This window comes from Aulonocara stuartgranti, assembly GCF_965226115.1.
Source record: "Aulonocara stuartgranti genome assembly, chromosome: 14".
Taxonomy (NCBI): Eukaryota; Metazoa; Chordata; class Actinopteri; order Cichliformes; family Cichlidae; genus Aulonocara; species Aulonocara stuartgranti.
Window position 1 is genome coordinate 13,889,657 of NC_138950.1, and position 108,811 is coordinate 13,998,467.

A 108,811-nucleotide genomic window follows, 5' to 3' on the forward strand; every position below is an offset into this window, starting at 1 on the left:
AAGGCCCGTAGACCTTCTGCATCTTTTGAGTGGATTTTAGGCCACTTTGACAGTTTGTCTCTGAATGCCTTTTGAACAACAAATGGCTGACCATAGCGTTGGTCAAGTCTTTTCCATGCATCTTTGTATGCCTCTTCATCACTGCGGTAGAACGTGCCCTCAAGACACTTAAGAGCAGGATCAGTGATATACCTTTTTAACAAATGCAGTTTTTCAGCTGGAGATATACCTTTGTGGCCCACCAGTGAGATGAAGGAAGCCTTCCATTCGATGTAGGTGATGGGATCTCCGCTGAACACAATGGGCACAGGCACTGGAATTCTGCTTACTGCTATGCTGTCTTGAATAGCTTTAGCCAGCTGCAATACGTCTGTGGGAGGCGATGGAGTGACAATTTGTGAGTGCAGTTGTTGTAGAGGATTATTGACAGGGATGGATGCATATTGTTCCACATGTGGGTGATATGAACCTGTAGAGAGCTCTGAGGCTGGTTGTGCAAAGCTTTGGTTGATAACAGACATCCCATTGCTCTGTAACATTAGCTGACTGTCCATATCAACTTTTAACTCCTTGTCATAAATCTCTAATTTTGCACGTGCTGCTTGCCTTTCCTTTTCTGCTTGTAAACGTTCTAGTTCAGACCTTTGTGCATCCAATTCCCTCCTGTGTTTCTCTTCCATTTCTCTTATTTTTTGTTTTATTTCCTCTTGTGTGATTTTATACTGAGCTTCTTTTGCAGCTAATTCTGCAACAGCATCGATTCTTTTGGCTCTTACTGCTCCCGGAGGCAAGCTCTTACTGTAGCGAACCCCCCCGAATGAAGGATGACACTTTACTGATGACGTTTTGAAGGTTTAATGGCAGTAAACCATCAATCTCACCGTAAGAGCTGGGGATGTATACACAGAAACAGCGTGTAAGCAAAATAATCTACACTCTTACAATCGTAAACCTTATAACATGAAGTTCGTTTCAACGTAACATTTAACAAATGTAGCGACTGTCACAAAAACATCTAAACGTCTCCTTATTTACATCATAACCATACCTTGTGCCTCTATCAAGGGGGCTGCTAATGACAAAAGAAATCACCATAGGCTCCGTTAAGCCATCACTTTTCTAAACTCCCGCGACTGCTGCTGAAAACTGCGCCAAAAACTGTTTTACAGGAAATCGTCCCATCAAAATAAAAGCTTCTACACACGGACCGGAAGTTGGTAGTAGAAAACAGGAATGAGTGCCAAAATAAGGTGCAAAGAAAGGCATTCAGGGTTATTTACATATATTTTTAACTATTTAAACATAATAAATTATATTTTTAATTCTACAGTTTTGTTTCGTGTGCTTTTCCCTCGGCGGCTCCATTGCTCTGCCCGCTTTGAGGAAGGTTTCCTTCCTTTTAAAAAACACAAATCACCTGTGGAAAGAAGATAAGAGAAAGATAAAACTCAGCCTTTCCGCACCGGTGTCACAAACGCACCAATGGGTAGTTTTCAAAATAGCCTTTACTTGCATATGATGCATTATGTATCACTGACAAAGTCAGCAAGTTGCTCATAGTGATGGATTAGCTGTCTGGAACAAGTTTCAAACCTCTACAAACTTATTATAGTGCACTGGAATGAATGGAAAATAATGGCTGGCAACAAGATAGGATATCAATCTACAACCTTATGGTTTGCTCTGGAAAATAGCCAGTAATGCAAATTAGGACTATACATGCTTTGTAGCTAATGGGTTGGAGGATATAGAAGAGCCATTATGATTCTTTAAAGGCTTCTCTGATGATATGGTGTGAGCGAAAGAAAACCATTCAGCCCCACTAACATTAGCTGTGATGTTTGAATATTTTGCAGTGTGCAGCCCTTGGAGGCGTGGCAGGTTCACGGGAGGTGTAAGCAGCCCATTAGAGCGGCCCAGCCTTGCTTGAGGGAGGTAATCTTGTTTCACTTTGCAAATGCATTTGCTTCCACTTAATTGCACCAGCAAGCCGTGTTTCAGAGGGACAAAATTTAAAAAAAAAAGAAAAATGAGTGATTGTTTTGGCTGCTTTTGACCCCTCGTGAATGTTGGGGTTAATCTGATTAAATTACTGACTGTTTTATTAAATCACAAAGATTTGGTCTTGGAAACACCGGTGACGTAAGTGGGGGAAACAAGGTTTGAACAGTTGTAATGGGCAGTGTGAAAGCATAGCGTTTGATGGATATCTTAAAATATTATCCTTCACACCGAGGACTTTTAAAAATAGGACTGAGTCTTTTTATAGGGCCGAGTGACTCTGATATTTGCATGGTTGAGTCAGACGCTGCAGAAACTTTGTCTGCAGAGCATGATAAGCTGCACCTCCAGATTCAGCCAGACAGCAGCTCGACAAACTAATAATCGTTCACAGAGACAGACTTAGGGCTCTCTAAATGTTTGCCATTTCAGTGATATAAGGCTTGTTTTTCAAAAGAGAGCATCAGTTTGACCTAAATGTTAGATATTTCTTCACCATGGATGTCACAGCAAACATGAGAAGATTCTTTAATCTGCACATCTTGACTCATTAATATTTTTACATCAACAAAGGATCAGAAAACTACCTTTGATTTGAAAACTGTGGTGCATAATAAGCTCATGATCAGGTGATTTCAATTAGCTCTGCAGTGGTTTTTATCTCATAACACATGATTTTCAGGCCCACTCTTTATGGCTCAGTCACACAAGAGTAAAAATGGGACGGCAACTTCCTTGCAACAAGGAAAAAAACTGTGTTTGCATTAAAAATTTTCAAATAGTTGCAGCAACCAAAGTTAGTACGTTCCACTAGGAAAGTCGGAACATTTTGGAAAAACAGGATTGGTTTTGCTTCTTAGATTTTTAATTTAGGATTGGTGGGGCTGGTTCAAATTTCCAAGTGGAAAATCCAAGTTGATGGGGTACTCCAGATGAAAATTCCAACAAGGAACTCAAAAATTCCAACTTCCGACTTAGTCTGGACCACACTGTCTGACCCAGAGATTGGTGAAGGTTTGCAAATAACTGCCAACAAATTTCTAGGATTGCCAACACATTGCTGTAAACCTGCAGTAACTATGTAACTATTTGTGAAGGAATTTCTGCTTTAAATCTGTGAAGTTCTGGCTGGATGTAAGCAGTTAATGTGAATTTCTGTTTCTGTGTATGTAGATGGCAACAGATTTGCAAGTTTTACCAGTTTATCGCAGTTAATTGGTGTATTATCACAAACAGTTTGCATGCAACTGCCAAAGTGACCCCATTCAACCACAAATTAACTACCTGACTGACTTTTATTACCTGTTATCTTATTGCAGGGATTTTTTGCGTTTTGGTGCTTGCTTTGAAGATACCAACTACTGCAAGTGGCCACAGTCCTGGCTCCCTTCTTCAAAGCCACCATTTGAAAGGCAATGAGATTGCAAGTTCGTTGCACACGGTTGCAGTCATTTAGGTCATGCTGGAGACTCCGACTACTGTTTTTCCTACTGTGACTGTAGCATTAGCTACATTTCCACACCTGGTGGGAAGAGGTGCTCTTCAGGTAAGGTTACCAACATGAGTACAAACTGTGCTGTGATCTGTTTGATGATGCAACAAAGATCAGTTTAGGAGGCAGGAGGCTGTAACATAACTCACTCATTATTCACTCACAAATTAAAACCAAGATTTTGCCTTGTGTTTAATTTAGATGAGCTTTAGTTATTTAGTCATAACATTTTGTGACTACTTTATATTTTTGCTGTGAGACCAGCGTCTAAAAGGAGAGCAATCACTGATTTATATAAATCAGACATTGAACATCACTCCCAATAAAGACTGATTCTGCTTTGTATCCACTTTAAAATATTCAGCAGCTTGCTAACATGTTTGTCATTGCAACTTTATGATACTGCAAAGTAAGTTTGTGGTGTACTTTTTAATTTGTCCTTCACAGAAAAGAAACCCAAATGTCTGACATTTTATAGAGTGAATGTCGGCTATTTGAAATGAACACAGGGTTAAGAGGTCAATTTCAGTTGGTGACACAACATTTCTGACTTTTACATTTTGATTAAATGGCACTGATGCAAATTTCTGTGGTCCTTCAAATGTTTGCTCACTAAATAGAAATGTTTAATTTTGAAAGTTTAGCTAGAAAGCCAATACATTGCAGGTATGCATCACAGCCTTCTAGATTGTTCTCAATAAACACCACCTGTTTTTAGAGCCACCCGGTTCCTCAGTCAGTTGATTTTTTTTTTCAAAAAAAAAAAAAAATGGTGCAAGTCAGCCTTGGAAAAAAGAAGTCATGAAATTCAGAGCAGTCTCGCCAGAGCAGGTTTGGGTTGAATGGAGCAGCTAGCTAATCTCCATATGAAATGCATACAACAAAGGAGAAAATTAGCTGGAAAGAGTAATTGTTTAGAATAAAGTGCAGGGAAAGTAAGCACAAGAGAGTGAAGGCAGCACAGCAGCAACACGTCAGCTTTAATAATGAAGTACTCTGCAAGTGTCCCGTGAGTTCACACGAGGAAGCTATTTTTGCCCACAGTGATAATAATAATAAAAAAAATTACAGTCGGCACATGGCACAATTAATTCTCTGTTGATTTTTAAAACAGGATAAGATTAAAGAGTTGTGGCCAACTAGAGAGTGGAGTTTGTCAATCAAAAGGCTGTTTAATGGCAATAAAATACTTTACTATTTGATGGTGTAAACAGTCGACAGTCATGGGAATCATTTGATTATACTATTTCCATCAAATAACAATAAATAAGTCTGAAGACAATAACTAAAAAAAAAAAGAAAAAACACACCATTTCAGTAAAAGCATACCCCAAAGCCAACACAAATCAACAACAAATTAGGTTGGTGTTACCTAAGGCATGTCACAATTTTTTAATGTAAAGTGAACAAGAGAGCAAAGGATGAAAACACTGAGCAGGGGAAGGTATGCAGGGACTCTGGAGTCCCTGACATGGCCTCGGGCTGGTTTCAGAGTCATTTGCATTCTTTCAAATAGTCCTGAAGCCAAACAATAGCAGACAACATGCCTTCTTTTTCTACTGCAGGCTGCAACAGCAGCCAGCTCTGCACCACCCAGCAATGCCTTCTTGTAGCTGAAGCCGCATTGTCACAGACACGACATGAGGTGAAGGCAGAACTGGGCAGAAACAGAGCTTATTGTTATGGTAATTCCTGTTTGTTTGGAGATGTGGTGTAAATGTAGGTGTGGCTAATTGCACTAGGTTCTGTAGGTCACCACCAGTGTGCATAAACTCTACAGCTTGTTATTCAGAGCAGCCCCAGGGTGCTGAAGAGATAATGTCAGCACGACTTGGGCCAACAAACGGAAGACTGGTCATGTCCCAGACTGGTATTAAACCTTCAGGGCAAAGATGCTCCAATCCAGCCACATTCCAGAGTCAGGAGGCTTTAGTGGTCCCTCCACTGCAGTGCAGTCGACTGTGTTTAAACAGTCTTAATCAGATCTGTGTGTTGGACTGTTGACGGCAGGGCTAGATCTGCATTGTTGCCTTTAACAATGAGGAGCTTTATGGCTGTGGTGTCAGGTGACACCTGTAAGGTGCTTCTTTCACAGTGTGCAAACAAAGTATTAGTAAGTCAGTTAGTGAGCAAACTTTAGGTGCCTTTTTCGAGACAGCACTGTTTTCCTGAGAGAAAGGACAGCAGGGAAGACAATGTGCAAAAACATGGAAAAATTCTGACCAAACACTACTAAAGTATCATCCCGGTAAAAAGCAATTACAGTAAAATGCTATTTTAATTAGAAATCATTTGGCCCAATATGCCCATGGTCTGTCATGACGTTTCATTTGTTAAATTCTTTCTCTCGAGTAATGTGAAAATCTGTAATTCAGCTCTGTCTGCAAAATGAGCCTGGTTGCTTGGTTTCTGTCCCTGACGTTTAGAACTGACTGATTTGATCACCACAAGATATGAAAGATGTTCTATCTATAATTGTTTTGCAAGAGATTCAATTAAAACATCTAACAAACATCAAGCAATCATAAAAAGTCTAAGGAGAAATCAACCGGCATCTGACAGCAGATATATTTTGAAAATGTGATGACTGCAACTTAAGAAGAAAAACAGTACGCGGTAAAGCTGCTCCACCACTGTGCAACTTGAGGCAATCGATAAATTCAGCAAATAAATGCAAAAGGACTGTCAATGCATGCTGTGTGTTGGTGTTTGTGAGCCACTGTCACGATTGGGACCAGAGCAAGGACTGTGAGCAGTAGTGCATTCAGAAATTTGACACCACCTCAGAATAAAAACAAGTCCTATTCTCTGTTGAACAGGGGCAGAAACTCAAAGAAGATTTCACAACCTACAGATGTTTATTTCCTTCATTGAAAACTAGCATCACTGGAGATGAATGCACGTTATTTTAGGATGCTTATTTATATGTATATCATGCCAAAAAGAGAAATAATTGAGAGGCAGATCTATAACTGGACTGGACTCATAACTCAGACGCCCTCTACAGGAAAGGGCAGAGCAGGCTGTACCTGCTGCGGAGACTCAGGTCGTTTGGGGTGGAGGGCCCACTCCTGAAGACCTTCTATGACTCTGTGGTGGCTTCTGCTATCTTTTATGGTGTGGTCTGCTGGGGCGGCAGCATCTCTGCTGGGGACAGGAAGAGACTGAACAGGGTGATCCGAAGGGCCAGCTCTGTTCTAGGATGCCCTCTGGACCCAGTGGAGGTGGTGAGTGACAGGAGAATGGCGGCTAAGCTGTCATCCCTGTTGGACAACGTCTCCCACCCCATGCAGCAGACTGTGACAGCACTGAGCAGCTCCTTCAGTGGGAGACTGCGGCACCCACGGTGTGGGACGGAGAGATTTCGCAGGTCTTTCCTCCCCACTGCTGTCAGACTCCACAACAAAGACTTTAACTGAACAAACACACACATCCACACATGTGCAATAACACTAAGTGCAATAATCTTTTCTGGCATCGTTGTATTTTTACTCAGTTGTATATAGCATTCGTATTCTATTTTTATCTTATTGTATATTTTTATTCTATTTTATTCTACTGTATATAGTATATTATTTTATTCTATTCTGTACAGCTGTGTACTGTATTTATTCTTATTGTATTCTAATTTTTGCGTCATAACTTTTGCACTGTCCACTTCCTGCTGTGACAAAACAAATTTCCCACATGTGGGACTAATAAAGGTTATCTTATCTTATCTTATCTTAACCAGCGGATCTATAACCTGAATATAAAAGCATCAACTTTCTGAAGTAGATATTTAACGACTTGTTAACAAGTAAACATGTGAAGACAGGAGTTTGTGATTACTCTATTTCAGAAACAATACCTCTGACTCTGACCACTGCTATATGTGAACAGAGCACTACATATTTTTATTTTTATCTGTGGGGATCTTGATTATATTCATATCTAAATGTGGAGAACTGGTGAAGGTTCAAAAAGTAAAGCAAGACACATTTAGAGTTGTTAATGACTTCTTCTTGTGTTAGGCTGCCAACAGTTTTATGCAGTGTTATTAGTTTTAGACTTAAAGAGAGGCTGTAATCAATATTTTCACATTAGGATGACTAATGAGCAAATTTTCTTTCAGTGGAAAAACCCACTGGAGGTTATCTCCCAAAAATGTACCATTTTGGTTCAGGCTCACTATAAAAACTACCACAGCACCAAACAGCAGATAGATGTTGTTAGCAACTGACAGAGTTGAGCATTTAATGCTTTCGAAATCCAGATAAATTCAATTGAATTCAGTTTTATTTGTATAGTGCAAATCACAATGACAGTTGCGATTAGACACATGGATGTGTTGGTGTTGTAAAGCGGTCTTCTGTTTAGGACTATGCTCCGTCCTCATCTCCCCTGTTTTTACCAGCTGCTCTGGACTAACTGTTGAGCAGTGTTGGTCAAGTTACTTGAAAAAAGTAATCAGTAACTAATTACTGATTACTTCCCCCAAAAAGTAATCCTGTTACTTTACTGATTACTTATTTTCAAAAGTAATTAATTACTTAGTTTCTTTTTAAAAACACGATTTACAACCTGAATAGGTAATAAAGCGATAGATCTTTCAGCCCAATTCTACTTTTTCTGCATAATCCATCATACAAAATGTAATTAAATGGAAAAGCCTCTTTTTAAAACTTGTTTTATTAGTTTTAATCTTTTAACTTTATGCATCAAGCAAAAATTAAATTATATGCAACATTCTCTGACTGGAAGAAATTAGTTTAACATTTAAACCTATTTTCTGCACATTCCAGCACAGCAATAAAATATCTTTTTGTGTTTACACTCACTCTTTCAAATAAATGGAAGTGGAACACAGCAGAAAATAAATAAAATCAAAGACTCAGCGGTCCTGTTACTCTATTTTCACCTATATAGCAGGCGGATGTTTGCCCTGGTGCAGGTGTGCCACAGCGGTGAGCGCACTCGGTGCTTGCTCGGAAGTTAAGGGGTTTTTCGCCGCAAAAAGAAATTTTCTTCCCACGCAGTGAACAGTGGACACTAATGTTTTTGTCACTTTTTACAGAATCAAACTCAAAGTAAGGTCAGTACTTCCACGCTTTAAACGCTGCACGCTCATACTCTCTCCCGCACTCGATATATTATCTATTGTTGATCTGCACACAGCTGTTGCCACGAATGTCGCACTCGCTTACGTCATTGTCATGAGACACTCTCACAAAAAAATCACGGTTTTAGTAACGCAGTAACGCAGTGTGCTTACGGGAAAGTAACAGTAATCTAATTACCTTTTTTGCAATAGTAATCCCTTACTTTACTCATTACTTGAAAAAGTAATCGGATTAATAATCGGAGTAGTCGGAAGTAATCGGATTACTTGTAACGCATTACTTGTAACGCATTACTTGTAACGCATTACTTGTAACGCATTACTTGTAACGCATTACTTGTAACGCGTTACTGCCCATCTCTGCTGTTGAGTAACAAGTAATCGGAGCTATTCTGCCGACTTTAGGGGCATGGATAGCTATGGATTTTTCATGGGTGCGGAGCTGGGTCTCCAATTCAGTGACCCTGCTCTAAAAAGGCTGCATTCATTCATTTAAATTAATATTAACTTTATTATGTTTACTAAGTACAATTATTTATTAAGTATCGTTATTACTAAAGCAGGAAGGACAGGTGAAGCGGTCTTACGGCTAGCAAGTCAGCTATGTGCTAAGCTAGCAAATCATTAAAGACACAGTGAATGAATATTGTGAGAACAATTAACATTAAAAGATGTGCTTTGGATAAGCATGCAAAGATTACACTATGACGATGAAGATCTTACATTAGTTGTTAATTAAATTGGCTAAATCCACTGTGCATTGTAACAGGAACAGGAAGTGATACAGCAATCTTGCGGTGCATGGTGGAGACCAAAAACAGAGCTGAAAGGAATTTGAATGAAAAGAAAAATTCCAGACAGCGGCTCTCAATCAGAAACTTTATTAGGTGAGTCATTCCAGAATTTGTTGACAGTTTGGGCAATAAAAGTTACATTATAAAAGTGATAATCTTATTGTGGATGTGGTCTCTGGCTCTGCTGCAATGGAGGGCTTATACAGTAAGATCACAGGGTTGTGCCTGGAGGACTAAGGGGACAGGTGAGAGGAATACAACTAATGTACTCTGCCCTTTTTAGTGCCTGGACCCAGGAAGGAGTAGTGTGTGGTGTGGGAAGAAGCTGGAAAGTTGGCTTCCTGGTGGAATATATACGGTGCCGAAGCAGCGGGAATTCTGTATTTAAAAATAAAGGTGTTCAGAGTGACACTGGAACACTGTGCGGGTCCTGATCATTTCACACTTATTTTAAATTTTATGTTAAATAAATCAACAAAAATTTCTCCAGGTCAGGGACCAAAGATGCACTTTTTATCAGATATTTTAGTTCTTGTACTATGCGTGGCACAACAGTATCCCACAAGTATATTTAAAAAAATATTGTTTAATAACCTCTTGACATTAAGTTAAAGATACTCACCCTCGTGATGGTTATTCATTAAATTTTAAATATGACTTGACTGATATAAACTTTTCTCAACTTCTCAATACACATTTTTTCTTTTCTTTCATTTTGTTTTAGCTCAAATCTTTGATCAGTAACATGCTTAAAAAATCTATTACACCAGCACCCTGTGTAAGGTTTAGACCACAGCTGCCCTAAATTAACAGTACTAGCATTTACCAAAATATTTTTTTATGTTTCTAATAGGGTTAACACACCAGTATGTTCAAGCACTTTAATCAAAATATTTTAATGCTAAAATATAATTACTGTTGTTAATTAAATTTTTCAAATCATCCGTTTTACAGAAAAGCTGAAAAAGTAAATCATATTATTATCTTTTGATGAAGATGCCAAGTTACAGTTATTTACTTAAATTCCTAAAACAAACAAACAAACAAAAAAAATGTTTTAGCATTTAAACGTTGAATAATTTCTGAAAATAGTTCAGGAATTAAAGATTACAAAAAACTATGGATTGGTCCTGTATTACCTTAGAAAACCATGATGTGATTACATGATTATTTATTTTAATAATATGGAAACAAGGTTATAATCAACAGTGACAGGCTTGCACAATCTAACAGCGTTGAATAGATGCATTAACTTTGACTGTATATTATGACATAAACACAAATAAACACAGAGGACCAGATGGTTGTTTGATAATTTTTTATATATATTTTTAACAGATGTTTATGATATTTTTTTGAGTGGAAACAAGGATTGAAAATTAGTGTTTGCTCAGAACAAGATGCTAGCTGTGGAATGTAATAGACTGTGAAAGTCAAGGATAAATGCAGTTATATAAATAAAGGAAGCAAGCTCTGGAATTAATTTGTCTTCTTTCAGTAATTTAGGTTACATGGCTGCACTGGTTAGCATGACACGCTAAGTCTAGCTAGAAAAGGTTGAAAGAAATGAAACATTCTGAACTGACCTTTGGTGTTTAGAATGTCAATTCCTCTTTGTCATGTTGCAGAGTTTTGTCTCAGACTAAATAGGTTTCACAAGATTGTCCATGTGTTGTGAGAGTGATTCTCAAAGGCTGTTTTGTATGTTGAATGATCATTTGGGACCCTTTTTCACATTTTGTCTCAGGACAGGTGTACAGCTTCCTAGTACTGGGTTGGATCTCCTTTTGCCTTCAGAACTGGCATAAATATTTGAGGCATAGATTCAACAAGGTGCTGAAAACATTCCCCAGGGAGTTTGGTTCATATTGAAATGATAGCAGATTTGCAAATTTCTTTGCTGCACGTCTATGATGCAAATCTCCCGCTCCACCACATCCCAAAGGTGCCCTGATTGAGATCTAGTGACTGCAGAGACCATCTGAGTACAGGGAACTCATTCAAATAAGCAGTTTGAGATGTTTTTGAGCTTTGTGACACGGCCTGTTTTCCTGCTGGAAGCAGCTATCAGAATAATGTGGTCATAAACGCATGAACACGGTCAGCAACAATATTCAGGTAGGCTGGGATGTTTAAGCAATTCTCATTTGTTACTAAGGGGCCCAAAGTTTGCCAAGAAGATATCCTCTACTAACACCACCAGCAGGCGCTTGAATTCTTGATACAAGGCAGGAAGGATCCGTGCGTTCATGCTGTTCAGGCAAAATCTTGACCCTGCCATCCAAATGTCACAGCTGAAATCGAGACTCATTAAACCAGGTAACATTCCTCCGATCTTCTATTATCCAATTTTGATGAGCCCATGCATATCAAAGTTTCTCGCTCGTACCTGACGGGTGTGGCACCCATTGTGTTCTTCTGCTAGCCATCTGCTTCAGTGTTTGTCATGTTGTTCATTCAGATATGCTGTCCTGCATGCCCTGGTTGTAACGACAGGTTATTTGAGAAACTATTGTCTTCCTCCAACTTCAAAGCACAATGGCCTTTCTCCTCTGACCTCTGAACCAACAAGGCATTTTTGCTCAGAGAACTTCTCAGTGGATATTTTCTATGCCTTTTCAGACCACGCTCTGTAAACCCAGTAGATCAGCAGTTTCTTAACTACTCACACCAGCCCATCTGGCACCACTTCAACAGCTCATCTTTACCTGCCATGTGATCGCCAGATATTTGTGTTAAAAAGCAGTTGATGAGTTAAAATAAATAAAGTCTATGCATATATGATTGTTGTATCCTGTTTATGCTTAAAGCTTCTGAGCTTTGAATGTGTATTAAAGGCGAATAAGGAACCGGTACCATCTCACATCATCATTTCAGTTTTATAGCCTATAAAGGTAAATAGGCTCCTCAGACACTCGCCAGGATGGCTAAACCTCTCTGGGTTTCTGTCACATTTATGGGGACATGTAAGGTGCCGTTATGTAAAATGTTTTCCTCTGTTCATTAATACTGGAACTTGAGTGGAAACACTTCCTCGTTGTCAGATCTTTGGCCATAGATTATCAAGTGTTTTCAGTTTTCTTCCATTTGCTGTTTGTATTTGAATGAAATCCTAACTGGGAGCTTGCTTAGGCTACACATGCTGTGCTAATGTGGTATTTGCCAGAAGTGTGTTAAATAAACTTGCAAACAAACATATACACTGACAACAATCAGCAAAGGCAGCAAATTTTTGCCACAAGTGAACATTAAAGTTCCCAAACTCTCTAAACCTCATGTGGTGACACATTTTCAAGCAGCCAAATAGGAGCGGGATTATTCTAATGTATGTAAAGCTCGAAAACAAAGCATGCAGACCTCAGTCTCCGAAAGCAGGAGGTCTTGTTTTTCTACACTGCACAAATTTCTATGAAATCTCCGCAGTCCTTCCTCTCAGACCATACAAATGGCAACAGCTGATTCTGTTGTTGCAGGGGGGGGGGGGAGTTCTTTTATATTTGATTACTTTGTCATCCGTTTGATATTCTTGACATGCCCTTTTCACTCCAATATATCAGGAGATGGTATCTTTCTTCGGCTGGTATCTACCCCTTGTGCTTTAAAGATTAACTGCTGAACAGAATGTCAACCTGCTTTCACCACAATGCTGCTTAGAAAAAAAATAAGGAAAAGTCAGCAGCAAATGATAGTGCACAACAAATTGTTCAAATAACTTAGAGATCCCCGCATGTCGATGAATTACAATTTTTTAAATTGCCTTAACATGACTTATCTGTTGTTTAAGAGTTAATTTCATGGAGCATTTGGGTGTTGCATGTCATTACAAGAAAGTGGCAGAATATGTATTCCAGAAATATTCTGTGCCGCATTAGAGAGGGATAACAAGAGTATGCCAATTGTGTTTATTCGGAGTTGTTTTTCAAAGCATCAGCCTGCAGCAGGCGGCATTTAAGTACCGCCGATTCTGCCGGCAATGATCCGCCATTAACTGACAAACCAACAAATAGTTTCAGGCTCAGGTGAGAAATAAACAATACTGACAGCTGACAGATGCCTGAGTTGTAGCAGACCAGCCTACATCTTCATGAATAATTTCTCTGCCTTTCATGTTGCCAATGAATAACATTTATGCATTCACAGCCAGGTAATTTGGGAAACAGACGCAACACAGCAGCCAAACCTGCCAGACTGGGTCAAATATATCACACGCCAGCAGCTGCATCCACCACAGAAAGCAGGCAGACACAGACTGTGAACATCTCCACCTGTAGTACATCTGAACTCTATTTTTTCCCTCAGCTCTTGCTGTAATTGATTCTCCCTCACATGTTTCAGCCACGTTTTCTCAGGTTGTTTTTTTTTTCTTTTTTTTTTATATGGATTTTTACATTAACTATATATCTATATATCGAGGAGTTTTCAGGAATTTTCCCCTCTTCATTAAGACTTTGCCTTCTGAAATCTTGATATGAATATTAGTGCGTGTGCCGTCATCTAAATGTCAGGAAAAGGCAAATAGCAAAGTGTGCGCAATTTCCTCTTTAGAAGACCTGTGCCGTGATCATCATATCAGACAGCAGAAACTTTTCAGAGCTCTCATTTAATACCCTAAGGAACCTCACTTTTGTGCTCTTTAAAACGGCATTTTGTCATTCCTGTAGCATCTTCCCATCAGGCCACAGGCGTTTAGAGATCGTATTCTTCCACCAAGCACAATGAGGAATTTGTCTCGGTGAATTTGCACCGACATCCAAGACAGTTCCACAATACAGGATTAACCAGCTAAAGGCAGCATAAAGACCTCACGCATGATAGCAAGACAAGCAGATTCATGTAGACTATGAAAAGTGTATTAAAACGTTCGTAACACGGTATCCAGCAAATAATGTGTCAGGTAGTGTGTCCTGGCTATAGGTGGCCAAAATCATTCAGGTTCTCCTGTGTGTTTAAAAGCTTCAAATCCAGCATCATGGGTGTTTTAAAGGCACATTTAAGCTTCTAATGTGTTCAGAAATGCTTTTTGAGTCATTCATAGAGAGATAGTTTTTCACTATAATGATGTTTTGATGCACTTGGTACCACAGTGCCCACCCTCCACTTGCTGCTTTTGCTCCTTTTCAGACCACTGCTGTACTGCTATTTATAGATTTGACAAAACAAAGTGAAACAACCTGCATGCCAAACCATTAAAGGCAAGGAAAGAGTCATTTATGTAGACGCTAAAGGCACTGAGGGAGCAGTCAGAAACGTGGGCAGGCTTGAAGTAGTCGCTTGCTTTTAAACTTTTAGCATTTATTTAAATTTTTTTTATTTTATCAGTATTTTTATATTGATAACAAGACAAATGACCAGGTTCTGTAGTTCCCCTTCATCTTCTTTAGCATCTATTGTCTTCTGGCACCGTGCTTTGGACTGAAAGTTGTTGGTGGAGACCCAGCTGGAGAAAAAATTACTGCAGCGTTGAACTTGTATTTGCTGGGTGGACAAAATATGACTCCATTAAATGATAAAAATATGCCTTAACTGTTAATTGCGAAACTAAGCAACAGGTTACCAGCATGTTCACGGGATCAGCATAATAGGTACTAATCTGTAGGTGTTGTTTTCACAGTTTGTTGTGCAGCTTTTTACATCAGGTTGCATGAATACGCGATCATTACCTCGAGCTTACAGTAACCACGGGCAGGCAACAGGGTTTATTAACTGCATGAAACAGTGCACAACTCTTTGCAGAGATATATGAAAAAGAATGAACAGAAATATTTCGTAAAGCCTGCAGACGCAAAAACTGTTGCCCTTTTAAAGCACAAGAAGAATAACATAAGACGTGATTTGTCCTCCATCATTTGTTTTGCAGTCACCGTCAAGAAGAAGTTTCTATTGATCGGATTTAATATGAGTGAGGCATGGATGGCATGAGGAGCTCAAACAAAGAGATCCATTCTCCTTTTCTTTGTGTAAATGTGAGGATTAGTTGGGGGGAAAAGTTAGGCTCTGCAGAGAACAATGAAATCAATAAAACACAGACTCCTCACAGAAAGAGAGGTAACTCTGCATCGACTACAGGCTGCTCACACACTCAATCAGATTAACTAATGAAGCAATTATTGATCCAAAGTCGGGATGTTAGCTGGCGCAGGACTAGCCATTAAGTGGATCTTCCCCTCCCTTGGCCATACTGAAAATGTCAGGGTCACTGTGTTCGCTTCTTGACACAGTTTACTGAAGCCCAATCTGTAGGAAACCAATCACTCGTCTGCCTCCCACCGGCGGTTCTGAAAGGGGCCGACACCTCCACGGGATGGAGGAGAAATTAGATTTTCAGCAAAATTTGGAGAAGAGCCAAATTAACTCACTCCATATTAGCTCCTTAAACATGGGGGGGGGGGGGGGGGGGGGGGGGGGGGAGGAACGCAAAAAAGAAGTGACTACTGCGGGGCTGTAAACGAGTGGGATCCTGTTCAGTCTGCAAATCGAGCCGCGCCGCCAGTTCAGGTTACTGCTGTTGCCACTGTTCTGACAAAGCTGAAGTTAATTATTTTTATACTTGAAACAAACCTATGATAATTAGTGCGTATCTACAACACGAGCGAGCACGGGAAGCGAATAAATAAACTGTCTGCCGCATCCCTGAATGTCAGAAATGTGTACTTTCATTGCCTGAGTCCATAGCAACACAAGGTTGTTTGTTTCCATGCTCATAGCAGGAGCTGTGTCACAAGATGTCTCACAAGATGTCAAAATAGGAGCGCTCATTCTTTCATCAAATAAAAGACAGCAGGAGCTGGTACAGTTCCTCCAGTATGACATGATATATTGTAATTCATTATTCTGTGTGTAATTTTTTTCTCCAGTCATGGGGACTGACTGAAAATGCTCTCCTGTGAATACAAAATCAACCTGAGCTTCAGCTGCATTTATTCCACCGAAAAGAAAAAGCATGATGTGAAGTTTTAGCACAGCGTTCGCACAAGTTTTCTTCCACTGTTTAGTCCTTGAGCAGCCTCACCTGAAATCCTAATTATGACCAACATGTTATTGTTTGTAATTGAACACAACGCTCCAGGCTTGGTCATCAGTCAGTCTCATTCACTTTCAGTCACACAGAAAAAAGCAAATAGTTCTCTCTCTTATTTTTTCCCCCTTCTCTCGGCGCACTGAGGCAGGAAAAATATTGCTTTGCGGTTAACTTCTAATCAAATTGCATTAGGTTTTCACAGCCTGTGCCCTCACTCCATTTGCACAAGCCATCACAGACCTACATGAATTTCGCACCCAGGGTGAGGAATACTTACTTCTTCACCCCCAGTAGATTCCCCTTAACCCAACACACACTGGGCACACACATACACACACATTTTGCGATCAGACAAGCATGATCGTGCAGTTACAGCACAGCAGTAAATCATTTTATTTGCAGCAAGTGTGGTTTTAATGACATTTCACATGCTCTCATGTTATTTTTACCTGCTTCTGAAATGGACTCGCTGGAACTGCCATTGTTATATCAGTTTTAGAGCGTTGCACTTTCACAGAAAACAACCCTCATCTATAATCACGTCCTATTTGTCATCACACGGAAACCATGACACGCTATGCAAGTGAATGCAGACGACTGCTAACACGACACAGAGCAGGATTCGACTGCCAGCGATGGGAAGTAAAAAGCAATCTGAAGCTCTTACATTAATTCTAAGTGTTATATAGCCATTAAATGGATATTCATCATGCCGGCATTGCCATTCATTGAGATCTATGAAATTATTGAAAATTTAACAGATGACAAAAGGACTGTATAATTAATTAAGGCTTAATTATGTATGGATGGAAAGGAATGGAATATCCTCATTATAATTAACCTTGGATGCACATCCTATAGGCTGCTTCCTCATAAATCTTCTGCTTTTTTTGGGGTGTTTTTTTTTGCCTGTGAGGCACAAAGCTGTGTGACGCTCTGTGGTGTTTTCTGCATGAAACAAGTCTAAGGCGGGGGCTGATTGAAAATATACCTCAGCATGTGTGCGTGTGCATCTCTAAGTGTGTGAAAGTTCATGTTGGATGCAGCAAAAGGGAGAAAGTAACAAGTACTCAAGCACTCTGTTAAAGTGCAACTTTGAGATTCTGGCATTTTCCATCATTGCAGACTCTTAGTGCATTTCTTATGGATATCTTACTTGGAGGCAGTAATATGATGGCTGTACATTCAAGCTGCCATGAGCATTCAGAGTCCTCGCTAGCTCATCAAATGTCACTGCTGTCAATTAAAAATAAAAACAAACAACAGAAAATGATCTAAAAAAGCAGCTTTGCATATCTAATAATGGCAGGTTATATTTTTGACAAGAGGAATGTGCTTGTTCAGTTTATCCAGAACGATGAAAACATTAAAAAACTTTTTTTTTATGATTATTTTTGTGACAGCTAAAATAAATGGGCGAGTATCAAAATAAAACGAATTTGCTAGTATCAGGTGACAGATCAGTCGTTTAAAAGCAGAAAAGTTCAGCTTTCCCCGGTCCCCATCTTCTTCCCCATTAAGCTTTTGATTCACCGTAAACTGTTTTGGATCCATTGATTGGACCAAAACTAGAAGAAGTGAAAATGTCACCATGGCATTTCTCATGTTTGATAAACCGGCTGGTTGATTGATTGATTCGCTGAGAAAACAGCCCACTCCTAATAAACTGCTAAATAATACACAAGTTGAAAGCTGGGTGAGTTTAAAATGCAGGTGGGTGTTTGTGTACTTTTTGAAAAAGTCTGAGGTGCTGCTTGACTGAAGGGTTCCCTTTGTGTGTGTGTGTGTGTGTGTGTGTGTGAAGTCAGGATGGTGGTGACTGTTGGAAAGAGAGAGAATGGGTGGGAGGGTTTGAGGGAAATAGGAGTTTCAGATGAGAGAAGGAGGGTGAGGGAGAGGGGTGGGGTGGGGGGTGCAAGGGGAGACATGAGGGGGGTCTTAAAGAAAGAGCTGGGGTGGGGTGCACTTGTGTGTGGGAGGAGGTGAAGGAGGAGGAGGAAGAGGAGGAGGGGAGGGAGGATGTTGCTGGAGGGGAAGGGAGGAAGTGGTGGTGGGAGGGTGGTTGGCTCAGGAGGGGAAGGTGGAGTGGGTGGAAAGAGGGAGAAGGGATGGGGAGGGGGGGGGGTATCTCAGGGGCGGAGCTGCAGACAGTATCCCCCGCCCTCGCGCTCGTCCGCGAGCCCCTCACAATTACCTGTTCCACCAGAACTGACGCGAGCGCGAGTTGGCGAGCACATGCCACGCTGGAACAAGAGCCAAAAAGAAGTGAAACTGCGGCTGTGCAGCACCAGGCTCCCGAGGACGATTTAGATCAATCCACCAAAAAAACACGCAAAACAAAAAAACTCAAACCAAACTGTGTGTGCGTTTTAAACAAACCTCTGGAAGAGCCCACTGAGGATCTGTGAAACTCGCAAGGATGCACTTGTTGTCCGCCGGCTACGCGTCTGCCCTCCTCCTCATCGCGCTTCTCAGCCAAGGTAAGCTATTGTCTCACCGAGCGGGCGGCTGTGGCGCTGGAAGCCGCAGGTACGAGGGGAAAGTCCCGTACCTGCAGCACGCAGGTGCCTCCAAAACTTCAGCCCGCGCTTATCGATCACATTCCCGGGGAGAGAAGGAAACAGGAATGTGGGTGTTTCGTAGTTATAAGTTAGTAGTCTGCAGTACAGTTTTATGTAGTAGCATGTGATTCACCAGGCTACTAACACGTCCCCTTTTTTTAAGAAAAGAAACTAAATGGGCTTCCTATGAGCCACAAACTTCGTGACCTCCTCTCTCCATTGTGTTAAATTCTGAACCACCTAAGTATGTAATCTGTTTAAAAAAAAATTAATTACTAAGTAGTTTCCTACAACTCCTCACCTCGAGGTAAAACTGTCCTCCGCATTCAGCTCATGTCTTTAAAAGTGACTTTTCTTCTCTATAAACTGCCCATTGTGAGGTGGTCATCCTCACCCAGTGTTAACATGTGCTCAAGCCATGATGTCATAACCACCACCATGTCTCTTTTTTTATGTGCGTGTGTGTGTTCTGTTAACACGGGCTGCTGAGCAGAATGATGCTGGCTCACATCCTGTATGATTTATTTTAATTATGGGCTGTCTGTTAGGTGGAGGGAAGCACTTCTGACAGGCTCCTTCCAGTAATTACACTGGGATGTGGGCAGTTGTAATGGCTTGCACAAGTGATTAAGTTTTAGCAGAGAAATTTGGAACTTTCTGTGTGATTTCAGTGCAGCTGTTGTGCTTTCAGTGTTTTTTCTAAGCTGGATTTTCATGATTTCGCTATTCCCTCCCTCAAGGTGATGAAACCATGACAAAGGATGATTCTTTTTTTGAGAACGTGCTCTTGATGTTGGGCGTGGTATGTAGTGTGCTTGTAGATTTCCATACAGTCTCCTCTGTCACGCCAACAGGTAGCAGCGCCATGTGTTGGTGTCACTCAGCCAGGCCATAGGCAAATCCATAGGCTTTCAAGTGCTTCCTTGGGTAGGAAAGAGGCGGAGTGGCTCATATCACCCTGCTCCCCTTCACCTCGTCACACAACGGTGGCGCCTGTTGTTGTAAATTAACACCATACAGCACCTATCAGTCAAGCTCAGGTGGTTTGTTTGAGAGGAAACGAATGGGCTTTTTAAAGTGTTTTTACACGGCTGTGCCGCTGCAGTGCCGTGTGCTCAGAGCACTGGAGGAGAGTGCTCTGAGTGGGTAATGAGGGCAGACTTTACGGTTGTCCACGCTGCTGCGTATTTACACATGTGGCCTCAAGTGATGGTGAAAACATGCGTGTTTGCTTAGACCACAGTTGGCGTGAAGGAGAGAGGGCAAAAGGTGAAGCGAAACTTGTCCGGTTTTCTTTTGCCAATTTGCTCAGTGTGAGCAGAATCTGCCTGAAGGTGTTTATTGAGTTTTGGATTTGCAATAAAAACTGCATCAATACTTGTAATGAAAAAACAAGCCTGTGTTTTATTATATTTGCTTCGCTGAAGGCCGCGCCATGGCTGCTACCAGACACAACAGAAGGGGGGAGAGAGTCCTGAATTAGTCCTGGAACAAATATTCCAGAAAGATGCATCTGTTTTTTGTTCACCGCCTTGTCTCCACCCTTCCCCCACCACCACCGCCGCCACCCTCCTCACCTCCCCTCCTGAACAGACAGACAGTGCTCCGTGCCACAGCTGGTATTACTTGTCAGGCAAGTGGGGCTCTCCCCTTTTTTTTTTTTTTTTGCTAATGGACTAATCTGTTGAGGGATGGGTGAGGGGGTGAAGGGGTCACCCAATTTCACCGGAGATGGGTTCACTCTCCTTTCTTTCATCTCTAACTAGGTTGTGTCAGGACTTGTCTCTTGAACGTTTTGATGTTAATTCCTGAGGAAAGAAAAAAAGAAAGAAAGCAGCTTTAATTGTATGTTTGAGATACATGTAAGATTTTGTACAAGTGTTCATTTGGGCGCTTGTGCACGTCTCATCTTGTTTATAGGCGGCTTCCTCTCGATGTTTGAAGACTGCTTGTGGTAGTTTCTCCTTTGAAAAGAGATTTCTTTGTGACTTGGAAAGTATTGTATTCCTTCATGCAAAATTCAGATGCATTGAAGGGAAGGACGACAACTCAAGCGAATCATGGCTTTGAATAGAAATCCTGCATCTGCACTTCACTTGCTGTCAATTTGAGGCCTAATCTCTTCGAGTGGCTGAGCCATTTGTTGATCAAAATCTGGAAATGGCCACATTTTTGCAAATGTAGAGAACATAATCCCATTCTGTAATCAAAGTAGAGCCAATGCATGGGAAAAGAAGACAATCTGCTAAATTTAAATGCCTAATTTGGACCATCATATAGGAGTAATCTGACTGGCAACATCTTAAGCCAATAAAGGGAGCAAACCTTCCATTCATCCATAATATATCTCACTTATTATAATAGGAATGCTTCAAATAGTCCCAAAAGAGATATCTATAAGTTATTATCCTGCTGGATGCTTAACCCGTATTTGGTGTCTCATAATGTCTCTCAAAAGGACTCTCAGTCGTATGTGTGGAGCCAAAGTGTGAAGTGGAATCTTTTCTGGTATCACACAGTTAGTGCTCTTGTGTTTCGGATGAAAAAGACCATTTTATTGAGTATAAAGTGAAGCAGATGCTATTACTCACCCAAGAAGCACAAAGCAAGTGAGATATAAGAAAGAGACAGATGTTCACACAAGAGACTTGGGTTTCTGTGCGCTTGTTTGTGTGCATCGTGTGCTCCTCGGGTCTCGATCAGAATAAGAAGTGGAAGTTTGAGCAGCAGGCAGAGCTGCTGCTGCTGCTGATGGAGAGGAGGGGAAAAAACAAAACAAAAGGGCTCCTCAAACAAGAGAGGGCCGTTTAGACAGGCGAGGTCATACTGTAAATTAGAGCCGCATTATGGTGGAGAGGCCAGTGTCACTTCCCAACGGGGGGTGCAGAATTCCTAACAGCGCCCCTGGCAGCAGGCCTTTATAGCGGGAATGTGAGGATCTCTCTGGAATAAGCAGTCACAACTTTTTAAACGACGTTTTAAATTCCAAAATAACTAAAAATAAAGGTGGAAGTTTTGCGTGAAACTTAAAATAACCCGGGGTTACGATGAAATTAAAGCTGTTAGAGTCTTTGATGTGTCACGAAAGAGCAAAGAGCAGGGTTTCATTGCAAATCTTAAACTAGGAAAGCTCACATAAAAGGCGATCATTAACCTGCTCTACTTCTGTGAGAGGAAGAAAAAAAAAGGCTTTGGATGTTACAGTTTCTAAGAAACCAGGCCGGTGCATTAGCTTGTCCCCAGAGAAACGATGCTTATGACAAATGTGCATCCGTACCATATGGCGTGGTGCATTGAGCCTACTCACATACAGTACACCGAGAGCTTTAGTGCTCAGTGGTGCAAAAAAGAGCTCGGCTATTTGTATTTCTAATGTAGTGCAGTTCGATAGAAACAGTGTAATACTAATTTCTTTTTGGTCTTTGTCTGCTCTGCCCCCCTCACGCAGAGGGTTGCAGCGGTGCACACACACACACACACACACACACACACACACAGAGGCGCACTCCAACCACACTCTGGTTTCTCTCGGCCCCCAGCAGGACACTGAACAGGTGGAGGAGTGCGGGGAGGAAGGGGGGTGGTCTTTTTATGATTCCTGTTTGTGTGTACAGTTGCCGCAAGAACAGCTTGTTCCCGTCTCTAAGCTTAATGATAACTTTTTCAAATTGCAGTCCTATTATTCACTTAATGATTTTTGCAATACTTTTAATTCCTTCTAAAATGTGATTGCCAAAACAAACGTCACCTTCAGATTAGATGTAGCGCGACAGCGTCGAGAAATATGGGTGAGTGCGTGAACATGCTGAGCTTCCTACATGTCAGACAGAGCAATTCCCTCTCTGCTGGACTGGCCAAGCTGGGAGATGTATGAGTGGCTTTGCCTTGAGAAAATGAAAGGACTTGGGTGGCAGAAGTAATCACTCTCAGGCAATGACTCAATGAGGAAAAAGGTCTTTTGTTCGCCTGTGACAGTTTTACACAAGGGATTATCAGTAAAACAGCAGCAAGTGAATCTTAATTACACTTTGGTGATTGGCTTGCCCTACTTTCAGAGCCTGAGTGTGCGATATATTCCATTTTTATAATCTCAGCCAAAATTGCCTTTTCAGTTGTCCATTTCTTATTTCAATTACCTGCTCAGGTTCAGAAAATTGTTTAAATTTAGCACTTTATTGACTTTTTATACATTCCGCTTTACAACTCGCATGCTTACACTGAGTGAAATAACGTGAGAGGAGTCTTTATGATACTTTACCAGACAGATTAATGTCTCATTTCCCCCCTTTTCTCTTGTTTGTCACTGTCGTTTAAATAATGGTTTATTTGTTATCTGAGAAGAGGCACCACAGTTCCATTGTTTCAGTTATAAAGGAAGACTTAACAACATGAGAGAGCGATAACTGTGCAATGCAGTGGTGCTTCTTCCTTATTTATGCAGGAAAGCCCCCATTGATGTGCACGAAGCCACTCATGGTTTTGGTGAACAAGGAGTGGCACCCCAGATTGGTCCTTGGGTCGGGGACTAAAAGTGAGGTTGTTTCGGTCTTTAGTCATTGAAGCATCCCTCAGCTTTCACTGGATTCCTGTGGTCTCCCACTGACTGTATTGTGACGCTTGCTCTTTTTAAACAAATGAGTGTATGATAGCGACTTCTTGCTCCCGCTGCTGTCTTTGTCATTAATATGGAACAGCACACACCCCTCAGAGAGGGCACAGAGTTGCTGCTGTCGGTCCCAGCACTTCACATGTGCAACCTGACTGGGGGGAAGCGTCTCCCCTCCATTTGAAAAGCCTGTGGCCACACCCATCTTTAACAGGGCCTGGATCTTTGTTCAAATCCTCCATTAGCGTTATTGCTCTGTTTTAATGAATTCTTTGAGTGGCACCCCCTCTCCCATTAACTGTGATGTTAATGAGCTGACCTCGGTTTTAGGAATACCACAAAGGGACACATATATAGGGAAGCCACATGGTGGCTGCTTATGTGTCCTTTGTTTTTTTGTAGATTACATTTAATGGGCTACTTTTTCCTTATTCAAATTTATCCTGTAGGTAAAAGAAAGACAAAGCCACAGCACCACTGACAGCAGAGTCTCACCACATGGGTGCTACCAGTAGCAGGATGTCCCTCCTGCCCTTAAAAGGGGGTCAGTGATGGACCTCTGATATTTATGCCTGCACTCTCATAAAACCTCATTGCTTCTTTCTATATATACAAGAGACACTGAGCAAGATAGAAGGCTTCTGTTATATCAAACCTATATTTTTTCTTTGTCTGCGGTTCAAGGGAGCCAGACAGGTTGACACAGCTTTTGTGCTAAAGGTGAAACATTCATTCCAAGCCTCGGGCCACTAATAAAACGACACAGAGTTTTGTCTTCCCATTTATTTCTGAATCACCCTCTGTTGGCTCCAAAGCTCTTTTGCAATACTGAGAAGTTACTCTATTCATTCCGACGCTGTTTAGCAGTTTTCCAGTCATGAAACATTGCACTGCTCCCGGTTACGTTCCACCCTTGGGACTCAACAGGGAGGTTTTGTCTGCATTTGACCTCAGTATTCACATTCTCGCCATCTTAAAAGCTGTTTCTTTGTGTTGTGCTGATGTCCACCATCCTCCCTTCATAGACTGCAGCAGCAGTCTGCAGTGCCTGAAGCTATCTTTGATTACATGCTGCTATGGCTGAACTTGTAAGGAGACAGGAGTTCCCATTCAGGGACGACTTCCTTTCACAGAGGATAGCAACAGCATATCTGTGATTGGAATTAAAAGCCCATCATTCTGACAGTGTTTAATATCAAACAACAGGAAAATTAAACGACTGGCAGATCTTTCTGAGTCACCAATGAGTCAATACACTGATGACTACCATGGACCTTTTATAACAGTGTACCACATGCTTCTAAGATGAGTACCTTACTCTTTAAATGAAAGAATTTTCAGGTTGTTCTTAAAAATGGTCGGTATCTCTGTAAAGATCTTCTTTGGAGGATTTCGGCTCGCACTATTTCGTAGGGGTTAGCGGTGGCCGATACAGGCTCAAACTTATATCACGATATTTCAGGAAAAATACTTCTGATGAGATAGGGAAAAATGTTGTAAATGTTTAATAAGTGTAAGTAAATGAGGATCATTTTCCATCCTTCTTTTGCAGTGGGATCCTGATATTAACTGCGCGATTCAAACTGTGAATTTACTAAAACAAGGTGCCAGAAGCAGCAGCAATATAGCAACAACATCCAGTGACACAGCATGAGTCAAATGTAGCCTAGCTAGTGTTTCTCTGGAAATTTTCAGTAAAAGTATAAAATAACCTCTTAATACTCTTGTTTAACAATGACTAAAGTAATTTAACCTTGTAACTCATCAGGACCTGTACAATAGTGTCATATAATAATCTTAGGCTGACCTTTTTAACCAGCTGCTTTTCCACCGTGTCAATGCATCAGTAATTTCAATCCACTGATTGCTTTTCCTCTCACAGGAAGAGCAGTGGAGCAGACTGATGTAGTGTCACTGAAGCAGTACAATGAGTGCTCCGGTGACACTCGGTGGAGTTATTTGTTTAGTTTTGGGTCGCTCCCCTCCTTTATAGACTGGCTTGCCTTTGATAATGTGTTTTTGCCTGGAGTGGTGAAACAGGTTTGTTGTTTCCACGTTTAACCGGAACATTTTCGCACATTTGGAAAGCACTGTGCTCTGTTCGATGATGTTGCTCAACAGCAGCGGACACATCCCTCTCGCTCTCAGACATGCCCGGGCTTGTCTTCTTGTTCTGCACACTAAGAAACATAAACACATAGCTATAGCAATAAGATATTTTTATATCATATAAAAAATATATACCAGTATTACCGCGGATATAGAACAACCATATTAGGAGATGTTACCATAAGCTACTGTAGGTACCACAGGCAGTACACATACCAAGGCTGCAATTGTTCTAGAGCTGAAGGGGGCAGCATAGGTCTACAAGGTGTACACTGTCCTGAAGAAGACGGAATATGGCCACAAGCACAGGAAAAACTAAACGCAGAAGTAGGTGACTAGGTGACCCTGTAAGAGATGGGTGATAGTAAAAGTAAAAACATACATGCTAACATGTTTTTCATACCCAACGAGTAAATACTTCCAATTTAGCAAAGCAGCAGCACAAGCAAATACCAGCATCCAGATTTGTTCATCCAAAAAAGTATCATTGTGTTATGTCATTCTGAGACAGCAGCTAATGTTAATGTTAATATGGTTATATTTCATAGTAATGTTAGTAGGCTACTCGGCAACCATCCTGGCACTGTTCTGGGACCTCCCCTCCTTTCCACCTGCATATGTGGAGTAGATAACAGATACAACACTGATTAAGTCAGAACCAGCTTGAACAGAGGATCTCGTATGAAATAGGGCTGAAAAGCAGTTTGCAGAGGTGTAGCAACACTGGACAGGCAACTCAAACAGCACCTCTTAGAAGAGTTAACCAATTCGATTTTTGAATGGTATCAGCGTAACCACATCCTTACTGATATCGAGAACTGCAGCTAAGTTTGGCTTTGCGGTGCCTGAGAACTAACGTATGCTTGATGAGAAAAGTTCCAGTGCACAAAGATTCAGAAATCCTCTTAATGTTACTCTGATTTGTCAAATACACATCGAGGCTGCCAAGCTGAAACCTGAGGTAGTTTAACACTTGAAAAGTAATTAGACAAACTGAAGTAATTAGCTAAACATGGAAGATAAACATTTCAAACTGTTTACTGAAATTATATGCTGAATTATAAAAAAATAAAATAAAATAAAGGGAAATCCTAAAAACATAAATCAGTCCATGAAATGAGGAACTTGTGATTTCCCTTCTAAAGTTGAGACCTTCTTTCATTCTAGTATGTGTTCCAGTTGAGACTTGTATTTGGACCCCTGGGCATGCATCTCCTAATGTGCAGCTGCCTGGAAAAGGTTAGAAAAACTGTAATCCTCACACCAGATTACAGTATGTTACTCAAAACTGTTTTTTTTTGTTAATGCATCTGCAATTGCAGCAATGTTTCCTGACATTCAGCTTCAATTTTTATTCATAGGAGTCAAGTGGTGGGTTTTTGCGTGGCAGCTACCCCTCAAGCGATGCTTTCGCTGATGCATGACTTGTTGATGTGTTAGATGCTTCGTGATAAAATGCTCTGCTTTGCTGTTAAGTATTTGGCTGTTCTGCTGCCAGACCTTACAAGGAAGGTGAAGAGATGCTTGTCTGGTAATTGGATGCAGTACTTAATTTTCTAATGGGACGACTTAAGAGGTCAAGTAGCCTTGTGTTGCTGGAGAGAATTTCAAAGCATTAAATATCCCACTGGTACAGTTTAAATACATATAATTGACTTGACTTATCCTCTAAATGCTAAATTCTCTGCATGTATCACTTTTAATTTTACTGTGGCTTTGCTGTAAAGTGGTAACAATGGAAAACAGCAGGGATATTTAATAGTAAACTCACTATTAGCTTGTTAACACTGGCCCTTGTCACATAAAAATTTGCATTACTGCTATTGCTGGCTAGCCTATAGAATGAGGATGTTGCTAAATGAGCTTTGAAGTGTGTAATTTTGAATAATGAAGATGCCAGAAACCATTACCCTGCCATTCCTGCCCTCCATCATACAAGTAGAAGCTATAGAAGAGATAATACATCATTTCCTCTTTTAATGATGCCAAGATCTCATTTAAATGTTCAGGGTCAAACAGCAAAAAAAATTATAAAAGGAAATAAATAAAAAATTGAGAGCTGAAAATAAAAGCTAAGAATGTAGGTTTGGGATGTTTTGGTTGAAGCTGAATGGATTTTCGACTCCTTTTCATGAAAATCTCAGGTTTGATTGTCTTATTGTGAAGGGCTTGCCAGAGCATGCTGATTTATAAACAGAGCCACCACCTATGGATGCGCTAAACCAAGACAACATCACAGCCAGAGTTTGTTTTTACAGGCGTATTGGTTCAGACTACAATATTTCCCAGTGGCTTTCTAATAATTGGACAACTTTGTTACCTTTCTCCTTGGGGCAGCATTTGTATAGATATCATGGTTGAATGGCTATATTTCTTTTTGTGATGTCTCTTGTGTAATGCATTTTTTCGTCACAGGTCATTACGTCGCCTAATATGCATGTTCTTTATATTACCAACAACTGAAGACAGTAAAGGCCTTTTCTTTTTGTCAGCCTTTACGAAGCTTAGAAGTGCTTTAGCCCAAATACATCAACATACGTCGATGCTCATAGTAACAATACCAGCAGGTGTTTAGCACAAATAATAGTTCTTTATATACTTGTCAACACCCTTTGCTGATGTTGGCGCATTAAAGAAAGGAAAGGATTCACCAAAGAGACACTACATGCACAAAAACATTGGGCTGCACTTAATCTTTTAATTGTTTTGTGTTTTTAGCCTCATAACCACAGGTGTATAAAATCAAGCACCTGGCCATGCAGTCTGCCTCTACAATCATTTATAAGATTGAGTCATTCAAAAGAGCTCACTGAATTCAACGATTGTACTGTAGTAAGATGTCACCAACAAGTCAGTTTGTGAAATCTCTTCCCCCCCCCTAGATATTAAGTGGTATCACTGCTAAATGGAAGCATTTAGGAACCACAGCAACTCAGGCACAAAGTGGTGCTGAGCCACATGGCGCGTAAAAGGCGCCAGCGCTCTGCTGACTTCTTCTGGCATTAACATCAGAAACCGCGAGCTTCGTGGCATGGGTTTCCACGGCTGAGCAGCTTCTGCAGGTGTAGTGTGAAGGGAGCCCAGTATTTTTGTCCATATAGTGTATGAGTAATTTCCCATTTCCTGCTCAGTCAAAAGTCAAAATATATTGGCTTTAGGACCGTATTAGATAGATCATTTGTATATTGGTCCATTGGAGAAGATTGTGCCATCAAAAGTTCAAGCCACCTAATAGCCTTACTGATACTTGTTCATTGGGACCAATGCAAGTACTGAGCGTTAGGAAGTAATCACTGCCTGCATGGGTATTCTTTATACATACAGTATATATATATAATTGGAGTAGAAGTTACTATATATTGAAGAGGACAAAAGACAGGTTATTATCTTTTTTACATTGTGCATATTTCATAAACCACTTAGCAGGTCTTTATGGAGGTACCCGTTGCTTCCACACCAGCTGTCATGCTACTCTGCTACATGTGCTGCAGTATTGTAAAGACTACATATTTCACAACACCTTTTCTGAATTGTCTTCCTGGATCATGTTATGCAAACAACAGTTTAGATTGGTGCATACTGGGCAGCAGACACGCTGATGCGTAAGAGGCCAGTAGGGTTAGGGCTAGTTAGAATATGTAACACAAAATGTATTTGACAAAGATATCGTGTATTTTTGACATTAGATGGTGAAAGTCAGCAGCCTTCTCTATATATCAGGACTGAATGGCGAAGCAACGTACAGACAAGCCCGGTGTTTTTGTTCAGTTTTAAATCATTTTTTGGACTTCAAGGGAAGCCTTCACCCCCGAAACCTTGTTTTTGTCTGGCCGTGAAGCAGAAGCAGCACATGGCTTTGGAGGTCTTACTGAACAGTGTGTTGACTCACTTTGCTTGAAGGGGGATAGTCTGTGCACAACCATGGAGACTTTTGTTCATGAGCTCTCCAGGCCACATTGCTCATATTTTGAACACCTTTCAGTAGCAGAAGAGGTGTTGGCACATTTTTGCTTATTGACAGGGTTTTTTTTTTTGTGAAGCGGGATGTCTCGCTGCTGCCAGTACATCTCACTATCTGACAGATCTGCAGGGCTTTTTTATGCGCTTGTTTGGGATGTACCGCACAGGACAAGAAACAGAGTGAGGTTGGGTGGGAAGCACTGCAACCGTAGGGTGGATGGTTAAAAGCACTTAGCTTGATGTATAGCTTCTCCTCATGCCATGATGGAAGAAGAAAATGTAATAGCCACCGCTAATGAAATTATTATGCCTTAAAGGTCCTTTGTAACCAAGATGACTGTGACATATACTGAATTACATCAACTAAGAGCGGTTATCTCATCTCATAGAAACAAAAGGCACAAACAAAAGAATCAGATGTGGCTTGTTGTGACAGTTTTATCTTTTGTGTCTTTAGACAACAACAAAAAAGAAGTATAACACTAATGGTGACCTTGCGTTGACAAAAGATAAAATGCATTTTGAATGTAGGTGAATTTTTTGCATATAATGCTAATCTCCAGCTTTTCACAGTCCTCCATCAAAGTGAACGTTGGTCCAGGGGTATTAAACGTGAAACCACACAGACTTGATGTGCAAACAGGTACATAATCCTTTGTATGTATTATCTGCATTCCATGTATTCCTCCCACTGCTCTCCGCCCTATTTAGCCAGCAGAGGCTTTACGACCCCCCTAGAGTCAAAACCTGAAGCAGGACACAAGTTGAAACCGTCATGCCCTCTTAATACCAACCAGGCTGTTTGGCTCATTGGAATGGGGAACACTGCTTGCTCTGTTTCACAATGAAGGGTTAGAAGGTCAGTTCTGTCATTATGAGTGCACAACAGCATACACGACTCTTTGCCCAACTAATATAAAAGTATCAGCCTTACCGCGGCAATTACCAGAGATGAAAGCTACAAAAACCATCTGCCGAACAAATGGAAATACCTACCTGTTAATATTTTCTGTTGTTTACAGCGTAACAAGACATACATTATTGATACGGAAAAGTAGGTGGCGTGAATTAAATTCATGCAATAATAAAAGCACTGCACATATTTCTATTCATCATGCATTTTGAGTTGGGAAAATATTAGGCCATGCCTCATGCAGCATCTAATGAGGCACTTTAAGATCGATAAGTGGATGCATTCTTGTTTACCCACGTAGAAAAGGTATGATTCCTGGCCTGATTTGTCTCCCCTCTTCTTTTTAAATTTTTTTTTCACTGCTCCCATGAGAGGCTGTGTGTGGTTTGTTGCCAGGATGCTTCAAGAGGGGTGTGTTGTGGCAGCAGGTTTGATTGGTATCCTCAGGCACCACCTGAAACTGTAATATGGTCATACAGATGGCATAATAGTAAACACAACTGCTCCCACAGGATCAATGGGCTACAAATGTTCAAAGGATTTCCTGCTCAGGGAGGTGTGGGGGCTGGGACTGGGTGGGGCTGCTTTTAGAGGAGAGGGAGCACTTGTGGGACAGGCAGTCAGGCAGGCGGGTACTTGAACAAAAGCTGATTGCAGTTGTGTAAATAGTGGAATCTGAAGCAGCCAGCTGGGGTAATAATTCAAAATAATAATAAAAAAGATCATAATTCACTGAATTAATTACTAGAATGAGGATGCTTTTAGTCTGATGACTCAGTGGATGTTTCCATCTTGACCCTCCAGTTGGGTTATGTCGGTTTGCATATGTAATTTGCTGAACATGAGTATTAGTGAGAGCTGCATTGGTGATTTCATCATTAATATGCGTCGCAATAAAAAGGCAAAAGAACCTCACATGCTCCCAGAGCCCAAAACGCTGTTTTTGTTCGATGAGCCAACACTCCAAAGCCAAAAGGATATTTATTCACAGCGAAACAAAACAGAGGGAAGTTGTGAATTGACTTAGCTGACTGGCAGAAATTTAAAAACGATCTACTTTGATAATTCATATTTAATACCAGTGCTCCCTTTTCTTTCATATTATAGTAAAATGTTGCTTTTTTTTTGACATTTCATGGACAATTGTTATAATAACAAATCTAATTAAAAAAGCACAATTTGATTGTAACAATGAGTAGTAGTTGTAGTCCTGATTTAAGCCCTGGCCAGGGCTAAGTGACTGTTAGAAAATGTCACATCACTACTAGATGTTTTGTGAATTTTCCTTTTTTTTTGATTAATAAGATTGAAGAAAATGTTAAAAACTGACATTTCCAGAGCTCAAGGTGACATCTTTAAATTGCGTGTTTCTCCACCAAAGATATTCGATTTACATGTACATAAAACTGAGAAAAGCAGCAAGTCCTTAACCTTCAATGCTGGAAGCAGATTTTAACTTGACTAATCACACAAACAGTGACTTGCCTATCAAAATTGCCAACTATTTACCGCTATTGCCAACTGGTATTCACTCAATTGGCCACCTGTCCCAGAACCAGCCTGGCTTCCTTTTTCCCCCCTCCGTTGCAGCATGCTGTTACTCCAGAGGACCTTTTTATGCTATTAATAAAACTGATTACAAATGATGTTCTGCCTCCAGTCCAGACAGCAGACACTTACCCTACAAGTCAGTCCTGCTCTAGTTGGCTCAGTTGCTTGAGGCGAGCGAAGCTGGCAGGTTTATGGCCAGTATGCAAAAAAAACCTGATACCTCCTGTCTGATGTGATACCTCTTGAAGAGACCTGGTGAAACGACGAGCGCTTTGATGTCAAGAAGGTTGTTTTGAATGTGTCGGGAATATTTTAAAGCTCCCTCTTAACACCTCTCACTCGGAAGGGGTGAAAAATCGAGGACGTTTTAAGAACTTGAGGATTCATTCCTTGCGCTTAGATTTGCAGATATCAGTTCAGACTTGTCAGTAAATTCAAAGCTCGCTCTACTCATTAATGTGAAGAGCTACTCACTGCTGCCTCCATCACTTCACCCCTTTAAAGCTTAAATCTGTTTTATTAGACTGTAAACATTTATTTAATTATCCGTGTGACTATATTTTGAAGCCTTAATTGGGCTGATTATACTTTCCTGTGAGCGCTAGAGGGGAAGAAGGGCTGTAATTTTAATTAAATGGGCTAAAAATAAAGTTTTCTAAAAGCAAATCCTACCCTCGGAGAAACCGCGTCCGCTTATCCAGGCCTCATCTCAAACGCAGGCGAAATAGCATGTAACCGTAAGAACCATGTGATCAGATACCTGTTATCACAGCTGCGATAGATTCAGGAGTGTAGCAGGAGTTGCTGAAAATCAGCAACTGCAGATGGTGTTTTCAGGACATATGTTACCTCTCATGTTATTTCTACTACTTAGCCACAGCGTAAATGTGGGATTCTTTACCATACATGGGTTTCACCTGTAAAACTACCACGTGTTTCAGCACGGAAGGGACCAACAACTAGCAAGAAACAAGAGATTTTCAAAAAAGTCTTTGGATTTGAAACGAAGCGCAACTTTAGGCCAATAAAATAGAAAGACTCTTATTAGTGTTTCAGCAAGTGTCATGAATCGCTGTGCGGCAGGCAGGAGTTGGACCCAAAATGCAGGACACAGACTCGGGGAGGTGAACTCAAAACACAGCTTTATTTGCTGGTAGAACAAACATACAAACTAGACTAAACTGGGAAACCATAAACTAAGAACTCACAGGGAGATCCACACACAGCATGAGGGACGACGCGACACTGACTCAGAGAAACACAGGGTTTAAATACACTGGGAAGTAACGAGGGGAATGAGACACAGAAGGAGGGCACAGCTGGGAGAAATCAGGACTGACGAGACAAGCAAAGCAGGACGCATTCACATGAGACACGGACCATCAAAGTAAAACAGGAAGTATCACACAGAGACGCGAACTTGACACAGTGGAGACAGCAACTAAGAAATACAGAGACATAAACCATAAGGCAGAGGTCTAAGAACCAAAATACACAGGGAAATACTCAGCTGGGAACACAAGAGACTAGACTAGAGAGAGTAACAAAAAACCAACCATGAGAACATAATGCACAATGCAGAGTGACAGAAAACAAGAAACTCAAACATGCAAAGACACACAATTACACAGAACAGAGGGGACACAGAGAGACATGAAGGGCAAGGGATCAAAACTAGAAGCCATAGAATAAATCACACACAAGTACAATAATACAAAAATCACAAAGAACTAAAAACGCTGGGTCAGGAGACCCAGGACCGTGACAGCAAGTGCACGATTAGCCAACTTAAATTCAAAGCCTGTGTGATTAGGAGCAGAGTTGTTGCATGTGGATGCAAGCTCATCATTAGGCATGAGCGAGCAGGACAAATTCAATAATGCTTGTAGGATCCTTCAGTTTAATGAAGTTTGAAGGCTCCTTGGCATATGAGAATGTTATCACATTTAAATGGCTCAGAAATAATTAAAAATGAATGACTAGTTTCTAATCACACGTCTGAACTGCCTGGATTGAGAGTTAACAGACTTCAGCCTTGGTGCGCGCTACACAAAAGCAACATTTGAAATAAACTCTTACATTTCTGCTGTGTTTTTAAATGAAAAACTGAATGTTGAACTTCACTGTAGGAACAGTTCATTTTCGAGTCTTAAATGTGTATAAATGCAATTCTTTTCCTTTTTTTAAAGGTTTTATGCTTCACTTTGACCCTACGCCTCTTCAAATGCCTTCGAGGTGTTGTGCGATCATTTCCACATGTCACAACCCTAATTAAAATAAGCTTTATCTGTATGGCAGACAGATTCAGGTCGGAAATGGCCAGTTTTCCATTTTAATGGGTAGAAATGATACGATAATCCCTTTTGTCCGGCAAACTTGCTTGCAGGCCATGTCTATTTTTAGGAAAATGACTTTGAAAGCAGAGAGAGGAGAGAGGTTGTGCGGTGGAGGACTTTAATATCCTCACGGTGATGGAGTTTTTAAACTTCTTGCCTGAGAAACACGGTCATCGTGACAGGGTCGAGACTTGGCGATCTATTAGGGCTTCTGATAGCGTCTCCTGCTGACGGGGAACATAAAAAATCCAGTCTGTTCATTCACAAAGCCAGACCCTTGGGTGAGCTAATGTAAGCTCTTCCGGAAACAGAAGAATGAAGTCATTGCCAAAATGTTAGGCACCGAGTTGCATTAGGAGGGGTTAATGGATAAGTAGCAAGCGTTGAGGCCGTGCTTTGTTAATGGCCTAATGTTGCCTTTAATGGTACGTCATTAATGGGAGTTGATGGCGGATGTTTGGAGTCAGGACAGTGAGCTCTCTTCTGATCTGCCCCAAGTCTGCCCGCAGGCAACTCACAACCACTTCTCCCCTCAGGTCCCGTGGCCTGCGCCCCTCAAATACATAATTCACAACATAATGGATGTGATTTCTGAGTGCACTTACCACCCGTTCGCTCGAGCCCGCTGCAGTCTTAAGAGCACTCCCCGTACCCATGCAGCTCGTCAGCTGACGCAATTTATGACATTTTTTAAGAGGTTTTTACGGACGCTCGTGTGGTCGAGTGTGTAGAGGAGAACATTTCAAAGACTAACGATCACGCCACAAGATCAATTTCTAGGCAACCTTATGGCAAGTCGTTTAGAGTGATAATCACCACTCTTGTAATGTGCTTTTATCTTTGCAATCTGCCTCGCGCTGAGAAAAATGACTCTGACACTGCCAATAATGGGAGTCGTGTGTCACAGATATGCTATATAAAAAGGTGCCTATGTTTTCCTTCATAATGTCTTTGAGCCTTCTAGAAACATTTATGTGCCTTTCAACTCCCAGTACCAACAAGAACTCTTTTTTTTTGTAACCCAGATATTAGTTTTGTTACAGGTCTTCACTGAAGGTTAGGAGAGCAATTTAAGCTAAATCAAAGCTGGATCATCTGCTTTGATTGTGCTGTCACTGGTGCTCGAATGAGACGGCATTTTAGAGTAACTTGACCATAATTAATTTAAATATATGACAATGCTTCTCTTTTAGATTCTCATATTAAACTCACTGACTAATCAAAGGGAAAAATGCAAGAATGTGCTGCAGTTTCCTCATGTTTATTTTTTTCTTTGTATGGTGTAAATCTTTACGTCTCTCATCAACCAGCTTCAAAGCTCAATAGTTGATTAATAATGATGCAAAAAGTCTGATTTGTGCTGTAATATATGTGCTTATATTGTGCAGAACTCCCGACATCGTGCACTTGGTTCTGGCTGTCTTTTGTCTGTTTTGCTGCTCAGTTCAATGTTTTTCTCGTTAACTGGATCACAGGTCAAACACAGAGTGCGACAACACACCGCGCGTTTTCCACCGCACTCACTTTAATTTAATGATTTAATGGAAAACTTTTGTTGTCTGAGACATCAACAGGAAATATGCTCCCCTTTTTCACTCCCTCACTATCACACACTGTCTTCATTAGTTAAACAGAGTGAAACAGAGTAAAAACAATTGTCCTTAATGGACCAGAATGCAATGCAGTCACAAGGCAACCTGCGTTTTGAGATGTGGAGCAGGACTCGCGTCGTCCTCTGGGCTAATTATTTCGGCGCTCACGCTGCTATTTGTTCCACCTACACGAATAACCCGCAGCTGGTGCAGAGTGTTTGCACCTGTTCTCTGAGGATTATCAACAGGTATTCCGGGAATTGTAGGAAGCACGAGCAAGCAAGACATGATACGACTCGTGTGGTGTTTACCCAGAAGGTGGCACTCTTAAATTAACTTCCACAATGCAAATTCTTTTTTTTCCACTCGGTTACTGCTGGTAATATAATATTTCATGATTGATTGACTGAAATGATTAAAATTACAAATGTTTTTGGAGTTTAGCAATTAGAGCTGAATCATCAGGACAGCAGATGTAGCATGTGTGACATTTTCATTTAAAGCTTGCTCAAACCTGTGTGTAAATATTTGCCGTCATCATTTTCCAGCTGACTCCCGCCCACTTAGAGTCAATTCGAAGAGCGAACAAAACAAACAAACATAACAACCAAATCTCCAAACTAATAACATCTGTAAATAAAGAGTGTTGGCTGTTAGCTGCAACTCCGGGGCAAAAAAAAATAACCCATTGAGGAAGCGCCAACAATTGCAGTTCCTCAAACGGCCACTTGAGACTCGCAGGAGTTTTTACAGCATGGGACACACAAAAATGCTGTTTTGATCTTTTGAAGCTATTCATGGTGGAGCAAAGTGGGGTGATCACTTTTATATTAAGGGTTCAAGTTTCCATCGTGCTTTGCCTGACAGCTGGATGCCACATAGGTGACTATAGCTGGTTATCTCAGTTAAAAGAAGTCACAGGGTTGGACCACTAGACCATTGTTCATGCAAGTAAAAGACATGCATTATGGCTTCATGTTTGGCCAACAAGCCATTGAAAAGTCTCAAATTTCAGTCTTTAATTTGTATGTATTTGTGCACTGAAAACCTGTTGTAGCTTCTTGTGTTAGCTTCTACTTTAGCGCTCAGCTCTGTCATCACAGCTCCAAAAAAGACCAAATGCTAATTTGAAGCATTAAATTAGGAGTTAGAGGTGGCTACAATCACCTTCTTTGTGCAGCTTTAAAAGATCGAAGATCTATAACATGAAAGGTTTTTCTTCAGCAGCGTGGTGCTTCTTTAGGGAGCCAGTCGTTAATTACACAAGTGGATTAAAACACCTGAAAACAAAATAAATCTTTCCCTCCTTCTTGGGCCCTCGTCTCTTCCTTTGTTCTCTCGCCTCGATCCCTGATGAGAGGCAGAGGCAGCAACCTGATCCCTCAGCAGCAGGCCTGCACAGGTACCGGGGCCTCCTCAGGACAAATTTGAAACCAGAGAAAATGGAGCCAGCATTTTTAGTCATAAGGGAACAATGGGGACTCGACAGGTGAGACTGCAGGCAATGCATTAGCCCTGTTCCCGCCTGCTGTGTTCTGTGGGTGTCTGTTGACCACACATGAAGCAGCAGCTGAACATTGTTTTCTTTGCTTGAGGGGGAGAGAAAGCTGACTATATGTCTCTGTAGAGAATAAATATGCTTCACCGTGGAAGCTACACTGTATATCTGGCAGGAAAGGAGTGTAAATCAGGTTAGCCAAGAGACAAAAGATCCACCTGCAAAACACAGCCATGACACTTGGCCACCGCCAGTGACCTGATGTTATTCTCTGTTGGCATGCAGGCTGCAGCTTCAAAAAGGCTGATCTCTTATAATTTTCAGGTTAATTGCCGAACTCTTAATAGATCTTTTATATCTGTTTGTCACCTTTCTGAATTAATTCCAGACTGTATTATTTTCAGAAGCTGTAACTTCTAAGCCAGTGATGTGGTCATGTGCCATTATCGCAGTGCTGCTAAGATTAGAAGGCTTCTATAATTCTTTTATTTTATTTATCCATTTAAGACTGAGCAATATAGCTTACAGTCCAGTTTCACAGTACACTTAATATTCCAATATACTCCATAATCCAAGCTGCATTCTCATCTTTCGCACGTCACAGATGGAGTAGACTTATGAACTTGCTTAGGTTAAACCTGTATGTCACCCTTGAACAGTTTAATCTTTATTTTGATGATGTTTTGTGTAGCGAACGCTCTTGCATTTCTTTATCTTTCTATCTAATAGTCATTGATGTCACTGGATAATGAGTAATGATGGTGAACTTTGCGTTTTTTTGTTTTTTTTTTCAATAATGTGAATAATGACGATGATAATAATAATAAAAAAGGAGCCAGAGCCTTGAAGCTTTCAGGTCAGCTCATCATCTGTGCATTCTTATGTTTTGAAGACCTCTCTCCATCTACTGCAGAGATTTCCAGATTTATCATGAATTCTTCAATCGGCTGTTTTGTTTGCCAAGCATTAGTGCTTTTGTTGGTTTTTAGAGCACAGTGGCCTAAAAGATGTTTTCATGCTGCTGAGGTGAAGGAGGGGAGCCATTAGGCTTAATAGACTCGGACTAATAATACCGTGTGTTGCACACTCTACATAATTCTCCATTTGCTGTCCATCCTCCTCCTCAGCAGAGCACAGGCTTATTTTGCTCTCAAGTGACAAACATGGCTCTGCTCAGTGGCTGGGTAAATGTGAGGGGTTTTTTTTATCTATTTTTATTGTAGTCTGGTTTATGAGAGCCTCTTTTTTTTGAACAACTGTCAGATGTACAGCTACATAATCACTTGATTAGATCATTAGATGGCCAACAGAAAATGCGCAACTATTTTGACAAATGTGGTAACGTTAGATGAGTGCTGTGACACATTGCCGATGGAATCATTAAAGCTGTCTTCAAGAAAATAATTACACCAATCATCTTCTTTGTGTCGTGGTATTGTAAACTAAATTGGTGCGTTTTGGACAAAAGAAGAAATTGGAACGTGTTAGCACGCCAGTTTGAACCAGCAAAATTTTCCATATAAACAAAATGTTGATCTTTGAAAGCATAATCATTTCAGACAACATACAGAAAATAAACTAGGCACACGTGGAGAAGCTCAAAGGACATTGTAGACATCGATGATAAAAATGCACCCATCAGCAGCAATTTACTAACAAATCAAAGGCGCCACAGCAGCAGAACAACCTCAAACGCTGTTCCTTCCTGACAAAAGCAGCGATGATGTGATAACAAGCATGCTACAGTCGACACAAATGCACCGGCATATTCACAAGCAAAGTGTCGTTTGCAGCGACTGTATGGTGGCAGGGCAGGAAATAAACTGGTCTTACTTATTAGTGATACTCCCAAAAGTATCTTTTCAGAATTCACCCTGAAACATTTCATCAAGTCATAAATATCCAGTTGTTGGCTTAATGCTCTCGTGTCAGCAAACGAATAGCCAACATACTTGGGCTGTCATCACGAGTACTGCAGAAGCAGCTTGGTGATTCTGATGATCTGCCAGGTTTCGCTGTTTCTCAAAGATTCATTAAGAAGGCTGAAATTTGCTGCACCTGTTGGAGGCGTCGAGGGTGCTGTAGCACGGCTCATAGCCTTGGTAGTGCAAAGATTTTTTATTGATTATTTTTTCAATCCGTAATTGGTTTAGTAGATGAAAAGTTTTTTTAAAAAGTGGAAAAACCACCCTTTGCAATCTCTTGTGGTCAACTGTGAGGGCTTTAATCTCCATGTGTCATCCAGAACTTCTATTATATTCACCTGACTGTTACGTATGACGAGAAAAAGAACACTCATACTTTGAAGAGTCTGGATGAATTAAAGGGTTTCATTGAATAATCAACTAGTTGAAAATGTGACAGGTTTGCAGTTGTCTGAATGCTGGATGTGGATACCTGAAGTTTTTAACGCGGGTCTGCAAAGTGATTTTTGAATGTTACACTGAGAACATGTCCTAGCGAGCATGAAAATAAATTGGCCTGCTATTCTTGAGACTAATTTCCCATCCTAAGGCACGGCCATGCATCGATTCAGTGTTATATTAATATCAAACAATATTGCAGAGTCTTCTCCATCATAAAACTAATAAATGTGTTAGACTTTAGACAACGTCTTTCATGGAACTTGTAGATAAGAATCCATAGAGAGTGGATCACTTATTAAAAACAAAAGAGACTAGGCTGGCCTAGTTCAGCTGAACTGCAGACAGAGCCTTTGGGGACCATTGCCAGAAAATGAAACCTTTGTCCCGAGTCTTTCTGCCCACAAATGGACCTTTTTCTTCCAGATTGGTTCTTCTCTGAAAGACCTCTATGCCCCGTTGAAGGTCAAAGAGACACAGGGCCATATCTTTAGGGTGTTGTGCAGCTTTCTGAGCCCTGAAACAGATGGCGCTTCATAAATGAGAAAAATGGCTCTAAATCCTAACCTCTCAAACACTCATTTCTCATATTACAGCTTTTGTCGAACCCAAAGTGCTTCAACAAATTCATACCTGCTGCTTACTTGTAGAAAATAGCAATTATCCAGTAATTTTTGTGTGATAATCAATAAATAATTGCCGGTGTTTATCAAGCACAAGTACCACAATGTTCTTTCGTGTAGTAATTTGTAATAATTTGCTGTTTTTTTCTTGTAAGATGCACGTGTGGATTTTGTTGATTTCATTAAAATGTTAAAGGCCTGAAGTGTAACCTTGAGCTCTGAACTTAAATACCAAATTTTGGGGGATTACGCAAAAAAGTGCCAGCATTTTGATGAATAATGCATGTAACACGACTGACGAAACAACTAGAGTAGCAGTGACATGTCTAGTTGTGACTGAAGGTGGTCATCAATCCTTTCACACAGAATAATTCAAAGGCTGAAAGAGTGGCAGCGCAGGCCAGTAGTTTTATCTGGTCATATTTAGTTACATTAGCACGCTCCCAATTTAATGTCAATGTATTGCCAATTAAAGTACATCCTAGTCAAAACGTTATGAAAGGAATCTGAAGAGAAGCTCACTTCTGATCATTGACAGCAATACTGTTAATAAGCACTGGTGTTTTTGCCTTTGTTAGCTGCTGTTAACCAGCGTTAACTCTGAAGTGGATGTATCATTGCTGGACTTCATGTATTAGAGCACTTTTTTGCTTCGGTGAAGGAGACCGTCTCTCTTAAGCGAGAAGTAGCCTTGTTTTCTCACAAACTTGTAACTATATAACTGGATTTCAAAGGAAAGAATGTGGATCTGACGACAGGTACGTCCGTCTTTTAGATCTGTGAGAGCCACACTAGAGAAGACGTGCTGCACTTGTTGCAAACAGGCAGGCTCTGAGAGAAAGCTCCTTTATTTGACAAGGTAAAGCAAAAATCCATCAGTGAAGAATGTAATTAAGTTAATTACATTATCTCAGGTTAGTACAATATGTCTGACTAATATTTACATGTCCAAGAATTAAAATCAGCATTTGACTTTATGACACGTCAGATGCTGTCAGTCTAATGGAAAGGAATGGATGCCTTAAAGCGGCTAGAGCTTTGGAGGTGAAGCTTTTTTTTCCCCTCAACGGGCTCACGCCAGTGTGGTAAAAAAAAAGAAAGAAGAAAGGAAATAGAAGCTGATGCTCTCAGTTTTATGCTATAAAGACAGTGACAGGCAATTACAGCTAAGAAGAAAAAAAACGAAAAAGCTAAATTATAGAGCACGCATTGTTGATGTTTGGAAAGGTGGTTCAGCCTGCAACAAAAAGAGGAACTGTGCGAGAGGGATGTTGTGCAAGCTGTGCTGTCAGTTATCCATCAGTGACATGATTACACCCCTTCCCTCAAGAGAGACAGACGCAGATAGTGAGGATGTGGCTGTGTATTTTTTTTTTTCTTTTTAAGAAATCTCTCTACAGCTAGCTGGTCTGGAACGCTTCCTCGGCGTGAACTGATACTGTAGCAGAATTTAAATAGAGTCATGTGCTTGTCATAGTCAGTAACGCACGAGCTGAGCGTGTGTACTCGGTGAAAGAGTTGGCAAAACAACAGCCTGCAAAGCTCATTTATTACCAAATATCTACAAGGATTCTTTGGGGACCCCGGTGGTCCTTCTGACACCTTTCCGTGTGACAGAAGCGTTGCGGCAATTTTTCACGATAGCGAGTAATGAGAGTTTGAGCTTATTAAACCGGTGATCTCTCTCATTTGAGGTTCTTAATATGGCTAATCAAAATTCAGCACTTGTTAAATTATTAAAGAAGAGACAAGGACGAGAGGCAGAATGTCACGGGAGGTTAGGTTTTCTTTGATTTCTTGCTCCTTAGGCAAACGGCGTTCACTATAAGAATCTAGCCTTTCCTCGAGTATTATTGATCCAGTTGAAGTGGTTCTGTCTGCCCCTTCACACTGAACCGCTTCTGAAGCAAGGCTATTTGCCATCAAGTCTTTGTGGACATGCGCCATGGGATCCCCATTCAGTGCACAATCCTCATTTTCAGCACTTAATAAGTTTGGGCCTCGGTTTTCTTTTGGTTGTTGCAGCTCAAAGGGACACACACACACACACACACACACACACACACACACACACACACACACACACACACACAAATAGGAGGGCATAAGGTAGCAAAACAGGGATATAGAGACTAATGCGGAGAGGTTGCTGATTTCCCTGGTGAGTTTATATCTGAGCTGTCGTCACCTGTCTCTTCTCGGGAATAGAGGCGCCTTAATCAGGAACATAAAAGTATCTCCTGCGGTGCTGCCTCCTGTCTCTGTCACTCGCCTGTCTCTTACTTGAGTTACCATTGCCAGAGTAGCAGCTAATTTTTCATGTCCAGTGTAAGAAAGAGAAAAAAGTACAGTGAAATTCAAATTCAGACGAGCAAATGCGTTTTTCGGGGTGGTTGATGAGACTAAAAAGTCTGTAATGCTTTTTGTAAAACTACCAAATGACGTGCACTAGAATATTGTCTTACTTTAACTCATAGCTTTAGTCTGAAATCCCAGAAATACTGAATCTTTTAAGCAGCCTTCAAAACCGACTTTTTTTATGAGCTTGACACAGAAAATGCAGTTTTTTGGAGTAGTACTTTCTACACAGCACTATCCCATCAAAACCCCAAATTAGTGTTTGTTTATTTCTGTTATGGGGATTTTCTTTGTGAATTAATTTCTGCTAAAGAAATGTACATTGGTTCTTGTGTCCCATATAACTTATGACATGAAATATGTCCTCATTTAATGTTTTAGTCTCCTGCTAAACTCTCTTCTTTGTGCAAAAGTGTGCAAAAGTCTTGAGTCACCCTCATTTCTTTGTATTTTGCTAGGAAACTGGGAAATAGACACACATGTTCATGCAGTGCATCTATGGAGGCAAAAACTGAGCCTGTACAATTCGAATGAGCTAAAAGGTCAATACTTTGTATGGCCTTTATTTTTCAGCATTGTCTGAACTCTCTTAGGCAGCTTTCTTCCAAGTTCTTTAAGATGATACCTCACTGCTTCAGTAATGTTGCAGTCTAGGTTCTGGGAGGCCAGTCAATGACTGATCTATCAGGTATGCTTTTGCTACATTGGCGGTAGAGCTGGGCGATAGAACGATAACGATATGTATCGCGATATAACTTTTACTCGATAGAGAGATTAAGCTATCGCGATAGACCTCGCCGCTCTTGTCCTCTTAAAAAAAAAAAAAAAAAAAAAGGTCAGCCGATCCAAATTAAGTAGTGCAGAGCCGAACCAATCACAGCCGCAGCGTCACGTCGCGTGACTTGTTATGTACAGCACAAGTGCCAAGCCGCACGTGTGTTTGTTTGGGAAGCAGCCAGCGGGTAATGGAGGAAGTGAGTGTGCCGACTAGAAAAATCAACCGAGCGTGACCTTAAGAGAAAACAGATGATGGTTCCAATGCCGGAGAGATTGTCGAACGGAAGAGCCATAGAAGTTCCGTAGTGTGAAGGTATTTCGGCTATTTCAAGTCTGACAAAAAACAGAGTAGCGTGCACTGTAAATTGTGCCGAAAGCAAGTCTGGAAATACAATAAACTGGTGCATGCGTCACACTGCGCCACGTTATTGTTTCGGTGAAATGAATTTCTACAATACTGTTAATTCTACTCTCTGCAGTGTTTAAATGCTTACATATACACACAGTTACTGTCCGTCCACACATACGACTCGGTTCTGCTTCTATGCCCCAGCTTTGTTTACTTTTTCCCACCGAGGCTTCTAGACTTCTGATTGGCCAACATTTCGGCACGGTTAGGAATCTAGCGCCACCTGCTGCTTTGGCATGTTCATAGCAGCGTTTTCCTTCATTTCTGCCTTTATGTGTGGACGGGATTATTTTTTTAAACGAAAACGGAAAATCTCCGTTTTCAAAAATACCCGTGTACGTGTGGACGTAGCCTCAGTCTCTGACTGGAAGCGCTAATTCGTCATTCGGCTTTTGTCAGACTAAAGTAACTGTTAAAACTGTTTGAAAAACTAAGCTATACAACAAGGAGAGATTGAGAATTTCCTTTTAGTTCTCAGTTTATTTGATATTGACAAAAGTTAGTCAGTTTTGTCTGTTCTTCTGTAACACAAACTAAGATTTATTTTTAGAATTAATACTTTGTTTCTAAGTGGAATTGACAATTTAGTCTGTTTCGTTTGTTCTATTTTGAAACTTAAACGCTTTAGCGGCTGCCTTTTGTGTAGTTTGCAATATTTGCCTTTATTTATCTGAAAAAGTCTCATGTTCCTTAAGTACATCTACCCTGTTGAACTTATTATGGGAAATCAATATTTAAATAAAAACAAGCTGCTGATTATTTTACATTTTACTTGTGAGCAACGGCACATTTAAATCTTACAAATATAGTTATTTGGCTTATATCGTGATAGATATCGTTATCGCCTGAAATGAAAAAAAACATATCGTGATATGAAAAAATCTCATATCGCCCAGCTCTAATTGGCGGTATGTCTGGAATCATTGCCATGCTGAAAAATGCAGCTTCAAATTGCGATAGAGCCTCCACTGTGTTTTACAGATGGCTGTAAACACTCACCTCCCAAAAATTTCAGCGTTGGACTCCATCAGACCTGTTGCCACTGACTTTCAGTCCAGTTCTTGTGTGATTTGGCACACCTCAGCCTTTTTGCCTGTTTCACTTCCTTAAGAATGGCTTCTTGACAGCTACGCTTCCACTGACATCACTTCTGATGAGGCTTCAGTGAGCAGTAGACTGATCAACTGAAGGGCCAGATCCTGGGCAGGGTCCCTGTTGGATTTCCTTCTTAAAGACAGATACTGGTCACCTGTCCAGTTTTCTCAATTATTTTAAGGACGCCCTGCCAACATATGTCTGTCAAACTGCGTTATGTTTGGCATTTATCGTAGATTGACATAAAAAACAAAATGGGAACAAACAATGTGTTTTTGTGACTGGCTGCTGGTAACAAAGTCCCAAAGATACAATTTAAAATTGATGCTTTGCCAGGTTTCCTGTTATGTGTTTACACAACACTGGCTGAACTGGAATTATGTGTCTTCTAGTGCCTGGATTATTCATAGCTTAGTGTTAAGTGGCTTAAACAAACAAACTAAAGGCATTATGCTGAAACTGGACCGAAAATTAGTGAAAAAGCAGCCCGTGTCCAAAGAAAAGTTGGAGAATTTTTGCTTCTGCTTGGGAGTGAAATTAAAACAAATGTGTGATGACTAAAGACGCTGCACAGTGCTGGATATAGTAAGTATTATATTATATAAACGTGTTATTACTGTCTTCAGACATACACCAACAAGATAAAACCATAAGGAAGTGGTAAATGTTAAATATCCTCCTCATCATATAGACAATGATTACAAGCAGATGATTGGTATGCACGGTGTAAACTTGTGTGTATTTGTCAACGGGAAGTCGCTCAGTTCACCTACTTTTGTTGCAAAAGGATTACCTTATCTCAGCGAGCAGCAGGAGCTTTGTCTTCTGTAACTCAACATGTGCGATTAGTTCTCATTGTGCGACAGTGTAATCTGCACAGATAATGCTTTTTCCCTTAATGCAGACTCTTTTAAAGTTCTCAGAGACACTGACGGCGGCTCTATTTGAATATTCATAATGTCTATTTGAATTTGAAATGCAAGGAGTTTATTATACAGAGAGCGTGATAACCTTTGCAACACTGCTGGGCTTGCAGTGTACCTTTGTATTGTCTCCTGAGTGGTTTGTGTCTTATTACTAAGACACAGCATATGTGGGCTTGGTTGCCGACTTGGTTTAGAAAAACGCTTGGATTTGTCCTCAGCCATTAGAGCATTCTGGCATCAACATGGCCAGGAGATGGACACAATAAAGATAGTGAGAGGCTATTTTTGGCACCTTAAATGCTAAAATGTAATCAAATGTCATCAAATATGACACATGCAAAAATGCATCCCTTGAACAGAGAGCTCATTAATGGATTCCTCTCAATGTATTCACAATGCCTCCATGTTTTACTTTTTGCCACACAGCGTGGGCAATCTTTTATGCCTGGATCAGAAACCTGCACGATTCATTTACTTTAAAAACAACCAAGTGTAGGATGGCTACATCAGCATGCTGGGTTCACAACCAGCAATCTGCATTATTTCAGGTGGATCACACTCGTGTACATCCAATTGCCAAAACGCTGAAAGTGAGCAAGACTCTGTGAAATGCAGGCAGAAATTTACAGTCCAGAAAATGACCCAGTGGGTGCATTTATTCTTAGCTCATGCATGCAGTAAAGCAGCATTTCTCTTATATTACACTGCTTAAAAACAAAGTAAATTTCGTACGAATACCTGAAGTAGGTAACATTTTCCCCCCAAACACAGTAATTTGTTAAGACAGATCATTTCGCGACTTGATTCCCGAAAAGCTTTTAACAGATTTTACACGGAATAAATTATAGGAAATGAGAGAATCAGTGCAGGAAATGCACGTACTTTTGTTGACAAGTGACGGAGCTTATCCCTGTGTTTGGTGAAGAATTCCTGGTAAAGCTGTCAGCAGTTGAAATGTGGCGAGGTTTGTTTTGTCCCGTGCTGTCACTATTAAATGTCGCCGAGCCTTATTTAAATGCAGGGATTGTATCTATGTGGGTGAAGTGCCGTGGTAGTGCTATGTGTTCTCAGATAGGTTTTTTTCTTTTACTGAGTGGGTTACTCTGCTTTGATGCTCACACAAGCTGTTTCTGCTTCATGCAGCTGTAAGCACTGATTACAGCCACCACTGCCGATAGACTTTAACACTGTTTTAGAGCCTTTTTGTTCTGTCTATATCTTGTTTTCGGTCTCTGCATTGGTAATTTCTGATGTTTCCATCCATCACTTTGTTTCAATTTATTCAGATGTCATAGTGAACAAGGACACCTTCAGAGAGTTCAGTCTGTCTGTTGGGCTGTTAAAAATAGGTAATTATTTTCAGTAGTTCTCCTAGTGCACCTGTTGAGAAGGTCGCAGCGACTCTTAACAACATGTAAATAGTAGGGGTGCAACGATACACAAAATTCACGGTTCGGTTCGGTTCGATACTTTGGTGTCACGGTTCGATATTTTTTCGATACAAAAAAAATGTTCATGCCTTTTTAATTTGTCATTTATTAAAATTATAAATATATATTTTAACTCAAAAGTACAGTTTTTAAATTTAACCCTAACCCTTGTGCGTGTTTTTTATTTTGACAGCGAATGCGCACCTGCGGACCACTTATGTGCAGCCCTGGTTATTTAGCTCGTCATATTGCAGCCACAGAAATTATTTTGTCCATGAAACCATAAAGCTGCACTTTCTTTTTGCCTTATAGTCTCATTTGTCATAACTTCTCCGTTTTGTGGTAAGCTTTTCTTTGGCTGTCACTTCTTCACCCTGACCTGTCTTATTTGGCTCAGCAGAACTAAAATATATATCCTGCTGCTTTTACACACGCACTCACATAAGCTCAGCGATTCTCTGCGCGATCAACCTCTCACATGTTTAAGCTGCGGGAGATTTCACTTGTCATGTTTGCATAGTAAGCTAACAATTAATAAGACGATGTCAGAGGAATTGGTGCGCAAATTATCATCACTCACAGATCAGTGCTTTCGCTCTTGCACGATTGCAAAGTGAAAGCAAAAAAACAAGCGCAAATTCAAACGCGATTTCAATATGTCACATATTGACAGTGGCTCACAGATGCCAATGACATAATTACCCAGCTACATTTCCGAAAGAATGCAAAAGCATTGACATATATTTTTCCTTCCTACGATAGGCCGACGGGCAGGGCAGAGATAGATTTTGGTACCCCGACTGAAAAAATCGCTAGCCCCGGGACGTTGGGCTAGCGATATTGCAAGCCCTGTATCTGATTGAGGAATCACTCATCTTTGGAAAAGAGAGTTTATTACAGAGAAATGTCTCTTTCCAAAATAAAAGCTATACTATCCGCTTCTTCTGGGCTATATTCTTCTGGGCTTTATTAGTCCCACGTGTGGGACTAATAAAGGTTATCTTATCTTATCTTATCTTATATTCTCAGCAGCATATTAAACAGCTGTCTAAATGACTCAGCTAAAGTTAGTAGCATGCTTGCTTGTTTTTTTTCTGCTTCCACTTGTCTTTGCACTAGGATGATGTCGGCGTAAATGTGCAGTCATATTCGTTGTGTTCCCACTAGTGCTTTCAGGTTAATCTCGTTGAAATGACCTTAACGCCACAACACGGCAAATCTCCGTTAACGAGCTACCGCCAATCGCCCCGTGCATGGGGCTAGACGGTCAACACGTTAACGAGCTAACTGCGCTAACACACTAGTTCCCACCCATGTAATTGAGCATTGCATGGCACATCCAACATACTGTTTTACTTTAGTCCATGACTGCTTACCTTCAGGGTCATACGTCACATGAAAACCAAAATAATTCCAAACGCCAGATCTGAATGAGGGTGGGGGAGGTCCATGTTGTAAGGAGAGCTTAACTTCTGTCTCGCTAGCTTGCCCTGTGCTCTTCGTTCTGACGATGCTGTCTGTGTTGAGCACTCAGTGAATCTGCGTTCGACTACTCCGCCTAGGCTGCACTGTCGACCCTAGGCGGAGTAGTCGAACGCAGATTCACTGAGCGCTCAACACAGACAGCATCGTCAGAAGGAAAGTTGATAAAATAAATTACAAATGTTGTATTGTTCGATACATATGCGTACCGAACCGAAAGCACTGTATCGAACGGTTCAATATCGATACGAATATCGTTGCACCCCTAGTAAATAGCTTTAGACAAAGTTAGTTCAGCTTAGCACCTATGCTTCAAAAGGGCAATTATTTAGCCAGGCTTTGGCTTTTCACGTAGATAACAAAAAAAAACAAAACAAGGTGTAACATGTAGAGTACCGATCTTTAGAGGTCCACTTTAGACAATTGGCCACTTCAGGCTTTAACACATGTGAGTGACATCAATATTTTCATCTGGCCTGACTCTCTCCAAAAAGGTAGGCTAAAGTGTACTCCCTCACATAGAAGATAGTTCGCCCTGAGCTGAGTGATCTAAAGAGGTTGAAGCTCCACAAACACTTGTAGTGTAAAGAAGCTTTATTACTTGAATGGTGTTTCAGTATGTGGCCCTCGTCGGTGTAATCAAAAACTACATCGCAGACGGCACTTTAAATACCGTACGTGTTTGAGTGGAGGGGAAAAAAAACATCTATCCACCAGACTGTACGTATGCTCTGAAATTTGTCTGCAATTTATTTTTATTTTTTAAATAATAATAATAATAATAATAATAATAATAATAATAATAATAATAATAATAATGGATACTTTATTGATCCCCATGGGGAAATTACTTGTTTTTTCTCTGCATTTGACCCATTCACTCAGTGAAGCAGTGGGCAGCCCACTAAGCAGGCGCCCGGGGAGCAGTGTGTAGGGACGGTACCTTGCTCAGGGGTACCTCAGGGTAGCCGTTAAGTGGATTCGAACCGCCGACCTATGGCCGAACATGTACTAAATGTGTTTGCTTTCTAGCATTCTGTGTTTCTGTTGGTTGTGCAAACATGGGTCGTAGCAGCACGGTGGTGAAGCGGTTAGCACCGTTGCCTCACATCAAGGTTTCTGGTTTAAACAACCTCTCTGTGTCTCAGTGGGTTTCCGCCCGCAACCCAAAAACACACATGTTAGGTTAAGTTGGTATTTCTGAATTCAAGCCAAGAGTCTGAGGTAGATGAAGTGTGCAAAGGTGACATTTAACCATACAGAGACCTTTCAGTGGTCAGCAAATAATTACACCACAGTGTTTTGCTTGATGAACAGCACACGCTGCTGGAAATAAGGAGTTGTGCAGTGTTGTCAGGTGGTATGTGAAGGGCCTTTAAGTGAACTTCCCAGGAGCCCATAGACTGTATATAAAAGATGGACGTATCTACTGTGGCTAGCAAATTCTCACTGTGAATCTTCAAGATCAGCATTGTAACTGCAGCCATCTTAGGTTTTTGAAACAAAATGTCAAAGAAAACCCGGGAAATGCCCTTGTGACCATATTTGCAAATTTAGTATCATGTTGTATTCAATGTTTGACTCTCAGGAAAATGTTGATTGAAGTCACAGGTTAAGGTACCCAAGAGCTGTTTTCCTGCTAACTTCTATACAACCACACTTTTCTTTCAAGCAGAGGAGTCTGCCCCTGCTGGCACAGCCGGGCTGAGGAACGCGAAAGGTGACCTTCGGCATTCTTATATGATGCCTCGGGTTATGGATGAAATCATGTAGAATGGCGCTCCCGCGGTAATACACGCTCCAGCCATGTATTCCAGCCCTAACCATAACCTTATCCCTAACCTTAACCAGCACTTTAATGACATTAAATACTGTTTTCCAAAGCGATTTCTATATAAAATCTTCATTATTTTAAAGGACAAGCAACACAATAAGAGTTGAGAGGCAGATGATCATTTCACAAGCTGTAGATTCTACATGTGTAGATTCGATCCAAACGGTTCTCATGTTTCATCATTTTTCCAATCTCGTAATATAGGGACGTGTTGTTGAAGAGTAATATATCAGCGATTTGTCCCCTAGCATAAAATGTTACGCTTTGGGAGTGAGAACGTGGTATATATAAACACCTATACCAGACACAAGGTGGGAAAATAGGGCTGTGCAATTAATAGCATGTGGCTTTTCAAGTGATTTTTTTTATTTAATTACTTGACTTTAATTATAATTAAAGTTTGAGGAAGTTTAAGGAGTCTCTGAGCAGCCATGTTAAATTATTGTAATCTCCTTGTTGACCAAAAAATATTTTTTTAATACTTTGAGAAAAAAGAGAAAGATCAAACTTGGGTTTTTTTGGCCCCCTACGAGGTAAAACCTCCTTGTAGTGTTTAGAGGAAAGGCAGAAAACAGCTTTAAAAAGCCATAGAGCTAAGAGGCAGACATGCCTTGTTTAAAGTCTTCTTATTAAATTGTCTGTGTTTGTCATCTTTCTGCAGTAGTGACTTCAGAAACAGGCTCAGCGATGGGCTCGGTGCTGTTTCTTGTGAGTTGACAGCTCGTAACGATGAGTGACAGGTGTCGGTGTGCGAACTTGTTCAGCTTAGTGTCAGGAGGACGGCAATAAGTGCAGACTTTGTTGACTCGAGGCAAACTGTCTGATTTTGTTGTCTCGCTAGTTTCACCACACATGTACATAACTATTTTATGGACTCGTTTAATAGTCCTGATGAGAAAATGACACTTAACGACAGGGGGTTTACTGTGTGCGAAGGAAACCAGGCGCACCTCTGAACTTGCCGACTGTGCAAGCATGCCTTCCGGGTCCCAGTTGTTTCTCTGTTTTAATACAGACAGTGGTAACCAGAGTAAAAGTATTTACCTTCATTCAAACAGGATTCAAATGAGTATCACGCACAGAGCAAATTAATTCAGTTCAGTTCACTAAGAAAACCTTTAAAAGTCCGATGTGTTCAGAGGGAAAGTGAGAGTATAACTTTTTTTTCTCAGTGCCGAAATGGCATTTTGGTGTGCAGCTGGGTTTTTTGTGCGCGAATATAATCAGACAATTTCAGGGTCGAATGCACGCAGAATATTGGAGGATCTTCATTGTTTTGCACTTTCCTTGTAAAAAAAAACAACACACAAAACACAAACATTACTTGTCTCTATTTCAGCAGAGAGAATCTGACTGGTCACCGTTTTCCTCTCATACCCTTTACTGAGCTGCTCTCAAGCTGTTTTGGATTTTAGCTGTCAGATTTATGCTTCCACACATACGCTTGTGCGTTTACCTCTGCCTGAACTCCGAGAGGTCTGAAATGTAAATTTGAATGCCAGAAAAACTGAGCAACACCTCATTTTCAGTCGGGCCGTGGCAGCCTCTTCTTCCCTGCAGCCCTTTGGCTCTAACCCCTCATCGCAGCCCATTGAGACACTTCGCCTGGCACCCCCCTCCCATCCCCCTCTTGCCCTCTTGAACATTTTGTCTCCATGGCAATGTTTTGAATGAGATTTAGGACAGGAAAGGTTGTTGTTGTTGTTGTTGTTTTTTTCCCAAGGGAGCTGAAAAATTAGCAGAACTCTATAGAAACTGCTGTCCTCGTGTGTTTAGGCGAGCACTAAGTGGTGCTGATAAATGTCAGTATGCAAACAGGAGGCGCTGCAAAGCATTCAGAATAATAAGCATTTTCATTTTCTGTCCTAATAATTCGTTCTGTGTTGCAGGTGACCAGATTAGCCATTCTTAGAAAGCAATTGAAAATGTGCCTTTGGTGTTTCTCTTTTGCAGTCACCTCTTTGGAGCCTATTATTGGCCAGTATGGGGAAATGCTCAAGATCCCATGCAACAGTGGAGCCATAAAGGCAGAAGACATCGCCATCACTAAATGGAAATATGTAAGTCACACTGGAGATCAGTTGTTCTCAAAATGGCAAAGTAGGTCTAAGGCCCACTTACTGTGTCTGAAGTCGAACCACGCCCAGTCTGAGTGCATTAGACCATGCATCTGTCCCTCCATATGACACCGCATGAACAGTGCATGCTTTTATTGTGAACACGAAGCCAGTGCTATATGCGAGCGACACATAACAAGCGCGCTCTGCTCTCCAGGACAAAGGGGATGGAGTTCCAGGATACCTGCTGGTCAAGCAGAAAAACCAGAATGTCTCAATCAGCGCCACTGATGAATACAAGGTCCGTGTGAGCATGGACAAAAACTCCAGCCTGCTGATCTCTGCCGCCAAGCTCAGCGACCAGCGGACTTTCACTTGCATGGTGGTGACCGGCGGAGACGTGTTCGAATACCCAGTTAATGTCCTAATTTACAGTGAGTCTGAATTAGCTGAAAAATTGTCGAAATGCCCTCGTTCAAGTGCTGTGACTGACACAAGCAACACCCAGCCTTTCCATTCACACTGTTTTTTTTCCCTCAACTACAGAGTTGCCGGCAAAGTTGGAGATTTCTGGAGAAGCAGAGGAGCTAGAGATTGGAAGACTTACTAAGGTGGAGTTTTTAATGATAAACATTTTAATGCCAACATTATTTTAAGCAATGAGTCATGAAGGGAAATCCCTTACTTGAGCTAACGTATCTTGAGGCCTAACAGAGATGGTGCCTGTTATTGTAGTAATGACTTCTTTGAAGTGATTCTCATGAATTAGTAAAGAGTAGAAATCTCGCTTGTGCTACAATTAAAAGACCCAAAGGATTTGAGGGGCTTTACAAATGCTTTAGGCATTTCATGGTCTATTGCATGGAAAACTGTTTAGTCCTCAAATACCAGAGTGGCATTAACAAAAAGCTCATTTTCTCATATGTTTGGTCATTTAAAAATAGTCATGAAATGCATTTTTTTATTCATCCTTTGAGTGCTTTTCTTGCCTGTTTCTCACTTTTTTTTCCCTTTTTTTGCTTTGCAGCTTGGAAATTGTGTTGCAAAAGATGCCAACCCACCTGCAAACATCACATGGTTCAAGAACAATAAACCTCTGGAGGCTGATGGGAAAGGTGAGCGTTCACCATCCCTTTTGTTGTCTTTGAGTTCTAAAAAAATATATTTGACATTTATAAATATTGCATACACAGATGGTTTTATTCTCTCTGACAGGGACAGTTGCTGTAAATTATTCTGCTGTGATGAATTGTGCTGCACTCTCATGACGGCGCGGCTCATGACTGTGTGCAGTGTTCTGGTCATTGCACATTTTTTTCCTTGTTAGAGTTTTCAGACAGTGCTTGTTTGTTTTCTGTCTAGGGATTTCCATCAAAGTTTCTGTTGTGGTAGAATCTAGTACCGGCCTCTCGACCACTACCTCCACACTCGAGTATTCTGCAATGAAGGAAGACACAGGCGCCAGGTTCAAATGCCGTGCTGACGGTCTACCGCTGGAATCCTCTTCCATGAACTTTACTATTACCTGTGAGTCGTTGAGCGTACTTTGTCTAAAACCTTTTATTTTGATTTCGTTTTTTTGTCTGTAAATTCAAAGAAAGGGTTTAAAATGCAAGATGATCATCATGAAATCTCTGAAAGTTTACGCTCTGTCTAAACTACATGCCATATCCTGAAAACGACACCCACTCAAACACCCACAATATTCTACTTCAGCTTGAAAGTCTCAGTAATCCACTGCCTGTAGCAGGACAAAACTATACAATGTGCCTGTATCAGAGGATTGTTTTAGCACCTCATTTGTAACTAACTGTTGCAAAGATATTTGTAGCAAGCTGTTGTAGCCAAGGCACAACATAATAATGCTGCTTAAAACTCTGTGAATTATCCACAATATACTATAACACAAACTATATAGAGTCAAAACGCTGGAGCTTAACTTACAACAAGGACCTTCACTCTATGCAAAGAAAGGAGAGCCATGAAAATTCTCCCCTCTGCTGTGGTTGGGAATTAATGACCAGCTATGACCAGACAGGTATTATTCTGTATTTTGATTACAAGCAGTGGGTTGCTTGTTCACTCATTTTCAGTCAAAAAATGCCAAAGATAACACAAAATGACATATCTCCTCCACACATCACTCACTCACTTGGACACTAGAAGGGGGAATTATGTTAAAATGCTCTTCATAGACTACAGCTCTGCATTTAATACCATAATTCCCTCCACACTCACCACCAAGCTGGAGCATCTGGGACTCAGCTCATCTATGTGTCAGTGGATCTCCAACTTCCTAACTGGCAGACCACAGGCAGTAAGGATGGGCGGACATGTCTCAGCCTCCACCACTCTCAGCACTGGAGCCCCCCAGGGGTGTGTTCTGAGCCCCCTGCTGTACTCTTTGTACACATATGACTGTGTGGCCACTACCAGCTCCACCACCATCATCAAGTTTGCTGACGACACCGTCGTGGTGGGCCTGATCTCTGATAACAACGAGACGGCCTACCTGAAGGAGATTAGGAATCTGGAGAACTGGTGCCAGAGGAACAACCTCCTTCTAAACGTCAGTAAGACAAAGGAGCTGGTAGTGGACTTCAGCACTAAGCAGGAGAGGAACTACCAGACCCCCGTCATCAACGAGTGCCCAGTGGAGAGAGTGGACAGCTTCAAATACCTCGGAGTTCACATCACGCAGGACCTGTCATGGTCCTCTCACATCAACACCGTGGTGAAAAAGGCCCGACAGCGTCTCTACCACCTCAGACGCTTGAGAGACTTCCAACTGCCCTCCAAGGTGCTCAGGAACTTTTACTCGTGCACCATAGAGAGCATCCTGGCGGGAAACATCTTAACCTGGTTCGGGAACAGCACCATGCAGGACAGACGAGCTCTAAAGAGGGTTGTGCGGTCAGCTGAGCGCACCATCCGCTCCGAGCTCCCTGACCTGCACTCAATCTACAGCAGGCGGTGCCGGACCAAGGCCAGGAAGATCGTGAAGGACCTCAGCCATCCCAACAACAGACTGTTCTCTCTGTTGAGGTCAGGAAAGCGATTCCGCTCCCTGAAGACCAACACAGAGAGACTGAGGAGGAGCTTCTTCCCGCAGGCGATACGGTCTCTCAATCACACCACCACACAGTACTGACCCACACATATGGTTCTTACACACACACTGGACTTTCTGGACTTTGTTTTTGCACAACACTGGTCACTATATTCTTCATTTCCAGTTAATACTTGTACAGCTGCTGTTATTGTGTATATATTTATTTATATTTAGATTTCTTCATACATTCTTATATAGTTCTATATTGTGTATTGTGTATTTTGTTGTACAGTTATTTTATTTTCAACTTTAATTTATATATTTTATCTTATTCTTCCCAGTTAAATTTACCCTTCATTCTAATTTGTGTTGTACAGTTATTTCATTTTTAACCTTAATTTATATTCTATTCCTTCCTAGTTAAATTTACCCTTTTTAATTTTTCATATTTATTTCCTATCTTATTCATAGCCTTTTCCTTTTTTGTTTTCTTTAGGTCACGAGCAGTTGTCCAAGCATTTCACTACATATCGTACTGTGTATGACTGTGTACGTGACAAATAAAATTTGAATTTGAATTTGAATTTGAAGCATTATTGTGCCAACAGAGCAATACCCAGAGAGCTACTAGCTGGAAACCTGGTATGCAATGGCTTGGTGTGCAGTGTGTCCTAAAAAAATTTGAGGAAAGTGGACAAGTGGCAGCCAAAATGAGAGGTAACAGGCATAAAAAACCATCTATAGCAGATGAACAGTGTATGAAAGTCATGCCTTTAAGAAACAGGCAAGTATGTGAGACCAAACAGATGTCTGGCTCTTCGGTCAAGTCATTCTTAAGGAAGGGAAACAGAGAGAAAAAGCTGAGGTGTGCCAAATTAAAGAAGAAAACCGAAATCAGCGGCAAAAGATCTAATGAAGCAATTTAAAATGTTTGGTTCAAATCATTGTCAGTGTGTACAGAGAAGGTCAGGAGCCATCTGTAAAACACAGTGGATCTCAAACACACCGCCAATGCAGTAAAACCATACCTGGATAGAAAAACACACACTATCCATCATGGATTGGCCTCCCCAGATTCTCCGGACTTCAACATCATTGAAGCAGTGTTGGATCATCTTGACAGAGAACGGAACAAAAGGCAGCCAACATCCAAAGACGACCTTTGAATGTCATTCATGAGCTATTCCTGAAGACTATTTAAAGAAATTAGAAGAAAGCTTACCTTGAGATTTCAGGCTATGTTGAAGAATAAAGGTGGCCGTAGCAATTGGTGACTTTTAAGCTCATTAGTATTGTACAAACTCTGTTTTTGGCCTAAGTACTGCTTTTCTATTCTATTCAGTTTTGCAAGTTTTAATAAATCGCTGCCCTTATTTGCCATTTTTCTAGCAGAACACAAAGAAAGGTGGACCTTTATGCAGTACTGTGATTTAGTGCAAGCTTGAAGGAAGAAGGTGCTGTGTGAATGTATATAAAGTTTTAAAGAGGACATAGAACTGGGCGTTTTTTCTCTCTCTGGCTACACGGTTTTATTTCAGGTTGTTTCGTTTAATATTCTCCTCACTGACGTCTGTGTTTCCTCCACCGCGATGAGAATTACAAACATGTTTTATTCACATTTTTTAAGTATTGACACAAATGAATCACTGATGCTGTTTTCTTTTCTAGAACATCAATAATTAAAGTATGTTTCCGTCGATGAAACTTTGCTGTTGATGAAATGTTGCTTTTTGGTGAGAAAACAGCTTATTTAATATGGCATGACAAGAATTTCAAAATGGAGTGAAAGAGAATAAAAGTGTCCCTTTTTAATTGAAGTCAAGCTTCTTGCACATCACACGTGTAACACAGCAGCAACTCGTGATCCACGAGAAGACCAAGAGACGTTTTACAACTGTAATCAGACGGTGCCTGTGGTTTTTGCGAGTGCATTAACATTTTCTTTTCTATAATTCTCTCACTTCCAGTCGAGACAGACACGGGTAACGGCACCTTTTGATGGTGAAAGTTGAAAAATGAGGTGTGGATTCTGAGATTTATACCGAGTGCAGCATTAAATATTGAAGTTGCCTGCTCAACACGGCCCAGAGTAGAACTTATCAGTGCTGGAACATTTTCTTTCAAGAAATTCTTGAAAGAGTTTGCCTTAGATGGAGCAGAAACATTGAGCTTTGAAAGGATTGTTTGGTTGAGTGCCTCAGATTATGACTGCAATTCAACCACCTCCTCTGCTGCATTTTGAAGTTGGTCATAACCAATAGTGAGGCACAAAGTTAGAGTTCTCTGTAGCGTGCTGACACAGTGGATGAGTGCAGTCCCCATTGCATTCAGCTGGTTGGGGAGCACGCTCCACTTGTTACACCCTCCACCCTCGCCCCTCTGACTTTCTTGCTCCTGTTTTCTGCACAGACTCCACGGAGAACATCATGCTTGAGGTCAGTCCTCAGAAAGAGCTTAAAGAGGGAGACAACTTGACTTTGAAGTGTGTGGCAGATGGTAACCCAGCTCCTACCAGCTTTAACTTTCACCTTAAGGTATCTCATTAAAAGCTTTGAAATTCCTTCTGTTCATCCAAACTAGTGCTTACTTCATCTAAAATGTATTTATTCAGTCTTTTATCCTCAGCAACGTAAATGAAATGCTGCTGTTTTCACTGTTTTTGCAGGGGGAGCTGGTGACCGTGGAAAACACGGATACCTACACCATCGCGAATGTCTCACGCGACGCCACCGGTGAATACAAATGCTCCCTAACTGATGACACGTCCATGGAAGCGACCAGGAACATCACCGTCACCTGTAAGAAGACAAAAATAATCATTTCTCTAGAAGTAGAAATTACTGCAATTTTACCCCACACATCTGCATCTGTATCCAAATAATTATCTTTTCTCCCTGCAGTCTTATTTGTTATGAAAGTCCTAATATCTCTCTTTGCAAGACTGTCTTCTTCTGATTTGGGGAGAAATTGTTGTGTCAGCCGCACTGCTTCTAATAAGCTGCATCTGCAGGGCTGTGAGCCAAGTGCAGAGTTATATGGTTAACAACAGAAATGTTTTGACCCTTAACAGGCCTCTGAACCATCTTTCTGCCATCCTCTCCTCTTTTCAGACTTAGACATCAATTTAAGCCCCTCTGGGAATATTGTCAAGCGCGCTGGCGAAGCCTTGAATCTGAGTCTTCAGATTGATTCTTCCGGAAAGGCAGAGGTCTCCTGGACAAAGGTAGAAGTGATCTTTTATATAACAAAGCTCCAATCATTGGGGTTTGTGCTTGTTATTGACAGCGCCGATATTCTCTTGGATTTATTTCAGAATAATGCTAAACTGGGCAAACAGCCCAACTTTACCAAGCTCGGTTACTCGGACTCTGGTCGCTATGAGTGGACGGTGACAGTTGGACACATCACCCGGACAGCTTCTTTTGATCTTACTGTCGAAGGTAAGGGTTTGAAGAAAAGTCTTACGCAGGGAGAGAAAACTGGTACCACTCTGTCTCATATTTGAAGTTAGTTAAGGTATGCAGCCAACAGGCAGTTTGTGAAGTTTAAGAATGGATGGAACAGCCTGACTTTGTCTAAGGGTAAAAACTATCAGCTTAAAGCTAACGCATTAATTAAATATGCGTTGTTGTTTTTTAATTCATATAAAAATCAGTGGTTAAAAAAGTTATTTTAACAGTTTAATCAGACTCCAGATGGTTACTCGCAGCTACATCTTGTTTTTACACTTTATTTTCTGTACAAATTTTGAAAAATAAACAAGACAGAGCATGCTAATTGCTGATTTTTGGAGGCACTAGTGGGATTATTTTCCTTTGGACTGGCTCACTGATTTTCTTTACTTCTAGTTTTCAGCCAAATGGCTAATGACTCTAGACTCATAGGGACATGAGAGTGGTATTCATCTGCTCATCTAACTCTTGGCAGGACAGCGAATATAAAATGATTTCTCTAAGAAATTCCTTTCCTCAGTCATATTTAGATGTGCCGGTGGATCGGATTAAACCACGATAAATCGAGCTTTATAACACATGTGTTCCCTTACAGGTCCTGCAGTTGTAAAGAGCCTGTTCAAAAATCGCAGTAATGACGGCCAACATAAAGTCTTGACTTGTGAGGCTGAAGGCTCTCCAAAGCCAGCTGTTTCCTGGAGCATTAATGGCACCGTGGTATGTACCCTTTACGTGCTTGGAAGTTTACCTATTATCAGAATTGCAGGAAATTTATCCTTGGATAATTGTTGCAGTTTCTGAAGGTCATATCTATTAATTCTTCCTAACAGTACATAAAAGATTTGTTTTATGTGTTCGCTCCTCCTGTGCTGGCTAGGGATGGTATTGATAAGATTTTCACGATTACGATTCCATTTTCGATTCTGTTTAACGATTCGATTCTTTATCGATTCTCTTATTGATTCTTTTTAAAAAAGGAGAACACTAAGGTCGATTAGCTTAGAACTTTGTTTTATATCTTCTCTTTGAACAAGATAGAAATTTAGGAGTAACATGGCCTTACAAACCCAGCAGGGAGATCTTAAGAGATCCACAGCCAATGGGGTGTCACAGGGTCCCCAGGAAAAAAAATTGTAAATGTAAAATGATAAAATAAATATTCTTCTGTAGCAATAACAAAGTATAACATAAATTATTCTGTAGCAATTACACAAGAATATCTAGTAATGTCCCTGCCTGCAATTAAACACATTCACTTACCGAAAATCATCTGCTGTGGCAAATGGGTGCAAGCGTTTTATCACAAACTTAGTCTCTGCTCGGTGACATTCGTCTATCCTGGCCTGAAAGGAGACGCTACCGGTAGACTGCAGTGAGAACTGCCAGCATCTGAGGCAGCCAGACTCTGTCTCTCTCATCATGGTCACCTAAATGCACAATAATGGCAGGTTTTGTAATAAGGCAGATCGCACTAACATAATATGCACTGTTAGTTGATTATTTACCTGCCACATTAACGGGAGAGGACGTGCAAACGTTACCGCTGCTGCTGGGTTGAGATTCACGAGTCCGGAGCGGAATTAAAAACACGACATTCATTTAAGGTCATCGTGTGTTTTGTGAGCAAATGCTTTTGCATATTCGTAGCGTTTCCTCCCTTAAATGAAATATCTACTTTGCAAGTACTGCAAGTTGCCAAACTTTTGAGCGTTTGAGCTGCTTAGGCGCCCTGCCAGGTAAATGACGCTCCGCAACGTGGTGACGTCATTCGGGGCGACTGGAATCGATAAGAGAATCGTTTGGCAAACACTTCCAACCGGTTTTCGATACCCATCCCTAGTGCTGGCACAAAAGAAAATCCTCAGAAAAAAAACTGTGTCAGACTTAAAGAGCCATGAAAGGAAAAATACTGTATTACCGGTATTAGAAAACATGCATTAGCGCCACGCTTACAGTTGTGTGAAGTCTTCAGTTTATTGTCCCATCAGAACAAACTACAAGTGTTTTTTCCCCAAGATAAATGCAGGCAGTTATTGCTTCTGTTATGGCAAAGATTGCTCTGTGGATGGTGATGACATACATCTCAGAGGCTTCACAAGATTCTGTGAATTTGAACACAGCTAAAAGCAGGTCCTTCGGGATCGATGTATACCGTTAACAAAATCAAATCTTGTGAAATGGTGAAAATATCAATGTACCTTCTGGTACTCAAGGTAAACTTGTTTATGGAATCTACACCAGGGTCGTGAGCGAGATGTGTTTGTTTTTACACAGTGCGAGCATAGCTGCTGTCAGCACATTGCAAATTCAGGGCTTCTTTTTAGTAGAAAACCAAACATTTTGCTTGTTGGGTGGCTACAAGTCATTCTTGAGAGTGTTCTTGACTTGGTTATGAAGTTGAGAAAGCTTTTTTTAAACAAGGAAAGACTTTGCATTCATCCACTTTAGTTAGCTTCTGAGCTTCTGAGAAGGAATCTATGATTCCTTCTTGTTTTAAGAATGTAGCCGACTGTTGAGTTTGCCACTTGTAAAGTTTTTGCTATCGCTCTGATAGGTATGTTTTGGGGTTTTTTTTTCATCTCTTTGGACCGCATTTAGAGACTGCCAGGGGAAACTTAGGAAATGCAACACTTGGAATCATCCCCAGATCTTTCGTCTGCTTAATTTGTCATGGAATAACAAGGGAATGGGTCTCATTTGGCTGTGAAACTGCTCATCGTTCAATTGTCCAATTACTTTTGAGTCTAAAAGTGGGTGCCTGTCAGAATCATATCCATGGTGAACTCCACCACAAATAATAAAACTACCATATAAGAAAAGCTCATTTAAATGCCTGTACAGACTATTCCCCCAAAAACATCAACTTGTTTTGTTTGTTTAATTTATCATGAGATTATAATTTTAATACTGAAATCACTCAAGTGGATGAGTTCTTATATAGCGCTTTTCTATTAAGTGCTTTTCTATTAAACATTCACATGGATGGATGCATCAGAGAGCAACTTGGGGTTAGTATTTTGCCCAAGGATACTTGGCCAGGGCCAGCCAGGGATCGAACCGCCAACCTTCCAATTAGTAGATAACCACAGTAATAACAGCAGTGAAGATGACTATTGTATCTGTACCTGTATATGAAACTGCTACAGGGTGACGTCTAATTTCAGTCACAGGACAACAGAATTCATCATCATTGCCATCCAGGGTAGTTGGAAACCAGTCATGACAAGGCGATTTCTCAGTGGCACTTATGGAAAAAGTTTCCCCCCATGTGCTTGTTAACGCGCCTGTTTTCAGTCGCAGTTGGGTGTAGCAATTTATTTGTTAAAATAACAAGATGGGTATCGGCTTTAACAAATGACCTCCACACCCCGCCCTCCTCCACCTCGAGACACTCTTGAGACTGCAGTGAGGTTTTCAAGCCATATAAAATCATTCAGAATGCTTTGAGTGTTTCTGTCCTATTTTCCCTTGAAAGCATTACTCCTTTGTTGGTGAATCAATACTGGTTGTCATAGAAATTCATCCTCACAGTGGTCCTCCTATATAAGATGGCAACAGGTTTGTGCTGCAGTAACTATTTCATTGACGTCTTTAGATTACAACGTCTGAATGTCCTCTACAAAGTAGCCAATAGATGGTTTATAAGGAGAATTTAGGTCCACTTTCGGCTTCATTAAGAGCCTGATAGGGAGCAGATGGTTGTGAATATGGAATAAAAACATCAATAGAGTTGCATGAGTTTAAAACATAGTGGCATTTGTCTTACAGCGAACCTCAGTGTATCACCAGCAGAAATGTGAAGGTGTGGCTAAACAGAGGCTGTGTGCTTAAGCCTCCTACTATTGTCTTTGTCCAGAGACAGCTCTTGCTTTTCTTTACTTTTTCCCTTTTTGCTGCACAGTGAATGAATACCCCCTGTTTTGTGCATGGCAGTTTGCACTGTTAGTATTTTCCCCAGCTGTCACACTTGTGAACTTATCTGGTCCAGGCTGTTGTGGTCAGTGTTTCGAAAGAGTACATTTCTTCATTTTCCCCGAGGCTCAAACAGTATTTTCCAGCAGCCTGTCACGAGAACAAAAATTGTCTGTTTTTTAAATGGAGCCTCTTTTTTTCTTCTTCTTTTGTTTCCACAGTCTACCTGTGTGCGCACTGATAGCAGAGTCACTCAGTGAAGCGGTGTGAATTACACATAAACCTGGGGGTGTGCGCAGGATGGTTGCAGTTCTCCTCAGCCCTTTCAGTCATTGTCTAACCACGAGAGGAACCTTAAAATCTTTAATTTACTCCAAAAAAAAAATACACGGAACTCTGTCAGGAAATAAAAATGCATTTTGAAAGTAACACATTTCAGCAATTTAATCCCACCGCCCCCCATTCAGAAAAATGTGAAGACTTGAATACGGGATCAGTAATAAGTATTTACAAGAATGCAACATCCTTTTGTATATGCGGAGGATGTGCAAAGGGTGTTGGCAGTTTGTCTTTGTGTCTGGGGTTTTCCTCTGAGACTCAGGAGTCTATATCCCAGAGGCACACACGCTGTTTCTTTGTCATGCAAGGACTGACTCACTTACTGGTCCAACATCGCCCCCTCATGGTGCAAATCTTCTTCAAATCATCCGGATCAGATGTGCAACTATTAACATTTGTTTCTTCTCTCTCTCTCTCTCGTTACTCAGCTTGGTGAAAGTCCTTTCGTCAATGGAAAGATTACACACAAGATCAAAGTTGTGCCCTCTGCAAATCTAACTGTCCACTGTACAGTGACCAATAGTCTTGGCAATGATTCCAGAGCTATAAATGTGTCCTCTTGTAAGTACAAAGTCATAATTTGGTCCTTTTACCTCTGTCGGCTTCATTTTTCTTTCATGAAGTCACTAATCTGCCTTCCTAAGTGTTTTCCTACTGTTCTTACTAACTCTTTCCATCTGCATGTTAACTTGGCATCATGTTTACATGCTTTGACAAAACGACAATATTGTAGCAGGTATGTACACCAGGGTAAATCCACCCAGTTTGGGATTGTCTGTAGCGTGTGTGGAGTCACGTCGTTGCACACCAATTTGGTGGCCATAAGGGCAATTAGTTAAAATCAGTTGTTATTTTAGGATTTATAGTCCACTGATGAGTAAGCAGGAAAAAAACACTGTTAAATACACAATGTATCAAACATACACAAACACTAGTACGTCTTTCAAGAACTTTATGTATTGGTGGTAGTTGTCTATTAAAGTCCAGCCTTTTTACTCTCACCATCACTGTCTAACTGTAATTAGTGCATGCACTTAGCACTTAGTCCACACTCTTGTCTGACGGTATCCAAGTGTGTTTATATCACCATTTGTTCTCTCTTGCCTCCTCATTCCTGTGTGTTTGGGATGGCATTTCCACATCGTTCTTTTCTCTCCCCCCCCCCTCGCTCAGTGGGTGTATGTTGGGATGCTGGATTTAATCTGTTCCCTCTTGGAACCTCTTGCATGCAAAGTCGAGTAGATGTAGAGTAGTAATTTTTCAAGCTTGCTTTTTTGTTTTGTTTTTTTCCCCCCCCCTTCATTTCGGTTGGACGTTAATGTTATTTCATATCTGATTTCAGTAATTGAGGAGGTGAGAATGGATAAACAAGGTAAGTTGGCGCGGTCTTCCTTCTTGTAAAGAAACAGTAGAAAGTGGGTTGACGAAAGTCTATGGGGGAATCGAATGTTGCTCACTAAAAGACGGCTCTTTATCAAATATTTATCTTTAGTGTCACCTTGGACTGTAGAGCAGAAAAAACAATGTTTAGACAGTGCGCTTCTTTTAAATAAATATAGTTGTGAAGCAGTAGGAGGAATGGAGCTACCAGCATCCTGACAAGATGCCAACATTGTTCATAGTCCCATTGACGAGATTAAAGTGGGGACTGCTCCCATTAACATTCAAATCAATGAGTCATAATCATGCACAGTGCGGATGTGTCCATTCATCAATGCATTTAATGCACACCAGAGTATTTTTTTTTCTGTCCAGACTGGAGCAGCATACAGAAACATGACACTCACGCCTCTGATATTTCTGTTTTGTCTTTCTCTACAGATCAGTCGGAAGACAGCGACCAAACCAGATTGGTGGTTGGTGTTATAGTGGGTCTCCTCATCGCCACTTTGGTTATAGGACTGGCATACTGGGTTTACTCGAAGAAATCCAAGTAAGAAGCACATTTAAACAAAAGCTGCTACATAAAAGTGTTCATAAAATTCACCAGTAACCCAACAAGATAAAATGAACATGAGATTACTATGTTCATGCATCGTGGTTATTCTGATTTGCTAAAACGTCCTTTTCTATTTCCAGTTAAACATATTTTATTTAGATTCAAAAACATTGCATACCTGCACTTTACATGCAGGTATATGTAGTATTCATGTAGCAGAAAGTAATTATGCGCATAACGACTTGTTAGGTACACCTTAATAGTACTGGACGCCCTCCTTTGCCTTCAGAACTGCCTTAATTCTTAACAGGAAACATTCCTCTGAGGTTTTAGTCTATATCGACATGACAGCACCATGTAGGTTCTGCCAAGGTGTGCCAGGAAAAATATCTCCCACATCATTAACCCTCCACCAGCAGCCTGAGCCATTTAACAGGGCAGGATGAATCAATGCTCTGGTGTTATTTATGCCAAATTCAGACCGTAACCATCTGAACGGCGCAGCAGGAATTGAGACTCATCAGAGGAGGAAACATTTTTTCCAATCATCGGGTTGTTGTTTTCCAATTTTGGTGAGAGTTTACAAACTATAGCCTCAGGTTCCTGATCTTAGCTGACAGGAATGGCATCCAGCGTGGTCTCCTGCTGCTGTTGCCCATCTGCTTCTACATTAGGCATTTTGTTAATTGAGAGATGCGCTCCTGCATGCCTTGGTTGTAAGAACTGGTTATTTGAGTTACTGTTGTCTTCTTATCAGCTTGAAGTAGCCTGACCGTTTTCCTCTGACCTCTGGCATCACCAGGACGTTTTTGCTCAAAGAACTGCACATAACTGGAGATTTTTTTTTTTTTTTTTTCAAATTTGGGAAAACCTTAGCAGATCAGCAGTTTGTGAAATCAGACCATCTGGCATCAACAACCGAGCCACGCGCAAAGTCACTTTTAAATCACCTTCCCTATTCTGATGCCCGGTTTGGACTTCAGCAGCCATGTCTACATGCCTAAATACATAGACTTGCTGCCATGTGATTGGTTGATTAAATATTTGTATTAACAAGAAACTGAACAGGCATACCTAATGTAGCTTCTGATATGAACTCCTCTTGCCAACAACATGTATAATTCAAAAAGCAGTTCTCTACTGCTGGAATAACACTGTTTGGCATGAGGTTTTTAGTTTATAAACAAATGGATATTTGATTAAATGCTCTGTTTTAAAATATGAGATACGGACCATATGAGGATACTAAAATAAAAGCAATTAACTCAAAATTTAATTTTCATCCAAGACCAGTTAATAGAAGCAGTAATTTATTCAGCTGTTGATGTACTTGAATAAATTTTCCAATTAGCCATAGCTGAGAGTTACAAGAAAACTGATGTCGCTCTCAGATCTGTGCAGTAAATATAAAGTTGGACTTAACATTAACACTCAAAGAGACGGAAACAAGTGGCTAATGTGGAAATTTAGTTTACAAGCCAGACGAGGTTTGAGACTATTGAGTCACCGGAGCGTTGTCGGCTTTCACGCACCAGGCGCCTCAGCACTCAGCGACTGCACTGAGTAGCTGTGGTTTCTAAATGCTTCCACTTTGCAATAATAACACTTGCAGATGATTGTGGAATATCCAGGAGGAAGAGATTTCACAACGTTGGTGCAACTTGTGTTATACTATCACATAAGCACACTAAACTTCAGTGAGATCTTTATAACAAGCTCCTTGAATTCCTTTACAAATATTTATAAAGACATATTGGACAGGTGCTCTGTTTCATATACCTGTAGAACATAAACACTTGAATTAAAAGATTAGGAGATGTGGTCGAGTATTTTTGTACAACTAGAGTTTGGACACAGCCAGACTCGCCGTTTCACTATTCATCCTATTCTAACCTTGTATACGGGTAGTATTGATCTTCTAATCTTACTTTTGGCAGTTCCTTCAAATGAATTAACAAATTAAAATACATGGTAAAATAAATAAAAAAATCATTGCGGTTAATGTAGGCTTTTAAGGACTATTAAGGGCTTGGGTACCTGGGCAGTGCTCCATTTTGCTTGCTTGTTAATCAGTCTTCCATTTGCCAAATTAAAGGAGTTTGCTCTTGATTGATTGTGAACTATAGTGTAAGTACACAGCAGCTGTAGATGGATAGCTTCCCTTTAGCCTAAGTGGGCAGTTTATACCGTGAGTTCTGCACACGTGTAGTAAGCAGTCACACCGTCATATCATCATGCAAGGACCGGTTAATAAACGACTGTTTTAATCGAAACAGGCAAGGAAGCTGGAAGACCGGCGAGAAGGAGTGCGGGTCCTCCGAGGAGGAGAAAAAGCTGGAGGAGAAAGTGGAGGAAAACAGCCAAAAAGCTGAGGTGTAAAGAAACAGCAGCGATGCGAAAGGTAGAGCAAGACATTTCCACCATGCACATAAAGAGTTTGACGTAAAAAGTTGTGCAAAAAAATTAATAAGACATTTTTAATCTTTCCCTTCCAGTGAGAACGTGGAACTTTTGCACATTTCTCTTCACCTCTGTCTTTAGGGAGGGAGGGGGGGAAAGAGTGTACACTGGGATGAAGACCGTTTGGATTTGGTTTCAGGGAGAATTTTACTAAAAACAAACAAAAAAAGCATATCCAAACATCTCCCCAAGCCCATCAACCCCTCACTCCTCCCATTCCTAAAAAAAAAAGAAAAAGAAAAAAAAAAGAATGGATACTGTATGTGATATACATAGCCTGTCTGCACTACTGATACATGTGTAAACCTGTCTACTATTAGGATTCATGTTTGTTAGAATGGAAATTGGAAAGCTGAGAAAATGCAAAATCACTACTAGACCAGTTGCCTTTGATGTAAGGATGTGTAGGCCAGCGTTAGTCTGTGTTCGACTTTTTCGGCCCTCGGGACATAGCAGGGACCAAGGGACATTACTGCCATAGTTTGGTTTTTTTCTGCTTTGTTTTTTGTTATTTCACCTCATCACACTCAAACAACCTCTGCCTTTGACATCAAGGTCATAAATCCATTCACTTCTATCATTATTTCAGTTTGTTCATTCAGGTAAAAAAAAAAAAAAAGCTGAGAAATTGATAAAATCCTGAAAGGGCTAAGGGTATTAGCATTAGTTTTAGATGTTGTATATCAGCAAGGACATGATGTTTCACAAAGGTGTTTTTTAATTATTATTATTATTATTTGATTGTGTGTAACCAGGGGAGAAAATTAATTTTGCCTCGTCTTTTCGCCAACGTTCTTTACATTCAGCGTAGCCACCTAACGACACAAGCAGGTAGATTATTGGGAGAATGTATAGCACAGTTTAAACCTTCTTTTATTGGCTGTAGTTTGGCTGCACACGTGTTTTTTGTTTTTGCATGAAAGCAACATAAAGTTCACTTTCATGCTTTTCTTTAAAAAAAAATAGTAGTAAGGAACAGGTTGTTTTTATGTAACTCCTCTATGAGTTTGTGCTCCATCAGTGTTGAGGTACGAGTGTTCATTCTGTAGCTGTGGCATACTTCTGTAATCAAAGACACCCAGTGAGCGGGATGTTTGTCTTAAAGTAGCCTTTACGATATGTTTGCCTTCTTTTAAAAATCTACCTGTAACAGCTTAAGTTTGTGATGTGCACTAGGGTTCATGTTTCATGTCGAGTTTGTGTAGAATACGATGGAATACCTGCAGCTGTACATGTCACGGTTTTGGTCCCTTAAGAGCATTTAATGAATTTGAAAAAGCAACGAGGCCAGGATGTAGTTGTGACGTACGTGATTTTACTTTTCCTTTTTGCTATTTATATTGTACAAGACTAAAATATCCTGGTAGGCGCATTCAATAATGGTCACATAACTCATGTCTCGGATTTAAACCACTGATAAATTGCTTGCAGACTCTACAAAAAATGTCATTAAGTTCTGAGTCATCGGTAGTTTGCTCTGTGTCTGGTTGAATAATATATTCAGCATGTGAGAATCTCAGACCTCCAAGCTGCTGTTTGTTGCCTACCTTGTGTAAAACCATCTGATTGGAAGATTGACCAAAGAAAGTGAACATTGCCATGCAAGTATTGTAAATATCTGATGTTTGTTTTTGTACTTTTGTTTAAAATAAAGTGTACATTTGGAACAGTTATGTCCACTCAATGTTAATTATGTTGTTATCATTTTTCTCGTTTTTTCATCTGGTCATCTTTTGAAATAAAAATCAACACGGTTCGGGTCTTTCTTTTTCATTTCACTCGCACGCATACGCAGAAAACACTGACGGCACAGAGTTAATGTACAGTGACTGGTTGAGTGATAACAAATCTGTCAATACTGCAGAAAATATGCAGAAAACAAGGAAAGTGATGAGTTTTGAGGAACAGTTAATGAGACTCAGTCTTGAAATTTGAAAAATATCCCTGCATTAGACATACAAAATTACAAAACCTGACCTTTTGTTGTTATTACCAGTGGAAACTATTGTAAATATATTCAGTCCTTTCATCTGTCTTTTTAGAGGAAGGCAGGATTTAGTCCTGTTTCCATGAATTATTAAAAAAAACAGTTAAAATATTTGGCCACAAAACTTAGCAGAATTTTGGATTTGATCCAAAACCCATCTGAGATTTTGCCATGGGCAGGATCTACACAGACATTATTACTACAGCATGTCTGCAGTATCAGGTTTCCATCTCCTTCCAGAAATTGACTTTGACATTTTGGAGTAGGTGTTATGTCAGGATGAATATGGATGAACAGGTACAGTGGCACGAAAAAGGTATTGAACCCCATCCCAATTTTTTTGTGTATGTGTGTCTGTGTGTGCATCTCTTACTAAACTGTCAGATCTTAGGAATGACTTGTCTTGCTGCATAATGCAGCTGAACCTGAGCTCCAGCTCAGACCGGTGACCTGATGTTCTCCTTCAGGATTTTCTGTCAGACGCTGGAATTAATGTTTCTCTCAATTGTGGCAAGCCCCCCGACCTTGAAGCTGCAAAGCTGTCCCACAGCATTACTCTGCCACCTCCATGCATGACTGAAAGTATAATGGCCGTTTTGTTGTATTCTCTATTTAGTTTGTCAGCTCTAATGATCCCCTGTCTTCCAGTCACTTAAGCATTCTCTCAAAAGGTCTTAGGTATATTAAAGTGAACTGTAGCAAAATCCAAATGAAGCTTAATCTTCCTCTGGGTTGGCAGTGATTTACTTTGGCACACTCCCATGGAGGCCATGTTTGCCCAGTGTCTTTCAGACAGTAGAATATTGAACTTTATTGATAAGAGAAAGGCCTGAAGTTCCTCTGGTCTTCTGGGAATTCCTGTCACCCAGGTGCTGTTTGGCAAAACCTGAGAGGGCAGCCACTACTAGGAAGGCTCACTGCTGTTGCGAGGCTTCTGCATTTGAAGATGGGTCTCTAATCTGATTAGTCTCAGAGATGCAGAAACTTATTTATTAACCTCTCCTTTTTTGACATTATGATCTACTAGTTAGATCTTTTGGTAAACTTCATGCTACCGGAAAGTCCTAATTTGATTGGTAAATGCTATTTGCCAGGTGTCAGTTTGTATAGCTGATACTATATTTTAGAGTTTTGGTAACCAAGAGGATATGTGCTTTTTTGTTTTAACATATTTTATTAGATAAGCTTTGTTGCTTCAGCAGTTATTGCTTGGGTTTCATAAACTGAAGTTTATTTTATTTTTTTTAATCAGACAGTTTAGGATGAGATGCATACAAATAAAGAATACATGGAGAGGGCTTAAATATTTCAGTTAAATATTCAGTTTTGAGATCCCTTTTTTCTTCCATGTCAAAGTGAAATATTGCACTTTTCGCTTCACTGCATTTATTTCAAAGCTCCTAACATGTACCTCTGGCCTACACTTCAAATGCACAACCTATGAAGAGCACATGAAACAGGGTGTTGTGGAGTAAACTGCACAAGCTGATGTACAAGACTTCAACAGGGGGAGGACACACAGAGGCAAAGTAAAACCCAAATCTGTAATCCAGACAGGCAGAGGTCATACAAGTGTGATCAGTCAGCAAGAGTAAACTAAACCAGGAGGGCACAGGCAAAAGACTAAGTCCATAAAACAGCCCAAAAGGTCACACACACACACACACACACAGAAGTCAACAATTAAACACAAAGGATGCGAGAAAATTCCAGGAAGACTTGACTGAACAAGAAAATCTGGCAACTTGAACATGAGCAACTGCAAGTGTATACGCACACACTGAGTGTGACTAATACAACACAGATGAGGTTGACCAGAATGGACCATACAATTATTAAAGGGTTAATAATAATACACAAAGAACAATAATTAGAACAAAAAACAGGAAAGGATTTATCATAAACACGACAACATATAGCTTGATGGCATGTCAAATCTCTCACTCAGTGAACTGGACCAAAGCTTAACATAAATATCACTCTGAAGGGGAAGGGGAGGGGGGTAGCAGAAGATCTTTATTCTCTATAATATTCAGATCAGTATATTTATTAATGTGTGCTGTGCTTCTACTGATGTCTGTGTGGGTTTTATTATTGTGCTTTAGTTAAGTTGTATGTTTAGCTTCAATAAACAGAAGGGAATGAATCTGCAATTGGAGCAAGCCATCAAAGCCTGGGAGGACAGGGTCCAAGCCATGCAGGCAAAGACACATTTTATATGCCATTAACTGAAGAATGTTTACTTTAACTGATTTAAACATCAATGTGATTTTTTATACACTCTGAGGCAAGTTTATTTCTTAAATAATCACTGTCATTCACTGGTTCGTTCAATAAGACAGCAGCAGAAATCACGTGATTAGTCATTCTTCTCCTTTGCAGCACTATCTCCATCTTAACTTTGCTCGGGAATAAAGGCAACATAACAACCAACATTAGCATTTGCTGCCACCATGTGGCCAAAGATTTAACAGCAATGGGTAGTGACGGCGTCAAAGGAAAGAAAAGTTTGACGATTTTTTGTTTTTGTTTCTGTGTTTCTAAAACTAATCAGAAGTTCACCAAACGTACCACATGCAAGCTACACAAATGACTTATATGATGTTTTGAATTAACATTATTTAGTCCTAAAAATGACTTCACTTACATTGTGTTTGATGCTTCACTAACCACTGCAGTATACTAAGAAGCAAACTACAGCAAGTAGGAACACTGTGGAATAGGAAAAAGAGTGGAAATTGTAAAAGACACATTTATAAGTTGATCCACTGATAAATGAGGGACATCTGCACTTTTACAGGGAGAACATTAAAAAAAAACAACAACAACAACAAAAAACTAATGAAAAACTGGTTTTATGTCTGTCTTTAGTGGATACAGTGTTGAGAGAGTTCATGCAGATTTGTCATCTGGTGTGTTGTAACTGTATAAATAAAAAGAAGACCTGCAAAAAAAGGTTTTGTCTTTGTTTTTGAGTCACATTTGCTTGTTGAAGATCAACAGGAAGTTCAAAATAAAAATAAAGAAGACAAAAGACAAACCAACGAGGAAAGGGGCAAAGTTTCTGTGTTTCTTTTCTAAATATCGACTACATCGATTTTCTTTCCACTTCATTGTATATTTTCATCCACTTCTGCTTAAAAATATAAATTGAACCAGATTAGTGAGGCAAGTTCTATATCTACTGATCCATTTTATTCTGCTTATCCACTTTAGGGTCACAACTGGGTCTAATTGTTTCAAATTAAAGCAACAAAAATATTGATAATAAAAAGTCTTAACAGAATTAATTTCCTTGAGCCATATTGAGAATAAATGATTGCACGTGTAAATGATAATTTGTTGGCTTCCACTGTGTTTTAACTTGCCATTTGTCACATGTGATTAAACAAAAGCCCAAAGAGCACAATCACAGTACTTACTAGTGTGAAAACGTGATTCAATAACTTGGATTCAGTTCCCAGAAGCGTTTTTCGAATGCACTGATCATAATTTCATCAATTTGAGGTTCGTTATGAAGGGGAAAAGCCTAAAATTTTGAGGAGATCTCTTCCAGATTTTTATGAGTACAACTTCTGGGTGCACATACACATATTGAAATAACACAATCATTAGTGAAAATTTAAATGCAAAGCTGCAACAGTTCTTAACTAAGACCTTCAGCTGGTTTACTTTGCATCATTTGTTATGCCCTCTAAATGTTACCTGTCCTCTTTATTGATGAAACCCTTTCTCCTCATTTGAATTAATCAATTTAATCTGTGTTTTCCAAATCCCGTGGATGGCAGGTACAAAAGGTTAAAAACATGGGAAATTGTTTTCTATGTTGTTGTTGTTCCTTTTCTGTGCTGTTTGAATGTAACGTTTGGTTTGACTGTATCATGCATGAATCTTGGGAGGGATGTAGAGATCTTTGGTTTTATTTTTATTAGTGTCTCTGTAGCGATTGTTGAGGTTGAGGTCACCTCATGGCTCTAAATTGGCTGTAGGTGTGAATGTGAGAAAGGTGAGCGCTTAAAGTGACCAAACTAATATCGTGTGTTGAATCTGCAAATGTGATGCGTAGTATAAGGTGCTCTGAGAAGTCCACGAGACTAGGTAAGTGCTTTATGCCAGAGCCAGACTCCTGGTCCATTCCATTTAAGCCCATAAATTAAATATAAACTTATAGCCACTTTATTAGGTACACAGTTGAATCACTGTTGGAGGCAGCAGTAACTCAAATAACCAATTGTTACAGCAAGAGTATGCAGAAGTGCATCTCTGAACACACAATGTACAGAAGATGCAGCAGCAAAACACCACACCAGGTGCGACTCAGCTAAGAAGTGGAAACTGTGGCTGCAGGCTCACCAAAACTGGACAATAGAAGATTGGAAAAAGAGACTTGATTTCTACTGTGAGATTCAGGCGGTAGAGTCAGAAAATGGTGTAAACAACATAAAATTTTTGATCTCAAAGGAATTTTTCCACTACCTTGTTGAATTGGTGCTAAGAAAAATCAAGGCAGCTCTGATGGTCAGAGGCATCCAACACAGTAGTAGCAAGGTGTACCTAATAAAGAGTAGGTCAAACAAAACAACTTTGGACATGGCTTTTCTTTAATGCATTACTAATGTCCTGGCTCAGAGGTGGTTCTGTTTTACTTGGTGACTGCTACTGCTAGTCTGACCAAGAAGGTAAAATGAGATCATTTCATATCTCAGTATTGAGGAAAAGAAGTCAGGAATGATAACAAAAAAGAGAAAAATTACAAGAAAAAGCTAAAAAAAAAAAAAAAAAAAAAAGCAAACTCATATAGGAGTGGGTAATAGAAAATGTCAGAACAGGTTGTGTTACACTTGTATTCGTATACCGGTAAATTTTCATCCTTAATCTCCACCCAGATATGTTTAACAGAATTTGTTTCTAAGTATTCAGGCATAGGATTCACCACATCAACTAACTAAGCTCATTGTTTCTCAAATGAACATATCATAAAAATGACTTTGTTTTTTTAGCCCTATCCACAAGATGCAAGAATGGACACAATATTCATCTAAATTGCTCATAGCTCTTGGAAGCCATCAAGTGACACTATCTGTCTTGATGCAGCGTCACGGTGCACCTGCAGAAACCTTGAGTATAAAAAAGACACACACAAAAGGTTATCTATGACCCAATAAATGATAACATGGTGGTGTGGTAACTGCCAGTTAATACAGAAATTAAATCTTTAATGCAGGGATTTCCTAGAGGCTAAAACATTCTTATATCCAGCAGATTTCATCTCTTTTGTATGGTTTACCTTCTTTTTCTGGTTAGATAAGATAAGATAAGATAAGGATAAGATAACTCTTTATTGTCATTGCACAGTCATCAGAATCAGAATACTTTATTAATCCCGAAGGAAATTAGGGAAATACATAGTACAATAGTACAATGAAATTGGAAAACTGTCCTACGTCTGCACTACATATAACACAACTACATTTTGGCAAGTCCCATAAAAGTGGATGGAGTAAAATCGGCCAATGGAACTTTAATTTGTGCAAAACATAAAGACAGTCCAAAGATTCACAAAAATAAGATTTCTCAGTCAGCTAGTGAACAGTCCCATATGCAGTCGTTCAGATGGCATAAATGGTCATGATTAATTATCAGTATTAGATAGGGTATCAGCAGGAATGACAGTCTTACACCATCATAGTGATGGACCCAAATGGTTTCTTCTATATTAATGGCAGACAGAAGCCCAAGGCTGCTGGGGCCATTTCCAGCACGTCTTCAGTACAAATTGGTCCTGGCTTCACAAAATGTACATGTGCTGGAGCACGTATTGAAACCAGGGGTTCCTTTACCTGCTGCATGTTTGTGAAAATCGACCCACGCTGATTTTTGGGGGAACCATTTGAGTTTTGGGGATATTTTGGAGAATTATTTAAGTGAAAACATTGATCATAAACACTGATGACTGATCATAATTAATTTTCAGTCTATAATTATATAAACTACATGTGTTCAGTTATTGTACATACTATCAGTACTCAACTCTTCCTGCTTGTCTCTTCAATGGAGCATGAGACAAAAGAGGAAAAGGAGTTTAATCACCTGCTGAAGCGCCCCTGGGGCAAACCAGCGTGACTGGTTAGGGCACTTCAGTCAAACTAATTCTATTATCTGTAAACATTTAAAGGTTTTATATGATTTTAATATCTATATGAATCCATGTTTGCGTAAATATTTATTCTTTGTATCATATTTTGTTTGGTGTTATGTATTCCAGATACGTGAAACAGGTAGAGTATGAAGGGAAAGCAGTTGTTTCCTGAGGGATTAGTGTGCTTGTGAAGTCCTGCTGTTTAACAATAAAAGCCACAAGTTGGTGCTTGAATTTTATTTCAGCCCCATGCCCCTTTGTTTAAAGCTTGATGCTACTGTCAGTTGAACTGATCATTCAGAATGGAGTCTGTTTTGTATTTTGTCACTCAACTGGATGTATGGCACACTCAGAGTCTCCTAATATGGAATCCACACAGCCAGCAGATGTCATAAGTTTACAACTTCCCTTTCATTATAATGAACTGAACCTCTTGCGACCTTTTAAAGTAAAATTCACTGCTGCGTGCAGTACATGTGTCAAGATAAATATTGCTTTAGGGGCATTTTTCAGACAATAGGTTTCGCTGTTAAATGAGTGTTTGACCTGAAAATGAGCAAATGAGCAAGCAAAACTTTACAGTTTCCCAGATGCTAGTTAAACATCCAGTTTAAAATTAGATATGCGGGCTTTATTAGAAAATTATGCAAACTCCTTGCCTCAAACTCCTTGTCTCTTGTTAAGCGCTTAACAAGAGTGATATATTATATTAACTTTGTTTATTTTGTGGTTGCAGTACTTAAGAACATTTACCAGGACTCATTATCACTGCAGTCATCTCAGTCATGGTGGCCTGTTGCTCAAACTGTTGTTGAAGACACAGACACTGGAAAGCATGTTACAAATGCACGACTCGTGATAATGACATGAGTCTTACAGCTACAGATAACTAAGTAAACTTTAAAACTTCTGCAGTAGAAATGAATTTAAATAAACTAATTTAAATTCATTTAATCTGCTTTATTTCTATAGCCTAAAAATATCACAAAACAGGCGTAACAATGAAAAATGTCAGTTACAGTTAGAAAAGGTCATTGTTTGCACTTACAGTAAGTAATTATCCCATTCCACTACACAGTCTGCTTTTGTCTCGTTGTTTAGCTGTTAAGATATCTTTAGTCAATATTTCTGTGTTTATAAAGTGTTTATTTCACGATAGTAGGAAATAAACTCCCAGACCATTCCAGTAAACTCAAGACACTAGCATGAGATTTCCTGGCTCAACTTGTTTCTCCAGCTCTGAGATGTCTGAATCTTTAAGTGTTTGTCTGTTATATGTAATCATTATTCAGACAAGTCCTGCAACTGTTACCTGCTCAAGACCTCACTGACGTACATCACCGTATGTAAATGTTCAACCACAGCTTTCTAAATACTCTTTGTTTTAAACTCTTTCTATAATACATGAGCCAATGCTTATTGTGTTAGTTTCAATTGATGTGGCTTAATATTCTACCAGGGCATGTATATGTTTGGCTTAATATAAAAGTAAACTGAAAAACTAAGTTCACTCCATGATTCAACAGCTTCTACATCTTTAACTTGAAGTAACTGTTTTCTGTATGACTTTAACAGTCTCTCACATCATTGTGGGGGGATTTTATTGCACTCTTCTTTACAATGTTGCTTCATTCATTTATACACAGCTCTCTTAAAGTCTTGCCTCTTTGACTGGGCCACTGCAGTGCCTTAATTCTTATATTTTTCAGCCATTGTGTTTTAGACCTGCAGCCATGCTTGGGAATATTCTTCTGTCTAACCCAGTTTTATCTGTCGCATTTGGCGCTAGAACACTTTGGTACACAGAGAAGTTCATGGCTGACTTAATGCTGCAAACCTAGTCCAAACCATCACGCCTCCGCCACCGTGCTCGAAAGTTGTTCTTTATGCTCATGTTTGTTTGGTTTTCCAAGAACTGTGTATTATGGTCAAACATCAAACAAACAACAACAAAGCCAAACACTTTGGTATCATCTGTCCAAGGAGATCACTTCAGAAGTTTTGTAGTTTATTCAGAGGTAACTTTGTAAACTGAAGCACTACCATGTTCTTTTCTCTACCAAGTTCCTCATAATTGTTCAGGCTTTTTCTAATTGTAGTGTCATTAACTTTAACATTTAACATAGTAACTGAGGCCTGTAGTGTGTGAGATGTAGCTCTTGGCAGTTTTGTTGTTGTTTTGTTTTGGGTTTTTTTTTTTTGGGGGGGGGGGGGGGGGGGGGGGTTGTATCACCAGACCTGCGACCATATGTTCAGGACACTCGGGTAAAGAGAGGGGCTGAGCTGTCAGTTGAGTTGGATCAGGTGGCGGGGGAGGACGCTGGACAGACCCGGTGCACCTAAGCGCGTAGTGAGGGTGTGCTGGGAAGGCCTAGCAGAGGCCCCATTCCTTGAGATCTTCAACGCACATCTCCGGCAGAGCTTCAACGGCATTCTGAGGGAGACTGGGGACATTGAGTCCAAATGGACCATGTTCAGCATCTCCATTGCCGAAACTGCTGCATTGAGCTGCAAGGTGGTTGGTGCCTGTTGTTGTGGTAACCCCCGAACCAAATGGTGGACACCAGAGGTGAAGGGAGCCACCAGGCTGAAGAAGAAGTCCTATCGGGCTTGGTTAACCTGTGGGACTTCGGAGGCAGCTGACATGTACCGACAGGCCAAGCTGAATGTGGCTCGGGCAGTGGCTGAAGCAAAAACTTGGGTGTGGGAGGAGTTCAGAGAGGCCATGGAAAAAGACTTTCGGACTGCCTCAAAGAGATTCTGGCAAACCGTCAGGCGTCTCGGGAGGGGAAAGTGGTGCTGGTATAGTGTATAGTGCTGGCGGAGCGCTGCTGACTTCGACTGAGAAAATTGTCAGGTGATGGAAGGAATACTTCGAGGACCTCCTTAATCCCACTGACACGTCTTCCGAGGAGGAAGCAGAGTCTGGGGATGAGGGGGATGACCCGCCAATTTCCGGGGGCGAGGTCACTGAGGCAGTTAAACAACTCCTTGGTGGCAGAGCCCCTGGTGTGGATGAGGTCCACCCCGAGTTCCTGAAAGCTCTGGACGTTATAGGGCTGTCCTGGTTGACAAGCCTCTACAATGTTGCGTGGAGTTCAGGGGCAGTACCCCTGGACTGGCAGACCGGGGTGGTGGTCCCCATCTTTAAGAAGGGGGGACCGTAGGGTGTGTTCCAACTACAGGGGGATCACACTCCTCAGCCTCCCTGGGAAAGTCTATGCCAGGGTGCTGGAAAGGGGAGTTCATCCGCTAGTCGAACCTCAGATACAGAAGGAACAATGCGGTTTTCGTCCTGGTCACGGAACACTGGACCAGCTCTTTATCCTCCCAAGGATACTTGAGGGCACATGGGAGTTTGTAGATGTAGCATGTAGAAAACGTGAAACAGTGATGAACATTTCCTCGAGTGGCTGGCCTACCAAAATTACTCTAAGAGCACATCAACGATTCATCCAAGAAATCACAGAAAAACTCATCTAACAAACTTCAGGCCTCACTTGCTTCAGTTAAGGTCAGAGTTCATGATTCAACAATAAACAACAAAGCAACAAAAAACATCCCAATGATCCCCAAGACCTCTGGGAAAATATATTTGGTTTACTGAAAAGACAAAAGCGGACCTCTTTGGAAGGTTTGATTTCTATTTCATCTGGTATAAAACTAGCAGAGGCTTTTGTAAAAAAGAAACTCATATGAAGAGTTAAACATGGTGGTGGTATTGTGATGGGCTGTGGCTGTTTTGCTGCTTCAGGCCTTGGACGACTTGCCCTAATTGATAGAACCATGAATTCTGCTCTCTTGCAGAAAATCCATGAGGAAAATGTCCAGAAATCAGGTTGCGCCATGAAGATCAAGGGCACTTGGGTTATGCAGCTGGACAATTTGAAATATAAAAAATAACAAAATTAGGTTTTTAGAGTGACCTAGTGAAAGTTCAAGACTAAATTTGATTGAGATTTGCATGCCCTTAAAAAAGTCGCTCATGCTTGAAAAATGCCCAACGAATTAAAACAATCTTAAAATTATTTTGTTTATCTGAAAGATGTGAATGCATGCAAAGAAGAGAAACAGAAAAAATCAGGAAGGAGGCTAATTATTTTGCTTAGCAAATAGATTTAATTAATAATTAATAAAGATGTTCAGTGAAATTTTTTTTAAAGATTCTACCTACTAACTTACCAATTTTGTGAAGTGAGGAATTCCAGCAACTCCCCAAAACTTTTTACAGTGTATGCTTTATTAAACAGTTTCATCATTTCATCATTACTGTGTCTAATAATGACTATTTTTTTTTAAACAAAGATAGATATTAAAGAAATAAAACGTTTACACGTTATTAACCTTTTGTTATTGTTATGACCATTTGTTGGCTGAGCTAGAATCTCTTTGTGGTTATATTGCTGTACAAGCTGTATCTTTAGACGGTGAAAATAACCGTCTAAAGATACAGCTAAATATTGAATCTCTTCTGGTTGATAGCAACAGGCCAAACGCGGTGGAAAAAGACAGACAGGGACACCACCGGAGTTATGTGTGTCCTGTAACGCGGGCAAGTTAGATCTTATTCGTCATTGGTACATCCGGGTACCTTTTTTTTTTTGATTGACAGTTGCCATGGCAACAAGCTAGAGCATCGCCATTTTGTCAGGAGGGTTTTTTTCCCCAGCTCAGTCTTTTCAAATGTTCTCCCTTCCCGCCGGAATAATGCTGTCAGTGGATATATGTCTGACGTTTTTGGATATCGAAATGCGTCTAGTGGATCGGATTAAGAAGATCAAGAGACCGACGTTTTAACACAGTTGAAATAATTAGGCGGCGCCGCACTAACTCAGTTGTCCGTGTCTCTGGTCCACCGGGCCGGTTCACTGCGCAGGTTTGGACCGCGCGCCATTTTGTGAAAATTGACACAAAATTCCTAACCAAAATTACCAGAGGACACGGATTCCGTTTCACGTTTAAAATACTCCGGATTTAACCGTGTTCTCGTGTTTGTCGAAGTGGCCGGCGCCAAATTTGCGAAGACGGCGTAAAAATCTGAATTTGGCAGAACATTTATTTAGCGGTGGCTAGATTCGTTAGCTTGACGCTAGCCACAGAAGCTACAGCTAGCCAATGTTAGCTGCGTTCATTTTGTCAACTAGCTAGCCAGCTCGCTAAGGTTAGCTGGTGAGTTATGCGTGCTAGTTATCGTTAGCATGTCGCTTGTCATCAGCTGATAGTAACGTTAGTCAAGAGTTTCTTCGACAGGCGATGTTTTTCCACAGTGCTTGGGACATGAACAGCGCAATGAACCTGACTGGCGAATTATTTTAGCCGGTCAGAGGACGGGGGAATTGGATTTAACGTTAACATTACTCGCTAACCGTGCAGGGAGGGGAGAATCTCAAGCTGGATAAGTTTCCTCATCATACAGGTTATTGGACTTTAAATGAAGATCGTGCCATCAGAGGTGAGCAAAAGCCTTTGCGAAAGCGTCCAGGTTAACGCTTTCGTGGATGTATATGTTGTGTGTAACGTCAATGGTTAACAATGATGGACGCGATCGTGAAGTTGAGAAAGGTAGCTTATGGTATGGCGGCTAGCTAACGTTTTGTGGCGGCGCCGACTCCGCTGGAGCCACCTATAACGTTTGCTTTCAGTCAGTAGGTCAACTGATTATTAATGTCAGACAGAAACAGCATCCGAACTGGTTTTTGGACTAACCTAGAGAGAGAGGGGTGCAGCGGATTGTGTGGGTTTAGACGAAGAGTCATGCTGGCACAGTGTTAACGTTAAAGCTAGCCCTGCGATATTAGACTGTCATTGTAGGATTGAAGAAAATGTTGCTCTGCTGGCTCATATTTCCGTTGTGGATTACTGTCTAACTATATTACTTGCAGAGGTGTAGTTTTTATTTTTACAGCAATGGAGTGCGGAAGCTAACCAGGCTAACGCCTCGTAGCTAAATCGGCTAACTCGGCTAATGGTTAACGCTGACTTGTTGACGAACCAGCTGAATGGGCCCCACAACCCGCTGGCTGCACACACAGCGTCACTAGCTAACGTTAACACTGGATTGGTGAGAGATATGCTTGCTTGTCCTGCAGTTTTCAGGGTAACGTTAACGACGACGGCGTTAGCTAGTTAGACTGCTAACGGTAACGTGAGCCTGAATACGTTTGTCATTTATGCGTGGAATTGGGAGTCACATACACGAACGATATGTAGCAAGACTGGCCGCAAATTAACACTGAATATGCTTCCTAAATTCCAACCATGACGAGCGCTACCCCATCATCTGTAAGTACAGAGCTACCCGGCGACGGTCTTTATACACGAGCGTTAGGCTTTTAATTGTTTTGGGTTGGTTTCGTTTGATTCAGCTTTGGAATGGATCTAATCGGTTGGGCGTGAGAAGATGACACGCAGACTTGTTATAGAGGTCTTTAGCCATCACTTATGATATGATACGGCTAGTAATAGCAAGCTAGCTGTCGTTATATTTACACACCTAAATAGGCCCGTTGATGCCGTAATGACTAGAGCCAGGAAAGGAACTGTTCATATGTCAGTACTGAAAATTAACAAGAATCAGACATTTAGGGGAGACTAAAGAGCCACAAGTGCGCTTGCAAAATGGCTTTGTGTTAAAATAGAGCTGATATTTTCCCCTGTGTGGTTTGTCGTTTTTTTTTATTAAATGACAATTTTACCTCTTAGTTTTGTTAGTATAGTGCCTGCCATTGTTTGTGAATTTCTGTCAAACCAAACTTTTTCAGTTCTTCCTCAAAACAGTAATGGCAGTAAGGCCAGTTAGGTTCTCAGTAGCAGATGGCTATTTTAAGTTAAAGTATTGTGTATTTAATTTCACCCCATTTAGATTATATTTTTAAAATCGGTATGAACATTCTGAGAGGAGGTCAAGTGCTCTTCTAGATCCACAACAATGCAAATCCTGTTTTAGTTAATGTCTGTAATAGAACTATTTAGAAGTTTCACAAGAACTATATGTATTAAGTATTTCAAATATGTAATTTCCTGGGTCTTAACTATCTTTACAGTAAATGCACAAGTAGCTTGAAATTTTCAAATTTGAGGTCTGTTTGTAAACTCCCTCCATTAACACATTTACCCCAAGTGAGCTTCTTAAAGTTTTGGGGTGTCTTCTGCTGTCTAGCAGTTCTCTGTCCCTTCTTATGAAAAGTTTAACCACTATGAAGTTAAGTCCCACCAAAGATGCACAATGATGATATTCTGTTTTTATTCTTTGTAGTGGGTTGTGGTTTGCTGCTGGACTCTCCTCCCAGGATGATATGAAATTTTACAGGAGAAGATGCATCCAGGTTAGCTGCCATATATTAAGCCTTAACCCTTTGGTGAGGAAGTAGTGCTCTTCTAGGAGCTTCTCTTTCAGTTTTGTTGTTGTTTTAAATTCAGACTCAAAAATTTGTAGGACTCTCTTAAGGGGGGTAAAAAAGTCAAGTAAGGATGAATAATTAAGAATTGTCAGTACAGAATTTACCATTTAATTCATTGCAATTATTTCATTGCAGAGCTCAAAGTAATTAAAATTTGCTTAGTTTTTTTTTTGTCTGAACTGAACAAGCAGTAAAACAAAGTAGTTATGACAAATGGAAGTGCTTTAAATTTAAAATGTTGTAAAGTGTGTGTATATAAAAGTGAAAAATAAGTGTTACTTTTCAAATAGTGTTTGACTGTGCTCCATCTTCTTACAGTTCCTCTTATTTCTGTCAGTGGATGTGCTTTTTTTTTTTTTTCTCCTTGCTTTTCGAAAGCTGGGTCAGCTTTGTAACGCTCTCAGATGGAGTGCAGGTTTTGGGCTGTGCAGCTATTTTGCTGTCAGGCTCTTGTGTTGAAAGCAACGTCTAAGTGTGCCAAAGTTCAATTTTATTTCTTGTTTATTTCTTGTTTTCTCATTGGAAAATGGGAGCAGCTCTGCCCTGGCAACAAAAGTAGGCTATTTGCATACTGCGTTGTGATTGGTCTGTGCATTGATGGGCTTGCCAAATCACGCTGTATCTCTGTGGTGATAGGCTATGCTAATTAGGTGCTGTTGCTGGGATTCTGAATAGTGGTTACTGTGTAGCACTGGTGAATTGTGTTGTCTGGTGAGAGATGCTGATAGCTGAACATGCTATTTAATAATTTTTTGATTCCTTCTGGCTTAAAATGAAGGATGATTCACTGTACAGTGTGGAGATGCTTTATTTCCACCCCTTTTCACTGTTAAACCTGCTGTTTTGCTCCTTTTTCTTCACAAAGGTTAATATGTTACTATTGTATTTTATTTTGTGGTAATCCTCTAATGCTGTTTTTTTTTTTTTTTGCTTTAAATGTTTAACAAAAGACACTTTGTATTAACCTGACGTTTCTCTTAAATATGTATTCATTCTTGCTATTCTCAACATCATTTTTGCCTCTTTTTTTTCTTTTTTTTTCTTTCTTTTTAAAGAACGATCTTATTTCACTATACATATAAACACTAGAAATGCATAATTTGCACAAGTATTTTATTTTCCCAAAGCTAAATTTAGGTTCTTTTTTGTGTTAAGGGAAGCATTGCCTGTTTAAGTAGCAAAACAAAAAGGCCATTTGTATTTTGTCTGTACAGTAAGTAGAAAATATATTTTTCATTGTCTTTTTGGCCACACATCTCTTGTGTGGAGGAGGAAATACAATAGTTTCAAGTCAAGATTATTACATTTTTTTGTTCTTTTCTTACCTATAATGTTGAATCAGTTAATTTTGCAACTCAAAAGAGTGTTAATTTCTTCCAGGAGGAGAGACTTCAGCATGCAAACCTTCGTCCGTCCGGCTTGCGCCCTCTTTTTCTTTACACACTGCTGGTCTTCAGATGGCTGCTCCAATGCCCCATACGCACCAGCAGTACAGTGACCGCCACCAGCCAAGCACTGACCAATCTGTTACGGTCTTACCGTACAGCGACCAGACACCACAGCTCACTGCCAATCAGGTACACTAACCCTACCCTTCTCCACCTCCTGGATTTCCTTTCATCTTAACCCGGCAATACTTTTTGTGGTTTATTAAAATCCGGTTCACCTTTTGTTGCTGTCACCAGGCAGAGTAGCTGCTTGTCAAATGTTTTCTTCACTCTGTTCATGTCATGTCATGACAATAAATAAATAAATACTAATACTAATATTGTGCAAAATCAATTATAGTGCATTTAATGATAGCCCTTTAACACTAAGCTGTATCATCCAGAGCTGCTGTGTATAGTTCCCCCCCCCCCCCCCTTAAAATGCTGTTATTTCCCTTTTGTGATGCTTCAGAGGCACATGCCCCAGTGCTTTCGTGACCCAACTTCAGCTCCCCTGAGGAAGCTCTCCATTGACCTTATCAAAACATACAAACACATCAATGAGGTTAGTTTTGTTTTCATTACATGTATCTAGAGCTGCAATAATTAAATTTGAAATTAATAAGCTGTTATTCTTATTGTTCTACTACATGTTTCAGTTAGTTTTACAAGTAGAATTGTATATACTTTTATATTTGCTGTTTCTTTTGTCATGTGTGATATTGTGTTAATATATCAAGAATTTGGATTGATGGTCAGACAAAACAAGATATAGGAAGGTGTCACCTTGATCTGACAGCCTTTTTTGTTCTATTTATTGTTATTTTGTTATTAAATAATAATAATTTGTTATTAGTGGCATTGTAAAGCGCTTTGGGTGCCTTGAAAAGCGCTATATAAATCCAATCCATTATTATTATTATTAAAGCGATGAATTGTTGCACCTTAAAAAAAAAAAACTTAAGTGTTTGGCATTGTTTTTACGTTGTAATAGTCAGTGAAACTTATGTGAACTGTTTTTTAAACTTATAGGTGTATTATGCAAAAAAGAAGCGACGGCACCAACAGGGTCAGGGTGAAGACTCCAGTCACAAAAAAGAGAGAAAGGTCTTTAATGACGGCTATGACGATGACAACTATGACTACATCGTCAAGAATGGGGAGAAGTGGATGGACCGCTATGAGATTGATTCCTTGATAGGAAAAGGATCATTTGGACAGGTGCTTAATTTATACATTGTGCACCATATACACATGATTTGAATCATGGCATGGAGAAAATGCAGGTTTTTATGAGAAAATTATGGTTTACTTTTCATCTGTATCACCAGAAGATTTGTGAAGCAACAGCTGTAGGTTTTTTAGCTGTGGTTAACAGTCGGCAAGTAATTTTCAGAAACGATACTATTTGTTGTTTTTGGCATCTTTAGGTTGTGAAAGCATATGACCGAGCAGAGCAGGAATGGGTTGCCATTAAGATCATCAAGAACAAGAAAGCTTTCCTCAATCAAGCCCAGATTGAAGTGCGGCTCCTAGAGCTCATGAACAAACATGATACCGAGATGAAGTACTACATTGGTAATCAACTCTTGAAATTTGCATCTGATCATAAAAATCATATCAAAGAAGTTAAAATGGCTTTTTCTGTATTTGACTCATATGGGTACAATTTGGTTTGCTGCAGTTCACCTAAAGCGTCACTTCATGTTTCGGAACCACCTCTGCCTCGTGTTTGAGATGCTGTCCTACAATCTATACGACTTGCTCCGAAATACCAACTTCCGTGGCGTCTCACTCAATCTCACCCGGAAGTTTGCCCAGCAGCTATGCACGGCGCTACTCTTCCTGGCCACACCTGAGCTCAGCATCATCCACTGTGACCTGAAGCCTGAGAACATCCTCCTTTGTAACCCCAAGAGGAGTGCCATCAAAATAGTGGACTTTGGCAGCTCATGCCAACTGGGCCAAAGGGTACTTTTACCATTTTCTTTAGCAACGTTCAAATCAACATATATAAAAAAAATATCTCTGGGAAGTGTGCCATAAACTTTTTGCCCCTGAACACTTGGTGTTATATTAGATAAAAGGTCTCATTATCCCTGTTCTTTTACCCTTTTTGTAGATATACCAGTATATCCAGAGTCGCTTCTACCGTTCCCCAGAGGTGCTGCTGGGAATGCCCTATGACCTGGCCATTGACATGTGGTCCTTGGGTTGCATCTTGGTAGAGATGCACACTGGGGAACCTCTGTTCAGCGGAGCTAATGAGGTAAAAAAAAAAAAGTGAAACACTACTTAGGTTTGTTCTATGCTGTACCACTAATAATAACAAATAGCAATAGCTTTCACCTCATGTTTACATTTTTCTTTAAAATGTCAGATAAATGTTTAAGAATAGTCATCTTTAGATTGACATTTAACTTAATGTATTAATAAGAAGTCTTCAGTCTGCTTTAAGTTGCAAGTATAAATGTCAAAGGTTTTGTCAAATATTCCTTTCTGTCAGCATGACAGGAAGTAACTTTATTATTAACACTTTGTCCAGGTGGACCAGATGAACAAAATAGTTGAGGTTCTTGGTATCCCGCCTAATCACATAATGGACCTAGCCCCAAAAGCCAGGAAGTTCTTTGAGAAGCTTTCGGATGGTACATGGAGTGTTAAGAAGACCAAAGATGGCAAAAGGGTGAGCTCTTTTCTTTGTGCAGATGCACTCTTGCCACAATTTGTTTTGTTGAATGTTCTGGAATAATTACTGTAGATTTTGGTGATACACGAGTTGCCTTTAATGTGACGGTCCTCTGATTTAAATAGTATAAGCCTCCAGCTTCACGGAAGCTCCACTCCATCTTGGGTGTGGAGACAGGGGGTCCAGGTGGCCGGCGGGCGGGGGAGTCTGGCCATGCTGTTGCTGACTACTTGAAGTTCAAGGACCTGATCCTCCGGATGTTGGACTATGACCCTAAGAGCCGCATCCAGCCCTACTATGCCCTGCAGCACAGCTTCTTCAAGAAGACTGCGGATGAGGGGACCAATACAAGCAGTAGTGTGTCTACAAGCCCCGCATTAGAGCAGTCCCAGTCTTCAGGAACCACCTCCAGCACCTCCTCTAGCTCAGGTAACAGCCACCAGCTACAGATTCTGGGTGCAGTGTTAATTCTTTTTAAGTAGTAACATGTGTACATCTGTATGTTCTTGCATTAGGTAACATGGTTAAGTAACCAAAAAATTTGCTGACTTTGTTTGGTAAAATGCGGTTTTTGTAAACTGTTTCTTAACTCTTACCACAAGTAAAATGACCAAGAAAAACAACATGGTATGAAACCCATACAGCTGTGTGGGACAGAATTTGACATATTTGAATTGCTGAGGCTTTTGTTTTGTTTAAAACTCAGGAGGATCATCTGGGACAAGTACCAGTGGTAGAGCCAGATCAGACCCTACCCATCACCACTTGCATAGTGGAGGACATTTCGGCACGGCAATGCCTGCCATGGATGGTGACAGCCTCTGCCCACAGGTCAGTAAGGTAGCTGAAAATTAAAAAGTTGTACTAAGTTCTTGGAATGCTGGTTGATTAAACCAAAACTTAATAGCTTTTTTTTTTTTTTTTTTAAAGTTCATACAAATGACTTCCTGTTAGTGTCATACAAGACTTCCTTCACTCATCAAAAATATTCTTGAATTTATTTTTCATGTATGACATGTTATTTTATTATCAGTATTACTCGTCAGAAATGGTCACAGTTCCTGAATTGTGAATTTTAATTTTGTTTAGTTTATGTTCTCAAAGAAAGGTTTTAGCTGTATTCCACTACTGACTCTTCTTATTTGACAGGCAAGACAGCCTTACCCACCACCGCTGGTGTGGGGAGGTGGCGTCGGACCCGAATCAGTCACTGGAGAGACCCACCCAGTCCAGGAGACTACCTTCCATGTCCCACCTCAGCACCCTAAGGCCCTGCATCCCCACTCACATACTCATCACCACCATGGGCAGATGATGGCTACACGTCCACGCCCACGCCACTACACTTCCCCGACACACAGCTCCTCAACACAGGACTCCATGGAGGTGGTTCATGGCCATCTGTCCATGACCTCCCTGTCTTCCTCTGCCTCCTCTTCCTCTACATCGTCCTCTTCCACTGGGAACCATGGCAACCAGGCCTACCAGCTCCGCCATTTGCCCGCTGGAGCCCTTGACTTTGGTCAGAATGGTGGGCTGAGCATGGGGCTAGGTGCCTTCTCGAACCCACGGCAGGAGACTGGCATGGCAGCGCACCCTGCATTCTCCATGGGAACGAACACAGGGCCTGCCCACTACCTAGCGGAAGGCCACCTGGGCATGAGGCAGGGCATGGACCGGGAAGAGTCTCCAATGACTGGAGTGTGTGTGCAGCAGAGTTCTATGGCCAGCTCGTGACTGCACTGACATTTTGCTGTGTGTTCCCCCTGTGCGTCATTTTTAAGGTGGTGTTTTTTACTACAAGGTGTGTTGAGAACAAAAGCTGCTCACGTCAGAAGGGAGATATCACTGAACCGCTACTACAGAGATAAACCTTTGTTAAAAAGTATATATGTAATTTTCACCAGTTTTTCTTTTGCAATCATTAGGCACAAAATAATACTGCGGAATAACCATAGTGAGATTGAGACATCCATTTTACCATTTCACCAGTTTCATGTAACCACCAAGTAATCACCATATGGTATTATGTGGCAAAATCTTCTAAGGAGCATTTCAGAGCAAAGTTTGAAGCTGTTTTGCAGGTAGCTGTTGGTGATGAAATGCTTGGCGTCCTCCTTCGGTTCAAACCATGGACTGCCTGACATTACTGTTTCACTGGTTCTTAATTATTTTTGCCCTTTTTTTGTTTTGTGAAGTTTCACGTAAAAAGCTGCTTGTAAATCCTGTAGCTTGACAATGAGGGGAAGTGTTTGCGGTGATATTTCTTGTTGTTGGTCGGTATTGTGTAACTCTGTCAAAGGGGAGCACATAGCAGTGGAGTCCCTATGCGTGTGCTGGCCGGGTGGAGAGGAGACCCCGCAGGTGGATACTGGCACCAGCCGGGGTCCAAGAAGAGGGAAGCACCACCCCTCAGGCCTAGAGGCCCCGTAGTCCTGCAAGCTGCAACCGGGCCTGGCACAGGCGAGAGCAGCGATGGGCGTGGGAGACGAAAGGATCCAGCCCAGTGAAAGGAAGACAGTCAGTGGCTGGTTCTAGATAACCCTTTGGCCTTATGACTCATGGACTTGGAATGGGATGGAGCTGGACATTATCATTTGAATTAAGATGGCTTTTCTCTATTTTTCTCTCTAGACAGCCCTTAATTCTTTAAAGAAATTAAAACAACTTAGAAAAGGTAAACACGAATGGTAATTTGAGGCCTTTCTCGACAAAGATTTCGTCTTCAGCAGGGCCCCACATAACAGGGTCTTATTGTACACAACAACCTCCTAAACATTAATTCCTTGAAATTTACTGGTTAAGGATTTTGCAGTGGAAAGAACTATTCCAGAGTCTACCCTTTTATGTTTTATTTTTCCCCCCCCTTCTGCATGTAGTTCCTCATCAGAACCACCTGCACAAGTCTCTCCATCCAAAACATGGAAACTGAAGAAAAAAACGAGTTAAGTGACTGCCTTTTTTTCTCCTCAAATTATGCTGTGAATTTTACAAGAATTTATTTTCCCTTTGGATATGTTTTTATACCAAAGCAGTTGTTTTATAGCATATAGGTGTCTGTAACCAATAATGTAGCAGTTCACCACTTTGACGCAAAGTTTATCAAGATCTTATTTTAACGTCAATACAAACAGCTGCAATATATTACTTTAGCAAAACTGGACACCGTTGTCGAGACCGTTGGCTATTGTGTATTCTGGCCAGATTTGTTTGCAACGTTTTACCAAAACTGTTTCCATATTAATTGGTAGATTATTTTGGGAGTCTTTTAAAACTTTGGTATGTTAGAGAATTTGGTAGTTACTCTGCAGGCTCCGGAGTAGCAAGATAGAGGCTGATGGTTTAAAAAAAAAAAACAACTTAAAAAAAAAAAAACACAAAACACAAAAAAAAAAAAAACACAAAACAAAGGAGACTAATGCGTTCTATTTCTGTGTCGTCGTTTTTCTTTTGCCCCCATCATACTATTTCAAAGGGTGTTGCTGCCTTTCATACATCATTTGGTCAACTTGGCTAGTTTCTGCCGTGAAGCAAGACTGTGGCAAACCAGTTTGTGTTGAATGGTATTGTTCTGATTTGGTAGGGCAGATCCCCACGATTGTTGTCCTATTCAAAGGGAAAGGGTGTCTGTCAGCCCACAATAACATGCTTTGCCTTGGCATAAATGCATGTTCTCAAAACATTACAGTCAATTACCAGATTTATTATTATTATTATTATTTTTATTTTTTTATATCAGGGATTTTGAAGTGCTTTCTTTCTTCTGTTGCTCATCTTACCAGCTTTGAAATTAGATATAAAAAAAGAAAAGAAACCCTGCCCACAGCCACCTTTCAAATTAAGGGCAGGACACAGGTCATGCTGTTGTCATCTTAAAGGAAAACCACCATATGAATTCATGCTTGGCATTTTCCATAAACACAAATGTAAAGCTACCTATATTGAGATTGGAGTTTTATCTGGATGTCAAGGTTATACTTGCAAATTTGCAATCATTTTTCATACCCCGCAGAATTTGAGAAATTTAGAATTAGCCGGTGGTTTTTATTGCTGGCACTCATACTGGTACTAAACATTCCAAAAATAAAGACTGAAAGAAAAAAGAATTTGACTGCAGTGACTCGTAAGTGTGCGCCTATTTCAGATCATGCTGATTGACCTCTTATTTAGAGCAGTTGTCATGAAATGCAGCCCCTTTTTAATAGTTGAAATAGAATTTATGTATATACTTATATTTTTTTAATAAAGGAAGTATAGAACTCACTACCTTGCTCCTGCTGGTATGTTGATTATGTTTGTCAATTTGGTGACCATTCAGTGGGCAGGAACTCCTGTTTTCTTAGTGGCAAAACCTTGCCTTTTGGCAAAGGTACTTGACTACATCAGGACAACACTATGAGGTAGGGTTTGAATCAAACAGGGAAAGCTAGATCTTCAAACCTTAATAATTTTCACAGGGTATATTGTAAGTGCATGTACATCACAAACCTTACTTTTTGGTTATATGAGAAGCACATGGTTGGAGGAAAAAAAAAAAGGTTCCATTGTTCATAAGCCTGTTCAGTTTGTGGGTTACACACAAACACCTATACTTGTTGACATATCTGAACACCCGACAGAAGTTGAAATCCTCTTATTTAATTTGGATTTATCCTTTTCATTTTTGAGTTCACATTTTTTCACTTTTTTTGTACATGCAACATGCACTATAGAATTGAACAGCATGGGGGAAAGGATAAGTCCATGTATCCACAGATTGTAAGATCTAGTCAAGACTTTGCTGTGTTTATGACAATGCCCTTTGTATTATATTAAGACAGTCTTATGTATGATATATAAAAAGAAGTTAATTGAATTGCTCTGTGTCTCTTTATTGTCCATTGACCCATCTATGTGAAATACTCAGATGTATAATAGTATGTAGTCCTAGAAAACGGAGTGAAAATGCTACATTTAGAAAAGGATACAGGAAATAGGTGACCGCGTTGGCTCGTTGGTCTAGGGGTATGATTCTCGCTTCGGGTGCGAGAGGTCCCGGGTTCAAATCCCGGACGAGCCCTCAATGTTTTACTCGGGAGTATGTATAGGATTTAAAAAAAAACATAAAGAACCATTCATGATAAATGGTAAAACACACTATACTTGCCGTCTCACGTGCAGACACCTACTTTTCATGCTTGGAGATAACTTCGGATTTAAAAGTCTTTTTACACCGGTAAAGCGTTTGTCGACATTAATCGTGTCCTTTAGTGTGTTTATTTTTTTTGGCTCTCATGTGTCATGCTTTTATGACTAATATTAATAAACCGAAAGTCAAAAAAAGGCGGGCTCGTCCGGGATTTGAACCCGGGACCTCTCGCACCCTAAGCGAGAATCATACCCCTAGACCAACGAGCCACATACAGGACCACTCACCCGTGCGAGTTATTACTGCCTCAGCCACCTGCGAACGCCTATTTCTGGAGTATACGTAATGTTGCTAACCACAGAAAACACCCTTACTATCTAAATAGCTAACACTGACCTGAAGGATTCAGTATTGGGGAATGATGAAAACACAACGCGAAGAAATATGCACTTAGTAGTGCATATTTCTTCGCGTTGTATTATTTCTTGCCTTTGTTAGCTACCTATTTAAATCACATGCTGCCGGTTAGTTGAAACACTGCAGGTCGTCCTGCCCTAGCGGCTAACGGATACGTTAGCTAATGAGGTAGGTGCAGTGCCCCCTGAAAGCGCGGCTGTCGCTACATTTCAGGAAGAAGAAGAAGAAAAAAACAAAAACTGTTTTTTGCTTTTTAATTGGTTGACGGGTTATCTGTGGCGTCCAGTAGTTATCACGGGCAGCTTAGGTATGTCCAATCAGAGGTTCCGGGGGCGGGACATCCCTTTGTTAAAAGCGATATATCCCAAATTTAACCGTTGTAAATGTGTGTTGGTGTATTGTGTGTCCTTTAAGTGTTTTCTTTGCCAGACATTGTCTGAGATCATGTTAGTCATCTCTTATCTTTAGCCGTACCCACCGTCCACTCAGCTTTCTACAAGAAAACCACTGAAGTCCGCGGATGACAATAGGCAGCCAAGTTAGCTAAGCTAACCACCGAACCTGAAGCATGCCGAATTTTTGCGCGGCCCCGAACTGTACGCGGAAAAGCACGCAATCTGATTTGGCATTTTTTCGGTTTCCACGGGACCCGGAGAGGTAAGCCAGCAAATATGACAGTACGCTACGAGCTTTAGCATTCAGCAGAGTCCAGAAGACCATGTGTAGTATCCTAAAGTTGTACTGAAATGAGTGAGGAATTATAACACCACTAACCAATCCGTAAAGACCACAAACAAGGCGCGATAAATATTTTGTCGTTCATTTTCCAGTTATTAGGCCGTGTTTAATCACTAGCTTTTATCTGAACTACATCGTGTATGTATGTATATATATATATATATATATATATATATATATATATATATATATATATATGAATGAATGACTCTATGGCAGACTGAGTTTAGAGCTAACTTTCTGGTATGTAATCTAAGACGTGTAGACTAGGCCCTGAGTGTTCGAATGTTTGTATAATGTGGTTTCTGCTAAGGTCTGCATCTCCTTTTCTAGCCCAACATTCAAAATGTAGCAAAAGCAAATCATTTCTTAACTCCCATTTTCAGTTTTATTGTGATTTTTTTTTAACATAATGTGGCCACAGTGTCAAACCAGAGACAAAAAGTAACTCTGCATTTTGGTGTGCTTGTCTTTATGTTGTTGTTATTCCATTTTAATAACGAGTCATTTGAATTAATAAGTTGTCTATAATGATAAGTTTGAGAAGTGCTACTTCAATTATTAAGTTGTGAATTTAGTAAAAGTGCTAGGGTAATGCATTTGGAGTACCCGATTTTTAGTGGAAATAGAAATACTTTATTGCACTTTTATTGATGTATTGCAAAAGAAAGTGGTAGGATATATTGCTGTTTCTGTAGTTTTTCTTTTTCTTCTCAGCCTTCATATGGACAGTGGCAGTCTCAATCCATTTCTGTATCTTAGCATGTCAAATAAATTTTCTTATTACTTCTAGATGCAGAATCTGGGTAGAGAACTGTCGCAGGGCTGATCTAGAGGCAAAAACATCAGACCAGTTGAATAAGCACTACAGACTATGTGCCAAGCACTTTGACCCAGCTATGGTGTGCAAAACGGTGAGTATTTCATGAGCAGGCAGAGCCTTCTCTACATTTATTTCCTCAAAAATGTGCATCTTTTAAATGTTGCTTATTTTAATTATGTGAGTTTTGTTTGTTTAGTTTTTTTTTTTTTCCCCCCAGAGCCCTTATCGGACTGTGCTGAAGGATACGGCAATTCCAACAATATTTGATCTAACAAGCCATTTAAAAAATCCTCACACCAGACATCGCAAGCGGATTAAAGAGCTTGTAAGGAAGATATTTGATAGCTTTTGGGTCTTTTTAAATAAGGTTAATAACATGACTGTTTTTAGTTTTGGTAAATAACTTTTATACTTTTTTTTTTTTTAAATTGCAGACTGAAGAAGATATACGGAAGATAAAAGAAAGGAGATGTAAGCTATTAAATTAGGACTTTGTTCTTTTGTTTGTTTGTTTGTTTTTTGTTCCAATTTTATAATCAGTTTTCTTGAGAAGATTGTTGTTATGTCATCTCTCTTCACAGTGGCATCTTCTATTGACCAGATTGCTTCCAAAAAAGATGCCGCAGAAGATGGCACAACCACCAATGAGGATGAACCTCAGCTGTCCACGGAGGAGAAGGCATTTCGGGAATACCTGAGATCTTTGTTTGAGGCCGTGGTCATGTTAGGAAAACAAAGCATACCGTTAATGCCTCTTAAAGCATCAGAAACAGAACTTAAACCCAACAACTTCCAGGCCCTCCTAGATTATCGCATGAACGCTGGAGATGAAGCTTTGAAGAAGCGCTTTGAGGCAACGGCCGTGAACTCTGAATACCTTTCTGTAACCCAGCAAAGTCAGCTCCTGGACATTTGTGAGAATACAGTGAGGGAGGAGATGCTAATGGAAGTGAGAGAGAGTCGCTTCTTCTCCCTAGTGACAGGCGACCTTGTGGAATTTGCCAATGAGAAGCACCTTCCTCTGTTTTTACGTTTTGTAAATCAGCAGAACGTCCTCCGAGAGGAGTTTTTGGACTTTGTGCCATTTGATGGTGATGAGCCTGCACTGGTAGAGAGACTGGAGGCCCAGCTGACTGATCGCTGGGGGCTCAGCATGGAAGACTGCCGTGGTCAGGCCCATAAAGCCACTGGGATTTCCACCACCAAGATGAAAGCAGTAGCAATATTACTGATGGAGAAGTATCCCTTGGCATTGCACATGCCTTGCTCCCATATGGCACTGAACATTCACCTGGCCAACAGCCTTCCATTCCCCAATGTCCAAGTGGTCATGGAAACCCTGAGGAGGATTGGTGCTTTCTTTCAGGCCCAGTCAACTCAGGATGAGCTCGAGAAAGCCATCTCCACTCACTACCAGAAGAATGAAGAGAAAGGAGCTGCACTAAAACAAGCTTGTATCCCAGGCTGGACAGAACAACACAACGTCTTTGATGTGCTGCTGGATATGTTGCCACCGTTGCTGCTGTGCATGGACAATATTCGAGACAATGAAGAAGGAAAGTTTGCTGCCTCTGTGGTGGCAGATGGATATTCAATAGCAGAAACTCTTGCAGACTTTGAGATCGTTGTCACCATTGTCATCCTGAAGAATGTCCTTACCTTCACTAGAGCCTTTGGGAGGAATCTCCAAGGGGAAACACTTGATGTGTTTTTTGCTGCCAACAGTCTAACAGCTGTCCTGCATTCACTTAATGAGGTCAATGATAACATTGATGTCTACCATGAATTTTGGTACGAGGAAGCTGTGAGCGTGGCTACCATGATCGAGATTCCCGTCAAAGTTCCAAGGCTGTTTCTACGGAAACAGCGTGCTGCCGATGTGGGTGAAATTCAAGCTGAGCCATATTTTAAGGAGTATGTTACAATGCCTGTAATCCACGGGATCATGCAGGAGGTGGAGGACATGTTCTCTGAGACTAACCTCAAAGCCCTGAAGTGTCTGTCGCTGGTTCCGGCTGTCATGGGCCAAATGAAGTTCAACACCACTGAGGAAAACTACGCAGATGTTTACCGGAATGACCTCCCCAATCCTGACACGTTACCTGCAGAGCTCCACTGCTGGAGAATCAAGTGGAAGCACAGAGGCAAAGAGGTGCGCTTGCCCACCACCATTCATGAAACCTTGCAGCTCCCAGACGTTAAATTCTTTCCCAATGTGAACTCCTTCCTTAAGGTACTTTCCACCTTGCCTGTGCTGAAGCTAGAGGACAGCAAAAGTGACACAGCAAGTGGAAGACTCCAGGCTTACCTCGACAGCATGCCTCCTCACCAATGGAACAAAAGTCTTGCGATGCTTAATGTTAACACTCATGTCAAACATGACCTGGATGTCATGGTGGACAAATACTGCAGACTGTATCCAGAGGATGACACTGAAGTTGATGCAGAGTCTGAGGAAGTAGCCGAGGAAGAGGCTGGGATGAAATGAATGCAGTGAGCTGAACAGAACAGTTTGGATTGATTGCATAATTTTCGGGGGTGTAAAAACATGTGGATACAAGTACTAGTAAATTTTAATGGAGACGTAAATTAGCGCTTGACATTCATGTCTGAAGTTAAGCTCTTATTGTATTTGGTCAGATGAATAAATGGTGTATTTAAATGCACCACACACTTAATCTTGAGTTGTAAACAGATTCACAAATTTGTCTGGAACAAAATGAATACTCATTATTCCTTGTGGACTTTTTGAAAATTGTAAATCAGAAAATAATCTGTAAACATTCAAATTCTGTGTCAACTTGAGTTATTAGACTACACTCTTCTGTAAATGTTTATATATTTTTCTATCTTAAAATGGATCTGTCAGGTTCATTTACGATTCCCCGTTTCTTTCACTGATCTCTGCTAGGCTAGCTCTATATAATTTCAAAACAGTCAACTGCAGCCCTGTAGTTCATCCCTTTTCTGAAAGAAGATAAAAATCTATGAGCTTCCAGTTGAGAGGGAAAAAAGTTTATTTCCCAATCGGTTGCTGTGAAATTGAGACTTATTTACACAGGTCTAGATACCAGTCAGTGACATTTTTGCGATTGCTTTAGCTGCTAGCAGATTGCTGCAGTTTCCTGTAGTGTGCGTGGAGCATCCTAACTTGCCTGCAGTCGGTCACAAACTACCCGTCAAGCTGTAATGTTTGCATACAAGTCAATAAGTTTCATGCAAAGTACAGCAAGGAGGGGGTTTTTTTGTTCAGCACCCTCTTTGCAGCTGCTTTCACCTGCTGACGGCCAGTAACCGCTTAATAAATACACACTAACTACTAGTAACCAGAGGTTGCCAGGGGGTTGCCTACTGATCTCTAGGCCTGTGTGACTGAAGTCTTAACAGTGATTAGTCGCTGGCTTCATTGTTTGAAAGTTTGGTCATATCAAAATGAGCATTCTTTTCTTTCTTTTTTTTAACATTTAGTTTAAGTCATATATGACAGGAAATGGGTCCACTTTTAAGGGCTTTCTATGTTTTGTGCAAAGCCGCTGCTGAGATTAACTAATGGCCTAATTTTTTGGGGTTTTTTTTGTTTTTGTATTGTGTGCTTTTAATTCAAACCACATGATGGAGGCAGATGCCCCTGTTGATTCACAGTGCAGGACGCAGGAAGAGCAGGAGAGGGAGCAATGCCATCAATATCAGCAGCATCCCTGAATTAATGCTCAGGAAATGTTTTCTACTGTAGAGTGAATTAGAATGTCAGTTATTTTGTACAGCTAAGTGCAAATCTGTGGAAAGCTCATCCCTGTACAGGCTAACGTGATTTAAATGGTCGTGCATCACTGTTCTGATTGTAATGCAGTTAAATGTTTGCTTCACTGTGCAGATTGATGCAGGGATAGGAGTCGGCATAAATGGGTTAGTTTGTTTGGAAAGATCGTTTCATTTTTATTTCCACGCATTTTATATAAAGTTTGTTTTGCTTGAATAAGACTCTGTAAAGAAGACCAATAAAGCCGGAGTCAGTGACCAAAATATTTTTTATTGTTTTCTTGAATATTTCGTCATCAGATTTTGCATCTCGTCCCCACTTTAATCATGGCCGCTGCATTCAGTGGGATTTGACTTGATGTTAATTTCGTGTTATTTGTTCTGATTTTCAGCCACGTTTTTTTTTTTTTTCGGCCATTTCCTAAAAACGGAACAATAGGCTTCTACGAGGCTTGCATCCACTGTGGGTTTACGTTTGTGACATGGCAGCATTGGGGTTAACCGTGTCTCCTCCCTCTTTGCTGGCCAGACGCTGACGAGCTCAGGTGATAGTTCATCGTGCATACTCAGTGCAGACCCCCTGACTGTCGAAGGAGCACACAAATGTGGGTGGGGTCGCTTTGATGCGCAACCAGACAGCAATGTATACACTCCACAGCAAGCCCCCAAACTGTGAAACTTGAACAAGAGAAACATCCTGCAGGAGGAGGCAGAGAGGGGGGCGTGTGGGCGCTTCTCCCGTAAGTCTCGGGCAAAGATTAGATCTGCTCGTCGGAATTGCATAACGCGAGAGTAATCCTGACTGGACAAAAAACGAAGAGGGTTCGAGTCGTGAGTAGGACGTTTATTTACGTGTTTATCCCCGATTTATTTCCTTCCCCTTTAGCATCTTTCTCTGGTCAGCTTCCTAGAATCGAACATTATGGCATGGCCGTGCATTACGCGTGCTTGCTGCATCAATCGCTTTTGGTCCGAGCTGGATAAAGCAGACATCGCGGTGCCTTTGGTTTTCGCCAGATACTCCGACGTGGCCGACGTACCGCATGTGCCCCATCATCCGCAGCCGAAACTGAAGAAGGCCGGTGCCATTGCCATAGAAACCCAGCCCCATCCCGGCGAGCAGGAGGCTGGGAAGGCACCGCCCGCGACGGGTGCCGCAGCGGGCAAAGATGGCTCTACTGCGTCCGTCATGCGCCAAGACTTCAAGGCGTGGAGAGTGCGCCCCGAGGCCAGCTGCAAGCCCAGAAACGAGTACCAGCCATCGCCGGCCCCTTTCAACAACGAAACTCAGTATCAGAAGGATTACAAGCCCTGGCCTATACCGAAGAAGCACGACCACCCATGGATCCCCAAATCGAGCCCCACCGCCGGCGGTCCGGAAAGGAGCGCAGGAAGCGGTAAGCAGGAGCAGGTGGCCGCCGAGGTCGAGAGCGGCGTGGAGAAGAGCGAGATTGAGGAGAAGACGCAGGAGAAGGAGTCACAGGAGGTGGTCAAGAGAAGCGTGAAGAGGGAAAAGTCATCAGAGAGGAAAACAGGTGAGAAGACGGAGGGACAGGTGGCTGCAGATGTGAGCGCGGAGCAGAGGAAAGGCAGAGCGGCTGCAGACGCTCTGAACAGGCAGATAAAGGAGGTTATGTCGACTTCTAGCAGCTACAGGTAAGAGTGTAAGGCTGTGACAATGCGCTGTTCAAGGTAACACTTTTTATTCTACACTCTTTACATGTTTGATTTTCTGTAATTGTTACTGTGCACTCGGTAGCAGCAGAGGGTGTTAGCAGGAATAAGCACAGCATCCCTGAAAGCACTTCAGCTGTCACCCAAAAATCACTAGAGGATTTTTTGGTAGGCTATTGAAGGGTCTCTTTTTGCAATCTCCAGTGATATCAGATGTAAACTGACACTGCTACAGATAAAGGTTCAGTATTGATTTTTTTTCTGCTTCAGCCTTCCTGGGAGTACTACCAAATCAATGCCATGGGCCATGAATGAGTAAAGCCACTAAAAGGATCTGAATGTAATCATGTGTGTCTTAACAGGGTTTTTTCTGCTCAGGCTTCCTCCAATTTTGAGTAGACGAGGCATGCAAGTTGAGAAGACATGCTTCACAGAAATTTCATGGAGAAAAGCTCATTACAGATCAAAACTGAATTAGTCTACTTCACTGTGTTTTGCAGGCAGTGAAGTAGAAACAGTTTGGATCATGAGAATTTTAAAATGTGAAACCAATGAAGGAGTAAACCATGTATACAAGAGTAAAGAAGGGCTTCTGTCTCTAACCCAGAACACACACTCACTGGCCACTTTGTTAGGTACACCTGTTCAACTGCTCATCAACACAAATATCAAATCAGCCAATCAAATGGCTGCCAGAATGATAAATTTAATGAGCTTGAGTTTTTATAGCCTCCATTAAAATCGGACAATAAATGCTGGAAAAACAGTGTCCACTCCAAGCTTCGATTTCTGCTGCAACATTAAGATGGTAGGCTCAGAATTTGGCATTAGCAACAAGCATGGATCCATCCTGCCTTCTGGGCCCCTTACCAAGTGAGTACTGTTGCTGACCACGTCTGTCTCTCTATGACCACTGTGTACCCATCTTGTGATGGCTGCTTCCAGCAGGATAATGTCACAAATGTCACAAGACTCAGATTATCTCGAACTGTTGTTTTTTTTTTTTTTCTTAATACGACAATGAGTTTACAGTACTCACATGGGCTCCACAGTCACCAGACCTCAATCTAATAGATTTAATAAAGCTCCCCTGGGATGTGGTGTAACGGGAGATTTGCATCATGGACGGGCAGCTGACAAATCTGCAGCAACTGGTTGATGCTATCACTAAAATCTCTGAGGAATAATTTCACCTTATTGAATTTATGCCACAGTGAATGAGGACAGTTCTGAAAGCAAAAGGAAGTCCAACTGGGTGCTACCAAGGTGTACCTAATAAAGTGACTGTATGCATAAATGACCTTGCTTTCTGAATGTCTGAGTTGTAAACTGGAAGTTTTCATTTGTGCAGTGAATAAAACACAGTTACACATTGCAATAACAGCTCCCATTTATTAAAAAAACAAACAAAAACTATTTTCAGGGTCATAATAATAATAATAATAATAATAATTAATAACAACAATAATAGTAATAATAATCTGAATTAGAATTCCTAATTAATTTCCTGCTGTGTAATAGAAAACATGTGTAAGCGGTGTCTCACAACGAGTCCACTTCTTGTCTACATGTACCTGAAAAGAAAGCACGTGTTGCCCCTTCCCGGTCTTGCAGAGCGTGGACAATAAATCTGAAGGTCAAATTTTGATTTGACTGCTAAAAATAAACTGACAGTCCTGCAGAACCTGCAGCTGAGCTGTAATCAACATGAATACAGTGTACATGTCTGATGGTTGGTACATGACATAAAAGTGAGGATAGCCTCTAGTGGTGATGTCAAATTATCCTAGGCCTCTATGCCAAGGATAATCTGTACCTTGCAAACCTTTCATAGAAAGCTTTTTATCATTATTATTATTACTATTATTATTATTATCATCATTATTTGTAAATCTTCCGTCTTTACAGTATAATCAGTGGCCGCTCTTCTCTCAATTCAATGCTTAATTTTGGCTAGCTGTTAATTTTAATGTTGTATGAGGAGCACCACAGCTGTGTACAGTTTTAACAATTGATTCATTGACCAGGTTTCAGTTTATTTGGGAGTCAGTTGATTTAATGACTCTGATTTTATCTTTTTTCTTAACTATTCAGTAATAAAAAATAAATAAATCAAAATCTCATTTACACTGTTCTTAGGACTGAGTTCAAGGCTTATAAGGATGTGAAGCCAGTGAAGCCCATCAAAGCTCCATCCCAGTATAAACCCCCTGGGGAGGAGACCAGTCTGGAAACCAGCTATAGTGCCACATTCAAGGGGGAGCAGGTGAAGGCTCACCCAACGGACAACAAGCTGCTGGAGCGCAGGAGGATACGCAGCCTGTATAGCGAACCCAGCAAGGAGCCTGCCAAGGTGAGATGACGTCCACGCACGAATCTGCAGAAACTATACCTCTCCATCTCCATTTTGACTTCTTGTAATTGCACACATATCAAACCTAAATTAACCCGGCTGTATGCTAGAGTTTGTATTTCGTGATTTGAGTTCTTACTCACTGAAACCCATAAGTGTTATCTCATTATACAAAATATTCAAGAAGTGCCTAATGGCATGTGGTCTAACTCCCCATAAACACAAACTAGAACAGTTTTATGTGTCAACATTCTTTTTTAATTACATGATGTGCATTTGTCATTGCTACTTGGTTCTGCTACACTACGCTCAGCTAATCAGCATACATACTGTGTATTTAGCAAGCTGTATATGTATATGCTAATGAATAGTAAAATGGTCACTGCATCGATTTCAGAAGCTAAAGTGACATTCCATCATTAGAGTATGGTAATATGACGTAATCCCTTTACCAACCTATTATTTGAAGATATTCCCCACATACGGTAAGATCTTTTTGCATGTAATGGGTTTGAATTGGTTAGTCATGTGTCTACAGTGGTGTGTTCATGTGGCCACTCCTTCTCTCATTCTTGTAGGACTTCTCAGAGACTGAGAGCAGCTCTGTTCTAAATCTGCTGTAGTCAGGTGTGTTCTCTGTTTCTTCTAGAAGGCATGGAGGCTGACCTCAAAGTTGATAAGGCCAAAACATGCATACTGACACACACACACACACACACACGCACACAGTATGCGTCTTGGCTAATGTGAGCTTCAGGCCATGTCCACACTAATGTGTTTTCCTGTGAAAACGCATCTTCTTCTCTCCGTTTTGGCCTTCCGTCCACGCTGAGACGGCGTTTTCGGTCAAGGAAAATGCAGCGTTTTGAAAACGCTCTCCAAAGCGGAAACATTTGAAAACGCCGTTTTTGCGTCACACTGTGGACAGCGAACCTTTTCGAAAACGACAGCACATTTTAGTCATGTGATGCAGTCATGTGACCAATTAAACTAAGATCGCGGAGGGCATTATACAGCAGTTGTTTTGTTTGCGCTCAATTTTGACAGCCCTATTAAAGATTAATATCAGTTTGTACATGCTCCAGAGAGCTTTTCTTCAAATTCTTTAATTGTCAATCGCTTTTGCAACTTTGTACTTTTGTGTTACTCGCAGCAACAACTCCACCTCATTGTTAGTCCATTTAAAAAACTCGACATTTTGCCGCGACGTTTCAAAGAGCCGAAAAGTAAATAAGTGGCAGACAGAAATGAGGCAGGTCGAATCGTCTTGCGTTTCACGCATGCGCAGTACTGGAACGTAAGCGTTTTCAGACGTTTCCAAATGTGGACGCACAACAATGTGAAAACGACTGAAAACGATCGTGTGGATGCGGAGCGTTCTCAGACGAAAACACCGTTTTCATATTTATCCGGGCTAGTGTGGACGTAGCCTCAGTCACATTTATCACCCAGTGGCCAGATGCAGTCCTCCCAAAGTTATTTGTTCACTGTTTGCCCACTTCTCAGCCTGCACCAGCCACTACCTTTTGTGGAGATTTGTAGTTTTAACAGTTCATCATGGGGTTTTGGGAAAAAAAAAAACAGAAAAAAAGGATGGGATTGGAGGAAACAATGAAGCAGAGATGCTATCAACATGTATCAGATAAAAATCAAAACATTTGTTGCACCAGTGGACCTAGAAAACATTCCTTGATGCTCTATTGTGTTAGTAACACTGGGCAAGATGGCACTTTTCTTTTTTCTTCATGCAATGGCTGACCATGAATTGGCATACAGATTATAAAGAGGAATACTAGGAATATGGCAGTGCATTTTTGATATCCTTTGTGCCTCTGTCTGATTAGTGTAGCAGCAGTGTGCAGGTCAGTGTGACACAGCCATGTGGATCTAATTGTATTCTTTGAGACCCACGTCATCAACATTAAGAAGCAAAAATATTTAAAGTGTTAAATCTAATCTGGACTTTGTTCTGAAAATGTCTGGTAAACCTGATGGAGTGCAGTGCCTTTCTTTATTTATTTTACACTGGTACCATGGTAACATAGTCTTCCTAATCCCACACTGACCGTCTCTGGCAACAAAATTTATTAACAAGGTTTGCCATGGCGACGCCTAACTTACTTTACACAACTCTGAGAAATAGAGCTGAACACGTTTTTTTTTTTTTTTGGTCAGAAATAACCTTTCACTGTCATCTTATACAATATTGTTTGTAAGGTTTATTTAATCAGCAAAAGTTGAGCATGATTTGCAACTTTGTCGCTGGACGCTGATGCTCATTTATAAAAGCTGGGAGCCCCTCCATCAGTCTGTTATCACTAAGGCAACTCCAGCTCAAGAGCAGAAATGAGCTAAGCGCCTGGCTTGAGGCCACATTTATCTATGCACCCACTTTTCCCCACTCAATCTTTTGATCTGAACAAATCTCACCAATGCAGGCCTGCTTGTCAAGCCTCCACCAGTATTAGTAGTTGAACCAAATTACTTCATTTTATAAAGCATAATACTAACATCATATACTAATATAAACTAAATACCATGTATGCTTTATATTCCTTAAAAGTTCATTAAATAAGGAACTGCACGAACCACTTTTTAGAGAAGGAAAGGCACAAACACGCTTTTTGTGCTATTTTTTGGACCTTTATCTTCATTGCACTAACCACATCATGCAAGTATCATCTATAGCATATGGTGTCATTTGCCTGAAATTATCTTGAGTAGCAAGATAAAAGAAGGTTTGTATTGCATGATAAAATAAGACTTGATTTATAATCTATCAGTTAGCCTACAGTAAGTAAAGATGTAAATGGTTAGCTTAAAATTTTGGGAAGTATGCTTATTTGTTTTCTTGCTTGGAGCCAGCAGTTAATTAGCTTTGCACAAAGGTTCTCAAAATGTGGTCCGCGGGTCAGTGGCATTCCATGGTAACACAGTATGCTGCCTGTGAGTTTGACATGGAAAGAATACATGAATGTACAACACATTTAATTTATATGCATGTCACCCTTTAAATTTCCAGTGCAGAGCAAAACCAAGAAAATGTATCACTTCGGTTTCATCTCTGCTGTTCTAGCAGTCATAGCGGTCTAAACCTTACTGTCACCTCATTAGCTGTTAGTTCCTCACACCCCACATGGTGGTGGTGGTGTTGGTTGGTTTCATTATGTCACCCCCACTGGTTAAACGTGGAAAACTAAACGAAATAAAATGTAGAATCCTAGAATATTCCCACAGAGTGTCAACGACATGCCTGATCATCAGCATCAGAATTCCCTTCTAAGCTGAGATCTGCAACTTGTTATTTCAACATGTTAAAATGGCAGTTTTGCATTGGGGTTAAAGTCTGCACCATCCTGCAGTTAGAAAGTCTTGCTATAAGGCGTTTGAACAAATGTGATTGGCTCAGTTGTTGGCTTTGCAAGTGATGGAGCAACACCTGTAATGGGCTGAGAGAGGTGGAGTAGCCACACTCCTGGGTGGAAAGATCAACCCTAACCCCATTGTCATTGAATGCACCATTCACAGTTAGAATCTGTGGTACATGATGCTGTAAAACATGTTACAGAGCGAGTCAATTTTACACATTCATTGACTCTTAAACTCCAGAAGCCTGCAGTAACTTTAAGTAAATGGAGCTGGATGCTTCTGGATATTTACATATGTGGTTAAAAGTGGGTCAAGCTCAGCAGGAAGGCAGAGAAATCTGTGATCAGTGGATAACCAGGCCAATTTTTTTTATTAGGAATCTACCGTAGTGGCATATTTATTAATTATTTTATTAAACTGACAGCAGTTTGTGCTGCTGAATTTTCAACATGATTTCACATTAAATATTTGTTTGTTGTGTTCGATTGTGTCTAAAGAGGAGAACAATAAGGCCGGGTGTTTATCCAGAATTTTTGCTAAGCTGAGCCAAGGTAATTGGCTATCGGCTTTAGATTCATATTTAAATGATGATGTTGTCATCCTCCAAGCAAGGAAACAAAATAAATTCCATTTCCCAAAGTATTGATCAGTTTCTCTGACATCCGTTTAATCTCTTCTCGCGTCTCTTCTCTCTTTCAGGTGGATAAACCAGTTTCCCGCACCAAACCAAAAAAGTCATCATCAACACCAACAACAACAACAGGGAGGATGCAGAAAAAAGCTAAAGAGAAGCAGATTTCTAGTTCCCAGTCAGCCAAGAAGAAACCTTCTTTGGGCGCCTCAGAACCCAAACCGGGCGGAGCCGTCACAAAGAAGAGCAAAGAGATCAGCAACAGACTGGCAGAGGCGGGCAAACAGTAAAACAAGCTGACGTGGTCACATGAAGCGAATCTCTTCCCTTTGGTTTATTTCCTTACCTGTTGTTTTTGCTGTCCGGTCATATATAGTTTGAATGGGCACCAATGTTGAGCTTTTAGAATAATGCAAATAATTTCACGGCAAACTATGCGTGTGTGAATGTATTCTGGCGCACAGAAATGCTTTCTATTATCGAGCACATAATTTTGCACATTGTTTCTATGAGTTCTGTTTCGACAGCAAACCTTAAAAAGGAGCCATCGGTACACATGTAGTGTGTGTATGAAAGGGACTTTTTACCTTTGTCTGAATGGATGATGAATTCAGTGTTAAAATGATTGTAAACAAAAAGAAAAAGGTCAAAGAGAGGCTTTTTTTGTTTTTCTGTATCACATGAAGGGATTTTTGTGAAAAGTGAATAATCTGTTTCACAGTGAATTACAGTGCCTCCGCTGTATGGTCCTGGTTTTCATTTCATTGTTCTGGATGATATCTGCTGAGATAGAAAGTGAACTGTAATATAATTACTACAGCTTGCATGCAAGACCCTGTTTTCAGTTCATTAGCTGACTGTCTGTCACAGTCACATCCTAGCTTGTAAATTGAGCTTTCAAAGATAAATGTATAGGGTTAAATCCTTCTCAAACATAATGCATGAGTAGAAATAGATTCTGATCACACCAAAAAGGTACATACGGTGAGTAAAATCATAGTCTAGTGGCTATTAAAGCTGTAAAATAAACACACCAGCAATATGGTTTCACCCACAAGCAATCTAAATGGAGATCCACTCCCTTGATTTAATAAGAAAACCATAATTTTCACGATGACTCAGTACTTTGTGGCATTGTACTCCACCCTCCCCTCTGAGCTGTGACGCTGTAGTTGTGCTAAATAATTTAAAAAAAAGAAAAGAAAAGACAAATAGGCCTAAAAAAAGAGAGAGAACTAGTTAGATTTGCTCAACATTTTTCACACTGAATGCACTGATGTGTTGAAGGACAAGGAATGGGCCAGGACTCTTTAAACTGCTGCTGTCTGAAAATCTAAAACTCGCATGAGTTCTTCGTGACATGACCTCAAAAAGTCATCACAGCCCAGCCTTCCCTCTCTGGTTGTAAACACAGACGTATACCGTGATACCCTCAGTGGCCGACACGGCCGCAGTGTGTGAGGGCCCAGTCTAGCACTAGCCACCGTGGGTCTGCATCCAGTTTTAGCTTCTGTGTGTGTGAGTGCATGAGTGATAACTGAGTGAAAGTTTTTTTTGTGCGTGCGTGTGTGTGTTTGACCTCTTCAGCCTGCTGCCTGCTAAGCATCAAGTCTGACCCAACCACTACAAGTGCTGCTATGCACTCCGACACTCTGGTGCTATATCTCTCATCTTATATGCTGTCTGGTTTGGACTGCGCGTGGCGTCAGACCAGAGTGAAGTGATGATATGACATGCGTATGTCATACTGCTGTTGTGATATTGTACTTGTATTCTCAGCTTGCTTTGGATGAACTGATTAAAGTGATGCAGAATCCTGCATTGTGACTTGTTGAATTTATTTGGACTTTAGTGTTTATTAAAATGCAACAGCTTATCCTGTTAAGTAAATTTCATATACAGTCACTGTCCACTTTGTTAGGTACACCTGTTCAGCTGCTCATTATCACAAATATCCAGAGGTCAGAGAAAAGGAAGGAAGGCAACAGCTCAAAAAGACTTATTGCAATCAAGGTATGTAGAAGAGGATCTCTGAATATGCACAACATGTCAAACCTTGAAGCAGATGGGCTACAGCAGCAGAAGATAACATGACTCCTGTCATGAAACTGAAGCTACAGTTCAGAAATTAAACCATAAAACATTGGTAACACGTGTCCATGTCTGGTGAGTTAGGCTAAGAATTGGGTACAAACAACATGAAATCATGGATCCATCCTTCCTTGTATCAACAGTTC

General features: G+C 40.6%; 4 protein-coding genes across 7 annotated transcripts; all 4 read left to right on the forward strand.

Annotated features, from left to right (window-relative positions):
• The first annotated feature begins 18,548 nt into the window (after nt 1-18,548).
• LOC309688338 (CD166 antigen homolog) lies at nt 18,549-69,713 on the forward strand. Of its 2 annotated transcripts, XM_082504001.1 has the most exons (16): nt 18,549-18,886; nt 52,783-52,889; nt 53,104-53,320; nt 53,433-53,497; nt 53,914-54,001; nt 54,249-54,413; nt 58,348-58,472; nt 58,604-58,736; nt 59,049-59,161; nt 59,252-59,378; nt 59,986-60,107; nt 64,070-64,202; nt 64,984-65,013; nt 65,463-65,574; nt 67,857-67,981; nt 68,076-69,713. In XM_082504001.1, the coding sequence occupies exons 1-15, from the start codon at nt 18,826-18,828 to the stop codon at nt 67,957-67,959; spliced, it is 1,701 nt and encodes a 566-aa protein (XP_082360127.1). In that variant the 5' UTR covers nt 18,549-18,825; the 3' UTR covers nt 67,960-67,981; nt 68,076-69,713. The 2 variants fall into 2 exon arrangements, with proteins under 2 accessions (XP_082360127.1, XP_082360128.1); XM_082504002.1 differs by lacking the exon at nt 64,984-65,013.
• Nucleotides 69,714-80,766: 11,053 nt separating this feature from the next.
• dyrk1ab (dual-specificity tyrosine-(Y)-phosphorylation regulated kinase 1A, b) lies at nt 80,767-92,537 on the forward strand. 2 transcript variants are annotated; one of them, XM_082503584.1, is made up of 12 exons: nt 80,767-81,618; nt 83,422-83,491; nt 84,947-85,143; nt 85,466-85,558; nt 86,026-86,214; nt 86,424-86,571; nt 86,678-86,964; nt 87,116-87,262; nt 87,539-87,679; nt 87,808-88,111; nt 88,389-88,513; nt 88,832-92,537. In XM_082503584.1, exons 2-12 carry the CDS (start codon nt 83,482-83,484, stop codon nt 89,417-89,419), a joined length of 2,229 nt encoding a protein of 742 aa, XP_082359710.1. In that variant the 5' UTR covers nt 80,767-81,618; nt 83,422-83,481; the 3' UTR covers nt 89,420-92,537. The 2 variants fall into 2 exon arrangements, with proteins under 2 accessions (XP_082359710.1, XP_082359711.1); XM_082503585.1 differs by lacking the exon at nt 83,422-83,491.
• A 953-nt stretch (nt 92,538-93,490) lies between these two features.
• On the forward strand, nt 93,491-98,811 carry thap12b (THAP domain containing 12b). Its single transcript, XM_082504032.1, has 5 exons — nt 93,491-93,884; nt 94,759-94,879; nt 95,006-95,113; nt 95,223-95,259; nt 95,370-98,811. Exons 1-5 carry the CDS (start codon nt 93,796-93,798, stop codon nt 97,274-97,276), a joined length of 2,262 nt encoding a protein of 753 aa, XP_082360158.1. The 5' UTR covers nt 93,491-93,795; the 3' UTR covers nt 97,277-98,811.
• Nucleotides 98,812-98,906: 95 nt separating this feature from the next.
• map6b (microtubule-associated protein 6b) lies at nt 98,907-108,393 on the forward strand. Of its 2 annotated transcripts, XM_082504034.1 has the most exons (4): nt 98,907-100,203; nt 102,361-102,574; nt 103,153-103,201; nt 106,643-106,730. In XM_082504034.1, the coding sequence occupies exons 1-3, from the start codon at nt 99,470-99,472 to the stop codon at nt 103,195-103,197; spliced, it is 993 nt and encodes a 330-aa protein (XP_082360160.1). In that variant the 5' UTR covers nt 98,907-99,469; the 3' UTR covers nt 103,198-103,201; nt 106,643-106,730. The 2 variants fall into 2 exon arrangements, with proteins under 2 accessions (XP_082360160.1, XP_082360159.1); XM_082504033.1 differs by lacking the exon at nt 103,153-103,201 and having other exon boundaries at nt 106,643-108,393.
• Nucleotides 108,394-108,811: the final 418 nt, after the last annotated feature.

What these genes read in the sequence shown, in the direction of transcription:
- LOC309688338 (XM_082504001.1), top strand. Translation starts at nt 18,826, where the DNA reads ATGCACTTGTTGTCCGCCGGCTACGCGTCTGCCCTCCTCCTCATCGCG. An exon ending in AGCTATAAATGTGTCCTCTT is followed by an intron (nt 64,203 to 64,983) that starts GTAAGTACAAAG and finishes ATCTGATTTCAG; the next exon opens with TAATTGAGGAGGTGAGAATG. An exon ending in GGTGAGAATGGATAAACAAG is followed by an intron (nt 65,014 to 65,462) that starts GTAAGTTGGCGC and finishes CTTTCTCTACAG; the next exon opens with ATCAGTCGGAAGACAGCGAC.
- dyrk1ab (XM_082503584.1), top strand. An exon ending in CATACAAACACATCAATGAG is followed by an intron (nt 85,559 to 86,025) that starts GTTAGTTTTGTT and finishes TTAAACTTATAG; the next exon opens with GTGTATTATGCAAAAAAGAA. An exon ending in GAAAAGGATCATTTGGACAG is followed by an intron (nt 86,215 to 86,423) that starts GTGCTTAATTTA and finishes TGGCATCTTTAG; the next exon opens with GTTGTGAAAGCATATGACCG.
- thap12b (XM_082504032.1), top strand. Translation starts at nt 93,796, where the DNA reads ATGCCGAATTTTTGCGCGGCCCCGAACTGTACGCGGAAAAGCACGCAA. An exon ending in TTTCCACGGGACCCGGAGAG is followed by an intron (nt 93,885 to 94,758) that starts GTAAGCCAGCAA and finishes TATTACTTCTAG; the next exon opens with ATGCAGAATCTGGGTAGAGA. An exon ending in GAAGATAAAAGAAAGGAGAT is followed by an intron (nt 95,260 to 95,369) that starts GTAAGCTATTAA and finishes CTCTCTTCACAG; the next exon opens with TGGCATCTTCTATTGACCAG.
- map6b (XM_082504033.1), top strand. Translation starts at nt 99,470, where the DNA reads ATGGCATGGCCGTGCATTACGCGTGCTTGCTGCATCAATCGCTTTTGG. An exon ending in TCGACTTCTAGCAGCTACAG is followed by an intron (nt 100,204 to 102,360) that starts GTAAGAGTGTAA and finishes CACTGTTCTTAG; the next exon opens with GACTGAGTTCAAGGCTTATA. An exon ending in CCAGCAAGGAGCCTGCCAAG is followed by an intron (nt 102,575 to 106,642) that starts GTGAGATGACGT and finishes TCTCTCTTTCAG; the next exon opens with GTGGATAAACCAGTTTCCCG.